Raw genomic sequence first — 144179 nt, 5'->3', positions numbered from 1 at the left:
TAAAAGCACAAATCTCTAATAATTCAATTAATGAATGGTCATGTATATTTTATCTGTCATGCTTCTCTTTTATGTTGTATACGATGTACATGAATGAGACTGTAATAAAATAATAAAAGACTTATGTCCCGTAATTTATTTGATTAAGACGGACGATTAATCAAATTATCTAATATTTGAAACGTAACAAAATGATAAAGATTGAAAAACATCAATGCTTCGAACTTTTCAAAGAGATGCCGATTTGGAATCAGTCTTGAAGCCAATATCGATGCATGATAAAGTTTATTATCTAACTAAAAAGCCTCTGACTGGAATTACAAATCTTTCAAAATAAGATAATGATCATAAGTCAGTAAAAATTTATTTCTTATGAATATCTACTCTTATTTCGGTCATTCACGTAATCGAACAATATTTCCGTAAGATCGTAAAGTTATATTCTCGTTTGCAGAAATAACTTTTATTTATAAAACGACCAATGAATAACCTACATACATGAGAAGCATAATCTATCTCGTGTTATGTATAGGTTAATAAATGGGAGAGTGGTGCCTTTGAGTGATAATGGCCCTGGCAAGGTGATAATAGCCCGAGATTTAAACTTGTGAACGGACATATGTGAATACTGTAACTATAGGTTAAAACTGGAAACAGACATAGTCGCAAAAACTATAAATTTAAACTTGTGAACGGACAATGTGAAATACTGGAACTCTAAATTTAAACTTAAATATTGTAACTATAAATTTAAACTTGTGAACGACGGGCATTAATGAATACTGTAATTATAAAACGGATAAAGAAGAATACTGAAACTAAAAACTGAATGTTGTGAACGGGTATATATTAATACTGTAACTCTAAAATTAAATTTGTGAACGGACATAGTTTAATACTGTAACTATTAATCTAAACTTGTGAACTTGTAAATATATTTATGATAAACCGTATGTATTTAGCAAGATTTGTCAGCTGTTTCTGATTTCTAGTGGATATTGGGTCTTGTGTAGAATTTTTAGGGATAAGTTAAATTCACTTTTCTTTAAGAATGGGCATACAAGTAAATAACGGAATTCGTCTCCTAAGTCATCGAAGATGAAGAAGGTGTAATGAGCGGGATTTTCAAAAGACAAGTTGCATCCTTGATAACATACGTAAATAACAGCAAAAGTTGATCTTCACCCGATGTACAATTATTGAAAATGACAAATGCACACTTTTTACGCAAATGACGTCGAAATTTCACGTTTTAGCCTAGTCGGAAATAGTTGTGAAGTTGCCGTTTTCGTGGCAATTAATTTAGTTTCGGGGCATTCATTTTATTTAAAAAGTTTGTTTTTTTTCCATTTTATATGATATGCCAGTCGTAAACTAATACTATCTTATAAATTCATTTTACTGTAAAATGAGCAAACAAAAATAGGGGGTCACCGACTTCGTTTTCGCAGTATTGTCATAAAGTTTCCCCTACCCCCATTTTCTCGTGCAGTTTTCCGACAGAAAAAAACATAAGAAAATCATGTGATAAATCAATGAAATACACTTCTACCAGATAAATAAGTTGTAGCCATAAATCTTAGCATATGTTGTTCCAAAATCTGACCTCTACGGAAGTAACGTTTCTTGTATAAATTGGAAGCATGCTTTTTTTTCAAATTTACACAATTACTTTAAAGGCATTTCTCAGCAAAATAACGAAAAATGTCCTTGTCTACCGACTTCGTTTTCGATCTACGAAGTCGCAAATATGATAAAGTCTCAAATGGCGCTATGGGCGGCGTTTGACGTTGCGCATTTTCCCGCTTTTTTCTGACGTTACGCAGACGTATTATTACTAAAACGGCGTATGCTGTTTGCAAATAGATATTTAGCCATTCCGTTTTAAAAAATCTAATACTTTCTGAAACATACTTTCATTCTTGTATTTACAAATAATTATATTACATAGTTGTCTTTATCACGTGAATATATGTGGTAATTTCCGAGTAATCTACATAGATTGTACAATTGCGAGACAAAGTACAAATAAGCAAGTGAATATACATGTAGTCGGAAATAATCTGAATTTTCATTGTATCCCGCGGTAAAAAGAAAGCCGTATTTTTTTCTTTTTCTTTTTTTTTTTTGTTTCGCATGAAATGTTAGGACATATTTCAAGAAGACGTGTTATTAAGTATAATTTAAGGTGCAACTGGCGGTAAATGATTTCTTTTTCATTGAGAATGTAACAATATGAAATATTTTTTATGTACCCCCCCCGCCCCCCCCCCCCCCCACCCATCCACCCATCCAAGTTATGTTTGGGTGGGGCCTGCTTCTATTGGGAATCTATGGTTGCCTGTACGGAAATGCATAATTGGATTATAAGGAAATTCGGAAGTAAAGTAAAATATTCCTCACATAATAATTATGCTTTCTTTAAAACAACTATACATTTCTTCCTTTATTTGAAGTTTCAAGATTTGAAGACCAGGAAAATGGCTGTAGCTTCAACGTTTTTTCAGCTTTAAAAATCAATTTAAATCCAACAAGATTTCAACGTTGAAGAGCAATGTTGATTAAACGTTAACCAGGCTGCACAAATTATGAAACACTTTCTTATCCTAGGGGATTTAACAAGTTAAAAGAAAGATTTATCTCAAAAGTACAATACATTCGTTCAACATTCTACGCCAACTTCTGTTCTGCTCATTAAGAAATATTTTACTGTAAGCAGACACGAAAAACTCATGTATCACTTTGGTAACATCCAGCTACCTTTTTGAAAAAGAAAGGATGCAAAGTTTACACTGACTGAAACTATTTTTTACCTGTCTAAATTCCAGTCATTTTATTACTGCACTTTGTCACTGCAAAAACCTAACATAAGAAGGTTCAATAGTTAAATAGTTTTCCTGTATCAATAGTTTCAGTTAATGCACAATTGAAAAAAAGGTCATCCATTGCTATTGATTTCTCCATAGATGTCCATTATAAAACTGGTTCTGTCAAATGTCAAAACAGTAAACGATATCAATTTAGATGTAATTTTTTAATAAGTTACATAAGTAAACAAAACATGTAATTCTTTAATGGCTTAACCCAGCCATTTTTTACAATTCTCTTCAAACACTACTACCCCTTTGCTGAATGACAAATAGACGCCGAGTGTTAACTGACAACTACCGTTTTAATAAGAAAATTGAAAAGTCATACATTAAGACAGACACTTGTAACATGTTCCAGAATGTCACAAAAGACATTGTATTGCTTGGTCTTTACATAAATGTTCTGATTGTAAACATTATATTTCATCCAATTAGCTTAAATGCCTCACTGACTCTTACAGGATTCCCCGCACATTTTTCAAGCAATTAAAAGCCACATTTCAATGAAAACAACTGGCCATATATATCTGTATATAGACAATTTACAAAAAGATAAAAAAACGTAGCTTAACCCATTTCAGAGTACAAATCTTTACCCCTGTTGAAAGAGCTAATTTTATTAGCCATACGTATTTTGTTCGGGAATAACAATGTAAATTGGTAGACTCTTACGTACACTAAAAGTAAGATTAAACTGTTTAATACAGAAAACTAAGAAAAGTTCAATATAAACTTCGATATATCTATTACTTAAACCACTACAATGAGTTTCAACGTTTTGTCAGAATTATAAACATTTCAGTCTGAAAACTCAAACCCTTAGCCGCAAGACATTGTCTCTAACACATATGCCATATAAATGAAAACGAATACTTACAAAGAATGCTTAAAGATCTAAATCCTATCCTCTAAAGTCCTCAGACGCAAATTAAATATCACCAATACTTTAAAAAGAAACAAGTGTAAAGGTCATCCGTTATATGATAAATATCTACATGTCTTCTCATTCTATTGGCGGTGTTCGTGAAGACTTGAGAAAGCCATTGCTACAGTCAACCTCTGTATACAAAAGGGTACGTGCAGCAAGACCATAACTCTTGAATAGCCTTTTGTCTCTTTGAACTTCTATTACATCCAAACTTGCTTAATTCCTGCAAGCATAGCTGCCGCTCAAACAATCGTTGTGAATCTCAATTACCTTTCTTTTATTTAAGACATTATTGACTACTTTGAAGCTGGCACTAACTTCACAGTAATTGATTTTAGTAAAGAGTTAAAAGATGGATCATGCTCTCTTGTCTCTGCACTATTTAAAGAAGGTATTGACAGGAAAACAGTCATGTGAATTACGAACTGTCCTAAATGAAGGCCACTTTCCTGATTGTGAGTCTCTCAAGCAAGACCTCCATAAATAAGAACAGTTTGAAAAGACCTGTGTCATGGATTTAATCCAATGGATGTAAGGTAATTAGAGACGAAGCATTAACTTAGCTGCATGACCTTGAAGTAGAAACAACAATAATAGCTACAGATCTTTAGAAACCAGTTGATGTTTCAAATCAAAGTTATTGTTATGCAAAATCCACTATTTTGTTGTTTCCATAGATCTCTAGTACCTACTAGAATATCTAGGAACATTAACTTTCAAGTGATCTTTTCTCGCACACAATACCACATGCACCGATTTTCCCTAAAATCATTAGACTCTGGAATAACCTTCCCCGTCATGTCAAATCAAGTCCTAGTCTTAAAAGCTTTATGAATAGTCTGGAATGACTAACGTTATAACCTGAAATGAATGTAAATTGTATTATATTATTAACAAGTACTTATTTTAATGTTGTACACTAATGTTCCTAGTAACGCCTTAAAATAAGCTTGCAATGGTCTTATTTGTTTAGTCAAATTCAAATAGTTCAAAAACAAGCACACGGACCTATACATTTTATCATACCATGTAATAGACGATATGGTTATTTACAACTGCGAAAAGTTTCATTAAAATCTACATCGCAGAAAAAATGTCATCGAATATGTGATTCTCCCGTAGACTCCTATTATGAAAACGTGTGTGATGACCAAATTTCTCAAATCAGTCCAGCAAAAAAAATCAAGCACACGACCCTATCTTTATCATTTTCTAGATATATTCTCATGTTTTGAAAAATCAATTTTGATCCTAACGTGCAGAACAACCTTAAACAAAAGCTAGCTTTAAGCAAAATCTCTGCGGTCACCATAATTGACAATTAGTGTTCTATGCCCTGTCCGCCGTTAGACAGTCAGACCAGATGGCTCCTGCACTCTTTCTTTTTGTGCCGTCAGACCTATGAGATAATAGTCTAGTTTCTCTTATATAGTATTTGTGGCCAATCTGCATGCAAAACAGGACCAGAAAGAGAATGAAAGTTCATCGTAATAAAATCATTTTTCAAAGCTTTACGACATTTGCACTGAAGGTTATATCTCATTTTAATAGCTTTACATTTAAACAGACTGACTCTCTTACAGTTGTGTACATACGTGTTTGAATAGTGTAATGACGTAAGTGTAACCACAAAAAAAGTGGAAGTAAAATGGTCCTTGATTTCAACTCGCGATCGTACGCAGCTTTCAGGGAATTTCTATCTAGTGTATTTTTAAAAGTTCAGTGTACACCACCGTAGTAGACAACGAAGGCATAGTTGTTCATTGATAGTGCCATACTTACGACGTGATGCAAACGTGCTCAGGGTTCACTTTGTACAAAGTTTTGCCTTTTTTTTGGAAATTGTACAAAAACGGCAGTCACTCGTGTCAAACCCTACAGAAGTGTTTACATTAATGACAAAGGATTGCACTTAACAATTGTTTGTAGCTGGAAGAGTACAAATGTGGGTTCCTGTCTCACTGGTTGTTTTCAGTCAAACATGAAAAAATATGGGAGAACTTATTAGAAAACTTAACGATGATAAGCAGCCAGCCATATTTATCCACCGCTTCTTCGGCGAATCCTCTACCCCCGCGGCGTTGGAACCACCGCTTCATCGAAAGCTAATGCAAGTGTGTATAAGCATCTGCGGATGTCTTTAAATTGTTTTTTTTTTAGTACTTGTAACATGTGCAGATATTGAGGTTTGCTCAAATCGGTGCTAGAGGGAGAGCACAGCAGCATGATTTTTACTATCGTTCGCGAACATGTTCAGTCCAGTGGAGTCGAAAACAGTTTCAATTTTGTTATGTTCGGTGACCTGTGGACATTACTTTTCCTTCTAGATAATAGCTATGATTTAATAACCGACATACATTTATGCAAAGCTAAATGGCACTTTGTTAAAATAATGGAAAGAAAACAACACATTTTTTTTTTTGCATCAACATGATTGAATTTGTTTCAAAAGCAATTAAATATATTTTTGCAGGTGCCATGGCTATGTGTTTGTGTGTGTGTGTGCGCGCGCGTGTGTGTGTGTGTGTGTGTGTGTGTGTGTGTGTGTGTGTGTGTGTGTTTTCAGGTTTAACGTCTTTTTCAACAATTTTCATCATATAAACGATGGTGTCTACTTGTAGCAGTGAGCACAATGCCCAATTTCATAGTGCTGCCCCACTGGAATATTACGCCGTATACACGTGCCATGGCTATGAGTAAAAATATTCATACATATAGGTCTAAATCAAACACAAGAAATAGCACCACTTCCCATCGCAAATAATATTAAACCGACCGATAAATAAAACCGTTATAAGGATCATTTGCCGTTATGCTCCAGTCCCTGGGGACCTCCCGTGTGCAAAAAAGTCTACGTGCTAAATTTAATATCAATGTTTAGATAAATGTCTGAAGTGTCAGAAAAGTTAGAGTGGAGTTGCCGCATCATGGTACGTTTTTAGAAATCCAAGATGGCGTCCAAGATGGCCGCCAAAATTATGAAAAAGCACTATTAATCATTTTTTAGTCATAATTTTATGGAAATTCGAATAGTTTTTAATCTTGATGTTCACAAAATATAGCAAACACATTTTGCCACCCATTTAAGTCAATTTCTTTCAATTATTTGTACAGTTATTCAAATAATTGAAAAATGTTCTTCAAAATAATGCGAAAAAATGACTAAAAACAGATGAGGCTGTATATTTTCACTTGTCGTATTTATAGTTTCGGTGATATTTACACTTTTTTAGTTTAAGGTGTAAATATAATTAGTTTTATTTACATTGATAACATTTTTATATTATATGGATGCCTGACTCTTGCTCTTTTATCATTTTAGTGGGTGGGGTAAATGGAAGGTAATCCCAGATTTGCTTTAATTACTGATGGTTTTATGATATTTTCCCAATGTTTCTTGAAAATATATGGTACTTATATGACGTTTGCCTTGATCTGATGCAGGTATAATTTTAATATATACATCTTTGCTTTGAAATTCGACCATGTATCATCGTTGCCATGGTAACAGCTTGAAGAAAATAAGAGAAAAGTGTCAATATATGTTGTTTTGGTGTTGTTTTTTTGTGTTGTTTTTTCCACAAAGTAACCAACCAGTAGTCTATATTTTTATCCAGTGCTAGTACCTAACAATTCAAACTAAGAGCAGTAGAAATTTATATTTTAGAAAATGTGTCTTAATTCTCGGATATTCTAGATAATAGGCCGGGGTTATTGTTATTGTTGTTATTCTGATGAGCTTTGTATTATGAAAACAGTTATGTTAAATAAGTTCTATATGTTATCAAATTATATTTCACAACAAAGTCTTAATGAATAAGTCGAAAAAGAAATCATCAAAAGTGTACGAATACTCGGATGATCAAAAAGTCTGGATAACATTTAAACATTACCACATATTTAGTGACTCGAAGTTGATATAAAAACACTTAAATAACAAGTACATTGTTTATATTTGTGGTACCATAGATTAAAGCGTAAGATTTATTGATAGCTCATGCCAAAAGGGGAAAGGAGTATAATTTGATTTTAAAATATTAATTGTATTAAAATTTCCATTTCTTGAAAATTCCCCTTCACAATAACATAGAATCCAGAAATATAGAAAATCCTTTTTGTATAGTGCTCTTTTCCATTTTGTAATTATCGATGTTTCATCTGTTTTATTGCTCGACAACTTTTAATAATGCCATACATGTATATGTAAATAAAATATTTTATGTAAGTGTGTGTAACAGTAATACAGAAAAAGTAGAAAACGACAGGTCGCCCAACACGACATAAACGAAAATGCTGCAGGCTCAGTTTGATTCAAAAACATACATTTTCCTTTTAACATTTATTTAATTTCTCTAGAACGTTCCTCATTGTAGACATTTCAGTGTTATTATATATTGTGGTCCTTATTAGCCGCCCCTTACTGATTGAAAACCAGTTTCGGGGACTACAAGAATGTTCTTTTCCGTCCGGCATTCTGTCATCTGTCCGTCCGTCCGCAATTTCGTGTCCTGTCCATAACTCTGTCATTCATGAAGGGATTTTAATATTACTTGGCACAAATGTTCCCCATTATGTGACGACGTCTCATGTTCAAAACTCGCGGGCCCTTGGCCGAAAGGTCAAGATCACACTTGAAAGTCAAAGACCAAAAGGGCTTTCTTCCTGTCCAGTTTGTAACTCAACAATCCTTAAAGGGATTTTGATATTACTTGGCACAAATATTCACAACCATGAGTGTCATGCGCAAGAACCATGTTCCTAGTCTAAGGCCAATATCACACTTAGAGGCCAATGGTCAAATTCAATTTTATATTTTATACTGGCTAAATGTAAAGGTGTTACATATTAAGTTACAGTAAGATAAAAGCAATAGTAACAAAGATATGACAGAAAAACAAAGGTTGTCGAAATACTTTAACCTTAAAAATAAGTATATCACCTTGGTGACCTTGACCTTAGGTATAATGGGCTTAGCCCCTACACATACTTTATTTGTATACTTGACAATATTTATGTGATGTTACAGTAAGATACTAATAAACTTTGATAATGTGGCAGTTGACCTCTATACAATCGACACTGTTTATTTTCCAATACAGGTAAATCCAATAATTGCTTTACAATAGATCTGTGACGGATTATCTTTGAACACCCCTTTACTTATTGGACTCAACTGCCACATTATCAAAGCTTATTAGTATAAGCAAAAGTAACGAAGATATGACAGAAAAACAAAGGTTGCCGAAAAACTTTAACCAAGAAAGGTCACGCCGCGGCCGACGTCGACGCCGGGGCGAGTAGAATAGCCCCCCAATTCTCAGAATAGTTGAGCTAAAAATCTATATGATATAGGTCCACACTTTATCAGGTAGGGATAGGTACAAACACCTAAAATTGGATCTAACATGCATGCTGTACCACAAAAAAGTGGTCTCGATTTTTCCCTACAGCCAGTATTAAAAAAGTTACAATATAAGCTATTTATAGTAAAACAAAGGGAAGTAATTCTTAAAACAAGGGTGTCTCATGGTAGTGAAGATCTCTCCATGCATAAGAAGAAATGTTCCGGACTAAGTAATTCTTGAATGTGATCATTAAATAATTGGCCTCTAAGTGTGATATTGACCTTAGACTTGGGACCTGGTTCTTGCGCATGACACTCATGGTGGTGAATATTTGTGCCAAGTGGTATCAAAATCCCTTCAATAATTCTTGAATTACAGACTGGACAGGAAAAAAAGACCTTTTGGTCTTTGACTTTCAAGTGTGATCTTGACCTTTCAGCTAAGGACAAGCGGGTTTTGCACATGGCACGTCGTCTTATCATGGGGAACATTTGTGCCAAGTAATATTAAAATCACTTAATGATTGGCAGGGTTATGAACCGGACACGAAATTGCGGACGGACGGACGGAATGACGGACGGAAAAGCACATTCCTGTAGTCCCCCGAAACTAGTTTTCAACCAGTAAGGGACTATTAAGGACCATAATACATAACAACACTGAAATGTCTACAATAAGGAACCTTCTAGAGAAATTAAATAATTGTTAAAAGGAAAAAGTATTTATGGTTTTTGAATCAAACTGCATGAGCCTGCAGCATTTTCGTTTAAGTCGTGTACGTTTGGTGACCTGTCGTTTTCTACTTTTTCTGTATTACTGTTACAAACAATTCTCACATGAAATATTTTATTTTTATTTTGGCAATTATTAAAAATTTTCGAGCAATTACAAACTGCATAAATGTACTATAACTATTAATATTTTACAATCAAATTATCCTCCTTCCCTTTTTTGGCATGAGCTACCAATACATCTTTCGCTTTAATCTATGGTATCACAAATCTAAGTAATATACTTGTTATTTAAGTGTTTTATATCAACTTCGAGTTACTAAATATGAGGTAATGTTTAAATGTTATCTAAAATTTGATCATCCGAGTACTTGTACACTTTTGAAGAGGAGGATTTTTTTTACTAATTCTATAAGATTTTGTTGTAAAATATAATTTGATAAGACAAAGAACTTATTTAATATAACTTTTTTCATAATACAAAGCTCATCAGAATAACAACAATAACAATAACCACGGTCTATTATCTAAAATTTCAAATATCCGAGTACTAATACGCTTTTTTTTAAATATAAATTTCTACTTCTCTTAGCTTGAATTTTAGGTACTGGCATTGGATAAAAATATAGATTACTGGTTGGTTATTTTGTGGAAAAAAAAACACACCAAAACAGCTAATACTGAAACCTTTTCTCTTATTTTCTTCACGATGTTATCATGGCAACGATAATACATGGTCGAATTTTAAATTATAGATATATATGTTAAGATTACACCTGCATCAGATCAAGGCAAACATCATATAAATACCATATATTTTCAAGAAACAGTGGGGAAAGATAATAAAGTACCAGTAATTAAAGCAAATCTGGGATTACCCTCCATTTACCCCACCCACTAAAATGATAATAGACCAAGAGTCAGACATCCATATACCATAAAAGGGATATTATTGTAAATAAAATTATTGATATTCACACCTGAAACTAAAAAATCGTTAATATCACCGGAACGAGCAGTAAAAATATACAGCAGCATCTGTTTTTTTAGTCATTTTTCGCATTATTTTGAAGAACATTTTTCATTTTTTTCAGTAAATATACAAATAATTGAGAGAAAATGACTTACATGGGTGGCAAAATGTGTTTGCTATATTTTGTGAACATCAAGATTAAAAACTATTCGAATTTCGATAAAATTATGACTAAAAAATGATAAATTGTGCCTTTTCATAATTTTGGCGGCCATCTTGGACGCCATCTTGGATTTCTAAAAACGTACCATGATGCGGCAACTTCACCCTAACTTTTCTGACACTTCAGACATTTATCTAAACATTGATATGAAAATTAGCCGGTAGCCTTTTATGCACACGGGATGTCCCCAGGGACTGGAGTATTACAATGCCCGATTATTTTCAGTCATGTCACCTCAATGGGAATACATCAATAATAGATAATCATAATAGGATGCACTTCATTCTATGAAAAACAGACATCAGATATATGATAGGCATTGTGATAAGGCAAACTTTAATTTTTATAGTCTAGATAACCTGTCCCTTAACTGCTACACAAAGGTACTATTAGTACACGGCGGGAACCAGGCTATAATTTTTATTTCATTCTTCAGAAGGTACAACATACCTACAAGGCATGTATGCAAATGGCGAACTTAATTTAAGAAATTCATAAATGCATGGATATTCAGATGACATGTAAAAGCAAAATGGTTGGACCACAAGTTTAAACATCATCAAAGGGTTGGCCTTTCCAAATTGTCATACAAAGATTACATAAAATGGGCATTGCTTTCTTTATATTCTAATAACATTCAGGCATATGATGATATTTGATATGAAAAAAAAATTGAAAGAAATGGAATGAGAGAAAATTACGAGGAAGAGAAATATCTGATTTTTTAAACAAAATGTGAAAGACAAAAGCCCTGGATTTAATATTTTCCTGTCCAATAGCCACATCGCAAACACAGAGTACTTATTAGATTGCAAGTGGTAATGTTCTTTTTCGATTCAAACTTTATTCTGGAGTATGTTTAGTCATTTTAGAACCTTTTGTCGATTTGATAAAGCACTGGAAATATTATAGTAGCCTTGTAATGTCTTTATTCCTGATACGGATAATTTCATAGAGTGAGAACCGGAGACTTATATGTATGCGTATTGCAGATAAGGGTCGCTTCTGTTCTGAATACATAAAAACTTGAAAATATAAGTAACCTACGTGCTTACTGAGTGAACTCGCAGTTATGTTTAGACTGTTACACATTAGTCACACTACACCGTATAGCGTTAATGGACGTCCAACGTATAACAAAATTTTCAATCCGCTCGTGTCCGTTCCCTTGCGCTTCTTTTCCGTTTCTCATGCGGCGCCAGCGTTCCTTGTCCGGCGTTTGTTCCATCCAGTGGAAGGTTTTGAACATGTTCAAAATTTAGAACGTATACCACCGGACAAAGCTGTTTCACGGCCGGACTATTACCGGACATGCAACGGATGTAACGTATGTTCAACGGACGATAACTGACAAGAACGTTTTGTCAGTTTCGCAAGCGTTCCAGTCACGTTTTACGCGGTACAAGTCCGTTCCTAGTACGGTGATATCCTTTAATTGAACGTTGTTCGTCCTGTATATGTGCGTTAATCTTGCGGTCATAGTGCGTTTCATGCGCCCCATACACCGATCGCGAGATCACCAAGCAGCAGCGGGGAATGCCTTTCGTCACCGGATAACTTTCTGCCGCATTTTTTCCTACACATTTGGCGTCCGTTAACGCTATACGGTGTAGTGTGGCTGACACATTAGTTGCGTAAATGATTGTAATGCATGTCTACATTTCAACTGTTACCACAGTTTTTGATTCTTGTATCATGATACATTTGAAGAAATCTGACATTAGGTGAAAATATATTGGAAATTCAGCAGTTTGAACATGCAAAAAAAACCGTTTATATTTGAACGATTAAAACAATAGAGTGTAAAAACAAACACTTTGGATCAGGACCTAATTCCCTTTCCCTAACACCCCCCCCCCCCCCCCCCCCCCCCCCCCCACCGCCACACACAAACACACACTTTTTTTTAACCCTTTCACCTGTTAACCAATATCTTTGAGAATTTTAACACGAACTTAGCATAAGTGACGATCGTGAAACATTTTTTACAGTTGATGTATGTTTTAAATATGCACGTTAAGCCCACATTGCTTATAAAACTACAAGACAGACAAATGTGAATTTTATATCTCGTATCAATGTTCATTTCAACTTTTAAATTATGACCTACTGTTCTTGACATCTGAAATTCATGTTTCGACAAAGAATCAATAACATTCATAAATCAATCAATTCTTTTTTCCTGGAAAACTATCATGCATAAGGATCCATGAATAAGATATATGCCATAAGCAACCTATTCAATACGTTTTAAAACTTTAATGACCAGGACGGTTACTACACAAGAGCTGTTTAATGTGAAATGATATGTACGTGTTTTGGTTATCTGGGAATGTGCTGTTAAGAGCGAGCATTCAGCGCAAAAGAAGAGTTCTCATCGTCACTTTCATTTTTGTCAGTCCAAGACAAAATTCACGTAAGGTAGAAACGAATTTTCAAAACGCTTAATTTTGTAATAAAACGTGTTCGTTGACAATCTTTAAGGTCATTTTATGGTAAATGTTTACAGATATTTACTTACAGCTGAAAGGTTCGAAGGATAAATGTGGGGGTCCTGACCCTAAGTGTGTATAACTGTAGTCCAGATCTAAATTGTTCCACATTTTAATAGCAGATGGTATACATGATTCTAAATAAATTTCAATAATCGAGAAACTGTAACACCGTAACGGCCGCCAAAACTGTATTTGTTAACTAACATGATGATATATATTTAGTACGTAACTGATTTGGTTTCGTTTGTTAAGTAACACGATGGTATATATAAAGTGTGTAAATATCCAATATACTTGTTTATCACTTTATAATGTTTTAGCATATTTCTTTTTTTTTAATTTCAGTCTTTCCCAAGGTTAGGCAGAATGTGGTTTCAAGTCAAATCGAAATACACCAGGACATACTTTCCACTACACCTTATTGTAACAGCTCTCACGTTTTTCCTTCTAGGTACGATGAACTGATCCTGTTATGTCAAGAGAAACATTTATAATTTACTTGTTAAAATACTGAATTATGCTCAGATTTGTTAATCAAACTTTTTCTCCATATAAACTAACGATATCATCTTCTTAACATCTATTTCATACTTAATACTTTGCTTTTGTCTCCCCTTTTAGGGAAAATAAACAAGAATCGCCAGAAAGAACCCTGTTCTATTTCTCAACTATTTTCCATGGCACTGAAAAAAAAAATGTTTTATTGTATCACATTTATAAAGAAAAATATAATCGTTTGCAAACAAGTGTATAAGACAGACGATTGTAATGTGAAAAATAAATAAACTGATGATATTTGAACATATTCTGATCCTTTATTTGCTAGTGAAATACAGTACAACAAAATTGGAATCAAAACTCGACAACAAAGAAGTATGGATTCCATTGTCACAGAGAAACCTCTGTCAAGCACAAATGAACAAGACCATTCACATCACAATACAGAAGAATAGGAAAGAGGGCATACTTAGCTATTGCAGAGCCACTGGAGTCCCAGAACCATCAGGAGACAGTTATTTGGAACTGATACACAATTCTAAATTTAATCTGAATTACCTTGATATTCAGAAGATAGGATCTACTTTTATGAAACAAATGTTTTCTGTTTTAAGATATGGTCCATCATATGCAAAAGAAAACTTTAGCATACCCCGTGATAAGGTTCATAAAAATTTGAAAGGGCTAAGAAAAAAGTTTCTATTCAACCGCAAATTAGACAAGACGGTGACTATTGTCACGGTACGAAACCCGTATTCAAGATTATTTGCTGCATTTGTTGACAAGGTGTATTTGCCAAACAGTAATAACCTGGTTTCAGATATAATTGCTTATAAGCACAGGCGAAATCGATCTGGTCTTAGTAATTTAAGTGGACTTTCGGTCACTTTTTTAGATTTCCTCAATTATGCATTAGACCCTCACGAAAGGAAAAAGACACTATTTGATCATTATGACCCATGTTTCCCGCGAATGAAACTTTTGATTTGTAATTATAAAAACTATTTTGTTGTGAAACAGGAAACGTTTGAATCAGACATAAAATCCGTTCTGCAATTGCTTGATGTGGATAAGAAAGAGAATGAAACATACAGCATTATCATAAAATCACTTCACGAGTCACGAGTTGAAGACACCATTCCAGGAATAGTCAAAGTTACATTTGGCCATGCAACAGAAAATGCTAAGTTATGATCTGTGCCCAATGTAGCTGAAAGGCTATGGAAATCATTTCAGATGCAGGGTTATGTAAGTAATAATGTTCCCTTTCCAAAGAATCATTTCAACTCTGAACTGAAATATTCGAATTCAAGTTACATTTCAAGCGTTTTCATAAATGCAATGAAAGAAGGCAGGTTGTCTCGGAATGAAAGTATGGAACAAAGACAGGAAGCTATGATAAGTGCTTACAATGGACTACCCGAAAATGTTTTAAGAAAAATACAAGATGTATATAAATGTGATTTTAAAGCTTTTGGATATAATATAACAGTAATTTAAAGTAAGGATAAAATGGTGACTTTAAATGGAACCTAATATTGGGGTCATTTCCGCACACAAGATTTATCAAGAGATTATCGTCCTGTTTGAGGGTTAATATACCAATAAACTCTGTCAGCAAAGCTACCATTATGATTTGAGCCGTGCCATGAGAAAATCAACATAGTGGGTTTGCGACCAGCATGGATCCAGACCAGCCTGCGCATCCGCGCAGTCTGGTCAGGATCCATGCTGTTCGCTAACAGTTTCTCTAATTGCAATAAGCTTTGAAAGCGAACAGCATGGATCCTGACCAGACTGCGCGGATGCGCAGGCTGGTCTGGATCCGTGCTGGTCGCAAACCCACTATGTTGGTTTTCTCATGGCACGGCTCATTTTATTTTTTTCCACATTTTTACCCACTTCTGTTCAATAACCCCGATAATATCAAAAGAAGTTATAGCCACGCTAGTGTTGAGAAATGAATAGTAGTTAGCAAAGATAAGTCTTCTTAACGGATTCAGATTTTTCAAATTTTCTAAAATTTCACTGTTAGTACAATCTGACCCCGTCAATTTCATGTGTGTGAATATACTTGATGATAATATCTAGTCATGTATATATATATACACCTACATAATTATTCAAAAGGACACTAAACGCGGAGAGTAGTAGACGCGTGAATTTCATGTTTAGGGTAACAATTGTACATCGGTATAGTAACTTCGTCTCTTTGGATGTTTGCGGTTTGGACTTAACAGTTTAGATAATAATGAGTGTTTATATGTATTACTTTCATATTTTGCTTTGAAAACATAATCGGTTAACGGCACATATTCAAACATATATTCCGGAAAACGAATCATTTGTTGTGTGATTTATATGAATGTATATACTTATAAGATAGAGATGTATACTTTCCAGGAAATACTCATATGTTGATCAATATGTTAATTTTGACAGATGTTACTAGTAAACAGTCTTTTCAACAGTTTTTGATATGGATACCAGATTACCTGAACATCTGTTTAAAGTGAAAACGTTTAGGTGTAAAGTGTCATAGGCCAGGTTTAGTTTTTTACACAAGCAACACGCCACACGTAATATTTGCGTTAGCGCTTGCCCACAGAGGCATTCCCATAAGAAGATTTCTGTAAAGGTTGACTGCAGGTCTGCCAGAAATACATTAAGCGATAGTTTGAAAAAAGTTCACCCTTTTATGTACAAGAACATATATCTGTTAACTCATTATATTACTGTTTCAGGAATATAAATACGCTAGAAGTTCAAAGGGTTAGAACTAAAACATACGGTAAGAAAAGCTTTCGTTTTAAAGCCACCCAGGTCTGGAATAGTCTCTCAAACGAGCTGAAGACAACCAGCAGACTTCGTTGAGTTCAGAGGGCTGATTCAGACTTAGAGTGGCTTCAAATGCAAATGTTCTGTGCCTTTCAATTACTTTTATGTACTCTGTACTTGTTTCAGTTTCTATCTTCCATCAGTTGCATGTTTATATGTATGCTTATCAGTGTTTCAGTTGCTTTCCCTGTTGTTGCTTCTGCATGTTTCTTTTTTTTCTTTGCATATTCTTATTTTCTTGAAAGATGTTAATAGTTATGCAATTTTATCATTTTGTTATTTACTATTTGCATACGTTTGCATCAGATTAGCAGCTCTCTTACATTTAGTTGCTGTAATATAATAGGGTTTTGTTACAAATTGGACACAACTATATCTCTATTAGACAGCACTCACTTGTTTCTTTTATCAGCTTCCTAATGACTTTGTTGTTTTTTGGGGGTTTTTTCAACCCCTGAATGTGATAAGTAATGCAACCTGGTTTTAACTCTCATTTCTAAGCATGTATGTAAACTTGCATCAGCTTTTATCATCTGCTTATAATACATGTATATAAAGTAGTTTAAAGCTTTAGAAATTTTCGCAATATATTTTCTGAAACAGCCTCGTATGTGCTTTAATGTTTACACTTTATCATTAATTATATGCATCTTGGCCTTTAATTTTGTGCTTTTCTTATTCTTTTTAGATTATTTGTTTACATTTTTATAGGATAATCATGTTTTGTCGGAAAATGGCTTGTTTTAGCTAATGTTTGCATGCTTGTTAAAACCGACACTAAATAAAGATTATCTTATCTCATCGTATCTCCATACTAGTATCAGTATGGTGTAAAATCATGTTTTGTTTTGTATAGACGTAACGGTCAGATCTTGGATAACATTCCAACTTTGAATCATTTCGATATGAAAATGGTTCTATATCATATCCTAATTTGAAAACATGCACGTTGTATTATAACACGGCAATATTGACATCACACCGACATCCTATTAGACGTCAAATGAACACCAAGAAAGAGTGCTATCACACTTGATCTACTATCTTATATAAATAACGTTTCACAATTGAAAGGATATAACAGATCGGTGTTACAGTTATTTATTTATTTATTTATTTAATATTTACTTATACACTCTGAATCGAATATAAAGCGCATATAATAACTCACTACGTTATACCGCTAGACGTTTCATTTCCTGTATTTTAACACTACGAAAACACGGTTAAGCGTTGAACTCTTGTTGATCTACTATTGGCAAAATTATTGTCTTATTTTCATATATTAAAACGTGAGGGGAAAATAGCTGACCATGTTTAAATAAATCTAATCACTTGGAACAATTATTTACATGTGCTGCGCCCTTGTGAAATAATTCCATATACGTACGTTTAAATTCCTTGCTTACTTTTATGAGTCTGATAAAATAGTAAGCCAGACATCTGATGACAACAAATGAAACATGGAAGAACGGAATAGATTTTATCATATTGATTATCAACATTCATGTTTTCCTTTGAACGGGCTAAGAAATAGTAAACAAAATGGAAATGTATATTTACGTAGTAATAACATAATTCATTGACTGTCATCTCCTTCAAGCGGAATCAAAAGTATAGGGGAAATAAGGAAATGGAGTTCGTGTTTTGAATAACAGTGAAAGCAATTCAAAAGGTGTTGCTTTACTACTATAATACATGGTGATATCAGTATAACCATAAACATAAATGTCACAACAACAAAATCTCTTTTCTTGTTACATGTTGACATAATTACCCCCACCACATTTTTTCAATGTACAAAACAACATATTCAAATCTACAAATTAAATTCTGTAGTTAAGCTTGCTGCTTTAAAACACAGGAATGCTTCAAAATGGAAAGTAAAGAAGTTGGGGTTACCATCAACGACCATGCATCTAAGAGATATTGGTGTTTTAGCTATTTTTGTTTTAATTCATACTTCATAGAAAATATAAAGTGCTATGTTTAAAACTTTTATTTCGGTTGCAGTTTACCATTACATTGAAACACCGCTCGCTCGAGCATCGATGACTCGAGCACCCGGGCTCGCTCGAGCAATTCATGTGGTCCCGGCCGATTTCCTTCTATTTTCTATGTGAAATTACCATGGCTGGGTCGAGCATCGATAACTCGATCGCTCGAGCATGACACCTGGTCCCTGTGTATTAATTTACTCTTTGTTGCTTATGGCAAACTCGAGCAGAGGTGTCAAAATTGTTCACACCTTCGGCGGCCAGAATGTATCGGTTAATTTAAAATTTTCGCACGCTGTGACAGTTGCATGGTCTATTCCCCGACTATCTTAAATGTATGTTTGTCGGTATATTTGACCTGATAATGAGATCAATTATTGACGAAAGGTGGAAGAAACTTTTTACTGATCAAAATTGTTATTAATTATTACTTTTTTCTGCGGGATCGAGGAGATAATTATGAGGTCTTAATATTTTAATCAACAGTTGTTTGCACGCAAATAAAGGAAAAAAGATAGCCTTTTCATAAATTGAATTAGATAGAAATATATCCTATCAGGAGGTATGTAAAGCAATTTCGATGCTTAACAAATAAAGCAGCTGGTATGGACAACCTGCTAAATGAATACTTTATTGAAGCAAGTGATATTCTTTCAGGTCATATTACTGAATTATTTAATAATATTTTAGAATCCGGTATTTTCCCGGAAATATGGACAAAAGGTTGTATAATACCGTTGCATAAAAAAGGAAATAAAGAAGATGTACAAAATTACAGAGGTATAACCTTACTAAGTCATCTTGGTAAACTGTTCACTAGTGTATTAAATCAACGAATTACAAAATGGTGCAATGAAAATAATGTGATATCCGATGCACAATTCGGATTTAAAAAAGGTTGCTCAACAATAGATGCTGTGTTCATTTTACAATCCCTGATTGAAAAATTTTTGAATGAAAATAAACGATTGCATTGTGCATTTATTGATTTACGCCGTTGTTTTGATTCCATTTACAGGAATGCACTATGGTATAAATTGTATAATACTGGTTTAAATGGTAAATTACTAAGAATTGTAAGAAGTATGTACAACTCAGTAAAATCATGTATAAAGTCATGTGGAAGTTTTTCTGACTTTTTCGATATTTCTATAGGTTTACGTCAAGGGGAGATAATTTCGCCTGTAATGTTTTCTTTGTTTATAGAGGATCTAGAACTATATTTACAAAGTTCGGATAATTCTGGTATATGTTTTCAAGATGTTTGTTTGATTTTACTTTTGTTCGCTGACGATATGGTTCTTATTGGTGAAAATCCTTTTGATCATTAGATAAATTACTCGAATATTGTAATAAATGGGGTTTGGAGGTAAATATGCCCAAAACTAAGATAGTTGTTTTTCGTAAGAGAGGTGGTCTGAAAGCTGATGAAAAATGGACATACGGAGAAGATGTTATAGAGGTAGTCAATGACTTTAATTATTTAGGGGTTACACTTAATTATACTGGAAATTTTAATTTAAATACTCAAACTTTGTATGGTAAAGGTTTAAAAGCTCTTAGTACCCTCATAGCTAATTTAAAGAAATATGATACAAAACCAAAACTGGCGTTACATCTATTTGATTCCTTTGTGGCATCGACAATTATGTATGGTAGCGAAATATGGGGTTTTTCTAAGTCGAAAAAATTAGAAAATATTCATATTAGATTTTGTAAAGTTCTTCTTGGTGTAAGACAGTCTAGTTGTAATGTAGCTGTGTACGGTGAGCTTGGAAGATATCCGCTATATATAAATAGATACATCCGCATCATTAGATATTGGTTTAAAGTAACGAATGCAAATAATATTATTATCCAGTGTATAGCTGGTTCTGGTTTGAAAGATGCCCGTAAGGGATTCAATAACTGGTTCACACAAGTACGAAACTTACTTGAAAGATATGGCTTTTTAGATGTTTGGTTAAATCCTACAAATGTAAACCAGAGTCAGTTTTTGAGTGTTTTTAAACAGAGATTATTAGACGAGTATATACAAAAATGGAGAGCCAGTATAGATTCGAATAATGTTCTTATATTGTATAGATCTGTTAAAATTAATTTTGGATTGGAATCTTATTTAGAAAATATAGTATCGAGAAAACTAAGAATAGCATTAACAAAAATAAGAATCTCAGCACATAGTCTCAGAATACAAACAGGTAGATTTTCACGTGAAAGAGTAGATCGTAACCAAAGGTTTTGTGAAATTTGTAATACAAATGATATTGAAGATGAATTCCATTTTGTTTTTAAGTGTCCACCATATGAAAGGTTAAGACGATTGTATATTAAAAGTTATTACAGAAATAGACCAAGTATGTTTAAATTTATACAATTAATAAATAGTAGCAGAAAAAATGAAATTGAAATGTTATGCAAATTTATTTATGAAGCAGTGGAACTGCGATACCAGATCATGAATAGTTAGTCCAATAAATGTAATACATGTATATGTGGAATTATGTTCATACAAACTGAAGTTAAACTGTTCCGAACTACTTTTTGTGTTCTATAGACTTTAGCCGTTTATTGTTGTTATTAAAGCATAAATGTCATTATATCGTGTTTCAAAACTGCGTAATATTGTAACGCAACATGTTTTTGTAATGTGTCCATTTTACGTATCGCTACATTATAAAAGTCAGTACCTTAGGTAACTATACATGAATCAGACATGAAGATTCCAAAAATGAGATAAATGCTATGTAAGCATAGAGGTCACATCTATCTACAACGTTGCATAACATGGACATTTTACCGACATGTATGGTTTTGTTGAACCTATGCGACAATCGGCTTGTATCTTACTAATTTCATTGTAAACTCTAGTTGTTGTTGTTTTTAGTTAAAAACTGATGTTAAACAGTCCCGAACTACTTTTTTGTGTAGTGTAATTAGTTTACTCATCTGCACTGTAAGCTCTTGTTGTTTTTTAGTTAAGAAACTGATGTTAAACCGAGGAGATTCAGTTCGAAAAGATCGAGCGTATGGGAAAGCACAACCCAGGAAAAACAAGGCCTATTCTTGTCAAGTTCGAGGATTATAATGTCAAAGAGGAAGTCAGGAAGTCTTGTGGAAATTTGAAAGGAAAGGAAATCGGAGTTAGTCAGCAGTTTCCGAAAGACATCAAGGAGAGACGCAAAGTTCTCGTTCCGGAACTTAAAAAGGCAAGAAAAGCGGGCAAAACGGCATATTTGAAATATGACAGACTGGTAATAGTTGATGAGATCAAAGAGGTGCCCGAGGGATTAGTCGGTAGTGCGTAGGAGAGACACGAGAGTGTTTTGAAAGTACTTTCTTGGAATGTAGAAGGTTTGACTGCTAATAAAAAATCGTCAGAGAACTTTTCGAGCTTTATTTCAAATTATGATATAATATGTTTATCTGAAACATGGACAACGGCAAAATCAAGCATTGAACTTGAAGGTTATGTTACATTTCATTCATATAGAAAATTTCAAAATAGACGAGCGAAGCGAGCAAGTGGTGGTCTGATTGTTTTTGTGAAAGAGTCGATACAAAAAGGAGTGACTTTAATAAAAAATGAAATTGACTGTCTTCTATGGATTAAACTTCATAAAGACTTTTTCCATACGGACGAGGATTGGTATGTTGCATCAATTTATATTGCACCTGAAAATTCCCCCGTTCACGATATGTATAATTTCGATATATTCCAGCAGCTGGAGCAAGATATTACGCACTTCTCACAGGTTGGACGCGTACTTATAACTGGTGATACAAATTGCAGAATCGGACAGAAATGTGACTATATTGAACACGAATCTCTCACAGACCTTGATCTAAATCAAAATTTGAATGATGTGCCCTGTCATCGACGTTCAATGGATTATGGGAACAATCGGTTTGGAGATTTAATCCTTGACCTATGTATAGCTACAAATATCTGTCTGGTCAACGGTAGATCAAGGTCAAGTGACGATAACGGTCGGTTCACGTGTATGACTCATAACGGTGAAAGTTTGATTGATCTCGTAATTACCCGTTATTCGAACTTTGAACATATTGTGGATTTTAAAGTGCATAATTATACAGAGTATTCCAATCACGCCCCTGTTACATTTGGATTAAAGGTGTTTAACTGTGACAACGATACGAATCAATGCCCGAAGGTGTATTACAAATGGAACGACACGTTCAAGGAGCAGTTCAGGCATGAATTAATTTCTGACAGAAATGTCTTATATGACTTCATGAATAATGAGAATTATTCAACGGAGGAAAAAACCCAGTTCTATACAGAGTTTGTTGTATCTCGTGCGAATAAGTACTTTGAAAAATCCTCATACCGCAAGAAACCAGTTTTTCTCAACGGAAAGCCACATGTTATGAATAAGTGGTTCGACAATGAGTGTAAGGAGAAACTTCAGAAATATAAGGAATCAATTGAGCATTATACGTGTAGAAGAAATGAAGAAAATTTTATTTATATGAAGCAGTGTAGAAAAGACTACAAATACTGTGTTAAAAAATGTAAGAGGCAATTTAATCTGAAACGTGCACGGGAAATGAATGAAATGAGACGTAAAAAGCCGCGTGAATTCTGGAACATGTTTCGTGCAAAGGGCAAACAATGCAGTGAAAATATATCGATGGAAGAATTTTACACACATTTCAAGAATCTAGCGGCAGGAACGGATGACGTTAACCCGGATGTGGAAGATTTCATGGAGCATTTTGAGCACAGGGATGTGACCCAGGATGAACCATTAGAAACTATTGATTTACCAATTACGCAAGACGAAATTCGTAAAGCTTGTTCAAAGTTAAAACGAAATAAAAGTAGTGGCATTGATTGTATTTTAAATGAATATTTTATTGAAACAATAGACATATTAAGTGATTCTCTAGAAATATTGTTCAATAGTATTCTTGATAGTGGAAAATTTCCAAAGCAATGGACACAAGGTGTAATTGTACCATTATTAAAAAAGCCACCTGCAACTGATACAAATAATTATCGGGGTATTACATTAACGAGTTGCTTTGGTAAACTCTTCACAAGTGTACTAAATGAAAAGCTTAAGAATTGGGCTATAGAGAACGAGCGTTTAACTGATGCACAGTTTGGGTTTAGGTCTGGGCACAGTACGACTGATGCTATGTTCATTTTACAGTCTCTTATTAATCTGTACAATAGTAAAAACAAGCGTTTATATGCAGCTTTTGTTGACTACCAAAAGGCATATGATACTATTTATAGAAATGGTCTATGGTATAAGCTCATTAGAGAAGGTGTTGATGGCAAAATGTTAAAATTATTGAGATCAATGTATGAAGATATACAGTCATGTGTAAAGCATATGAATTCATTGTCTGATTTTTTCTCATGTGATATGGGTCTTTTCCAAGGGGAAATAACTTCGCCGATCTTGTTCTCTCTTTTCATAAATGATCTTGAAATGCATTTGCAAAGTAATATACTTTCTGGACTTAATCTAGACCAAATATGTATATACCTTATTTTATTTGCCGATGATTGTATATTGTTAAGTGATACGCCTGAAGGTTTACAATCTCATCTGGATTTATTGTATGATTATTGTAGACTTTGGAAGCTAACGGTGAATATCAATAAAACCAAAATTGTTGTTTTTAAAAAGAGAGGACGATTAACTGTAAATGAAAAATGGAAGTATGCAGGAGAAGATATTGAAATTGTTGATCAGTTCAATTATCTAGGCTTTGTTGTTTCAAGTAATGGCTCATTCAAGCACGGTATCGAAACTTTGGCTGGCAAGGCTTTGAAAGCTATGAACTCTCTACAGATGTTAACTAGAGGTACGGAAATACCTGTTAATATTAGACTGAATCTATTTGATTCCTATGTTTCATCCATATTGTGTTACTCATGTGAGATATGGGGTTTTACTAATGGAGATAAACTTGAAAGACTACATAGAAAGTTTCTTAAGAGAATGTTAAATGTGAAAATGTCAACATGTAATGCTGCTGTATATGTTGAAACAGGCAGGTTTCCATTATGTGTAAACTGGAAGATTCGTACGGTGAAATATTGGTTGAAGATAGTAATGAGTGAGAATTGTATTATGAAAAATGTGTATAAGTCATTGTTAACTGACTGTGAAAATGGTAAAAAGAACTGGTTGTATAATGTTAAAATGTTGTTACATGAGTTAGGTTTTGCATATGTATGGTTATTTCCTGCATCTGTTAACGTCGGTGTATTTCTGCATGTATTTAAAACAAGATGTGTTGACAATTTCATCACTGAATGTAGAATAAAGATGGACAGCAGTCCTAGTTTGACACTGTTTAGAGAGCTTAAAAATGGATTTGAGCTTGCGCTGTATCTCATAAAAATTAATAATTTTAAACATAGACAAATACTGTCAAAGATAAGAATGTCTTCGCACTGTTTGAACATTGAATATGGAAGGCATAGGAACATTGAGAGGCATAATAGACTGTGTGAACTGTGTGATAAACTAACCATTGAAGACGAGTTTCATTTTGTGTTGGAGTGTGATGCCTTTAAAGACTTGCGTATTAGCTACATACCTCGCTATTATAGACAGAGGCCAAGTATGTTCAAATTCGTGGATTTAATGAAAACGGACAATAAACGTTTACTCCATAACATTGCTCTATACTTATTAAAAGCTTTTCAAAAGAGAAATGACTTACTGAATCGTGAATGAAATAGACACTCTCGTTAAATATTGCTATTATTGTGTTTATTTGTAAAGGTTATTTCATACTTGTACTATTTGTTACCATGCATTGCTAGTATTTACCATTGTTTATGTCTATATGCTGTATTATGCATTCGACTAATAAATTCTCTGTTCTGTTCTGTCTGTTCTGTTAAACAGTTCCGAACTACTTTTTGTGTAGCGTAATTAATTGACCTGCGGCGCATAGGTGCGACATTGAATATTATATAATTAACTGTATAGTACTTGTATGCTATTTAAATGTTAATCCGTCCATCCAAATCCTGAAATATCTTACAAATAATTCATAAATATATGTATATGATTAATGTCAAAATCCGTTATAATTGTTTGAATGTCATCTGTATTTTCATGCCATGCAAATATGCTTGTAAATGTATTTATCACGAGGAACTTTTAGTTCAAGTGAAATAAAATTCTGTTCTGTTCTGTTCATAAAACTGAGACAATAATTATGAGATCTTAATTTGGAGAAGAAAATTGCGAATTCGATTTCAGTATTTAAAATAAATAAAATAAAAACAAAAAAAAACATGAAAATAAAATGTCTTAGCTGTTTCTTCACATGTGCCATTTACGATCTATCATAAATAACGTTTGCAATATGTTTTTGTGAAAACGTCACGAGTGTGTTATGATTACGCATCACCGTTTCCTCTGCAAATGGTCTCGATGACAATTGGTAAAACAAACTTCAATTTTCTTCGTATGTTGGTCAATGTTTGGGTCGCTCGAAACCATGGATAACTCGAGCATTTTACTCATCCCCTTGCGACCTCGAGCGAGCGGTGTATATATATATTAGTCAGAAAAGTATCTGAACAAAATCTGAAAGTATATAATCTAGCAACCAAATAGGTGGCAAACTATTATTGAATATGATTATCTAATAAACAAAATGCTGAGAATTTTTTTTGACCCAGTGTTACTGTCTAAACTGGTCTATGACATTACATCATTATGACACATTTAACCGCCTCGATACCTTAGTGGTAGAGCGTCCGCATCGAGTACGGGAAGTCGTGAATTTGATCCCAGGCCACTTCATACGAAAGAAAAATGGTACCGGTAGCTCCCTTGCTTGGCGCTAAGCGTTAAAAGGGAACCTGGCTTCCTATTTCTTATACCTTGGTGGCGATGGATTCCATCAGGAATGATAGTGCTTTATACAAGTTGTAGAACTCGCTTCACAATCGACCTAAAATAAATAAGTATAAACTAAACATCATTATGACCTTATACCTTATGTCACACTTTTATGACGCACTGTAGAATTATAACTGAGCAAAATTAATCGTATAGATTAAAAAGTTTTTACCACCACGCATATGAGTCAATACGACTTTTGTCATATCTGTGTTTTTGAAATCTTGTTTTCTTCCCTTCAGCACTGAAAATATTCTTATGTAATCGGACAGAAGTAAAATTTCTTATGTTATAATCTTAAGGTGTAAAATATAACAGCCAAATTCTATTTTATTGAAAATTCAAATACAGTCAAACCTGTCTATAAAGACCATCTTTGGGAGAGCCAAAATGTGGTTTTATTGGGAGGTGGTCTTTGTTCAGAGGGGGTCTTTAACACAGGTTCGACTGTATAGGCTGTTTTGATTAATATTATTGAAAAATATAGACTGTTTTGATTGATTTGACCTGGCATTGACCTTTACGTTTTATCTACAGATCTGATTCATGCACTCTCTACACAGTCTCACTGCCATCTACCGATATAACTAGATTGAAGTCAATACTTTGAATGGTTATTAAATCATGATCTGGATACGAAATTTAAAGAACAAATTTCACCTTTGAGCTATAGTTGTGACCTTGATCTTGACCTACCGACCTTGTTCATGTGTTCTGCACATCCACTCATTCCAGCCTACCTATACGCCGAGTTTGGAATCAAAACCATGAAACGCTACGTTATTAAGTTTTGCTCCGGACATGAAATGTGAGGGTCAAATTTGACCTTTTTTGTGACCTTGACATTTGAGCTATCAACCTGTTTTATGTGCATTGCACATTGTTTCATCGCCATCTATGTGACAAGTTTAAAACCAAAACCTTGAATTGTTATTGAGTTGTACTCCGTTTACAAAATATAACGGACAAAATAACGGGTGGACGGCCGCACGCGCCATCACATGGAATATCCGTTTTCCCAAAATGTGCGTATAAAGATGAATATCTTTCAAAATACTTCTTGCATTATTTAAAGTATAAAAGCTATGAAATCCTAAATATGACGCGGAACTACTACTATGTATCAAATGCAAAAAAAAAAAAAAGCCTTTTTACGGTGCCCCTAAAGTGACATGTTACACACTTTTTTTCCAATTAGGTAACGTGAGACTTTTTTTTATTTCGTTTAAACGAAAAAACTTATTTCGTTTAAACGAAATAGTAATAAACGAAATGATTTCGTTTAAACGAAATAGTTATTTCGTTTAAACGAAATCATTTCATTTAAACGAAATAAGTTATTTCGTTTAAACGAAATCATTTCGTTAAAACGAAATCATTTCGTTTAAACGAAATAAAAAAAGTCTCACATTACCTAATTGGAAAAGAGGTGTGTAACATGTCACTTTAGGGGCACCGTATCTTTTCAATTTCTTTCAGTTCATTTTTAATGCTCACACTTTGTATCACGTTAAGAGGGATGCAACATTTCTTTGTAGATGATGAATAATTGTTGTGTAATGCGTATGTTTGTGTGTGTTCGGCTTTAATGCCCTTTTCAACATTTTTTTTCCAGTCATATAAACGACGGTGTCTACTTTTAGCAGTGAGCACAATGCCCAACTTTATAATATGGCTTCCTCACTGGAATATCACGCCGTTGACAGGTGACAGGATATTCCAACTGACACCGGACTGGCCAGTCCTAGCACTGTCCTCTTAATACTGAGCGCCATGCCAGGAAGGTACTAGTACCATTTTTGCGGCTTTGGTATGACTCGGTCAGGGATTGAACCCACCTCCTCCTGCACTCGAAGCGGGCGCTCTACCACAAGGCTACCGAGGCGGTCTGTGTAATGCGTACAAGGGGTAGAAAATTCGTTTCGAATGACTTTGCTCGTCTGCACATTGTCTCTTTATAATGCTTAAATATTTGGTCTCTCAAAATTATTTTTCCACGTTGTTATTAATGTCTGTTTTTTTTTCTTTTGTCAAATACCGAATTGAAGGATAAATCTAGTTCGGAATAAAGACGTAACAATATCACAAAACGACATACCTAACAAAAAAATAAGTTGCGGCTGTATCTTCTAATTAGACTCAAAATAATTTTGCCTACTGCAGTTAGAATATTTGGCATTATGTTAGATGCAACCAAATGATAAATACGCTCTTGTCATCATATTCCACATTACCGTCGTAACAAATCAGCATAAACAAATATCACTTTGTGCAATAAAAATATACATTACATCTTTACATTACGCTCAGATAAAGTTTTAGGTATAAAATAGCGTTGTACAGGGAATTTTATATACAGACATTTGTTTAAACCTGTCTCTCTGTAAGATATACCAAATGTTACGATTACAATATTTTAGCTTAAATACCTAGCCGAACCTTAAACAACTGTAATATACATGTATGCACGCTATCTTTTCGTTGTCACACCAACTATGAAGAATTACAAAAACTGTACTTGGATTTATATTTCTGTGAATTTTGTTGTTTAACCTGTTTCATCCCACAGCCGGGTAAGACTTTGTTTTTTTTCCATTCCTTGTGATAAATTTAGTTCTGCACCTACTCAGAACAGATCTTAATAATACAGTTAAATGTAAAATTTTCACAAGCTCTTAATTCTATTTCATTGTTACTGTAGCAAAACATTTGCGAACTATTTTTGGAAGTAGCTGGACAATGATATCTGTCCATTCTTTAAGCCTAGAAGTCATTTGAACGGTGAGATATAAAATGTAGTGAGATGTAAAATGTTATATATTTTTTCTTATTAAGCGATCGCTTCCCTATCATACCCAAAAGGGAAAACTATTGTAGATTACTGTTTGTTATAGCCATATCGAAACTAATACGTCAGAATTACCTCTGATAAAGTAAGTATTATGACTTTAAAGCGACTAACCCACAAATTGTACATTGTGATTTTTAAAAAAAATTATCACCGAAGTTGGCAAAATAACGACGCTATTTCATATATCTGCATGACACTTAATGGTTGATAAGTTTCTAGTTTCCAGATTTACCGGAACATTCGAGTATTCGAAGTTTTTCTCACGCATTTATATAAACCGTTACAACGCTTTATTTTCTAAACATTGATAAATAGAACCATTCTCGCATACCAGAGGTCTACCGTGGTTCCCCGGATGAGTTCGTCTCGGGATTTTGACGAACCTCTGATGGATGAGAATGAAATAGAACGAGATGCGACAATATTTTATGACACTTTCATCACGTGGGAAGCAAACATATACTGTGCATACTGTGCATGCGTTTATTTTACTTCCGTCACTAATGAAAGAGCGGATAAGTATCTATAGGTATCGCAAAGTATTGTGTCGTTTTTAATTAAAAACAACAACAATTACAACAAAAGAATTAGTAGCACTTTCGTTTAAAGTAAAGATCAATAAATGGCTTGACGGCACAGTAGGTTGAGTGGATGAATACATATTCATTTTATATTGATAGTTTTGACGGTTCGAACATTGCTTTAGACCGACATTTTTTTGCATTACATACTTTGTGTAAAATAGTTTTTCCCTGGTTTCGAATTCATTCTGTTTTCTTTTTTCGTATAAAATCTGTAGTATCTTTAACTAGATGTTAGTCGATGTTTCTATTAAGTATAGGTTAATATATGGGAGAGCGGTGCCTTTGAGTGATAATGGCCCTTGCAAGGTGATAATAGCCCGACCGCTCTCCCATCTATTTACCTGCTTATTACATGAGTATCTATAATATAGTAAATAAAGCAAGAATACAAAGCTTATAATTTTCATTTTTATTTGTAGTCCAAAGTTCAAAATTAATGAAACTAAAGCATAATATTTTGTGCACCAGTAGCATTTCAACAACATTTTAACTAGCAGTTTTTTACATTTTCAATCAATGTCACAGTATCCTACATCAACAATGAACTCGTATTCACATACTTCACATAAGCGTTTTATATATAGACATCACAAATCTGTATTTACTTCAAAACAATGTTTACAGCGCCGTTAAATGTGCACCCATTGGGTTGAACTTTTGATTTGTCATGTGAAGGATACCACTAGAACTCTGCATAAGAGGGAGATTGATTAAAGTTTTTGCTTTAGAAGTTACAACTTCCTCGTAATTGTTAGTTGCTGACAATGCATTTTCAATATCTTGTAATGCGGCAAGTAACTCATCATCTGACATAGTGTTATCTACATCCATCCTAATGTCAGCGGGCTGCTGCTGACCTTCTTGAGGACATGCGCCAGGGATGTAGAAGGTGCATCACTCGTGCCATTCTGGTGGATTATTGCCGATATTTCTTGTTGTTTAACCATTGAAACGATATGATACTGATTAAGTGACAAGAGATTTTTATGTCCCGACAACTGTGCCACCTCAGTAGGATGTCAGGTCATTGACCTAATATCAAAATTAAGCTTCTCCCATATTGATGAACTAGTTTTTACATCAGTTTCCTCCCACATCGAATATTACTACATAATCCAGTTTTGATGTTGCACGATTTCAATCTTGTAAACAGATTTTGTAATCCTAAATATCTTGTCTCTACATTTATCACACAGACAATAGCACAAAATGACGTCACTGTTCAGCGTTCATCATGACATCACAATGTATATATGCCATTTGATCAATTCTTGGAAAGGTTTACAATACACTTGACAATGTACTTATTCTTGATTTATGCCTAATTTAAGGCATCCATTTGTACTAATTAATAGCAAAAATGTCTGGATCAATATACGGTAACAAAAGTTAGTTTTCTTCTGTGTTCATGGATTATTACTCTAAAAATTTATCAGTGTACATTTAGTGTATCTCTGACTGAGTCTGGAATTGAAAGTGAAATTTTCAGCGCTTTGGACATGTAGATGTCTGAGTCAAATGTTCAATAATGTGGAAATACAGCATTCTTTTATTTATTCAAGAGGATGAGCAGACAAGGGTTTATTTAATTGTTTTTATAAGAATATTAGAAAGTCAATAAACATTGTTGAAGTTGAAATTAATATGGATGCCGTATTGTTTCGTTCAAGTGTTTCAGGGTCGGATAATTTTCAAATCCGTAAAATATGAATTTATTAATTTTTGCTTCAGAATTCAACTTTTACTAAATAAGAGATGAGGACATATTTTTTCTTTGTAGGTTGACGCGTTTCGTGAGTTCCCTCATCCCTACCTTGATCTGATATTAAATGACAGTAACCTGTTATTCTCTATATATTATCGTTACATCGTTATTAAGCTTCGGACACCGAGAAATTATTTACGCAACGAAACGAAATATTAATAACTGCAAGTTCAATACTTAAGGACAATAGTGTGCTGACTTCATTTTATATATTGTTTTATTTAGTTACATTTTCAAAACGTCATTACACTACGCGATACCTATATTTGTACGCTCTATTAGTTATCATGTTCTCACTGTCATCTAATGTTTGCAAGGTACTCGCTGAAAGCCAGGGATTCCGTTTGATTATAAACCGGAAAACCCTTATCAGAAATGGCAGACAAATGTTTTTGGTTTTGATTTATTTGGAAAACAACGATTTTGGACAGAATTCGATGACAAAAATACATTATTAAATATGCAACATAAAGGTGAATATAGGTAAACGTTTGATTTTATAAATTCTCACACCACGATGTGTACAACCAAAGGCACACTGTCGCAGAATGTTTGTATTTATTGTAATAAATCATAAAATTTCAATGTTTCAAATAATGCATGTACTTGCAATTTTACTGAGTATACCCGAATCAACATAGTGACAGGTGACATAGTTAATTGTTGTTAAATTATACTACATCAGTTTTCGCCTAAATGTACAATTCTGTTATTTCGCTGAAACCATTTCAATATACAACTATTCTAATAACGAACTTCATTATGCGATATTCTGTGCAAACACCCCTTTAGCTGTCTTCTTTTTGCTTCTAGTATGTGTTTGTTGATTGATACATATTGGATAGAAATTAATAAAAACAGTATTAATGTATTGCATCTTATTTGTATGCCATCTATTTGTATGTTTTGATTTATAAACGACTGACGCATTGCCTTGTAGATATTTTATAGCAAAAGAGTTCTCATCGCAAATTTCAAGTCGCTTGTATTAAATTACGGCCTTCTGTTCTGACTTCTATATTTTCCGACTTGAAAAAAATGTCTGATTTTAATATTTGTCAGATACAATAATACAACGTATATGTTCAGACAATGCTCATGGTAACGATATATCTAAAGTCCATTAAATAATGCCTCTTAAATAAATACTGTTTCGTATGAAGCGTGAAAGTTGCAACGTCTTTATTACGCTTGAATATAGCCAGTCAAAGAATATAGTGAAAAGTGAATATATAATATTATGCTCTAACAATTGTAACATGCTTCCTCCCCCCCCCCCCCCCACACACACACCCAAAAAAAGAAAAAAAATCTATCGTAATTTCGTTTTTGTTACAATATACGGGTTGTTGCATTAAAGGGGTTGCAAAATACACTACCCGTCGAAAGCTGAGCTTTTGAAAGAAATATATGTACATGAAAAAATATGAAATAAAATCTCAGCAAACATTTCACAAGATTAGTTGTTTCGAAATCGTATATAAAGATAATTTTGTGACAGGGCTTCATCAGTGTCAATATAATTATCCGTTAAAATGCAAAACTGATGTGTAATGTTTAATGGGACGAAATAATTAATGGACAGAAAGTAATAATTAAACTATTTTGTGTCAGGTTTAAAGATTATATAAACGTATGATGCATAAAATATCCAGATAATTACACGTTATCATTCTGGGTGATTGCATTACCAAAAATCTTAGTAGTTTTAAACAGATTTAAAAGAAATTAAAACAAATAAATCCATGAATCTAAGCTCTTAACCTGGTAAATTTCTACAATGAACTTGTCAGTATTTCAATTTGGACAGTATCATTAATTGTTAAAAGGGATGCATACCAAAAAGATACCGACTAAATGGCGAATTGTGGAACGCCGCAACTGTCTTATGTCTGGACATTTCATGTTATCATGTCAGAGTGTGGTCTTAAGTTTTCCAAACTATGTCTTATTATGTTAAATAAAATTATGTTACATGTATCATGTCAAAGTATGGTGTTCACTCGTCAAAACAGTGTCTTATTATGTTTACTAGTCATGTTATCTTCTCAAAGTGCGGTTTTAACCTGTCAAAACAATGTTTTATTATGTTAAAAAGCTATTATATCATGTCAAAGTGAAATGTTAACTTTTACGAATAGTGTCTTATTATGTCAAAAAGCTACGTAGATATGTCAAAGTACAGTGTGATCTTCTCTATAGAGCGTGTTATTATATTTAAAAAAGCTAGACAAGAGCAAATGAAATGATACTTTGACAAGATAACATAGTTTGTGTCATAGTAAAACACTGTTTGGACAAGTTAACACCACATTTTGACATAATTACATGACTAGTTGACATAATAAGATACTATTTGGACAAGTACACGTCACTCTTTGACATGATAACATATCATATTGACATAATAAGACACCGTTTTGACAGATTAACACAACGCTTTGACAAGATAACATAGCCTTTTTAACATAATAACACGCTCGGTAGACAAGGTCACATGGTACTTTTACTTAATAACATAGCATTTAACATAATAAGACACTGTTTTGACAAGTTAACCCAACACTTTGACAAGATAACATAGCTTTTTAATATAATACCACGCTCGGTAGAAAAGATCGCGTGGTATTTTGACTTAATAACTTACCATTTAACATAATAAGACACTGTTTTGACAAGTTAACACAATACTTTAACAAGATAACATGCCAAGATAACATATTGAGACATCTGGACATGTTTACATTGCACTTTGACATGATAATATAATGTATTAACAGAATAAAACACTGTTTTGACAAGTTAACACCACACTTCGACAAGATAACATAGCTTTTTAACATAATAGCACGCTCGGTAGACAAGATCATACAGTAATTTGACATGATAACAGTTTTAACATTATAACACGGTCTGTAAACAAGATCCCGTGGTACTTTGACATAATAACATAGACTTAAAATAATAAGACACTTTTTCGAGAAGTAAACACCACATTTTGACAAGATAACAAAGCTTTTTAACATAATAGTACGCTCGGTAGACAAAATCACACGGCACTTTAACAAGATAACAAAGATTTTCTATATAATAACACGCTCTGTAGACAAGAACACACGATACTTTAACAAGATATCATAGTGTTTTAACATAATAACATACTCTGCAAGCAAGATCGTACTTTGACATAATAACATGGCTTGTTAACATAATAAGACACTATTTGGACAAGTTAACATCACAACTTGGCATGATAAATACGGAAGCTTAGAAGGACCTTCAGTTGTGAGAAAAATTTTTCACAAGTGCCGAAAATTAAGGCGAGATCCCTAAAACTTTAAGGTTTTTTCGCGTTGAAATTTCCGCATTGGTTCGAACTTTTCAAACAACTTGATTTGAATCTTCGTACAAAGACAGAAAAATTTTATGTTTCGTATTATTATTGTCGAGAAGTTGTACTTAATTACATCGCGGAAAAATCTTTGCGCGATATTGATAAGATATTTGCCTTTCTCGCCGAAAGTACTCGCATTGAAGTAATTTATTTCTAACATCTCGACTTCAGCTTATTGCAATGAAAAACACTTTTAACATTTCGTACATCTCTTATCGACATGGTTTCCTATTCATCTTTCAAAATAGGTCACACGTTCCATATTGAGTGTCTCCATACCTTAACGTTACATTTGCTTTTTATCCTTCCCACAGGGGTATGGATAAACTGCGTTGTCCGTCCGTCCGTCGTCCGTGTTCCAGTCCGGTTGGAGCCTTATCAGAGACATGTCACTGTTTGGAGTATTTGAAATAAAATATGGTAGAAATGTTAATTGCTAGAAGGAAATGCCACCTTGCAAGTTTCAGTCAGATTGTCTGTGAAAGACAATGTTTATCGCCCTTAGTACATCTATATATAGTACAAACTTAGTGTTTTTATTCCAATTTCCGTCCGTCCAAAGCCATACCTAAAATATGGTTTAGACTATTTTTATGAAACTTGGTAGCAATGTAAACTGAGGTAAGGAAATGCGATCATGCAAGTTTCAGTCAGATGAAACGAGTTAATGCCCCTTGTACTTATATACATATATTACTTATGTAGAGTTTTATTGTCTTTCTATCCACCTGGAACCATATCTAAGACATTGTAAGGGGTATTTCAATAAAACGTGGTAATAATTTTGACTGCCACTGGTAAATGCGGCACTGCACCAAAATAGTGCCCTTAGTACTTGTATAATGTTTACTATATATGACATTTCTTTGCAAATGGGATGTTGCAACCAAGTTTTGTACATATCAAACTTTCTTGACTGAGGTACGCGTTCTGATCACTGGGGTCAATGACAATGTCACCGTTACTAAATATAGAAAACTTTTTTTCTCACAAAAATGAGATAAGCAGACCAAATCTGCTAGCTATGTAGCCTTAAAAAAGAGCAACGTATATTTGAGTGGAATTTGGTACCTTGGGTCAAGGTCACTGTTACTAAATTATAGGCAAAGGATTCAGTCAAAAATCGGAAGCATGGAAATCTACACTGTAAAGCCCGAATTCTCGATTTTCATTAAACCAATCCTGAAAAATCTTTGACCTGATTATTATAATTAACATATTATAAAACAAGAGCCGTCACAGGAGACAGCGCTCTTGCTAATGTCGATGCTGGATAGTGACTTTGAGCACATTTGAGGAAGCTGGAGCTGTCACTGGAGTGTTTAATGACTCTAATCAGGATGAAGCTTAAGCTTGTGTCAAATGTATTTAGTAATAATAGATATAGATATAGAGTATCAAAACATTAGATAAGTATAAAAGGGACATAATTCTTGGAATATTTCTGCAAGAGTAATGCCCCATGTTTCATAACATGTGACTAATAATGTGGAATAACTACTTTAAGTTTGAATCACTGAGATAGAGCAAAAGTGCATCACAACTTTAACCTGAAATTCTAAGTAAAAAGTGGGCATAACTCATAATATACCGGTGTAAATGCTATTGACCTTATGACATATGATGTAGGTGATGATGTGGAACAACCATTTTAAGTTTGAATCAAATCCATTTAGTGACAAAAGAGTTACGATGAAAAAGCTTTAAAATTAAACTAAAGTTCTAAACAAAAAGGGGGCATAATTTACTAAATATTGGTGTAATGGTTATGGCCCTTATGTCATATGATGTTGGTGATGATGTGAATCAACTATTTTAAGTTTGAATCAAATACGTTTGGTTCTAACAGAGATAGAATGACAGTGCATCAAAACTTTAACCTGAAATTTCAAGTATAAAGGTAGATCATTCATAAATCATTGGCGCAAGTGTTATGGCCGTTGTGTTAAATGATGTGGATAATGATGTGGAACAATTGTTGTTAGTGTTTTTAATCAAACTCTTTCTATAATAACAAAGATACGATGGAAATGCATCAAAATCAACCTAAAATCCTTAGTAAAAAGCGGGCATGTTTCACGAAAAATTTGTGCCAGAGTTATTGACCTTGTGTCATATGATGTGGGTGAGTATGAAATGGGTGATGATGTGGAACAATTGTTTTAAGTTTCAATCAGATCGTTTTTATTATAATTTAGATAGAAAGTGCACAAAAAACTTTAAACTGAAATTCTGAGTAAAAAGGGGGTTAATTCATGAACTATTGGTGCGAGAGATATGACCTTTGTGCCATATGATGTGGGTGATGATGAGAAATAACTATTTTATGGTTGAAGTATTCCAACAAGTAATTACAGAGATAAAAAAGAAAGTACATTAAAATTTTAACCAAGGTGTGTTTGCGGAAGGGCCGGATCGAGTAAGATAGATAAAACTTATACAAATAAGGAAGCCGACGTAGATGCAGACAAATGGATGATTGTAAGAACCCTATCTATTCTCTGAAACTAATTGATGTAGTACACTTTGTTCAGAGGCAGCTAAAACATACATTCTGAGAAAACAGTCTTATGCACGTGGTCATGTACCGTATAACGTCTTCGCAGTTACTTTCAAAGAAGTATTTGAGATGCCACTTCCAAAAATAATGTCGACAAAAATACGCGAAATGCAAAAAGTTTTATTTAGGCATCGTGAAATGTTTGAGACGTCATCACCAAAACATATCTAGCCATCTCATAAAAATTATTCCAACATGTTTATTCAGAGCTAATTGTCGATATAAAAATATACGAAATGACAAAAGATTTTTTCTTTGCAACTAAATTTAAATCGTGTTGATGAAAAAATATACTACAGTGCGAGCATTTTAATGCGAGAAAACCATAAAGTTTTAGGCATCTCGTCTTAGTTTTCTGTACTTGTGAAAACATTTTCTCACAACTGAAGGCCCTTCTAAGCTTCCGTAGATAAAATAGCTTTTCAACATAAGACGCTGTTTCGACAAGTTGACACCACGCATTGACAAGATAACATGGCTAGTTAATATCAATGTTTCGACATGATAACATGAAATATCCCGACATAAGACAGGTGCGGCGGTCCATAGCGTACAGTGCAGATTATGATCGGGAGATCGGGACTGCACGGATGTGCATGCTATTCATAATCTACACTTATCGCAAAGAGGGAATCAATCGTGTTAGTATGATAAGGGTTAGATATATACATATCATATGCGACTTTTATGTCAGACTACGGAAGCTTATTAGGGCCTACAGTTGGTGAGATGTTTTGTGCTAAGTCGACTTGCATTTACTCGCCTAGATAAGATGTTTTACACATGTCAATAAAATTTATTGACAAAGATTAAAAGTATAGAGGTAATGCAACTTAACCTTTCTCGATATGTTCTATGTTTTTCTCTTTTCAACTTAACTTTTCTCGATATGCTCGATGTTTTTCGCTTTTCGACTTAACTTTTCTCAATATGCTCGATGTTTTTGTATTTTCGACAAATATTTAATTGAAAAAAATATACATCGTGATTTTCGAGAAAAACATTGTGAGAAAAATTTAAGTTGAAGGTCATCGTGACCATGACATTTGACCTAGTGACCTCATTCTCAGTTAGGGCCAACTAAGGCACTGGGAGATCGTTGTGGCAAAGTTTCATCAAAATTCATTCAGTAGTTTCAGAGGAGATGCGGAAGAACTGACTCACGGACGGATGGACAGACAGACAGATGGAGGGTAAACCTATAGTAATCTCCATATTTCCATGTATTCACATACCAAATTACATTGATCTAGCCACTATAATTTTTTGTTATCAAAGGATCCATATGGGAAAACTATATTTTGACTATTTCTGTTGCCATAGCAACATGAATTTTAACAAAGCGTTGTGCATAATTTCAATATTGCCATCTATCCACATACAAAATTACATTGATCTAGCTAGTATCAAAGCTTTGATAGTGTTTGATATATTTAGTCGAGCTAAAAAGGACAATCATATATAACTGAATGGGAGGGAGGTGGGGAGGGGACGGGGGCGTGTGGAAGTGCTCTTTTGAAATTTCACATGTTCATACTGAAATAGAGCCGGAAAATAAAAAAAAATAACTGGAGGAGGGATGTCACCCTGGTGGAGGGGGGGGCAGGGTGTCGGGATGCGGGGAACATGTTTATATTGAAAATATAGCTGAACAATAGATTTTTTTAAGGGGTGTGGGCGGGGGGGGGGGGGGTCACCTCAGTGTGGGGAGGGGGTTGTGATGTTGGGGTGGGGTGGGAGAGGGGGAAGTGTTGTTGTGTTATTATGAAATTTCACATGTTTATATTGAAATATAGCTGAAAAATAAAATCATAAATGAAACAATAATTCTGTGCAGACAAGACCACAAATTAGACAAGTTTTGCCCTTTTAGGGAATATAACTCTGGAGTCAATCATGGGATATGCCTGGTTCAAGAAAGGAACCAGGATCTTTTGGTGGTAAAAGTTACGTGCAAGTTTAGTTAAAATCAACTCACAAACAAGAAGGGTTTTTATAACATAACACATGTCTCCCCCAGCCTCCATGATTTGTTACAGTGACTATTTGTGCCAAGTAATTTGAAAATCCTTTTTGTGAAGGACAGACGGACGAACTTACAGGATTTGTGGGGTAATCCCTTATATTAGCTATTATCTTCCTTTGATCCTTTTAACCCCACAATACTATTTTTTAACCCCACAATACCAACTTAACCCCAGAATGACCACAATCTGAGAATGTCAAAGTCAACTGAAACGCTAACCCCAAATTTACATGTGGGCACATCGGGACAGACACACGGACAGACAGACAACTCGGGGAAAAACAATATGTCTCCCTAGAATATTTCTTGGGTAGACATAATGAAACCATCACTGTGCAGACAAAACCAATATAGGCAATTTTGAACCTGACGTGTTTAAATATCACGTGACATGCATAATTATATCGCCTTAAGGTAAACGTTCTCGATAAAAAGATGTAATAAGTCGAGTAAATTATGTTGAAATACCAAATACATTTATCTTCTTGTTATGTTTCTTGACGACTTCGCTGAAAGATCTAGTTAGACGTGTAGAAGTTAATCGCATTGACAAATATTTCACGCAATTCGATAAAAAAGTATGCGTAATGATTAAAAACATTTACGTATAACGTATTAATTATCACGCCTCCATCAGATGTTTTTGTTCAAAACGAAAAGACACAAGTTGACTTGACGCGAAACTTTTAGATAAGTGGAGGCCCTAATAAGCTTCCGTATCAGACAACCAACACATAGATTAATTATCAGGAAATTGTCAACGTTAGGATATAAAAATTCCAAAACATTTAAGGGGATATTATGTACATGAAAACAAAAACATTTGACAAATCATATTTTAAATGATAGCTAAGTATAAGATTTATCTGTCTTTTAACAAAATTACATAATTTTTTATGTTAACATGACTGCACCTTCATATTCATTTTGTTACAACAAATAGAAAAGCCTAACTTACAATACATTTTAATATATAGGGTTATTATATTAGAAGCTCGATCTGGGATAATATATTCGGCTCGAGCGGATTTTTGCCAGATCGGATCTCACGAGGTGCGCCGAGTGTGATCTGACCTTGCAAAATCAACGGGAGCCAAAAACAAAATCCCAGATCTAGATACTGTTGTAATGACCCTTAGTTTATACATAATTTCTTTTAAGTCGATTGTAAAGAAAGTTTACAACTTATATTAATCACTCTCGACACCTCATTCCAGATGGAATCCGTCGCCACATGGGTATGAGAGAAGAGTCCTGTTTCCGTAGCCAAGCAAGGGAGTCACTGATACCATTTTTCACGTCTTTGGTATGACGCGGCCGGGGATCGAACCCACGACCTCCCGCACTCGAAGCGGACGCTCTACCACTAGACTATCGAGGTGGTTTTTATTATATACCTCCAGCTTTTTGTTTGATGTTTTGTTATTGAACAAAATCTTCAATTTTTATCGATGTTAAAATGGAACGTAGTGAAGTTTTTATATGCGTTATTTATAGAACAGTGTCAAGGTATTAATGAAAGTAGTCCGGTGACATACAATGCTTAAGGAATAATACGAATTTGTTTTCTGCCTGTTCATATTTACTTGTGGAATAAAAGCTGATTTTTCACAGAATTTATTTTGGTATGTTATAAAAAGCAATACTAACTTTATCGAGAAAATAAAACTATTTTTAAACTTTTTAGCGTAAATTGATGGTATTTCAATAAATAAACGTAGGACATTCCTTATATACCGGTAATAGGTTAAGCACCAAGACTATTTCTTTATATGCATAATAAAGAATTGTGTGTTCAAGAGTTAATATCGGGAAGCTGATTTCATGCAAAAGGCAAGCGTCTCCAATCAACGGGGGGAGACTAAATACGAGTGAAAAAAATATTTTATATAGCGCAAAGAAGGAGTCCTGTACTTCACTTAAATTTATGAAAAAAGTATTACAGGTATATCAGCTTTGCAAACGATGTGATAATATTCAAAATATCGTCTTTCTTATGAATATTTTTTTCTTAAATTAATTTTAAAAAATGGTCTTTTTGCTTTTACTTTATGCCCGTCTATCTTCAATTAGATATGTAATAAAATACCGATAAATTGCTGAAGTTACTTCTGTTTGACAAATAATAAATGGTTTATTATTTGCCCTTCAAGACCATTGCAAAAGGCTTAGTATTCTATATTCATCTAGCTATTGTTTCAAACTAATTCAGTTTTCTATGTGAAGAACAAATAGTTTTTTTAAGCATTTTGCAATTGAGTTTAGCTTTTATTTCATTATCGGCAAGACTCGAACATTCCCGTATATTTCCGTCAATTCTTACGGAATCTTATTAATTTCTGTAACGGTAAAGAGAGAATTCCTCGCACTTGTGGAAACTCCATAATTTTATTTTGTTTACAGTCAGTAGCCAGTTTTACACAGATTGAGGATCGAAATTCAAATTTTCAGAAAGAAGAAGTTCGAGTTCGCTTCAAATTTGGTCCTGGATGGAAGCTCGAAACTAAAATTTTCAGTGTTAAATTTGAGCCAGCTTTAAACTTAGAATCTGTCGAAAACGAAAATCTAAGTAGCTGAATTCGAGCTTGATATATATTTTAGCCTGTAAGAAGAAAGAAATTACAAGTTATAAAACGTCAAATTTTGAAGCGTCATATTTCTTTCAAGTAAGAAGACAGAAATTCAAAGTTTCAAAGTGACATGTTACACACTTTTTTTTCAATTAGGTAATGTGAGACTTTTTTTATTTCGTTTAAACGAAATCATTTCGTTTAAACGAAATCATTTCGTTTAAACGAAATAAGTTATTTCGTTTAAACGAAATCATTTCGTTTAAACGAAATAGTTATTTCGTTTAAACGAAATCATTTCGTTTAAACGAAATCATTTCGTTTAAACGAAATCATTTATTTCGTTTAAACGAAATGATTTACATGTGTAACATGTCACTTTAGGGGCACCGTAGAAACGTAATCCTTTCGAAACTTTGAATTTCTGTCTTCTTACTTGAAAGAAATATGACGCTTCAAAATAAGTTATTTCGTTTAAACGAAATGATTATTTCGTTTAAACGAAATGATTTCGTTTAAACGAAATAAAAAAAAGTCTCACATTACCTAATTGGAAAATATGTGTGTAACATGTCACTTTAGGGGCACCGTACGTTTCACTGACACTCGGGAGATCAAAATCGAAATCCAAAGAAACCACTGAAATCGTAGCTAGAAGTGAAAACAGAGCCAGCTGGAAGATCGAAATTTAAAAATATTTCGAGCTAGTATGAATTTCTTGTCTTTTGGCATTTTTTAAATTTGAAATGCGATCTTTAGGATCTAAATTCAATACGTGCTCGATATTCAAACTGAAAATTTGAATTTTGATGTTCGAGCTGGTTTGAAATGCTGTGCTAGATTTTCGAAATGTCGAGCCGACTCGAAATTAGATTAAATGCAAGATCGAAAATCAGTTGTAACAATTCCAAAAGTTAGTTTCAATCCTAAATTTCAAATTGTTTGCTTTTAAATTCGAGCAGGCTTGAATATAATACCAGGAGTAATATATTTAGCTTCTTATAAACTTGAATTTCGAAATATCCAATCTGGCACAATTTTAAAGCATTGAATTATGATCCTGAGCAGATCCCAGTTTCAGTACTACATTGGAATTTAGTTCTTTTTTTATAATTTGAAACATGCTTTTTGAGTTGGCTCGATATTCAGTTTTCAGTCTCTGAACAGGCTGTAGATTTAACACTAGGTCGAAACTCGGTTTTTTGGGTTATTATGAATTTCAATCATTGAGCAGGCTTAGGTTTAAAATGCATTTTTATAATCAGACATTTCTATTTGAAAATTTGAATTTCGATACTTATGGGTAGTTTATGGTAGAAAATTTGCACGTTATGAAGTTATTAAGTTGGATTTTGATCTCCAAGCTGGCATAAGATTCTAATCTTGTTTGAACTTTAAGACAGTCTTGGTATTAAATGTACAGTCACAGTTATTTACGGTGAGCCGTTTGGACCATCGAGATTTCCTTTCCTGATTGTTTTTTTACCATTGTGTATCCGTGTTTTCATAATCGTTGTTTCATTTTTAACAATCTTGTTTCGACTTTCATCATCGTGCTTTCTACTTTCACCATCGTGTTTTCGACTTTCGATGATTAGAGTCAAAAGTCAAAAGCACGATTATGAAAATCAAAATTACGGTGTTGAAAGTGGGTACTACGATGACGAAGTCGAAAGCACGATGATGAAAACACGAAACAACGATTTCAGAAACGCGATATCATTCATCTTGGTTCCGTGATTTCGACTGCCGCCATCGTAGTTTCGAAATTTCACCATCGTGATTTCGACTGCCGCTATCGTAGTTTCGAGTTTTCACCATCGTGATGTCGACGTTTATCATCGTAGTTTCGTGATTACTTCTTTCGAGATATAAAAGCATTGTTGATTGCACACAAACTATTTAAAACCTTTATTTCATACATAAAGTATTACAATAGCGAGCTTCTATCTGATCGAATAAATTATTTTTGCAAAAGTGATTATCACGTTGTTGAGAATACCGGTATAAAGAAACATGCTTACAAATTGTTCTATATATGATTAAGATCTAAATGTCTTCTCTAGTTATTGTCAGTTTTCCCGAAGGCTGGTGGATGACTACATATAATTGCCCATGTATACAAAAGGATCCATAGAACAAACCCAGCAATCAAAGGCCTATATCTCTTTAACTTTTACTGCATCCAGATTAATGGGGCATATTTCAGTCTCTTTTATTTCGAATCATCTAGATCGTGAACACTTTCTTGATTTATTCCAGTATGGCTCCCACTCAAACTATTTAACTGCTTTTAGTCCAGATACTATTTACAACCTTGCATCTGATAAACAGCTGACCTCATTGTAATGAAATTTAGTGGAGCGTTTGACAAAGTCGGTCATACCCGTTTGGTTTATAAACTGTTTAAATAAAGTATTGGCAGGAAAACAGTCTTTGGATTAATGTTTTCTTTAAAAAAAAAAAAAAAAAAAAAAAAAAAAAAAATGAAAAACACGAACTGTTCTTGTTCAAAGCCACTAATCAGACCTATTACGTCAATGGTACGACAAGGATCTATCATTGGGGTTTCCTTTTCTTGCTGAAATAAACTTTTTTGTGTTCGTCACTGAAATTGTTTATTCTATAGTGTAATTTGTTAGCACTAAGAGGCTTATATGTATGCATGAGTATATACGAGTATATTAGATTGTTACAATTGTTTTGTGATTTTCGTATGATGTATTTGAAGAAATCTGACATCAAAAAGAAAACAGCCGGAAGCTCTAGCGGTTTGCATATGCCTTTAAGTTTGTATTTGAACAATGAAACTGTTTATTATAAGACATAGACACTTGTGATCAAGTAAAATGATGATATATATTAAGTACGAAAATATCCAACTGATTTGGTTGCATTTTTTAAGTAAAATGATGATTTATATAAAGGACTACTATGTAAATATCCAATTTACTTGTTTATCACATGATGATGTATTTAGCATGTTTTTTTTTTCCAGTCTTTCTTTGAAGTTAAGCAGAATGAGGCTTAAGGAAATATCAAACTATACAAGGACACACTTTCATCTGCACTTTGTTGTTACAACTCTCGTGTTTTTTCTTCTAGGTACGATGAACTGATCTCGTTATGCTAACATATACATTTACTCTTTGCTTTCAGTAAAAGCTTTGAATTACTCTCAGATTTGTTAATCAAACTTTGTCTGCATATAAACGCACGGAAGCATCTTCTTAAGGTATTGACATGTATTTCATACTTTGATTAGTACTTTGATTTGTCTCCCTTTTTCGAAAATAAACAAGAATCGCCAGGAAGAACTTTTTTCTATTTCTCAAATATTCTTATCTTTTATTAACTAGGGGGATACAGCACAACAATATTGCAATTAAAACAAAACAAAGAATTGGTTCCCTTGTCATGGAAAAACGGCCAAGCACAAATGAACAACGACAAACAACGCCATACAGCAGACTAGGAGAGAGGGCATACTTAGATACTGTAGAGCGACTGGTGTTTCAGAACCATCAACAAAAAGTTACTTGCAACTGATACACAATTCTAAATTCAATCTGAGTTACCTTGACATTCAGAAAATAGGATCTACTTTTATAAAACAAATGTTTTCTGTTTTAAAATATGGTCCATCATATGCAAAAGAAAACTTTAGCATACCCCGTAATAAAGTTCATACGAATTTGAAAATGCTAAGAAAACAGTTTCGATTCAACCGCACTTTAGACAAAACTGTGACTATTGTCACGGTACGAAATCCGTACTCCAGATTATTTGCTGCATTTGTCGACAAAGTGTATTTGCCAAACGGTAATAAGATTTCAGATATAATTGCTTATAAGCGCAGGCATGTCTCGCAAAATCTCGCAAGTGGGAATCGATCTGCTTTTAGTAATTTAAGTGGACTTTCGGTCACTTTTCTAGACTTCCTAAATTATGCATTAGACCCTCGCAAAAAGAAAAAGATACTATTTAATCATTATGACCCGTGCTTTCCGCGAATGAAACTCTTGATATGTAATTATAAGAACTATTTTGTTGTGAAACAGGAAACGTTTGAAACAGATATAAAATTCGTTTTGCAATCACTTGATGTTGATAAGAAAGGAAGTGGATCATACAACATTATAATGAAATCACTTCACGAGTCTCGAATTGAAGACAGCATTCCAGGAATAGTCAAAGTTACGTTTGGCCATGCAACAGAAAATGTTAAATTATGGACGGGGCCCATTGTAGCTGAAAGGTTATGGAAATCTTTTCAGATTCAGGGATATGTCAGTAAATACGTTCCCTTTCCAAAGAAACATGTCAACTCTGAATTGAAATATTCGAATTTAAGTTTCATTTCAAGCGTTTTCTTAAATGCAATGAAGGAAGGCAGGTTGACTCGGAATGAAAGTATGGAACAAAGAGAGGACGCCATGCTGAGTGCTTACAAAGGACTGCCCAAAAATGTTATAAGAAAAATACAAGATGTGTATAAATGTGACTTTAGAGCTTTTGGATATAGCGCAACAATAACTTAAACAACAATGGTGACTTTAAATAGGACTTGATATTGGAAGTATCTGCGTGAAAACTTTGTTGAAATGGTGTTGTCATATAATTAATGCGTCAGCAAGCAAATTAGTCGAAACTGTTAAAACTCGGTTACACGATGACGACAAAATGGTGTTCGAGTGTGCTATATCCATCAAGGAACTCGAAAATGCTACTTCTATTGTATTACTCAGAATAAAGGACAAATGGATCTCGTGCAATGTACTTCATATTTATTTTTATAATACATACTACTGATTGCAGATCAAACTGCCCTTTCACATTTTTTTTGAAATCGATAGAGTTATGCGTAAGCGTCTTAAAAGCGACGAAGCTGAAGCTATTTTAGAGTAATCCTGACAGGTTAACACCGCCCCATCTAGCTTGTTACCGTATTCACCTCATCGCCTGAAAGAGTTAAATACGGCCTTACTCCATGTAGGACACACACACACACACACACCACACAGCGCGTTCTCTGAAAAAGTAGGCCCAGTATCCCCGTTCTTGTATACGTTGTAACTTTATGGATTGAAAAGAGGTACAATAACGTGATTATATAGTGAAATACTCATATTTCAACTACGTCCAAATAGAAACAGCGTTTTTTTTTTCCTTTGTTTGTTTGTTTTGACAATTATTATCGACGAGGGAAACTCTTTGCGTCTATAGAAATTTCCGGCCATGGCGTAGTTATACAGAACTAGTTTTTGTTGCATAATAATTAGTATAAGTGACCTTATAACGGAGATTTAATGTAAACAATCATTGAGCTACACAACACTTGTAATTGTGATATCCATAAAAAATCTTATAAAACGTCTGCAGAATATATGATGAAATATTGGATATTGCTTTATGTCAATGCTTGGTCCCATTACCGTATCAACCTTTCCGGCACACACTATTAAACCTATTTTAGTCAGTATTGTATCTATTACGTTTCCCAACATTACTTATCGTCGTAATTTTACGAGAACTTAACGTCGAAACTGTGGTAGACGTGTTTAATGTGTACATTCTTTATATTTAATCATTGACAGTCAACCAACACAGTTAGAATATGAATCAAATGATGGCAAGAAAAGCTCCAAAATCAATGCATTTCCCAGGTTCTGAATATTTCTACCTCAACCTTTCTGAAGAATGAAGGAAATATGAATATATGCATGGTACGTTATATTAACTCAGGTTCGAATTTAATAAATCTGTTGATATGAGCCTAAAGGGAAAAGGATTTTCTTAGAAATTACCAGTATCATTATGAAGAAAGAAAGAAATAATTTTAAACTTCAATACAGATTACTTGATCTCAACATACTTTGTAAGTCTAGGTTTGTATATGTATGTTCATATTAATTACTCAAGTTGTCCCATATCCTTACTCCATATGTATAGTCTTCTTTGAAATTCGTTCCTTTTCGTTTGTTTTTTTTTTTTTTTTTTTTTTTTTTTTTTGTTTATTTTGCAAATATAGTAAAACCTGTAAACAAAGACCATTGACCGGAAGAAGCTGAAGCAGCCTTTGTTGACTTGTGGTCTTTATTTCTAGGTGTTTCTAATTTAAATGAATAGTGCAGGTTTATCCCAGTTGAGTATTATTTAAAGGGTGTTCTTTAGGCGGAGGTGGTCTTTCACACAAGTTTGACTGTAGGCGAAATATGATAAAAATCGCACACATAATTATGTAAATGTATTTGATTTGAAATTAGTTACAATCAACCTAGATAAAATGAATACATAACGAAAAAGGTGTCTGACATTTAATTCTAGCGACTTTAATTTGTTAAATGATCACTGGCAAGTAAGTTTGGCGCTGATTGTCTTCATATGTCATATTATCATATTAAGAAGTCGTCATCTACAGAGAATCGACATAAAACTGGTGTCATAATGAATTCAGTCAGTTTCTTTGTCAGTTAGTCTGTCTATTTGATTTCACATCGGTTTATCGACAACTCAGTCCTTATTCCAGGTAGACAGACAATTATCACTGCATTTGTTTATGTTTCCTTACAATATAAGTGTAAATGGAATACAAATTAAAAATGAAAAGCAACTGCGTCCGATTCGGTAATATTGATAAAAAGTTCTAGCGGCTCAGGCTTAAAATTCTCGCCATTTCAAACGGCGCAGACTGGACTGAGAGAAAAATACAGCAGGTGCTCTATGAAAACTTAAAAGTCGTTTCGTATAAAACCTGAGTTGTTGCAACAGTGGAAATGCGTCAAAATTAGATACTGAAGCAATCCCATAACCGTTGCTTAAGAGTCCAGAAAAAAAAAACAACAGCTTCTGAGAAATTCAACAATCCTGTTCAATACAGAGACGACTGGATTCGTTATGTACTGATAATGTGTAAATTCAGAAACTGTGTTTTCGCGTTAGTAAGCTTCTCCAGTTGACACATTTATCAACGCATAAAACAATACGGATTGTATTAAAACATTTCATCTCGATTTATATGTCACATCTTTTGTGTTAACTTAACCACCTCAGAGTTTTCTCAAAAATATATATATATTGCGTATTTCATACAGATACCCCGGTTTTTTATAATCTTTAAACTATTGAATTCTTCTATTTTAATGTCACATATATATAAATAATTAAAAATGTTATATATTTCTTATTACCTACTTTTATTAAATGTCAAATCTGGGAGCTATGTTTGATTAATTCGGGCGTATATCATATTTGCCTTATAACATTTATCACGGCATTTTGATCAAGTAAAAAGCCTTTATCTATTTATTTCTATTCAAGAAAAATCTGTGATATTTTTAAAACGTTTATAATTATTTCAAATACCAGTAATACAGATTTTATGATTAATGTGCATTTAAAATAATGTACCGATAAAATGTAGGAATTTATACTTTTATTATTTTATCTTCCTTTTAAAGCTGATATATTCATTAGTACGAAATTAAAACTAAACAAAAAATAATAAAACAATGTGCTGATTGCTTCTTCGGTTTTAGAAAGTGAATATAGGTCATTTTCTCCTCCAAATAAATCCAAAGCCAAGAACCAAATAGTTATTTTTTCATGTGTGAATAATTACAAAAAAAAAAATAAGATGAACTTTTAATTCAAAATATTGTTTTCAGGGGTCGATGCAAATGTTATTCACATAGCTACTGTGGATACCAAATCAGAGAAGACTTTTGATACTGACATCTAAATGACGCCAAATGGTGTGTTTCTACAAGCAATAACAGACATTACAAATATTGAAATCTATGGTCACCGTTGCACATAACGTATTTTTCGATTCAAAAATCCTTAATATGAATTCTTGTATAAACTTCTAACTGTCGAAGGATTTAGGGACAAACTTACTATATTATAACAAGAACATCCCGACAGAAAAAAAGAAAGGCCTGATACAGAGGGATAAATCTTGAAAAAGATATTAGGGACTCTGTACAATGCGCACAGCGCCTGTGGAAACTGTTGAATATTGTGATGAAATAAATGAAAATGTATTTGAGTAAAGAAATCAAAACAATGTTGTAAATGACAAGAAGGATGCGAACTCTTGCGAACTATTTATTGCTAATAAAATCTGTAAAATACAGAACCAGATGACAAGAACAAAAGTAGAAAATATATCGGGCACTAGAATTTCTACAGAACACTCAAAACCATTTATGGCAGATCGGGATGTGAAGGCCTACATGTTTTATTTTGGAAGTTATTGTCTGCACGAGAAAACAGCAAACGATGTTAAGTATTTTGAAGAGGTTCAGGACAGTCAATAGGATAAAATAATAACGGAGTATCAATCTATGTGAAAAGAAATTGTAATAAAATACATTAAGTTAGACAGTATTATTTTCGTTTCACTAAAGCCACTTGTTTACATGAATATTAAAAGGATATTTATAAATGACTGAACATAAAGAACGCAAATAAGACTCATCTGCCTCAGTTTTGACGTTAAATTGCAGTACAATTACGACGGTAATTTTCATTTGGAAGCGTAATAGCAAAAACTCTTATGCACTCACCCCATTTTTTTCGTTTATCATTTGTTTATGAATGTTGTTTAAAATGTGGAAATATAAAAAAAAAACAATTAAAAACTAGGATTTGCGGTCGGTTGCACCGAATTATCGTTTCAATATATAAAAGTTCATTGAAAAAAAGATACTATGACAAAATAGAATATCTGTAGAATAAAAAGACAGCAGTCAATCTTGATCTATGGCATACCGGCAAAATCAAATGAAAATTGACAAAATCATGAACGTTCCTATTTTTGTCGTTAGGGGACGCTTCGACATCAAAACAATATCAGATAATTATTCACAAATGCACAATTGAAATGGGGATGCATTTCTTTTCATTTATACCGAAAATCATCACAATCTGCGATGGTGCTGAAGTTCGTGAGGAAAGTAGCGAGCCGCGTTAACTATCGCAAATCTAAGTCCACTATATAATTTTTAGTTTAGGTCTAGACTATTGTTTCTTTCTTGTTTTATGTGTGTGGGTGTAAGGGTGTGTGTGGGGGGTGGGGGGGGGGGATATATTAAGTCTGATCCTTTACATGTATGTGAATTTATCTACTATTTATTTCAAGGGTTTAATGCATGTCGTTTAAACACTTTCTCGGGTATTTACAGACAGACTTGATAAGCCTTGTCGCCGTTTTTGGGAAGAACCATTTCTAGACACACATATTTCGTAAGAAATAACAGGTTACAACGACTACGAATCAGTCGCGGTGTACGAAATACATTATTTAAAAGAAAAGTCTGCAGCAAAGACCAATGCCTGTAATGTATTAGAGGGTTCCGTTTTTATTTTCACACCCAACTGACCTAAATGTAGTGTGCATTCATTTTAAAAAAATTAAATGACGATTATTTTATATTTTACATTTAACAACCGTAATTCAACCTTTTATCTTGTAAAATTTTCGGTCATATGGCAAACGTAAACAAGTTCATCCAGTGTTTGCGTAATTAATCTTACCTCGTATCGGAAAAAAGTTAACTGAAAGGGAGGAGTTACCTGTATAGACGAGGTCAAAAATAGCTTCAGCATCTCCGTCTTTGTGACGTAAAGTTAAATGAAAAGCTTTGGGCAGTGTTGTATGCAAACATTAGTATAACGTGGTAATAAAGCATAAAGTAATGCATGTTATTTCACTACATAAATGCATAACGTGTATTACTTTTCTTAAATTATCGAAGAAAAACAGAAAATAAACTAAGATGCTCAAATCTGACATGGTAATCAACTAAAAATAAAACAGAGGTGTTGCTAACGCCAAAGATGATTGTTTTGTTATATGACAGGAAATATCAAACCGACGTGGCAAATTCATGGCAGTAAAGAAAAATGAATAAGAAACCGGCCACCTTAACAACGCAGCTATAGTGTCCTTGATGTTTTAAAGACAGCAGTCAATCTCGATCTATGGCATATCATGTTTTTATTAAGAAATAATTTATAGCAAAACGATGCTTTATCACGATTTATACGCGATGGGCGGTTATACGCCGGACATAATAATTTCACGAGGGCGCAGCCCGAGTGAATTATTTCGTACGACGTATAACCACCCGAGGGTATAAAGAGTGTTCAAGCATCGTTTTTCTATAAATTATTTCGATTCTAATATGAATTTTATTGTAAAATTTAGAGCAAATATGACAGAACTATTTCTTCGCGCATGCATGGCGCCAACTGTTAGGTCGTCACACTCTTTGTGTATGCACTCTAGAACCGGAAGTGGTAAAACGACTTGCGGAAGAGTTCAGTTTGGGCGCAAAAGATGGCGAGTTATTCTGTAAAGCTAATAACCAACTTAATGTATGTGTTAATTAATCAAGACAAGTGTTCAATGTGACATTTCGTTTTAAGCATGCTATTAAGTAAAAGAATTGATCAAATTTGAAAGCGCTATTTCTTGATGTATACATGGCCCTAAACATCACGCTGACGTGACGTCAACATTATATCGTTGTGATGAATAAAGCATTGTTAGTCATATTAGAATAATTGATAAAGATTTAAAACTGGTTCCAACTCCAAGCAAAGTCATTTTTCGTTATAAATTACTTGTATTTTGTCTCAACTGAAATAACGAATATGCGAGAGAGTGGACAGGGATTGTTGAGAACCTTTGTCTTAATCACTTGTTTCATTTTCTTCATGTAATAGCCAGAGACTACCGCCGTCAGAAGGTATTTTGCAACCTTTTTCTAAATAATCCTTAAAAAGGGAGGTAATTAATCTGATGTACAGAAGACGGTCGAAACACATTAAAAGAGAAGTGAAAGTGAAACAAAAGTTTGACTTTAACGTTAAAACTTAAAATATATACATCTTTATATAAATGTTTATTTATTAGAACGACTTATCAAATTAATAAAATGAACAGTATCTTCCTTACAACATAATCATGTATCAATTCAACATGAAGTAGAGAGACTTTCCTAAAAATACATGCTGTACAAACTACACACACTCTTTAATCACGCTGCCTGATAAAGACCACCCACTAGAAATATATCAGTGAAGTTAACACAGTTATTTTTAGCGATAGATTAGTCCATTTTATGAAAACAGGTAATACTATGTTTTACAGCACAATACCGAATAGTTTAGCCGTTTAACTTACTTTTTGACAAAATATTATCTGATGGCACATTGTAATCGTTCAATATGGTGGAAATGAAAATATTTATGCTTATAGTCTAGTTTAAACATTCATCCGTGTTACTACATTCTCTTTCTGAAGGGACAAGTCGTTTATTGTTTGTAAATATTGCATAACATAATCAAATCTGCGACACTAAAACTATATTTTAGTATCTATATTAAATACGTAAATGATCATTTCTTAAAGAAATAGAGACATGTGGAAACTTCACAGATCGCTCAACACGACAAAAACGAAGTTGTTGCAGGCTCGGTTTAATTGAGCCTGTTCATGGACGGTAGTGGAAATACATGCTACCGTCCACGCCCTCTAGATCCGGGTTGAGAAGAACTCAACATTTACACATGCTAAAAGTACAAAAAAGCAATTTAGAGACATCCGCAGATGCATTCAAACGGCGGTGAACATGACCCTTCGAATGAGATTTTATTATTATGTACTAACGAAACAGGTTCGACACCCAGCATACGTAAAATGGCCGCTCCTCCCTTTAGCAAAACAATTCCCAACTCCATTAGGGACGCCGGCCTGAAAACCGGCGCCAATAAATACCTTTAAATAAATACTTTCAGAAGGCCGCAGTATATCAGGAAGTGAAGAAAAGGTAGTTAACGAAAAAACCCTTAAATTTCTAGCTCCTGTGGTCTTTTGTATAATGAATCATGTTATAATATTAAATTTGATATGCATCAATTCGTTTATACCCATCTCCTTTTCATAGATGCATTATATACAGTGTCAAATAAAGCATAATTTTATGCAAGATGAATTTTACTCTGCTTTATATGTAAAACATTAAGCTGACTTCGTTCTTTGTGCAACCATTTTAACAATATGCATGAAGTCTCTATGCGGATATATACTTTCTGTATTATCTTATCCTGTTTCATTTCACAGTCAGGTTAGTCTTTGTATTATATATTGAATTATGTGCTTATTGCTGATCTGATTATTGTTGTCGTCAGTGTGTAGGTACGCATTTTACCTAATTTAAAGAACATATTAAAAAATGAAATAAAAACGTAAATATTGTCATATATGATGCCATTGCATGATACAACAATTTTTATTTTCAATGTTCTGTCATCAGTAATGGAATAATGTTCAAAAGATGATCAACAACAAATAGTCCTACCTGTGTAAAGGGAAGGTAACTGTGTAACTAAATATTGGTTTCTTAAGACAGTACTAGTTATCTCCCTTATCAATTTGCATATAAAGTGTCAGAATTGACCCTAAATTGACCTTTGGTCTGTTTCATGTAGCAATCAAAGAAAACACTGATGTTCTTAAATATTTATTTACTTCTGTTTATATGAAATATAATGATTTATATAATGTTTTAAGAAAATAGTACAAGTACGTTAATGAAAGTGATAAGTATGTGGTATTGCACTTTGTTGACAGTAAAAAATATGAATTATATAAAAATGGACATTTTCATGAGAAAAAGAACATATAGCTACAATTCATTAAAAACATAAGATCATAAAAAATAAGCCAACCAATTTCTAGGAAAAGGCAACTTCATAGTAACAGAGAAAATCAAAACGTACTGGAAAAAGGTCAAATGTTGCCTTGTAGTACTACTTCTTAATGTTTGAATAATGCCAGTTCAAATCAAAATACAACATTTTTGGAAACTTTTATGAAAGTTTTATGAAGGCTGCTAAAGACCAGTAGCCTGTAATGTGATATAAAATCTGAAATGCAAAACGTTTGACTAGTACAGTGGTGACATCAATTTTAAAGTAACCATGCCACTATCCAAGCTGACAGGGAACTTAAGGAAATTAACCTGCAAAGTTTCATGAAGACTAATCAATAATATATTGTCCAGACAAACAAATCAGGACAGGCATAGGCACACCATTTGGACAACTAAGTCTTCATTTCCGTAAACTCGCACAACAAAAAGTAATGACACTATAAAATACTGAAAACATACTCATGACAAGTACAAAAGGGCCAACAATTTTGAGTCATAGAACTTTCTGATCTTATGATGCTTAATGAGGTAACATGTTACACAAAATATTGCTCTGGTAAGAAAAGGGCAATAATTATGAAAAAGTCAAATGCAGTTATGTAACTAGTGCATTTAATGTCAAATTATTACAGTTTGCAATTGTAAGAAGTTTAATACATTTTTCATTAACAAAGTGAAAGGCGTTTTAGGTATTTTTATGACAAAACATGTCTCCCACCTATGTATACCTTTATGCTATGGTGGCTATTTTGTGCAGTAAAATGGAAAGTGTCGGTGATATGCAAAAATATACTTGGTACTGATCACTCCTGTGAAGTTTCATCAAAATCTGTTAAGTAGTTTTGACCTGTGAAAGCCGGCAAGATTTTTCTCCTTTTAGCTCTGGCTGCAATTTAGTGCATCGAAACAAAACGTGCAGTTGATATGCACAACACTATGCTTGGTACTAATCATTCCTGTGAAGTTTTTTTCAAAATCTGGCCAGCAGCTTGTCCTCTTAAAGCCAGACAGGCTTAATGCGGATAGACGAGAAGGCATAAACAATACCTCTCCCCACATTTAGATGAGACATAATTCCGAGATAAAACCTTACATACAACACTTTACAAAATCAGGATGCTAAAACATGGATGTGCAATACCTCTACCTATCCTTCAGTGAAACGAAAAAGGACAAAACACAAGTAATATGAAGGAGTTATGGGCCATGACATGTACGACAAACAAATGTTTTAAGACTGAAGAAAATGCATTGAATAGTTCAAAAATTTACATTAGTGTTTCAGTTCAATATAAACTTTGTCATATTAAAATAATATTGCAATTATAATGACCAATCAGTTTTAAGATTTATGAAGGAGAAAAACAATTTATGCCAACTTTAAAAACGAAAATTATCAAACGTTTTACTGTGGTATTGCATGACACTACAAGACACAGTATTTTGAAAATTATAACAGTGTAATGTTTACATATTCTCAAAGTTTCTGAATCACATTTACATGCACAGTTGGACAGGACTTGTTGCTCTCTACATGTGTGTCCTACAATAACAGCAAATATGTAACAAAATTGATGAGGAAAATGTAAGATATTTGGAAAGTTACATTCATAAGTCTGTAATTATTTGGTACTGTATATTTTTTTTTGTAAGTGTAAAGTTTATATATCATACATTACTTGACCCTTGGTCTCATGTGAAACAAACTTTACACAAGCCTCTTGAAGTGATATATGCCAAATCAATAACTGGACTACATTGTAACTCTTTTAATATTGTAAACGATTACCTGAAGGTATCAATAGCTGTGTTTAATTAAGTCATACAGATCATCATTGGCATTCTCATCATATGAATCCACAGAACATTTTACACTGAAATAAAGAAACAACTTCCTACAAATTTTGTACTTCCATTACTGAAATTTACAAACTTTACATTAAATTAGGACTCTAATCCATTGAAAACATCAAGTGACAGATATCAAGAAAACATTGCATTAAAGGTATTTAAACAAAATGGTTATTGCTATAGTGTGTTTAAAAGCTTTGAAACATGGTTAGTGGCATACAATAGTAGTTCTTTTATCTCTGTATCATATGAAAGGCTAGGAGTTAAGAAGTCTGAATAGATATCTTTACCTAAGTCAACATTTTTTGATTCAAAATGGTTGGCTGTACCATCCTTCATAAAACTTCATAAAATCATTTTAATTACATTTACAATGTGTATCTGTTAAATGTTTATGAGAACGTAATTTTAATGACTGGCATTATATTACCCTTGACATGTTAAACTTGTTAAAGACTATCATTTGTACATCATTGTACCATCAGACCATCTTTCACTTCTGTCAACCTGACTAGACATGTTGGACACCCTGAAATATATAAATGATAAAATCTGTGAAAAGACTCATCATGCAAAAACCATAACACCATCTTTATAAAATCACCTTAACCCCTTGATCTTAAAAATATTATTATTTCAAATTATTATTGTCTATTAACGTATAATGTATCTCATCTATAACCATCACATGACGCCTTATATAATTTGCCAGTTCATAGTTTGGATTGGCTTCCAGTCTAAATCCAGAAGATGGAAGAAAAAAAAATATGAAAGTTTATTTATGGTGTCATTTAGAAGAATGACCTGCCTGTTAATTGTCAACTGTTCGCCCTTTTTAATATTGATAGGCAATTGCATTTTATCAAATGCTGTCTAATATATGTATCAACTGTCAATAGTTCACAAGTGTTAATTAGATGTCACTGACTTGTTTACTCTCAACATCATAAAGAGAGATAAAACTACATGTAAATTGTAAAACATTGTATGAGATACCCTCCCATCCTGTATAAATTGCCTTTAAAAAGAAATTACATAGAAGTATTATCCCACAGTTTTGACTGCCCCTGCTCTATCTAACTTTTCAAGCTTCTGCACCACTTTAATGTGTCATCTGTTCGCTTGTACTTCTGTCTGAAATAAGGTAATTATAATATTTCAATAACTTATAATAAATATATTATGTTATTCTTTTCCTACAATTTGCAACAGTTTATTTTGAAAATTCATTTTGTCTCAATTACTTTCTGTTCAGACTACAGCTAAAATACATAGAACAGACTATAAGCTATTATAAGGTCAAAGGTCACCCTAAAAGGAAAAATCGGTAAACTTAGGCCCAGTTAATCACAGATGCTTTAAATAAGCTGTCATTTCACACAATACTTTGCTATAGGGTTATGTATCTACAAACAAAAAACAAGAAAAAACAAATTAAAAGAAAGAACATATTTGGGCAATTTAAAAAGCGACAATGAAAGTGAAAGTAGAAAGTCAATATTTTCTTATCGACTTTTCTTTCATAATTTCCATTTAAAGCGTAACAGTTTACTTTCATACTGTATCGAATAATGAATAAACATTATACTTACCGTTTAAATGCATGAAAAATCCTCATGGTACCCGTAAACTTATAATTTGTTGATAACCTCTCAGTTTTCGGCCGTTTTCACGTGAAAATACGAAACCGGTGTAGACCTTTGTGAAGAATATTTGTATATAGTGCGTATAGAAGTACACGTAACATCTCATGAACTTTAACCTAAAGTTTGAAGAAAATTGACATGTACATTACTTGGTACAAATAACATGAAAAGACTTCAAAATATACAATCTCAAACTAAAGAAAAAAAAATACCAGGAATGTTAGATCCATCATATTAACTGAATGTATTGGCAATAGGTATCACTCGAATTGAGCTGCTTGTATATGAAAAGTTCAAAACAGGTTCACGGTCTTCATCGTTTTTGTTTTTTTTTTTGTCTATATCATTTTCATTTCATTCATTCTATTTCATTAAAATTCATTAAGACATTCCATTTTGCTTTCCACTGGTCAAAATAAATTTCTAGCTGACCCGATATGATCGTACAACATGACTGTGAAGCTGCGGTCGCCAAAAGTTATAAATGTGTTTCTCTTTATAAGTAAAATCACCACTATAGGCTTATCTATTCCAGCTAAAGTTACTTGACAGGTATACTATCACGTACGCCTTGGTGAAATTGATATATTTCATTACCGCAATGACACGATTTATTGGTAATCAGATACGGGATATAAGCTGTTTCAAAGCCCCCATATCATTCACAAGCTTCTCTCGTTGGAAAGAGTAATTCCTTGTCATTTTTATTCTTAATCCGTTTAACCAACAAACAATTTAATTATTAGCAACTGCCGAGAAATATCTACTGTTTCAATAGTCGAGTTTTTATCTATAAAGATCGAACTGTTTCTGTTTTAACCTAAATTATACTGCCTTAAATTATTTGATGGTCAATATACAAGTTCTGAAAGATAGCTTGTTACTGCCTTCAAATATCTTTCCATTATAGGAAATTCGGTATTTATTTGTTAAATCATGTTCTCAAGAATGCACTTGCGATTGCTTGATTAATATATAATCATTTATTTGATTATTCTAATTAGTCATGTTACAATGAGTAAACATTTCAGAGACCAAATCATTTAAGTACAAACAAACCTTATGCTTTGTGTCCCTCTCTCTCTATCAACCACTGTCTTTCCCCGGCTTTATCTCTGTCTGTGGTGGTGGGAAGGGCAATCTCTGATCACGTGTAGCATGATGCATATATTTGGAGAACTATGACATATGCCTCTAATACCGTTATTATTAATCGTCATATGTATGGTCATATATATAAAACAGTGCAAACGACCATGCCTATGCCGCAACAATTCCACCAACCTAACCATATTAGTTTCGTTGCTGCTTTATATAGTATTACTACACACGAATTAATTTTACAACACCTTCGCACTGGTCCAACAATTGCATATATGTAGACAAATCCCTGTTACATGTATCATATCTCATACATCAACAGTGAAATTTAAGTCTTTTTGACTGAGTGGGCAAGAGAATCTATTTATTCTCTTTTTTTTTAAGTTAACTGGATCTCGGGAATACAATGAATTTATAGGGATATAATCAAATTCAAAACAATGAACTTTACCATACGTGAGATGCATTGTAGATTATTATAGGTATGGAGAACTTATAATGTATAACCAATCACCGTCACAATATACCAGACCAATTAGGGCAACGAGCATGCCTTTGTCGCAACAAGTTCACTTACCAAAAAAATTAGTTTCGACGCTGCTTTATATAACCACTCGCATTGTTCTACACATTAGCACTGGTTCAACATTTGCAAATAATTATACCCAAATCATGTTTCACACGTTTGACACTATCCCATTTTATCTTCTTTAGTCCGATAGTATGGAACTGTAAAAATTTCTCAAATTACTTCTCCTTATATATCGGGAAAATGCCGTAATATCATCCCTTACTTTACTACCTCGTTCTGGTGACTCAAAGGTTTACACTCTATTTCACAGTTCTCATATATTATATTAAGTATTAGTCTTTTAGTCAAACCGTTTAATATATATTATATACTGTTATCTACATTTTGTTGTAAAAGAGTAATCTCGATTGTTTTCTGTCTCCAGTGGGTTTTACTTTCCATCTTTGAAGCATACAATAATCGCATACAAACTGAAATGTACTAGCATCGAGTTTTCATTCATAGGTACTTTAAACTAATCAACATGGTATCGGAAAATGACTATACAGATCATTAGCTGTAAAACAGCATTCAGCACCAGATTGCATTAATTATATCGAAGCATAACAATGTAACTTACATGGATTATACGCAAACAATTGACATATTCTACATTTTTTCTGTATCAGTTCGATTCAATTACTTTGATAAATATCTATTACTATTGGGAGTGTTTTGAAATAGCAAACATTAAAAGCAGAAAAATATCAATCCACACCTCTTTCGCAAAATGTATGAATACAAATATATTAAGTAACTGTATGTTGGATAAATGTGCTTTACTCCAAACCTGCGTAATCAAGACATTGCTAGAGGAATTCTTAATGTTTCTCTGTACTAGAGAACTAGCTAGTAACCAGATCCAATAATCTATGCTCATGAAGGGAGTAACTGATGAGAAGAAAAAAATAATAAAGAAATAATGCATGCTTCCCTCTTGATTTTTCTTTTATACATGTATTGCCTTTTAAGATTTCTATGCTTTATATTGCTGAAATGACTCGTAATTTACCTTAAAGTTAGGAAGCATATGCTTTTTTTAATGAAATATACTACTAATAATTTCCCGGCTTCAAAACCAACAAGCGTTTCCCTGTAAAACTTGTGCGCACAGGGCTTTGAAAGACAAGCAAGAACGGTTATATATAATCATACCATGTAAATTTATTTACAGTAATTTTATGACAACATTATTACTGAACTAAAAATAAACAAACAGATAAATTAATAAACTATTATAATCATGACAGAAATAACCATCAGAGCGAATAACTCAGGGAATAGCCTGTGCTGTTGTTTTGATAGATTATCAGGACTGTATTACGTTACGCAACACTAGATTTCAGATTGCTACATTACTTTAAAGCATACCACTGACGTTATCGGAAGTTAAACTATTACATTTTTGCAGAATTTTACTGACAAACTATATAATTTAATCGTTTTGTTTTAGAAGCAAAATGTAGCCAGAACACAAGCGTTGAATATAGGTTTGGATCTCAATGTGGTTTTATATGCCACTGTGTAATTAATGAGCAATGTGATGTTGATACTGGAGAATGTCCATCAGGATGTGATTTTGAGTGGGTTGGACCTGGATGTCAGTACAGTAAGCCATTACCTTTTATATAAAAGTATGTTTCATTTATTTTCGAATTTCAGTGAAATTTGATTTATAGCCGTAAAACACAGTTCTTCAATTGTCCACTTTCACTAACGCTTTATTAACAAGGTATTCATACTGATTTGTTGCTGATTATACTTTTGAAAATGACAATAAACCTCACATACCATATACTAGTATATCCGAGCCATTCAATAGTGTCACACTAGTGCTAGTTACCTCCTATGTTTCAGCAAATGTACGGCTGCTCATTGGGGCTGCTAAAAGTATACAAAAAATAACATGAAATGATTTCCTTTCATGAATCGCTTAAAAGATGTTGATAAAACAATTTAGATGCATTCTTGTATTAACCCGTTCTTCTCGACTTTGATTAAATGGTTACACTGAGCTTAGCAATAATTAAATTCATATAATTATGTGGATGAGATCGGCATTCCGTAGAAATGTATCGATTGTAAACATATTAAAGAAGGTCAGCTATTATGGTTTTTATGCTAATCCGATTCGTATTATGGCTTTATGGCCTACTTTCGACAAAGCTCAGTATTTTTTTCAGAGCTATTTCAAAGCTCACATTCAAATTTTTAATAAGAAAAAAATCAACATTCTATTGGTTGACAGTTTTATTGTGTTGTAGAAAATATTGCTGTTAACAGCACTGGTACGTATGAAAGACAACTAGATAACGTTCACCCTGGCTTATGGCCCCAATTAGCAAACGACCGTAATTTATCAACATGTAGTCACACAGGAGATGAAAACAGACTCAGGGTTGTAAACCCCTGGTGGCTAGTTTGGTTGCCTTACAATTTTACCTTACGACAGATGGAGATACTGACTATTGACAATAAAAGAAGTAAGTCCTTCTTGTGATATTTCCACATGTAGTAAATATAAACTATTGTCCAATGTATTCGATTATTCTAACATATACTTTGAAGCATTATGAATTCATAAGCATTATTATTGAAAGTGTTATAATATTAAGAATACTTGTGTGACATTTTAACGGACCTGCAGAGATAGCAAATGAAGTTTTGCAAGATACTGATTGTTTGTCTCAGAAAATCATATTTAAAATCATTAAATTTCATTTACCTCTTTTGTAATAATTATTGATCACTTATTTGTTTCAACTATTGTAATGCTAACGATTAAGGGCTTCGTTCGTTTTCATCGTCATCTTTATTTGAGCTCTGAATCCAGAATTACAATGTAGATATGATTTCATTTACACAAATGTACAATTTTTGGAAATAAAAGCGTTCATTAGTACAGGTAAAGAGGTTGTGACTCAAATATAGGCAAGTGGGTAGGCGTGTAATATAGGTAGTCCTTTAATATCTTAGCCATTGTGATCTTAATCTTCTTCGTACTTCTGTCGCAGAATACTTTGACGGATTCAAAGTTATCGTCAAATACGCACTGATGACCAGTCAGATGCTTGTTATACTCACGGTAATATAGCGCTGGAGTCTGTATCCAAGACAGTGACTTGCGAAAAGATTCACTCCGGAAATCAAATCATAATACAACTTGGTAGGAAGAATACACAGCTCGTTCTTTGTGATGTAAGAATATATGGAGGTAAATGTTTTATAAAATAGATATCATTTAATTGAAACAAATGGCTCATTTTGAATTTTAGGATATATTATCAATTTACTTATATCATGTCAAAGATCAGTTAATTAAGGTTGATTCTGTTATCGAGGGCTGCAGACAACTGTTATTGTAAAAAAATAAAATATTTCATCAAACTCATTTTATTGTATGTATTTCCTTCGTACCTTTTATCATTTATTTACAGTCATCAAATGAAAAATGATTTCAACAACAGTTAATATATTGTAGATTACCTTGAGGAAGGAAACTGTAATTTCTTATATTTTGCCTGCATATATGAAATTGCCACGAAATAATCAGTTTAATACTAAAATGTTGGAATTGATCAAATAATTCAAAATTAGTGATTTATTATTTTTAGACTGTGCTGAAAATGTCTGTGGAGATAAATGTGATAAGCTTTGTTATTGTACGGACAATACAGCTTACAATAAAGTGTCAGGAATATGCTCAAATGGATGTAAAGGAAGATGGTCGGGCAAAGATGGAGCTTGTGATATAGGTAAATAAACGTTAATAACTCATTGTAATCAATATGTAGTATTAATCTTATTTCATAATCGCTTTTGTTATTTAAGACATACATCATGCTGAATTTACACTTACTGTAACTTGGGAGATTTTCTCTAACTTCACTTTATTTTGTGCAATGTAATAGACATGCGGGTAATAAAATGTATGAGAATTACGTTTTTGTCACTATAAAGAATGTGCCAATGACAAGTGGGGAGAGTCATGTGATACTAAATGCGGCCAATGTCGAAATGATACACCATGTGATGTGGTTACTGGAAAATGTCCCTCTGGATGTAAAGATGGCTACAAAGATACAGAAATGTGTGACATTGGTAACGCCGATGTTTATAACTCGAACTTGTTATTATTCCTTTAAAGTTATCTGTCAATACATTACATAACACGCGTTATCTATAGCATGGCCAATACGTAAACTGTAAGCACAGTTGCATATGTTGTCAATGTTGTTCATGTATATTATATCCTAAAATGACACTAAACATTAACCAAATGATATCACTCTGGCCATAGCTTTATCAGATCAAGTGGTCCTAACGTTGTTTGTGCGGTGAATTTTACGCGGAACTGATGGAGAAATATGGCCGATTGTATACATTTCCGGTCTTGTAGGTATGATTTAAAGGAATTTCTTCCCGTTATATAACGAATTGAATGAAAACGATGGTTGCACCTGGAACGCAAATGTCTTCGTTTCTTAGCATATGTGTCCATTTCGCTGAGATTTGTGCCGTTTATTCAAACACTCCTCTACAGTCCGGCGGGTGAAGGAAGTTTTTGTCAGTTGTTGACAATATCGCATCATATATAGTGCTTATCGGGAACAAGGAATTATTAAAACACTTCTTATCTAAAGGGCTACCTCTTAAAACGAAACGTGTATTTTCATAGAATTAGTTGGGTTTGCTTCAGAAAAATCGGCCGAAAACCTAACGCAACGCAGTTTTGAGTGGGTCGCTACGCAACGCAATCAAGTGGACACCGTTCTGTGTCTTACTTGTAAAGTCTTATCCATCATACAAAGACATTCTAGCATAAAACTGCTGTTCTTGTCACTTTTAGGGGGTGTTTTAACAGGAGAGAACACGTATGTTAAAAGAGAGATTCTCGCGCTCATGTGTTGTTATAACACCTTTTTATATATGCGCGTACCGTGGCAAAGCGTAAACGTATTACGGCCCCAAAACGGATAATTCAAAAGGAAATGACGTCAACGTGAATAAAACAACGTAGACTTTACCGCGCATTTCATGGAAATTTAATGTGTTGGGGGACAATATATTCATTTACCTGGTTTTTACGCATTTTATGCTAGAATAGCGTTAACGCATGTTCTTTTCTTGTTATAACATCTGCAGAATCCCTCGGGAATCGTTGATTCTGCAGATGTTATAACACGAAAAAACATGCGTTACACCCACGTTAGAACCTCACACAGAATAGCTTTCGAACGTTTTATATCATTATACAGATCCCGCCATTTCTAATATATAGCATTTTTGCATTTTTATGTTCGCTTAACATTAGACATATGTTTTTGCGGACATTGTCAAAACAATCCCAACTTAAAGCAAAAATCGAAACAATATCATCAACTGAATATTAGTTAGTAAAAACAAGAACCAGTTAACTCCAGCACGTATGGTACTGAACAGCGTACCTAAACAATCACAAGCGGGTTAACTCTTTAAATCAGTATAGTTACATTTCATTCGTTTTTACTCCCTTAAAACAATGCATTGCTATTTCATCACTGATATATTGTGCATTCAAGCTGGTTGTACAAAATAAATCAAATCTGATCCATGGTAAAAAAAGTATTGATCAGTGGTCTGTATTTGCTTGATGTAGCGTTCGTCTATTTTAAGAGAGATAAATCACAGAGAAACAAGAACGTCGAAAATGACGAGAAAAAAACACGATTTTACTTGTCGTTCATGAAACAAAAACGTCGAAATAAGCTTGTATGTTCGCCATTCAAAAATGAAAACAAACGGACTAGCACGTATTGGGTGTACAATATACTGTCTAAAAGTAAGGGTTTGGTTTAGCATAGGTTTACTTGTGAACATTCAATGTGTGCGTACACTGAATGCGGGAGATTTAATGCCGACCGTTATTTAGTCGGTAAAGACTTGCTCTATTCTATTAATCAAACGTGCCATTTTATTATTGTTTCCAGTAAAGCATTTACCGTACATATAATCCAACAATCATTGCATTTGTCTTAAAATTATATGCCATTGATTTAATTAATTAATATTTCCCTCATATAGAAAACAAAAAGGTGCAAATATAAAAGTTACATGGGTAAAAGTGCAAATTACCTTGTACATCTTTTGTGCAGAAGCCCATATGGTATACGTGTGACTTTTCGTTGATAGCTCAGCTCAGAAAGGAATAATAATAACAATCTTTGGCGTGTCCGGTGGCAAAACTAATCACTTTCGGGAAAGACAGTGGACTAACATCAGAAATATGGGACAGTCAGGTGCAAATAAGACATCAGAGTGAAAGATGAAGCTGAGATAGAATCATATACATTGTAATAGCTTCATTTCTGTTTTATTAGCATGCATGTTATATCTGTGTTTTGAAATATCGGAGGGGAGGGGGAGCAACCTCTACACTTCGCCTACGCCTGAGCAACAATAAACTAAATTTTCTTCTCACCAGCTATCGATTTCAATATAAGACACTTGCAGTTTGTGTGCAAAAGTTACTACGTCATTACACTGTGTTTACAATAATGTGCATTCATTTTACATGTATCGCATAATAGTGTAATTATACTATTGTATAATATATGTGATGCCGCAAGAAAACTGCCTTCTGGAGTAAGACTGTGATAAATTGTGGCTGTGATATAAACAGTTATTTTCCACGCACAAATTCGAACTCACATGCTTTCAATGCATAGCGAAAACGCACTTTGTTTAATTAACAAAAACAATAGGCAAACAAACACAGAAGAACCATGATTATGCGTGAGTCTTCTTTAAAAATCCAACATATTCATATCCCTATTACGGCAGCAAGAAAAAAAAATATTTAGTTATCAAGATTATGCAAACCAAATAGCACCAGATCTGGTTAATTTTAGCTCTCGTAACGGTCTTTAATAAACAAACAGGAAAACCAGTGTTCCTCCGGAATATGTGGTGTGTTGCGCATTGGTAACAGTATTCCAAAATCGTGCACCATTATCATCTTTTTTTAGTTTTGATGATTTACTAGGAGGTAAAAATTAACTTTTTAACTGGTTTATCTGATATACGTAATAGATAATTGACCGAGTATGTTTTAACTGAATGGCTTAAGAATAAAATCTTTACAGAATGTTCCAATGTTTTCATCGATGTTGGAAAACCTCGTTTACATCCGACGTGTAATATGACTCATGAATGAAAATGTGCTACTTTGGTAAAGTACTACCTTAAAGAAACATACTCGTTGTTTTTCCTATAGGTTATCTGAAGAATACGGCATACAGAAAAGGAATGAATCACTGGTTGTAGGTATTGATTGCAATATTCGGCACTCAGGCAATTGTTTTACGTTAACTCTACGGAGCATCGTTACCATCTAAACAGTTACCCCTAGCCGGATATTTCCATCTGTACCTACGATGAGTGAAATAGTCTTATAGAGAAGAATCATACCAAGGAAAATGAAAACCCGTTCGGTCATTTATAGCACAGGTTTTTCTTTACTACCCAAATTAACAAACTTGTGGGCACATGAAAATGTTCCAGATAATGCCATACTCGATGCTAGTTGAACGGATAACTTTATTTTAGAAGGAAAAACAACTATAAGTATACTCCTTTCTCATGGTACCGGGGCTTCCATGATACCGGTGTAAACAGTTTTCTCACGAGACTTTTACTTTAGCCCCGCCTACCGGATGTTGACATGATTACTGGAGCAGACCGGAAGCCGCTCTTCCGTATCGCACAATTTTTTGCGAAAATGTCAAGATTACTGGTGAGTTATTTATCTTTTTATACAAAACTAATCAAACATGATATCCTACCTTTGGTCCCCACCCCCTGTGTCAAAAACCCTCTAATTTTCCTGCAAACACTGTTTATTATCTTGAATTTTTGGCGAGAGTATCGTCTAACAGCCTCGCTAATGACGTCATCAAACCGGAACCATGTTGTTTCTATATTTAGAACATTTCGGACAAATAAAAGTATGAAAAGCCTTTAAGGCAAAAAAGTGAATTTACAGCAATAAGCAAAATACATGTAATTGATATACTAATTGGTTATTTTTGGATGTAGTGCTCAACATATGAAATAAATAAAACAGACTTTTTCATTAGTAGCTTGGTCACATTAATTCATGTATTAAACAAATTGTATAGTTACAAAAAGGCGAATAAATGTAAATGAACAAATTTGATATATAGATTGTTAATTCATGTATGTAGTACCCAGCAAATTATATAAGTAAAACATACTAATTCATTAATAAGTTGGTCAAATACGACTTCATGTATTAAACCAATTGTATAGTGGCAAAAAGGTAAATAAATTTAGAAAAATAAAGTTGATTTACAGATTGATAATTAATGTATCACGTACCCAACGTGTTATATCAATAAAAAAGTTTTTATTAACAACTTGGTCAAATGAGTTCATACATTAAGCAGATTGTATAGTGGCAAGGAGATAAATAAATTTAAATATATATATTGAGTTTACAAAATAATAATTTATATATGTAGTACCACATTGATATTTCATGTTTGTAGTACCTAACATAGTTTATCAAGAAAACATACCTTTTATTAACAACATTGTCAAATGAGATCATGTATAGTGGCAAGAAGGTAAGGTAGTTTAAATAGATAAATTTGATATGCAAATTGATAATTCATAGTACCTACATTATATATAGAAAATATACGTCAGTTGAGTTCATGTACCAAGCAAATTGTATAATAGTAACAACATAGTCAGATAAGTTCATTTACCAAGCACATTGTATAATAATAACAACATAGTCAGATGAGTAAAAGTACCAAGTAAATTGTATAACAGTAACAACATAGTCAGATAAATTCATGTATCAAGCATGATCCGATTCATTTTTCTATTAAACAAAGAAGGCTGAAAACAGTGCATTATTATTACGTCACAATTATTACGTCATAGCGTCAAAAGGTTATAGCGGCGTTCTGGAAAAGAACCCCATTGAAAACCACTGGCGCCAGACCAGAAGAAAAATGCCTCTGTACATGTTATACCCTGCCCCTAGGTATTCTATAAGAACCATGGTCATGAACGGGAAAATATACTAACCCGTTTCAATCGTAAATTTCTCAACTTAAACGCGCAGTTCGGTGAATGGGTACCTAGTATATTAAACAAGCGATAATTTATCTTCCATCGTGTACCAGTCACGTTGGCTCAATATTCCATATTGCTGAGATTATCAACATATTTTATGCTTTCGTCAACGTTACAGAAAAAAACTTGCTTGACCTTCCCTAATGAACTTCCGGTCTAGAGGTCACGGCAGTGTGCACATATTTGGCGAAATGTAAACAAACAAAAACAGAATTTAAAAAAATCACATTTTTACAATAAAACCCGAAATGATGAATGAAATTCATCTTGTAAAATGATCTTCAATTTGAAATCGTACATTGGCCTGCATCTGTTCTGTTTATTTTATTCATTTTGCACATTTATGCTGCATTTTCACATTTTAGCGAACACGTGTAGTAAAATGACGATTGACATACATTTTCACATTAGCCAATCAGAATGGTTTTGTAATCTAGACCGGAACTTCACCAGGGAAGTTCAAGCAAGTTTTTTGTGTAACGTTGAAATAACTATAAACTACGCGTTGTTTTTCTAAGATAAAATGTATTGAAGAAATGTGACCGGTACACAAAAGAAAGATAAATTACCACTTGTTTGATATCAATAGTACACATTTACCGAACTGCGTGTTTTAGGTATGAAATGTGCGATTGAAACGGGTTAGTATATTTTCCCCTTCATGACCATGGTTCTTATAGAATACCTAGGGGGTTGGTATTGCATGTACAGAGGCATTTTCTTTCTGTTCTGGTGCCAGTGTTGAAAACGGGCAAATATTTAGTGAATGTCGTCAAGGATGTACTTTAAAGTCCTTGGTAACGTGTTAGAATCGAAATAATATATATCATTTAGTGATTTGCTCTTCAATAAAATCATTGTTTGTCGTTCAGATGCGTATTATTATGTCACTCGGGCTGAGCCCTCGTGATATAATTCCCACTCATCTTAACTCCAAACAATGATTTACTTAGAGACAAATCACTAAATGAGATATATTATTTCTTAAGTAACATGATAGTCAGATGAGTTCATGTATCAAGCAAATTGTATAATAGTAGCAACAAAGTCAGATGAATTCCTGAGTTTCCTCAGTTTCCCCAGTCTGTTTATAATAAGCTGCTTGATTTGGGTAGGTCTTCAATGACAATTAAACTAAAGTCTTCTGTTTTTCCTTTCTTAAGTTCAGATTTGTTTTGTAGACAACACTTTTGTTTCTGTAGCTCACAACTTTACAGATTATTTGGTAATTGCCATTCTTATTAACTTTTCCAGTTGTATGACTTCTGTCTATATCTAATATTTTAACACTGATGGGACCAATTTTCTGGCAGGTTTCAAGTACTGCATCATCAGTTGATTTTTTTCTGGTCTCAGAAGATTCACCAGGCTTTACGACTGTTTCATTTAGATAAACGTTGTGGAATCTGAGAATATTTCTCCTGCTGTATTGTTCCTGGTCTGAGAATTTGTTTGACAATATTATTAATACCTTGCTGTTGGTTTTGTATTAGGATTTCTTTTAATTTTCTTAATCAAGGCTTTTTATTTTTATTAGATTGAGAGTTCAGATGGGTTTGATTGTTTCTGCTTTTTTTCTTGTATGTCAGACAAACATTTATTCCGATTTTCAGCTACAGGTTTAACTACGGTTTCTGCTATAGTTGATATAACTAGGATCATGGCAAATTTTATTTGTTCTGTTATCTGAGGGCTTGATACCACCGATGTAATTATATCGACGGTGTTCAGCAGAGTGACACCTGGGGTGGTTGTTGATTTTGATCAAGGGGCACAGGTACTTGTTGTGGCGCATGGAGGTGCACGTCAGGGGACAACATTTTAGAGCGGGTCGGGTCTGGGGCTCCAGCGTGATGCTGGCCCTGTTCAGATGGACTTACGATCTCTATATGTCCCCGCTTTAGATTTGAAGTACCAAGGGTTTCGGACATTATTCGTAGTAGATATTAAAGGTAAATGTTTGTGTTATTGTTTTCGGATCAACTGACCCGCGAAGATTTTCAAACAAAGAGAATAGGTTGATCGTCCAATACTTCACTCTTATGTATATTTAATTTGTTTTTAACTCGCTTGTTACAATGATATCCTTTTTATACGTATCTGTAGCAAATTTCTTGCTTTTTGAGATGTATTTACGAAGTTTGTTGGGTTTTTTTTTTCAAATGGCTTGATGTTTTTGTTTTCTTACGTGGCAGCCATGTTACCTGATGTCCAAAGAGAAAATAAAGATCGACTGCCATTCGTTCATTCCAATGATTCCTAGACATAAAGTCCATTGGTTACGTTTTAACTTGTTACCGGTGCACGTATGCATCCAATTTTATTTACAAAAATCAAAGTGCGCGAAGAACTCTTATACGGTCTCTACATATGTTTGGTATTCAATAGTAAAATCAATATACTGTGATTGATGAAAGAAATTGCACGAAATCTACATTAAATACAGCGAACCTTCAACAGACGTAGATGAAATATAAATTTGGTAACACTAAGTCAAATCATCTATTCATTAAACTACTCACTTCAAAGATAGAATCCCCCTATATAAATCATACAGCTTATAAATATTGGGGGCGCAGCGTTAACCTCTCAATCTAGAAAATATATCTGACTCTCTGTCTGCTCTTCTAATTTGGCAATTGCTTTTGTTAAGCGAAGTGTTGTATAAGATCCTTTTTCCCTTTCACCCATCACGGTTGAAATTAATTGTACATGATTGCCGTCTTCGTCGTCCGCACATACCATTGATCCGCTGTCACCTTTGACACAGAATGGGTCAGTACCCTCTCTGTCTTCAACAACGATGTATGTTTTGTTGTGATCTTCGTGTACATTGTTTATATTCGATTCCTCGTTATCTTCACGTTCTGTGTTAAGATTCATGTCCTCGTTAACTTCGCGTTCTTTGTTCGGATTTGATCCTTCGTTTTCTGTGCGTTTATTGTATTGTGTCATCGATATTATGCCTTGACCTCTGGATGTTGATGCACCATAGGTATGCACGTATTGGCAATCGAGCTGATCATCATCATAGCTACATATCTTTCCTTTCATAAATATTCCACTTTCGTTTCTGAATCTTCCATCACAGTATTTTTTGTCATTTGTCCTGATTTTTGCTGCAGCAATATCATAAACCATTTGTTGATCACCTGGGGCTGTTTCCGGAATGACATCAGCCGTGATTCTTAGTTCGTCATTCGTAAGTTCTACAGATCTTTGTCCATCAAGGAGATGCTTGGATGCAATTGCGCACAAATCCTCGCTCTGCTCTACTTTGTGCATTGAAACAAATCCAGCAATACTGCCATAAAGTTTGCCCCTCTCTACTCTCGCTCCGGTGTGTATTTTCTTGTAATGAGTCACATCATCAATTGGTGGAACTATATCATAATCACCTTGTGCTAAACCATGTTTTTCAAGTGTTTGGACAATTTTTGGTTTTAATCTATCAATGTCATCTTTTGATACAAAGATCTGGAGTCTGGTGCGGAAACGGTATGAGTATCCTTGTATCGAACCACTTATGGTGTACAAGTCTGTCAATACCTATAAACACATTAATAGTATACATGTTTACGGAACATATAGGAGAGTTTAATGATTTTTGCGAGTATTTTTTTTTTTTTTTTTTTTTGGAATATATATGTTTCCCGGCACCTTGCTAAACCTGAATAACTGAGAAGAAAAAAAATCAAAGTGACAATGTTATACATTTTTGTATACCTATTTTTATCATACTTTGCCTTTTAACTCGTTCAACCTGTTCTTAGTGGAATACGGACTTAAAGGTAAATAGATACATGTATGTAACATAAACAAACTTGTACTGTGAAACAGGTTTTCATTTTTTATATCGGACATTGTTCAACATTTTATACAAAGACATGTATTGTCAATTTGGTTTAGGAATTCAATCGATGGCTAACTATAACCGACTTGGAAAATATAAACTACAGCCACAAATGCATTTAGTTTACATCTTAGTTATACATTCATTGCGTTGAAATTAATTTGCTAGCATAACATTTTTCTGAGGTTACAGTGACTATTTCAATATCTGTCCTTTTCATAATTACCAAAATACTTCTGTTGTAAGCTCGTTTTATACCGCTTCAACCTGCATGTTTCTTTTCTATTGTAAAATCAGTGCCTGCTAATCAAAAGTGTATATTTCGGAAAGCAGACTTACTTGTTGGACTTCTTAAACGATAGCTTCACATTTATTGACCGTACACCGGGGTGTTAAGCATTTTACTTTTCTTTGAAATATTAACGATCTGGGACATTTTGTATCTAAACAGAATTTCTCTCTATCTGTTTTGGGGACTTTATCTCACTCTGTTATCTCTGGTCAGATCGCTCCGTGTCTGTACTAGTAGAGGATGAATTTCACGCCTGCGTTTGCTATAAGTAAAGCGCCTTTAAACGTGTTTATCATGAAAGGAGCGCTATATAAATCTGGTATAATAATAATAATAATAATAATAATAGTTTTCTCTCTTTTCCAAAACGTAAACTATACGCTGAAAATCTATGGATACAACTAATGAGCAATGGCATTTTTAAGGAAGATAAAATCATATCACCCATACCTTTCTACTTACTGTTTCCGTTGGAATATCGTCCAGAGAGGGCTTTAAATCGTCAGGTATCTTACTTCGTTTATACATACCAATTATCTCCCCCAAAAGACGCTGAAACTTGGGTTTGTTTTCTACAAACTTATTTTTCCCGTTGTCAGTGATGTGTTTAATACTACTGGATACAAACCCTAAGTTTCCTGAAGTAAAATATATAATCTTATAATAATTCGTTAACAACGACGCAAATTATTAGTTGCGAACAAAAATGTAGATTAAGTGAAAATTCAATTCAATTCACTAAAGGCATAATATTACGTTTTATTATATACCGATATAAATTCTATACAAACGACTTGTTTTTCACATATAATATGAACAGGCAGAAAAAAAATCAGTATTGTACCTTTTAAATTCCGTTTTGTACCTTCCGTATTGTATGCTGCCTGACTACTTTGATTAATATTCATGACCTGACACAGTTTTATAAAAAGGGCACATAAAAACTTCCCTTTAGTTCCATTTTAATATCGATAAACATTGAAGATTTCGTTTAATAACAAAACAAAAATCAAAAAGGTAGAGGTTATTATGACAGTAGCTAGATCTGGTATTTTGTATTCGGCTCTTGTGGATATTGCAAGATTGGATCACACTCGGTGCTTGCGCACCTCGTGAGATCCGATCTGGAAAAATCCACTCGAGCCGAATATAGCATCCCAGATCGAGCTACTGTTATAATAACCCTATTTGATGTTATGATAACAAAGCTTTAATAAGCAACGATTTAATAAATTAAATTTACCGTCTTGTGGAGTCCCCGTCTCTGCTTTGCGCAGCATATTCTTACTTCTTGTTTCGCGGACATTATTTTCAAGAGAGCTACCTGCAAAACAGTAATTTTACATGTTTCTTATTAATTAATGGGATGGTATATAGCGAGGCAAATTTGTAAACAACATTACCATTAGAGTAGATTGGTGATGCTTGCATTTGACTTAAACGTTTTTTTCTAATATGATTATTGCTTGAGACATTAAAGCAATATAGGTTGATAACAGTTATATATCATGACAAAGACGTCGAATTTCCTTTAAAAAAAAAAGAATATAGCTTTGGTAAGTGACAAATGCACATGGGTCATTAATTTAAAACTAGATTAGGCAAAATAAGTTTATACTGGTTTGTGATCACATGACCAGATCGTATAACGAAAAGAAATATTTTGACCATTTTTTTTTTCATACACGTTTTTTTTTTCAAAAATGCCTCTAACATCAAACAATGAATGTAATTTCTCACCAGTTAATGTCTCAGTCCAATTGTCTGTGTAGTCACAATGTTTCCTTTTAGTTCCCTTTTTGGTCCGAGTAAATTGCAAGCCGCTTACATGTCCAGTTGCTGGAGGATCTAAATTAAATGATATTCAGCAAACAGTAAGGGATTTATTTGTTTAGCATATATTATCAATCTTTATAAGCAATTTCATCTTTTCAAATAAAAAATGAAATTGAATGTTTCCCTTAATGTCTACTATCTCTATCAGTTCATTCTATCCATGTTATACATTTAACTGTAAGAGAATTATGTAGCTAAAATTTGTAACTGACCATAATATGACTTTATATGAACTCATTACATAAATACTTTACAATTAAATCAAAAAAATTATATCTAATTTTTTGATAACGCGCCAAATGATGGCAAAACAAGGTTTGTCACCTACTGACAACCACCAATCAACCTGTCAGGAACAAATGTCTACCCGTTATCGATCATAACCGTTTCGATTTCGATTTTACGCTGCAGCTTCGAATAGGGAACTGTTTTACATCTCGGGGTCAGTGAGATATTGATATTTGACCTTCTGACCTATATAGTTTATTTACAGGTAGCAAGCAATCATCAGATGGTAGAGCCTCAAGATCACTGTAACACTGACTTTTGAAATGATGATTCCAAAGACAGTACAGGTCATGTACTGTCTAACAGGTAAGAATCCTATGAAAACAAATATCGACAAACCTTTACGTTTTCCACTTATTGCTCTCAAAATGAACAATTAACTACGCCATAAGTATGGATACATTTTTAATTTTGCATTCAATATAAATTGCAGTGACTTTGAAATCCGATTTAAGTGTTAATTGTTAGGTAGACTGATTTTGACTCTCACAAAGAGGTGAATATGTCCTGTTATTTGCATCAGATATAGGGAACCTCAAAGTTTATTTTGAGCATAAAGTAGGTTCAGGTATTTAAATCATCCAGTGGAAGAATAATTTACTCATGTACTCATGTTTATTAAAAAAATGCCAAAACGAAGAAGCAAATCCAAACTGAGTTTTCAAATCCTCTTTGAACTTGCCGATAAAAAGATAGCATGACCTAATGTTTTAAGACAGCATGTTTGAAATATTCGGTCTTTTTACACATGCTTCAGTAAATCTTAAAATTGTAGCGTGCAGGATGATCCCTATTAGTGTTTTTTTTTTGTTGTTTCGTTTTAGTTTTTTTTTTTGTTTTTTTTTTTTTCGTTTTTTTTCTTCGATTTTGTGCTTTTGAATAACATACCTTATCTTTTCAGTATTATGCATCTCAGTAAACAGGTAGAAGGAAAATAAAATGCATGGCATACTTCAAGATCATGCGTTGTTCTATATTCGTTTCGGAGCTGCTTTGATGTTTATCAATAAATCGAAATACAATCTTAAAAAGAACAAACAAAAATACCAGATAAGGAGCCATTGGCCTTTTCTTTAGGTGGGGCGAACACCTGTGTTTCATCCGTAACACTTTTGATGATATCGAACTTATGCCTGAATGGTTTAAATGCTGTAATTTCAAGCAATAAACCGATGTCAGCTGCAATTGTGTCGTCTGTAGAAACCTTCAGATTTGGATGTTGTGCATGTGTTTTCTCAAGTGTGCACCATTTTTGTTTGCTCGATAAAATGACAACATTTTGTTTAGATGAGACATTCTTTATTTCATTCCTAAGACATGTGTGGTCTCGGAAGATAAGAACCGATGTAGACTTCAATAAATGTTGTTTTTCATTTAAGAAGGTAACCACATTATCGCATTTGTAGGATTCCTGGAGGCTTATACCTTCATTATGCAATAACATGTTAGTGCCATTAGTATAGGATATTTTCCTTTCTCCGTTTCTATCAAATAGAAATAAATCTACATGATAACTTTTTGTGTCGCTTTCAATCTCCTCGTCAAGTGCCTGTGTTGGAAACGATTCTCCGAAAGTAGAGTTCCAAAGGGAATGCGTTCGTCTTGAAATGTCAGATAATCGCCCAGTTGCAGATTTGTAACGAGGATAACACTTCGCGTCAGTCTTGTATCTTGTTACTTCCATTGCTGTTTAGATACAATGATGCATGTTCACTACAATGTAGAAATTGTGTGCCGCCATCAGGATATACTAAGAATTTCGGTCATTATAAATGATAGGGTCGTGCGTTTGATTGTTTACATGATGTATTTGAAAAATACGGACCTATATCAAGTTTTTATAGCGGAAATCTATGGAGAAAATTAAACATCTTATACAGAAACATTTCTACAAAATAGTGTTTATGAAACTTCCCACACACAAAATTATTAGTTAATATCGAGATTAGATAAATACTTTCATTTTATAAGACTAATTATAATAATGTCGTTTGTTGGGTATCATTTTATCTTGGATTTTTATCATTAAACACATATATCTTCATGTAATTGTCAACAGGAAAAGTAATTAATAAGTTAATATTCATAATTACCCGCTTAATCCATTAAAAATTTAATTACTCTATCCACAATTGGTATGTTTGAAATTTTGAACAAAAATGTTAGTTTGATTTGGTACCCACAGTGCGGCGCATTTAAGCATAGCGTTTAGAACCAGTTCATATATTGTAATATTTCATTGAACAAAGACTAAACAAAGAATAAACAGACGGATCGTCTTTCTTTTAATAAAAGTCGTATAAACGCTTTGTATAATGTTAGTCAAACGGTCCAAAAGGTTAGATCATTTCTATTGTAAAAATATTTAGAGTATATCATATTTCAAACATTGTCAAGTGTATTGTTCCTAACTGTACAAATGACAGCGTCATAATGGTTAATGAATATCAGTTGATTAAATGATCAAGCCATGTTGATTTTGGTTTGTACTTATTTTTGGCCACATCAATCATTATTTACAATTTATGTTTTTTCTGCATTTATACATAACATAAGCATGAACAAGGCGTAGGCGGCCTCCATGGCCGAGAGGGTGACTTCGAATCACTTGCCCCTCGTGGATTGGGTTCGAGACTCACTGCGGTCGTTGAATTATTCATATGAGGAAGCCATCCAGCTTTTTACGGAAGGCCGCTGGTTATACCCGGGCGTCTGTCCGTGATGAAATATTACACAGGGTGGATCCTTGGGTCTTTCTCCACCTTTCACTATATGACCTATAATTGTGTCGGTGCGACGTTTAACCCAATTTAACCAATGAACACGGCGCGAAAGGGTAACTTATATGGCCAGAGATTTTGGATAGGTTATACGAGTCGGGGATCTTAACAACTACGTTACCCTTTCATTAAGTGACTTTAAAATAGTGAATATTTAGTTAGTATTTAACAGTTGTTGCATAAAATATTGACAACGTCGAAACATAGTGGCAACGATTAATAAGTGTGCAATCGGCCGCTTAACCCGGGGGTCGTGGGTTCGAGCCCCACTGGGGTCACGACCATGACTTCTCATATGATACCAGTACCGGTTATTCCAGGAAGCGGACTCGAGAGTGATTCAAGTAAGCTTTCAGCTTTCATCACAATCGAGCTAAAATAAATTAGTATAAACAAATAAAACTAAATATATGACAAAATTTAATATTTATTAGTTATTTTATTTTTCATCAAGAAGGCCATTGACTCATGTAGTTTAGATACAATATCGAATTATTATGGCAGCAATATACTGAAAGTAAATGTTCTAATGAATTTAATTAACTATATATTTCAAATGTCTTAGTTTAGTACTTCTTTACTTCATAGACTGATTTGACAGTGCAGTTTAAATCAAAATTTAATATATAATGGTCTTTAAGGATTTTCAGTTACCATTCAGAACAGATGGATAAAATCCCATTTATATTTCTACAAAAACTGTTTACGCGCTGAGTTAAAAAAAAACACACAAAATCGATAAATTTAGATATGACTAGCCGTCTATTCCCAGGATCATAAATAGTCAAACAATTAACAAATAACTGCTATTGATATACAGTAATATTACACTATTATTGATTTACAGATAAAAAAAAAGTTAAATTTATGAAGTAAGATATTTATAAACAATAGTTTTAATTAGAATTTAAGAAAAAAATGATAATGCTATAAGCGGAACATTGTGTTGTTTTATGTTTTTTTTTTAAATTTTAGGTTGCCATCACGCAATTTAGAAAGGCTTGGAATATTTAAACGAAACATGACCAAATCTCTCAGATTATCATTATTACAAAGTATATAAGTTACTTAAACATAAGTATTCAGTTTTGTTCTGTTGCATTTCTACACAGTCCGCTGCATAGATGCTACTGCATTCTGAAACCCAGTGTACAACCCCTAAAAAGTTTTAATCACAATATGATCTTTTGAAAACATGGATCGCATCCAAGAAAAAAACAACTAAAATGTGACTTGGCTTGATAAAGCGTTGTTTAACTAATTTTAACTCTTTGTCAATTCTCATTTGTAATTGTTGGGTTTACGTATCCGACCAGGTCATAAAAGTTACTAAAGCATAAGATGTCTTTATTGTGACTTACTGGCTTGTCCTTTAGGCATCAATGCCATAATTAGTACGCACTCGGGCGGTGGATCAGAAATCAACATATCACATGATACCTAAAATTGTAAACAAGAGGCCCAAATGGGCATAAGGCGCTCACCTGAAGAGGACCTAATTAAAATCTGGAAATTAGATCCCTCGGAAGCATCGAGAACAAGGCAAACAGTGAAAATTGCAGACTCGGTTTGATTGAGTCTGTTCATGGGCAGTAATGAAAAAAGCAACACTGCCCACGCCCCCTAGCACCGGCTTAAGCAGTATTCAATCTTCATATCTAAATGAATTGAAATCAATGATCCCGAAGGACCAGAAAATATAAACCATATGACCTTCTGACTAAGTTTAGTAAATAAATAAAAGTTATTTAAAGTTTGTTTTTTTCTAAATTTTGTTATGACAGCCCAAAACTGCATAAACGTAAGAACAAATTTGATGATAAGAAGTTGTTTAAAGAATTTTCTGTGTCTTGCTCTGGTGTACCCAAAAAGGAACAAAGTGTCCCCATTTGAATACATCTCGCATAAGTCCTTATATTGATGCCACCGACAAAGTTTTAATGAAGATCCATCAAGAATATCATGAGAAGAAGTAGTTCAACGGTATTTCTAGCAGACCCTAAAAGGGACCAAGTGCCTCAATTTGAAAAAAGACCAAGTTTGATTAAGATCAATCAAACAGTTCATGAGAAGAAATTCTTTAAAGTTTCTTTCATATTTAGCCCTTGCAGACCCTAAAAGGGGCCAAGTGCCCTCAGTTGTAAAATATTGGATGATGACCATATAATGATGCTACAGACCAGTAAAATCTGTAAAAATATCCCTTGGAAACATAGAATGCAAACAAGCAATATAATAACAGACTTGGTTTGATTGAGTCTGTTCATGAGAGGTAATAAAAAGTGCAACACTCCTCACGACCCCTAGCATCGGCTTATTAATAGGCGGAACTATATTTATCATGTATTGAACGGACTCCATGATCTCAAAGGGCTAGAAAAGCTTAATGAAACTCCATCAAGCCGTTCATTAGAAGAGTAGTTTAAAAGGTTTTCTATTTTTAGCTCTAGAGGCCCCTAAAAGGGGCAAAGTGCCTAAATTTGAAAAATATTTGGAGAGAACTTTATAATGATGCTACAGACTAAGCTTGATGAACATCAAGCAAGCGATTCGTGAGAAGAAGTCGTTTAAATGTTTTCTTTCTATTCTTAGCTCTAGTGGCCCCCTGAAATTGACAAATTGCTCCCATATGAACAACATTCATAGCACCTTATAATGAGACTACAGGCACAGTTTAATAAAGATCCATCCATTGGTTCATGAGAGGAAGTTATTTAAAGAGTTTTCTATTTTAAATAAGCTCTAGCGGCCCCTACTAGGGGACAAGTGCCCTAATTTGAATACATTTTGGAGAGGAACTTAAAAAGATGCTACAGACCAAGTTTGATGAAGATCCATCAAGTAGTTCGTGAGAAAACTTTGTTTTAAGGTATTTTCGTGTTTAGTCCTTGCAGACCCTGAAAGGAGCCAAGTGCCCCGATTTAAACAAACTTTGGAGAGAACGTTATAATAATGCTACAGACCAAGTTTGACAAAAATTCACCTAGTCGTTCATGAGAAGACGTCGTTTAAATTTATTTCTATTCTTAGCTTAAAAGACCTCTAAAAGGGGCAAAGTGTCTCCATTTGAAATAGTTTTAGAAAAGACCTTATAATGATGCAACAGACCAAGTTTGATGAAGATCTAGCAAGTGTTTCCTGAGAAGTCGTTTAATGGAATTTTCAATTTTATCCCTAGCGGCCCCTAAGAGAGGCCAAGTGCCTTCATTTGAACAAAATAAAGAGAGGACCTTATGATGGTGATACAGACCAAGTTTGATGAAAACCGATTAAACGGTTCTTGAGAAGAAGTTGTCAAAAGATGCTTCCTTTTTAAGCTCTAGACACAACTAAAATGGACTCCATGTGAACAAATTATTCAGAGAATCTTATAATGAGGATGCACAAAACGTTTAATGAAGATCCAGCAAGCGGTTCATCTGGAGAAGACGTTTAAATGTTTTGGGGGTTTTTTTCTTCTATTTTTAGCTCTAGTGGTCTCTGAAAGGGGCGAAATGACCCCATTTGAACAAAATTAGGAGGGAACCATAAAATGATGCTACCTACTAAGTTTGATTAAAATTTATCTATTGGTTCATGAGAAGAAGTCGTTCAAAGATATTTCTATTTTAAGCTGTACTGGCCCCTACAAGGGGCCAAGCGCCTCCATTTGAACAAACTTTGTAGAAGATCTTATAATGATGCGACAAACCAAGTTTGATGAAGATCGATCCGGCAGTTCATGAGAAGAAGTTATTTAAAGTTATTTTCATGTTTAGCCCGTACAGCCCCTAATTTAAACGGCACTAAATGCCCCCGTTTGGATAACATTGGAAGAAAACCTTATAACAAAGTTTGTTGAAGATCCATCAAGCGGTTCATGAGAAGAGGTCGTTTCAAGCTTTTTCTGTAAGGAACCATGGTGATTCCTTCGAACAAATTTGAGAAAGGATTATGCCAGGATTCTCCTGAACAAATTTGGTGTACTTCTGACCAGTAGTTTAAGAGATGAAGATTTTTAAGTAAAAATGTTGACGCAGGACAACGGATGTTTGACAATAGACGCCGGACCATTCACCAACACTAATAGCTCACCTCGAACAAAGTTCAGGTGAGCTAATAAATCTATAAGAAGATCGTGTAGAACTTTGATAGAAATTTCCATTTAAAAAGATGTTCATACTGAAATAAAGTCTAGATTCGTAAGATCTACTTCGTATCAACGACTTAAAGTTACATCTTTTGTTATTTTGCTTTTCGCTATAGAAAAATATTTTGTATTTCCATCTCATGTTTATTATTCTTATTTTGATCGAAAATAAACCGAGCGCAAAAATCAACAACCTTCTATTGATACAAACAGAATCAAAGTACTGAAAGTACAGAAAGGCTGGCTACCACAAAACACTGAATCAAAGTACTGAAAGTACAGAAAGGCTGGCTACCACAAAACACTGAATGAAAACTGTGCGGGAAAGATGTTTGCAAAATCTTAGATATTATGTGTTTTCCATATCAAACTAAGGCGAGCATAGGGTATTGTTGTGATAGACCATCTTGATTAACTTGTGCATCCAAGTTAAAGTTCAATCGAGAAACCTAGTTTATCGGACGTAAACATGGGTTCAAGAGAGTTAACTATAGTCACAATTTCGCTATTACACCGGCATCATTTAAGGGCCGAGTTGCGGCCGTAAAATGGGATCCCGTACAATGATTAAGTGTTGTGCGTGAAGTGTTGCAGATTAGTTTCTCCTCGTGACCAGACTCTGATATTGCTATAATTTCCAGAGCACTTTCATTGGTTACAATGTATTCAATGTATATGAAATGTAGTTCATTCGACATACTAACATATTCCGAAGCCAGTTCTATACAAGCATACAGCAAACGGCCTATAAGTGTAACTTACAATATGATTTTCTATCAAATATGCTTGGTTCCTACTTCATTATATGCCATTCAAATACTTTCACTTTTCAGTATGGTAGTAGCACAAAATATACAAAACTTTTTTGAGACAAAAAGTGCTGCATACGAAGCAATTTTCAAAGTGGGAAATTGTGTTCTCGGTCTACTGACAGGTTTCAATTTCAACATTAATGTCATGAGTGAATATGATTATGTCTGGCCAAGAATTTCACATTTTCACCCATGCATTTAATGCAGACACCACAAGTATAATAACCAAAAAATATATATATCATTTCATACCTATATAAACCTAACTAGTTCATAGCTTTTTTCTGTCACGTGACGATACAATAAAAAACACTATTAATGTGTGTATTTTTTTTTAAAATGAATCCGCGGTTTATTTTGTATATGTATATTTAGCAACATCCGAAAATTAGGGCCCAAAATTTCTATATTACTCGTACTGGACAGGACTCTTCCCATTCCTTATAAGGCGTCATTGGGATAAGCTCCCTTGTATATAGCGTTTTGCCTGAACAGCAGTAACATTCGACAAAAGTTTAAACATTCATTTTCTTAATTAAGCATTTCCTAATCGGTGATCATGGTTCCGTTTCAAAATTTGATGACAAGTTGTTTTCGATATCTTTGACACTGGAAGAAATATTTTGAAATGACTGAAATAGATTTATAACAATTACGTAACATAGTGGCCCAGTTGTTCAAAACATTCGTTAAATAGTTAACGATGATATGTTCGTTAAATACCTGGACAGTCGTTAATTATTTCGTTAATTCTTTCCGTTAAATCTAAGTTGTTCAGAAATTTTAACGACAAAATTTTTCGTTAAATTAACAAAACATCGTTAATATTTTCGTTATATTTGTCCGTTAAAATTAACGGTTGTTCGCCCATTGTTAGTACAAATTTTACGTTAAACAATGCAGTTTAACAAAGAAATTGACGATAATTTTAATTCACTTAGTTAGTTGATTTAAAAATTTCGTTAAGTCTTAACAACAGAATCCAATATGGCTGCTATCACTGGTGCTCTTTTATGCATCACACGAAAACCTAGAATTTACCGTGAAAGTAATACCTACTTGAATTGAACACATCAAGAGTTCCGAGAAAGGTATCGGTTTTCTCATAATGGCATAAACTTTATATGCAATGAAATAAAAGTTGTTGTAAAAAATGACACTGGAAGGTCACATGCACTTTCTGTTAAAGAAAATGTTTTAATTACACTGAGGTACTTTGCCTCCGGTTGGATTATGCAAGCTGTTGGTGAAACCGTGGGTCGGGATAAGGCGAAAGTCTCAAGAACTATGGAAGAGGTGACCAATGCCCTATGTTCAGTTAGTGGCAACTATATTCACTGGCCGGACAATGTAACAGAAAACAAAAAAGCCTTTTATCAGGCTGCTGGCTTTCCAAATGTTGCCGGATGTGTAGACGGGACTCATGTCCGAATAACAAAACCGGGAGGTGAAAGACAAAGGCCATATATGAACAGAAAACTATTTCCATCCATAAATGTCATGGGTGTTGTAGACCACAAAGGTATGTTACTAGATATGCATTATAAACCTTTTATTTTTCTGTTTCATGTTTGTACTTTTAATGTTACTAAATCTCGCATTTAGATCATACACATTCATTTAGTGTACTGTTACTAAACTTGAAATAACTCTCAGTTATGTGGCATACAGTACAGTGTTTGTGAACTTTGTGCACAAGCAAAGCAAATGTAAAAACTTTCTGTTTTCAAACCTGTGGTCCCATTTCCAAGTTACAACTGAATATATATTGCTTTCAAGTAGCTTTTACTGGCGACAGCACATTTGGTTGATTGTTGTTTTAGTATAAAATACAAGGCAACAAGTCAAAACTACGTAAAGTGCCAGTATACAGTCCTCGATATATTTTTGTGTTACACGTTTTCGTGACCTCAACTATTCCATCGATAGCATACATTATACACTGCAGAACCCAATATTTCTATCTCATTTGCAATTAATCTATGTTTATATATATTAATGCATGTTAATGCGTCAAAGAAATTATGTTCTCCTTCCTCTTTTGACATTTTAGATTTGAATCACAAGATGTATAGTTTCTACTCGATCAACTCACTTCCGTATTGAGGCCCTGCTTGGGGAGATATGTCTAAGTACTGTAGCATACTTTAAAGAGTATTCAGTTCCTACCTTAAAGTTTCATAAACCTACTTTACTTAAATTTTTTGGCGACGGGGTGGGGTGGGATGAGGTGTTCAAGCCCCACTGGGACAAAAAAATCCCTTGTGTTTCTTTTTGTATTAAGTTTTAAGAATTATTAGTGATTTATTGTACAAATGTATTCCAAATTGAATGATAGAACAGCCCGTTTTAGAAATTTAGCAGTACAAGGTTTAATACATGTTAGGTGTAAACTGGCAGTATTTTGAAAATCCAGATGCCCAACCAGTACAGAGTCTTTTTTTAAAAAAATCATATGTGTTAATTCAATAACATGAATAAACATACTTAATGCATGAATACATTTGAATTTCGAACCTTCGTGTGCACTATCTCTAGGGTTACAATTGTTAAGATATTCTGGTCGAGTCCAGCGGAAGGTCAGGGGGTCCGGACCACACACCCTAGAATTTTCAAACTCATGGTTGAACAAACAGCACAAAAAACAAATTATAACGTACTGCGGCTGCGGGCACCCTGAATCCAAACAATACTTGCCGTATATAGTACTATAGTAAAATCAGTTAAAGAAAAATGAATTCGCCATTTAGAATTCGGCGAGTTAATGGCAGGGGCTTAAACTTAGTCAAGGACAATAATGAATTTTTCATCCTTGCTCATCCGTACCCTCGGTATATCTATGCTCGTTTTCATATCATAGGAAAATTTGAAAAAAAAAAATATTGGACTTCTAATTTTCAAAGTGATGAAATTACATTTGTGATGGGATTCACATTCTTGCTTTTTTTAATACTATAAAACGCTCGAAATTCTTTCTTCCTTGACCCCGAGAAACAAAAATTTTCCGGGCGACGCCCCCGTACCCACACCAACACGCACCTACCCCAATTTAGACCCCCCCCCCCCTCACCCACCCCCCGGGAAAAATCCTGGATCCGCCCCTGAATAGTATATTAAATGCACATGTAAAATTAGAATTTACTTTGAAATCAAAAGCAGTAGGCTATTCCACATTTTTAAGACTTTGATATTAAAGGAGAGTAATTACAAAATGTCTTTACAAGAATAATAGAAAGTACAGAGATCTAACTGTATGTGAACGGTCCTTTCATTCCATAAATTAATTTATGACAGAATACACAAAATGTGATAAAATATCTTAATATGTCATGCATATAAAGTTGTTAAAATAAATATGATTGACCACCCTTGATGAAAGTATTTACAAAGTTATTCTAGATTAACATTTGCATTTTATGTATATCAGTATTTCATCAGTCTGAACCAAGTGGCAACTTTAAAACTGTTTAAAGTTTCTGAATGAAATAATTCACAGCCCGTCATGATTTATTAAAGCTAAAAGGGTAGTGCTCACTTTGCTCAGATACATTTGTCAGATTTGATAAGGGAGACAATTCTGTCAACCTTGTCAAAATTAGTTTCCCCCCTTAGACCAGTAAAAACTGACCACTGCAGATACCTTTCCTTTGGCAGCTTAATACTTATTTCTTGCTGCCTATGTCCATGGTGGCTGATTTATTTTATCAGTAGTAATCATTTGATTTAAATATCTGTTAAAATCAGATTTAGATTTAAAGCATTTAGCTTATTGTATATGAAATTTAATAGTATTATGTAAAAGGAAACAACTTTTTTGTACACTTTTCAAAAATTGAGATAAAAATTGCTTGAACTTTAAGAATTATGTTGCAGTCAAGATCTTCAAAAGGATGTTATAATAATTTTTGAAACTGTATTTTTACTACTTTATAACCAAACAACTTTATTAAGTTGACAGTCAAGGGATTATCACATTTATGGTGTTAAAGCAAGTGGCTTCTAGGCACAAACATATGTTTTCATAATAAATTGTCTCTACAGGAAGTAACATTGCTGACTGCTTAAATTACAGGTGACTGCTTATTGCAACTGGCAGCTATCACTGACTGAAGCTTAATTCTTCTCTACAGGAAATTAAGTATTGCAATAAATTGATTGTTATTTTCCTACTACTTTCTGCACAGCAATCTGACAATCATCTGGAATTCAAAAGGTGATTGGCAGTCGGAATTTCTTTATTTTTCAGGATGTTTTACTTTTATGAATGCAAAGTGGCCTGGTTCTGCACACGATAGTTTTGTATTTCGTTCATCTTCTTTATGCCATCATCCACAGAACAATGTAATGCGGCCTGAAGATGGACTACTTATTGGAGATAGTGGGTGAGGGAAAAAAGGTTTAATAGGGCTAGAATGAGAATGTGAATAATCATGAAAATAAACATTTTGAGTATCTCTCATATTAAGTTATGGTCTGTTTAAATTATTTTTCCCGCATGAAATGTAATTAATGTATGCAATTCTTCAAAACTATTGAAATATCAAAAAAGTGAATGGTCGTTTTGAATAATACCAATAATAAACGCATTTGATTAATGATTATCGTAGAAAAATTCAAGTTTGAGATATGTTCAGATGTTTGAGTTTATATTGATTTTCAGGATTCCTTATAAAGATACAGCCAAACTTGCACATAAAGACCATTCTTATGAACCTGTAATGTAGTATTATGTGAAACAGTTGTTAAATTAAAGGTTAAAATAAACTGTAGATGATAAGTTTCCATATAAAGATATATATAACATATGGTTGCTTACTTCACATGCAGTCTTTGTCTTGGGGTGTGGCGGTACCAGTTTTGTATAATCTCACATGCCAAAATGCTCAATGTGTAAGGGTTTTGTTGGGCAAATTATAGCTGGGAATGTTTCTCTTTTTTTTCTGTTTTTTTTTCGGGTAATGTTGGTGCAACAACAGTAGCAATATTTCATTCACATTTTATTTTTCATCAATAGATCTATATATCACATATATTGCATCATTAAAAAAAAGAATTTTAGAAAGTCCATACAGCTGTATTTACTTCGTAGCCTGTAGCACGAAGTCCTGAAATACAAAAAAAAGTGCATAACTAATTGTAGGTATGCATGTTCAAAGTATCTGATGACACCAAACACACGGTGCACAATCACGTGACTTGTGACGTTTCAACTTCGGTATCACACCAAGTTGAATTCGTAAACGAAACAGTGTTTTGAAGGTAAAGGTTTTAAAGATATATTTTTGTAAAAAGACACATAGCTGATGCAAGTCCTTATATCAATGCGTACCTCCGGTGATATAACATATGTCTGTGTCTGCTTTAGTTTTGCTGGTAACCTGGACAAACAGCAGTGCTTCCACAACAAGCGTATTTTCAAATGGCTTGAAAACCAAAGCCAAGCGACTGTTACTTGATAAACGACCAACTAGTTGTCACTGCTGCGTTCTCTTTGATATCTAAGATCATTTTGGCAGGATTGTCGCTCAAAAACTGGCGTATTTCTGGAAAGATCGCGGAACGCGAAAAATGTCCGTTTTAAAGTCCAAAAGTTCTCACAGAAAGCATAATTTTTAAATCGCGATTTTATCGTTCCTCTCGTTGAATGCAATGCCGCAGTTAACGCAGGTTACGTTTTTCTCGACCAACGCAATACTTTGTAAAGTGTACTGCACCTGGATAGTGATATTTTCAAGAAAATGTGGGTAACTCAAAAACATGCTCTTACAGCCTTTCCCAATTGGATTTCACATGAATTTAGTTGTATCGAGACAACACGCGATTGTGCACCGTGATACAGGAATCCTGATATCCCTACAAAAGAAAGATATAATAAAGCACACTGCAAGACTAGAGTAGTTGTGGAAATGATTGACTTTGGAAGGTGGAAAAGGAGATTTGGCATCCTACATGGAGAGGTATCGTTATTTCAATAAAATACTTGATTTACAAACTAAAAAGGAATACAACACAAACAAATTTTTATTCAATATTTCAAACACATTCAATGGTCAGTCATTGCATGAATATATTGGAATAATGTAATATAAATGTTGTTTTGAGTTTAAACTTTCCCTTGTTGTTTACATTTTGTCCTAAACAGAAGAATTGAAAGGATGAAGAAGTACAGTCAAACCTTTGTCAGTGATAGCCACTTGACATATGTATCCACAAATGCCATTTCTACTTTTGGTAATGTTATAACTGATTATCATGTATTAAGCAACAATCAGTCTTAAAAGGCCACTTTTGCTCATGCAATACACTGGCTGCTTAATACAGGTTTGACTGTATTGAATTAAATGATATGCAATTTTCAGGAAAAGTGAGTAAGAATTAGACTTCCTGTACATCCTATTACTTTCTGTATGCATTTAGAGCAGGTCGTCTTTAATTGGAGAACTTTTTGCACCAAATAGGTGTCTACTCAGTGTTACATCTTATGCATAAGTCATATAAGGATATCTCTTTTAGTGTTAAAGCCTATTGAAATTAAAACAAGGCAGTCTGAAAGACAGCTAAATCCCCCGCCACTGCTATGGATAGTGAAAGGGTAAACCTTTGACCTTTAGCTGTGACCTTGGCCTTGAAATGATATGGCTGACTCATGAATTCTGCACAACGTCTTGATGAGGTAATCATTTGACCAAAGTTTTATAAAATTCCTTGAAGGGGTTTAAGAGATATAGAGCGGACAGGAAATGGAAGGCTAAAACCTTTGACCTTCAGTTGTGACCTTGCCCTTGAGCCGGTATGACTGGCTCATCAGTTCTGCACATCGCCTTGATGAGGTGATCATTTGACCCAAGTTTGATGAAAATCCTTCAAGGGGTTTAGGAGATATAGAGCGGACACAAAATGGAAGGCTCAAACCTTTGACCTTGAGTTGTGACCTTGACCTTGAGCTAGCATGGCTGACTCATAGGTTCTGCACATTGCCATGATGAGGTGATCATTTGACCCAAGTTTTATAAAATTCCTTCAAGGGGTTTAGGAGATATAGAGCGGACACAAAATGGAAGGCTGAAACATTTGACCTTGAGTTGTGACCTTGACCTTGAGCTAGCATGGCTGACTCATGGGTTCTGCACACCGTCTTGATGAGGTGATCATTTGACCCTAGTTTCATGAAAATCCTGCAATGGATTTAGGAGAATGGTATGGAGCGGACACGAAAGTGTTACGGACAGACGGAATGAGAGAAGGACGGACGGAAGGACGAAAGGACGGACGGAGACCATTCCTATAACCCCCCCCCCCCCCCCCCCCCCCCCACACACACACACCACCACCACCACCACCACCTGTGGCGGGGGATTAAAAAAAATAAAATCTGCCCCACATTAGTTGCAAATTTACAGGTTTTAGTTTTATCCATGGAGAGAATGTGTACATAAACATAATTGCTCAACGGCATGATGTTGCTTTTTTTTCTTTTGGAAAAGATATGTAATATAAAATCTCTGTACTTGTATTTATTAGGTATTGTATATGGTATTTATCATATCATATCACTGAATTGCACTAAAGTACTGGAAATGAGGTCTCAAGATTTTACTGTTTATAATTGAGGACCACAACTATTTTAATGTATCTTTGAAAAGCATATTTATAAAAAAGTGATTGTGTGTATGCTGTTGTATTTCTGACAGTTTTATTTATTTAAGCATTACAATTAAATCTGATTAAAAAATATTTTCATCAAGGTAAGACCCACTCCAGAGAAAGCCAGTAGAGTGGTAATTGCATGTGCTGTACTGCACAATATAGCAATTTTACTTGGAGAGCCGGACTTCCCAGATGATGGTCAGCAGATAGACCCACCACAACCAGCAGCACAGTATACAGGACCAGACGATGGACGATTGATAAGGGACTACATAACAAGACACTATTTCTAATTAGGATATCTATTAGTAGGCCTGGATTTTAAGAACAACCATTCGAACAACCATTCGAGGAATATCCTGTCTCCAAAACTAATGCAGATATTGAATTTAAACTTACATGTGTCTTCGGGGTTATAAATTAAGGTGATGGCATCAAGTCCCATAACTCTGACTTGCATTTTAGCTAAATTATGGAAAATCCTGATTAAAGTTGTGCGTGCAAGTTTCTATCTCCAAAACTAATTGAAACTCCATATGAGCCGCGCCATGAGAAAACCAACATAGTGCGTTTGCGACCAGCATGGCTCCAGACCAGCCTGCGCATCCGCGCAGTCTGGTCAGGATCCATGTTGTTCGCTTTAAAAGCCTATTGCAATGAGAGAAACCATTAGCGAACAGCATGGATCCTGACCAGACTGCGTGGATGCGCAGACTGGTCTGGATCCATGCTGGTCGCAACGCACTATGTTGGTTTTCTCATGGCGCGGCTCATATATATTTTAATTTTAGGGTAATATTACTGCTTCTGGGACAACAATTCGAATAGTTGAGATTGGCTGTCTTCCGGACAGCTCTTGTCTCATTTCCCAAGATTTATCACATAGAAATTGTATAATGCCACAAGTGAATGGTCATAACTACAAGGTAAATCAAGGCTGTGTGAACAATAATAATCTAATGCTATAGCATATATGCTTGGCAGTGATCAGTCATGTGAAGTTTGGTGGAATTCAAACCATTCGTACAACAGAAGTAGCAAAAATACTGACGAATTTTACAAATTAAGGGTCACAATCTGTTGAGAATAATTAAAGCATAATATACCAGTGATATTCATAACTAAGCTTCACATAATAACACACAAAGTTTGATGGAAATCGGACAAATCATAGGCTATCACTTTGCTGAAATAAAACCCAAACCATAACATGCTGATGATATGCATAAATAGGCTTTGTTTTGATAAATTATGTAAGGTTTGGTGGAAATCTGTCAAATAGAGTAACAAGTTGACAAAATTTTTAATAATTGGCTTACAAGTTACTTAGTACAATTATCCAATGTAAATCATTGACATGGAACCTGCCAATGATATGCAAATTTCAACTTAGAATTGATCACTTCTGTCATGGTGGTGGAATTCCACCAAAATATATTAGAGAAGTGGCCAAAGCATCATAAAACTTGGCAACTGAAGGACCATAACTAAAATGAAAACCAACACACCTTAAATGGCCATTGATATACACAATCTTGCTTGACAATTACAAGTTTATTAAGTTTGGAGTAAATCTACACAGTGGTGTTGGAGGAGTTGCATGGACAGAGACATACTGAATCGATATTATACCTTATTAGTGGGCTATATGATGGACATTGCAAATATCTTTTGAAATTTGTTTCAAGTTAATAAATGCTGTTTCATGCAGTCTAAATGTGAATGAATGATAAATCATGCGGTGTGAATTTGAATAAATGGTAAGACATGGATATGAAAGTGAAACTACTTAAATGTGGTCTGGAAAATATAAATTTTATATTCTGAAGTACATTATCATATAATTATCATATAATTTTATTGTTACTATTTAATCCGACTGTTATGCAACAAATGAAATTAAATAATTGCTAAGTCATGTGGTCTGAATGTTAGTGAATGGTGCTGATGAATAAATAGTAAAATTTTTCAAATTAATTTTTTTTATATTTTAACATACACTAACATGTTTTTATTAATCCCCTTAGGTCAAGGTCACAGAAGTTAAAGGTCAGATACAAGGATGACTTTGTCTGGAGCATTTATTCTTCATGCATGGATGGATTTTGTGTAACTTGGCACAAATGTTCACCACCATGTGGCACCGTTGTTTTTAGAATTACTTCCCTTTGTTGTTAACTTGTAAGTTAAAATAGCTTATTTTGTACTTTTTTATGCCCAGCATCTACTGATGCGGGAGGCATATAGTGATTGTCCTGTCTGTCCGTCCGTCCGTCCGTCCATACGAGGTTAACCAAATGGGACCGTTTCGTCTAGCATCAATACCCCTTACATGAATGACTTGATACTTATGCAGATGTAACCTGTGACCATTCCTCATCTTCAGACATCACCCGACCTCAGTTTGACTTTGACCTCATTTTGGACTTAGGTTGCTTCATATGGGCCATCTCTTGGTTAACCAAATGGATCGTTTCGTCTAGCATCAATACCCCTTACTAGAATGACTTGATACTAATGCAGATGTAACCTGTGACCATTCCTCATCATCTGACCTCAGTTTGATCTTGACCTCATTTTGGACTTAGGTGCAAAATCTATCGACAAGGATGCCACTGGGGGCATCAAGCGTTTATTGAACGCAGCTTCTTGTTTATTACTGGCTGTAGGGAAAAATTGAGACCATTTTTCTGTGGTACAACATGCATGTAACATCCAATTTTTAGGTGTCCTTTGACTTATCTCTACCTGGTAAAAAGTTATGTGTGGACTTATATTATATAGATTATTTTAGAATTAATTTCCCTTTGTTATTAAAAAATTAGGTGCCTTCCAGTAGGGGACTTTGTTTTGCATGGCAAAACTTCTTTCACTTGTTCTGTCTCCTGTGTTACTGTTCAATCCCACTAACTTTTATTTCTCTTTAAATACTGCAGTAATGTATTCAAAGGAAACAAAAATATGAATCCAACTCAAATGCAAGAGAATACATTATTATGATACTGAAATTGTGTCTGCAAAATTGACATTTTTATCTGATGTATTAATACATCCTTGTATTATTTGTATAACAAACTCGGTTGCTAGGTTTGGATCGGGCATCATGTGAAACGCAATGATTAACCATCCAAGCAAATGACTGCACTAACCTGCACACTCAACAAAAGAAACAGGGGGTTGAGGGCATGTCTGTTTCAACAGACCCAGATGTTAGAGGTATGTAGCAAAGTGATCCAATGCCTTTTAACAACTTTCGAGGGATCTAAGATCAATTGGCCGAAGAGTTGTAAATCCCTGTTCTAAATAAGATACAGTCACTTCGAGGAACACTGTGTGAACGGCCGACCCTTTATGCCAAGGCCCCCTCTAACGGTTAAGAACGCACGCCCTCAACACCAATGATAAGAGAAGGCCAGTCGAACGCCAACACAATGCTAATCTAGTGGCCAACCTAGGCAGTGAGTTTGGATTTTTGCAATACAGCCGCTGTATTCAAAGCCATTTAAAGGCAAGCCAATTTTGTGGATCATAATTTTCATTTGTAAGCTCACATGTAACGGGCAGACATCAGTTACTGTTTAAATTAGAATAAAACTGCCAAATAGATACTGCTACTCCTGCACTTGTTTGCCGGACCATATTTTTGCCATGTTTATGCAGCAATACATCGGCCACGATTGGAACAAAAGTCACGACTAACAATTAAAACTCTAGTCTTTAAAATGATAATTTTGGCTCTTAAGAAGATGATATTTTGCAGCAAAATAAACAAGTCCACTGCTGCCCGCGTGTTTACTTGATACCACATAATTATGATATTCTACAAAATAAAATATGTTCTTTACTGAATAAAAACAAACAGTTTCTTTTGTTACACAACCTTAACATTTTCACTGAATCTATTTCATTCTGATGACAGGACTATTTAAAAGGGAAGTCGGGAAACTGCGAGCCGGCTGCCTTACCCCTAACTCCTATTTATATATTTTTTTAAGCCTCATCATTTAGTTATTTATTTTTATTTGGAGAGGGGGAGGTAGTGATATCCAAATGCTGCAAATGTTGTCTACACCCCCCGACTTCCTTGATCTATTACATTCGTTTTTCTTGTATTAAATGAAAAATGAACATGATACAGGTCGTAACATTTAGACAAATTAAATATTCAGATAAATACTCAAATAAACTTTAAAAAAACGCTGAATTACGTAAATGAAACACTTTCATACGCATAAGCAATATCTAAAACAATCCGTAATGAAGCTTTCATACACTTGGGGGCGAACTTTTGACTTCTTGGAAGGAATAATTTTCTTTATCCATAAAAGGCACTGTATACCGGCGTGGCAGTATGTGGCATGACCTGGTATACTGGCGCTGAAAATACATAACACAGCAGCAGAATATTTTTCAAAAAAATGTTGGGGTGACGAGAGTGGGTATTTTTGTACACGAAGTGCCGACTTGCCTGCTTAGTTATTTGTGAAGGAATGAACCAGTTTGAAATATAAAATGATCAAAATGACCACACCCGTGAACTGCTCGTGCAAGGAAACGAATTCATATAGGTTCGAAGACTTGTTTTCGAATCCTATGTATAATTTTCTTATATGTATCTAACTGTATGTATGCATGTATATACTCATTGTAACCGAAATAAATACTGTTTAAACCAACTGCTCGTGCGTAAAATTGATTAATTGATGCACGTTATATTATATGGACTGGATTAGAGTAACAGAAGCAGAAGTTCTAGCTCTTGCGTTCCTGCTGAAAAATAACATAAATTTATTTCTCAAGAGAACATAAATTCCTACGTTTCAGTGTAGAATTGAAATATTTTTCACGAGTAAACACCAGATGCAATATTTTCACGAGTAGCGCAGCCACGAGTGAAAATTAAAATATGGTGTTCATGCGTGATAGATATTTTGACTGGCACAATCGGACGACGATGTGTTTATCTCCATCGATATAATCCATTTCTAAATTGTAAAACGGACGACTATTTTGAAATTTTACGTATCTTGTCAACAATGACACAGGCAAATACTTCATTGTGTGCAGATGAACAAAAGAACTTTTGTTATTTCAGTTTATGCAATTCATTTAAATTGAAATTTAAACTTTTGAAAATTTGAAATCAACTGGCCAGACGTAACGATTATGCTTATTTGTGCGTATTTGTCTTTTTTACTTTTCAAGCAAAAGATACACAAATGTTTAAGAAAACATAAGTGTTTTAAAATGGCACGTAACTTTTGGAAGTATTGTCATATAATTAACATATTATTATGCCGTATTCAGATAGCACGTAGAGTTTTTTTCTTCATTTTTTTTATAAATTTTACAAACTGCGTAAAACGTTCAAATTTATTTTCTTAAGAATAAAATAAAAGATTTGTAAAAAACCAAGCCCGTGCCAATATGCATGCATGTTAGCGTTTGACTGTTACATCTATGTTTTATCATGATAACATGTACACGTACATGTTCCATTTGGAGTGCTCTATATGGACGATTGCGTTCTTTTAATGTTTAGTTTCCGTTTCGACTTTTGTTCCTGTATTTATAAAATAAAAATGTTTTGATATCCTCACTATATATAAGTATTCCAAGATGTACTAGAAATATGAAATACTGAACAATCTAGACTGAGGACAATCGGGAAGATATAGTAACGTATTTAGCACGGACAACAACTCTATGGCTTTCCCTACCTATAATGAAAGTGTAGTTTTAGAATATAACGAAATGATCAGCTTTAAGCGGTCAGATTTTGGTTTAAAGGAAGCCACTTGTTCATTTTCCGATTTAAGCATTTGCATTGTTCTTCTAACTGTTAAAAAAGAACATCCTCAGTTGCTTTACTCTCTCGTATTATATACTGTATTATCCCTGTATACCATTGCCTTCTTGCAGCAACACAATGTGACTACCGCCGAAATCGTCACTGGTTTGGAGACCTGGGGCCGTATTCATAAAGCATCTTAAGTATAAGTTTGACTTAAGTTTAAGATTTTAGTTAAGTTTGTGGTGATTTCAGCTTAAGTCTAAGTAAAAACTTAAGTCCTATTAATAAAACAGCTTAAACTTAAGATACGTAAGAAATGACTTAAGTCAGAAAACAAAATGGCGTCGTGAGTACGATTCAAGTGTTGTTTTACAGATAATACCACTTTAAAAATAATGGTGCATGTTGTATCTGTCTGAAATTAATGTTGCTTTTTTTAATGTTTTCGTCCACATTAAAAGCCAAGAATTACTTATTAAGTTGTTTTATGAATAACAAATATACTTAAGTAAAATAGATTTCTTACATAAGTAATACTTAAGTAAATAATCAATTTCTTATACTTATACTTAAGATGCTTTATGAATACGGCCCCTGATTGTACTTACAAATGTCATTGTTTGGACAATAAACCATGCAATTTTGAAACAGGGTCTTGTCCATTTGGATGCGACTTTGATTGGGTTGGAGACGCTTGCCAGTATAGTAAGTTGATTTTTTTCCAGTTGAAAATTTATGAGATACTGACCGCGCAATAAAATTCATTTGTAGGTGAAATGTTTGTAAAAAAAATAAAAGTATGTTTAATACCTTGATATCTTCCATTCAATTTCCTACGATATCTAAATCATCGATTAATAAATATATCCTTTGGAATATTAGAAGACAACCAAGAAATGTAATAGCAGACTCGGTAAGACTGAGTCTGTTTATGAGAGCCAATAAAATGTGCAATTTTTTCTGTAACAGTGATTCAAACTATGGGTCGAATTATGTTTATATAACAATAGATTTGATTGTCATTAATGCGTGCCATAGATAAAACGCAAGAGTCGTCCAACATTTTAAAAGGTGGGATTTTAACCTTTAGCCTGCTGGCGGTAAGTGATTCTGCCTTTGCGACCAGTGCAGACCAAGATCAGCCTGCACATCCGTGCAGTCTGATCATGGTCTTCACTGTTCGCTATTCAGTCAGTAAATTTTCAGTAAACACCCCTTCGAATAATAAATGGTATTGCCCAAACTGAATGATGGACCAGTCCATTGTAGAAAATTAGGGTTAAGACAATCAATGCTATCACTTGTTATTGTATTGTTACTGGCACTGTGTCAAATCAGTGCAAAATATTTAAACATCTGTACTGAAATGTTATACTTCGTATAAAAATATCAAAATATCAAACCTGAGGTTTGAAATAATCATACCCACCAAGACTGAATGTTACGAGTTGTTTAATAAAATGCAACAATTGCGTCTTAATTCTCTTAATTCAGCAGTCATGTAATTGAAGTAAAATTATATTGTACATAATCCTGCTATAACCGTAGGTACATTTTCCAGAAAATCACCCTTAATAGTATGTTTTAAAAGACATCTAAATAAGTCAAACCAACGATATCTATTGCCATGTGTCCCTATATAATCAAAACTCGCCAAGAATATGTTGTGTTCTTCCATAGCATTAACAGCAGTTATGTTAATTTCAGAAAATATTGCGGTTGAACAAAAATCTCAACAGTATGACAATTTGCCTACAAGATCACACTTCTCATATAAAGGAAATGATCGTAGTTCGTCAGAGTGTAGTTACACGGGAGTTACGACTCAGCATCGTAATGTGACCCCTTGATGGAGAATATGGTTACCATATAATTATACTATTTGGCGGTTAGACATACAGACGAAAGAGAACTACACAGGTCAGTTGAAATGATATGTCAAAATGAGGTTCTGATGACTCAATTTCCAGAACTGCTCAATCATTGTTTACAATAGCGATCAAAAAAGCATGGATCTGACAACCATTAATTTAAGATATGATTTGCTTCATGTAATTTTTACTGTAATACAAAATTTATGATACAGATATTATGCATGGCCATGTCATTCTGAGCCTGTACGCTAGGTTTATATCAATGTAACCAAAATGTGACGACAAACGCACTTATATTATGTAAATAATTGACATATGTGACTACTGTTTTCGTAAAACTTACTGGTTGGGAAAGTTGTACTAACGGGGTAGTTTTAAAATGTTACATAAATGTAACAATAAATGCAGTACTGTCACAGAATGAATGAAGACAGAGTCTTTTAAAACATTTTGAAATACCTTGATGTAGATAAACATATCTGAGCCGTGCCATGAGAAAACCAACATAGTGGGTATGCGACCAGCATGGATCCAGACCAGCCTGCGCATCCGCGCAGTCTGGTCAGGATCCATGCTGTTCGCTAACAGTTTCTCCAATTCCAATAGGCTTTAAAAGCGAACAGCATGGAGCCTGACCAGACTGCGCGGATGCGCAGGCTGGTCTGGATCCATGCTGGTCGCATACCCACTATGTTGGTTTTCCCATGGCACGGCTCATCTAGATAATTTCGTTTACAGATTATTTCAAAGGATTTCAAGTCTTAGTGGAGTATGTGCCTATGAACAACAGAACGGAGAAAATCTATCATCCAAAGTAGACTAGGAAATGTTATACACACAGCAATATAGCACCACAATCTCTGCTCATGACGATTACATGTGATAAACCATTAATTGGCAATCAAGTTAGAATACAACTTGCAAAAATTGAGGCGCAACTTGTTCTCTGTGACGTGAGAATATATGGAGGTAAATGTTACGTGTAATTGATTTTCTCCCCGCACTTCATCTCTATATCCTTTCCGCAGCCTTAACGTACTAAAACGTATTAGCGTCTGATGGCCCTTTCACGCTTCCGTAGAAACAACATTTATTACACGAAACTTATTTTGAAAATATTTCTGAAATGTCTAGGTCTGCAGCTCTCAAATACGGTTATATCTTACATCTGAGGCATACACTGACACTCTCAGACAACATCAAAATGACATTTTGAGCGATTTGATGAAGTTCCAAAATTATCAATGTACCCTTGGTCCGTTACGGACCCCTGTGGGATTTCTGTTTATCCAGAGCTCAAATATTTTTTCATAGATTAAAAGCTGACATGCTGTACTAAAGCCCAGGTAATTTCAATTCGTAATAAAGTGCTGAAAATTGGCTCCCCAATAGAAAGAAAAAAAAAAAAAAAAAAAAAGAAGTCCACGCGCATACATTTAGACGGGGTGACCCCTGCGCGTGACCCCTGACTATCTACGAATCAAAATGCGGCTTTCGTTTTCAAGTTTAGCATTTCTACTTTCATTTTATTTACTTCCGGAAATAGCTGAAGGTCGAGTGACGTCATTTTCTGTGTTGTCAAAAACATATATATGCCTGGCGAGATTGCATAAATATGTGCTGGCCGTCCTAAGGTTATGTCTGGAATCGTGGAGTTTATTCAGTGTGTAGGTGTGTGATGGGTTTACAAATTTCATTGCCTGTGATGAATATACACTCAAGGAATTTGAAACGCCTCATCCAGATATGACAATTATTTCATTACTGCAACATGTACTGAAGTAGTTTTATATTCACTAAATTTAATCTCGTATGGTGGTTTCTTTCGTAATACTTGAAAGCGTGACCGTTGTCGCCTGTGCGCGTGTAGTTCACGTTATACGAAATTTCACAGCGCATATTTATAAAAAGTAAACGTTATTACATGTTGAAGTCAATTAAAAACTCATGAACCACATTTTAATCAAAATTCCCAGACTTTTATTAAATTAAAGATATTTTTATTAAAACCAGTATTTTCTTTTATTCTTCTAAAAAGTTGCCGTTTCTCAAAACCTTTTATTTATTTGATATAAAGAATATCAAGCATCAATCACTTATATTCTTATCGGGTGACGAATACCGAATCTATATATCCCGAATATGAGCTTTATGAGCGGTAGTCACGCTTCGTTTAGCACAGGTAAATTACCACTTTATCGCAAAGGTGTGACGTTTTAAAGACCTTAAGTGTACTAACAAAATGAGACTATAATCATCTGGTTTTTGTTGCATTTGATACTTCCGAAGGTTCGTCTTTCAAATTGATTGCATAGTTATGTTTAGCAATTCTGAAGTTGACCAAACTTCCTAATGTGGTTGTGTTGTGACATTTGTAAATAGAACTGTTTTTGTTATTAATATTGAATGTTTTGTCATATATTAGATGTGCGTTAATATATTATTATTTATCCCCCCACCAAAGGTGAAGGGGATATTAGAAATGCTCTCCGTCCGTCCGTCCGTCCGTGCGTCCGCAACGATCTTTGTCCGGAGCATAACTCCAAAAGTACTTGAGGGATTTTCTTCAAACTTCATACACTGATAGAACACATTGGGAGGAAGTGCAGTGTGCAAGAACAATAACTCTGCCTTGCCTATTTTTTGAGTTATTCCCCTTTATCTTATTTTCTTAAAAAAAAATTTCCGGAGCCTAACTCCAAAAGTACTGGAGGGATTTTCTTCAAACTTCATACACTGATAGAACACATTGGGAGGAAGTGCAGTGTGCAAGAACAATAACTCTACCTTGCCTATTTTTTGAGTTATTCCCCTTTATCATATTTTCTTAAAACATTTTGTCCGGAGCATAACCCCAAAAGTACTGGAGGGATTTTTTAAACTTCATACACTGATAGAACACATTGGGAGGAAGTGCAGTGCGCAAGAACAATAACTCTACCTTGCCTATTTTTTGAGTTATTCCCCTTTATCATATTTTCTTAAAACATTTTGTCCGGAGCATAACCCCAAAAGTACTGGAGGGATTTTTTAAACTTCATACACTGATAGAACACATTGGGAGGAAGTGCAGTGCGCAAGAACAATAACTCTACCTTGCCTATTTTTTGAGTTATTCCCCTTTATCATATTTTCTTAAAAAAATTTGTCCGGAGCATATCTTCTTCATGCATGGAGGGATTTTGATATATCTTGGCACAAATGTTTACCACTACGAGGCGGAGTGTCCTACGCAAGAACAGGTCCCTAGGTCTAAGGTCAAGGTCACACTTAGAGGTCAAAGGATACAAGAATAAAAACCTTGTCCGGAGCATTTCTTCTTCATGCATTGAGGGATTTTGATATAACTTGGCACAAATGTTCACCACCACGAGACGGAGTGGCGTGCGCAAGATCCAGGTCACTAGGCCTAAGGTCAAGGTCACATTTAGAGGCCAAAGGTCAGATACAAGAATGACTTTGTCCGAAGCATTTCTTCTTCATGCATGGAGGGATTTTGATGTAACTTGGCACAATTATACACCATCATGAGACGAAGTGTCATGCGCAGTTCCCTTCTTTAGAATTACTTCCCTTTCTTGTTACTTTAAATAGCTTTTATTGTAACTTTTTCATTACTAGTCGTAGGGAAAAATCGAGACCACTTTTCTGTAGTACAACAAACATGCTAAATCCAATTTTGAGGTGTATTTTGACCAGTCTCTTCCTGATAAAGATTTTTGTGTGGACTTGCAATTTTTTTTTTTTTTTTTTTTTTTTTTTTTTTTAAAGATTAACTTCCCTTAGTTGTTACTATAAATAACTTATATTGTAACATTTTTATAATTGACCCTAGGGAAAAAACAAGACCACTTTTCTGTGGTACAGCATAGATGTTACTCTCCAGTTTTAGGTGTATTTTATTAATTTTATTATATATAAGGTATCTCTACTTAGTAAGGAGTTTTTTTGTGGACTTTAAAAAACAAAAGACTTACAATGATTACTAAACAACCACAAAATTAACATTCCATTTGCAAATACAGCTGCTGGAGTAAAGAAATTTGCTTTGACGGGCATATATTGTGACATTCTGGCACTCTTGTTCCCTGTTAGCTTTCCATTCCTTCTTTTTACAGTAGCCATATAGAAAAACATCATAGCTATACTCTTCATGAAAATTAATAAAATTTAGCAGTAAACCACCTCACTACTGACTTATTATTTCTTCCACATCTTAAAACCCCTGATGCGGACCACATCCTTCAATTATGATATGCCCGGTGGGGGGATTAGCCATGTCTGACATGGCTCTTGTTATAAAGGAAGTCTCAATTCTAGTGAACTAAATTACTTTCTTATATTTTTTCTAAAATATTTTATACAAAATAGAGAATTAAACTCTTAACTACATAACTACACGTACTATAAGAAATTGTATTATAGTTTCCAACCTCGTAATCCCTTTTTTTTCACAATGTGACCACGGAAGATAACGTAAAAACTTCACTTTGTTCTGCAATGGACACTACAAGAAATACCCAACATGTAGCAACAATAAAGGACATCTAATTGATAGTTTTGATCAAGACTACTGTCCAGATATATGTGATACAAGTGTTTTATTTCCGACTGTACAAAGCATTTAATATACATTTCTATTTGAACTATGGTAACTATGGTAACCATTAAGTATTCAAAAGTCGTATTCTTTTTACTGTTTTGTAAATGTTCCGGACAAAACAACAAACCTAAATATTTGTTTATTTAAATAACGGACACATTTATATAATAAAAACAACAAAATATCATTATAACCTTCTCGTTGCAATGTGTTATGAAACGTCTAATCTAAGAAAAAGGAGGTCCCGCTTTTTTATTCTGGTTTGTCATAATGATGATTGCAGTCAACGCCAACGATATTCTAAAATATATTTTCTTCTAAGAGATTAAATTATACCAGCATGAGAATATAATGTATGTTTCTATGTTAAATATACTCATTATAAATAAATATTGTGCAAATTACGATCGTTTACATTTTTAAGAGTGTGATGCTGGATTATTGGGTTTTAATTGTACAAACACATGTGGGAAGTGTTTAAAAGGGACATGCAGATCTGCTGATGACATATGTATCGATGGCTGTGCAGCCGGATGTAGCAACTGTTCTTTCTGCCAACAAGGTAAGAGTGTAGCATGTTTTTAATCTTAATTAGTGACTTTCATATGGAAGGCCGGTGCGCCATGTAATCTGTAATCTGTAATCTTCTGATCAATACCTCCCTTCTGGAAGAACCGTCGTAGTGACGTAATGAATCGTGCGAATAAATCCACCACCACACAATGAATACTTGTATATAATCCAGTACCGCACAGTGAATATTTATGTACAACACAATCGTATTATTAATATTACTATGTACGCTTTGTTTTTATTTTTTTTTTCTGTAAACGTTGAGCAGTTTGTATTTATGATCTACTTATTACCGGAAGTGGTGACCCTTGACCCTTCTGCCTTTACTTTGGGTAATAGCAAACAATGAGTTGTATCTTACACAATGAATATTGTGGATATATCTTCTACACAAATACTCTAATTCTTGGAACTGTTCAATACATGTAGTATCATGACAATATCGGTCTTTATTCTCCAATAGGAATGTCAGTCAATTAGCACTTGCAACTTACTGTCTGTTGATAATTTATCAAACTTGATATTATAAGTTTTTTCTAAAACTTGACTTATTTCAGGAAAGCATACATCTCTCTGTGATTTTGATACGGAGCATTGTAGTACAAAATGTTCAGTTGTTTCACTGTTTTCGAAGCACAGTTTACATGTCGAATCAACTTCATTTTGGTTGAATGCTACACGTGTAGATTGCATGATATAAGTTGATGTCGCCAGTTTCATTTTGATGGGAATTCTGTTCAAACATACGGAATACGCAACAATGGATGGAGTTTTCCTGGACGGTAGCAGTGGGTCAGATATTTTAATGTTTTACATACACCGGCTGCATCCATAATTGAAGATTCCCAGTAAAGATTCACATTAATGTTTACTAACTGTTTCCACCTTGATTTTGTATACACCCCATTAAGTATTTTATCTGCTTCTGGAAGTGAGTATTTAATCAGTATCTTCTTTGCTTGAATAATCCAACTGCTACTTTCAATAGATTTCACCGAAAGTTGTCTCCTGGCGAGTCGCTTTTCTACCGATTGTTCAGATTGTAGACAAATATTATTAAAAGTTGTCAGAATTCTTTTGTGAATGTTTGCTTCAATTGAAAGTACACCAGACAGCATATACACTGCTGCATCACTAGTATTTGTTGTCAAAGACAATATTTGTTTTAACATCTTTTTTGAAAGCGTTCTAAGCGAGACAACTGTGTTTTATTCGGAATTACAATCTCAAGACCATAAATTAAGGTAGGAAACACATAACTGTTGTACAAGCTAAGAGACGTTTCTGGGTCTAAACCTATTTGTTCCTTGTAATCCAGAGGCCATCAGATTGTATATAGTTCTACGTGCCTTTTCAATGTTATGGTCAATTTGAATTTCAGAAGTTTGAGTTAACGTATTGGTTCTTTTCACTCCAAGATGAGTTGCTGTTTGTGCATTGGTTATAGGACTATTGTATAGTTCAAACTGATGTTGATTATCAGAATTCTTCAAATTTCTTCTACCGAAAATTATAGTACTTCCGTCCTTTTTGGTTGTAAAGTGTACCTTTCTGAATTTGCGAAGACTTCAGCAATATTAATCAAAATTTGTGTCTCTGAGTGATCGTAAGAGTTAAGTGTCACGTCATCTGCACACTTACTAGAACAACAGTTGATGTCACCAATGGATACGCCTATGTTTGCTTCTTCCAAACGTTTTAACAGTGGGTTTACGTAAACCTTGTAAACATCTGCACTAGCTACGCCTCCTTGTTTCACTCCTTGATATACTGAGAATGGTTCTGACCTTTTATGTTGCCATTTAACAACACTAGTTGATTCTGTGTGAAGACTCTTGATCAATGACCAATGTCTGTCGTTAATACCAATGTGAAAAAGACGACGTAATAAAAGTTCATGGTTCACGACATCAAATGCCGCTTTGGCATCAAGAAATACAAGGTCACAGTGAATGTTTTTATCTTTACACTCTCTGGTTCCTTCTTCGACTATCAAAGATGCATGTACTGGAGAAGTATTTTTAGTAAATCCTTGCTAAATGCCAAGTGCTAAATGGCAAATAGTGTGTGCAAAATGATATTTGCTACGTGCTTATTGTCAAATATTGACTGTCAATGAATGGCAATTGTCAAACGCTAAATGCATATTGTTAATTGCGAAATGCAAACCAATAAATGTCAAATGCTTATTACTAAGTGCTATTTTCAAATAAAGGGCTGATGAAATCATCCTTTAAATAATCATTAACTTTGTCCTTATCAAAAAACATTTTCCTAAACATTTTAGAGCAAACAGTTTCAGTCCTATGACTGGTAAGACATGTTATTGCTTCGAACCAACCTGATAAAACATTACATGTTTTCACATAATTAAAGTAACATTCGTTAATTTAAAGATCATTTAGTTAAATAATTGTGACGATTAGTATTTATCATTTAGCAATTTTACATTAAGCATTTTGGCATTTAGCATTAAGCATTTAATATGTAGCTTATAGCATTTGGTATGTAGCATTTAGAATTGAATATTTTTCATTTAGCATTTGACAATTAGTATGGCGTACCGGATTTCAATACTTTCACAATTACTTAGACTTAATCAACTTGATCAGCAACATCATTGCATTTATTATTTGACCATAAATCATTAAATATATGACATTTAGCTTTTAGCAATTAGCACTGTCTTTTCCTAAGTTTGTTTAAATGGTGCCACTAGATAAAGTTTAAAAGGTGAAAGGGTCCTTTAAATCTTTATTCTCTCCTGACCTGAAACTGCCTTTTTCAACAAAAATGTAAAGTATAAATGAAATTCTCCAGTAAAATGCTTTTATGTGTCCATTTCTTCAGAATTTACATACATTGAGTTGGAACGAATGTAATAAACTCTTCCTGCTGCTGGTATTAGGCAAAGAGGATCAGATTGCATCTGAAAACGTGTGACTATACAAGCCACGCTATACAAGCATTGATATATACATAGAGCCACTACATCATTAGTTAAAAAAAATGAAACAAACCCTCGCAGTTTTACTTCTGTCGGGGATTTTCTGGTGTGTTTATTATCATGTCTGTAAAGATATCTATCCTTAAATGAACCACTATCCAGAACTTTATTTTAAAGGCTTTTGCTGAATTGTCTTAATATTACATTGTATTTGTGCATCTCTCATATGTCTCATTTTCAGAATCAAATTGTATAACAGTACTAGCGATTGCTGGGATAGATGTAGCTGCCGCTGTTTTTGGCATTTGTGTGGGTGTGTTTGCTGTCATATGCATCACTAGGAGAAAGTCAAATGGGGAAAATTGTCCAGTTCTTCAATGGTATTAACAACTGTACATAATTACACATACTGTAACAACTGAAAGCAGGGGAATCATTTTATATTATCAATCTAATTTGATGATTTATAGTAATGTCTTTTTTAATAATTTGGCTTTCGACTGCTGTTTCATCTGTTTTTAACATTTAATCAAAAACCTTTGTGGAGCTTTAAAGTGTAGTAAGATATTTTGCAAGAATTTAGTCAAAATGTACATCCTACTATCAAATAACCAAGACAGTGTTCCTTACGAAACGAGTATTATTCAAAGATAAAAAAAATCATATGAAAAACAATTCAGTTGTTAGATCATGATTAATCAGATAAATGAGTTTGGTTAACTTCAAGATAAAATCCATTGGTATATATTACGATGTTTTCTTTCATGTTTTTTGTTTCTTACTTTTGACAAATGTTTCACTTTGCCGTTATACACTGCTTGTATGTCATTGGTTTTGTACCTGGTCCAACATTTGCTACTTTGTATAGAAAGAAAAAGCCTTTATATTTCTATGAAGAACATTGCTGTAAAAGTATCAATGGCGACCCTTCCGCGAGATTATATGAGTGATTAAAAGCCATTCACACAAAAAAAGAACATAAACAAAATGGCGTCTTTTGATTGTTTTCTTTTTTTCAGAATCCTCATCGAGACTTCCAAAAATGAACATTCGGTTACTAATTAATCTCATTTTACTGACAGTAAAATCAAAACTAAATCGAAAAGATTATGCCATTTTTATCGTTTTAAATCATATTTTCAATTGAACTGAGCAACTTTATTTCTATCTGAAGGTGTCTTAAATTTTTACGTGGGTAAGTGTACATGTATTTCGGCTGTTCTGTCTAGATACTGAAAAGGTCAATACTCTGCATTGAATTTAAGTTTCTCCTTGATGAAACTATTTAATTTTGTGAATATTTAAATATTAGGATCGGGGTTCATTGTTCTTGAGTTTAGATGGGTATAAGCCACACATGAACTTCTTTCAAATCATCCAATAATCGCTGTCATAATTTATCGGTTTTCCTTTAATACCAATAAAGTTTTTACCTGGCGTATTAACGAACAAAAATTAATGTTTAATCCCGAAATGTCCATTTAAGCCTATTTTGGGACTAGTAAAATATCTTTATTTTTGTCTCTATAGTACAGCCAGTCAGGCCGCCGGGAGAAAATACTCGTATTATAATACAAGACTACCAGACATCGATGCCAACGTTACAGGTAAACCGATAGTAATCTTTCATATTGCGCTTCCTCATTTATGTACTTACTGTAATACTCATAATTTGGAAGACGACTACAATTTTTATACGCCCGTTTGAAAAACGGGACGTATTATGGGAACGCCCACAGACTTTGTCCGGAGCATATCTTGTACATGCATGGAGGGATTTTGATGAAACTCGGCACAGTTATTCACCATCATAAGACAAAGTGTCTTGCGCAAGAACTAGGTCCCTAGGTCTACGGTCAAGGTCACACTTAGTGGTTAAAGGTCAAATTCAAGAATGACTTTGTCCGGAGCATATCTTCTACATGCAAGGAGGGATTTTGATAAAACTTGGCACAGTTGTTCACCATCATGAGACGGAGTGTCATGCGCAAGTACCAGGTCCCTAGGTCTAAGGTCAAGGTCACACTTAGAGGTCAAAGGATACAAGAATGAAAACTTTGTCCGGAGCATTTCTTCTTCATACATAGAGGGATTTTGATATAACTTGTCACAAATGTTCACCACCATGACGCAGAGTGTCATGCACAAGAATTAGGTCCTTAGGTCTAAGGTCAAGGCCACACTTAGAGGTCAAAGGATACAAGAATGAAAACCTTGTCCGGAGCATTCTTTCTTCATGCATAGAGGGATTTTGATATAACTTGACACAAATGTTCACCACCATGAGGCGGAGTGTTATGCGCAAGAACCAGGTCCCTAGGTCTAAGGTCAAGGTCACACTTAGAGGTCAAAGGATACAAGAATGAAAACCTTGTCCGGAGCATTTCTTCTTCATGCAAAGAGGGATTTTGATATAACTTGGCACAAACGTTCACCACCATGTGACGAAGTGTCATGCGCAAGAACCAGGTCCCTAGGTCTAAGGTCAAGGTCACAATTAGAGGCCAAAGGTCAGATACAAGAATGACTTTGTCCGAAGCATTTCTTCTTCATGCATAGAGGGATTTTGATGTAACTTGGCACAATTATACACCATCATGAGAGGAAGTGTCATGCACAGTTCCTTTCTTTAGAATTACTTCCCTTTGTTGTTACTATAAATAGCTTATATCGTAACTTCTTCATAACTAGTCGTAGGGAAAAATCGAGACCACTTTTCTGTAGTACAACATGCATGATACATCAAATTTTGAGGTGTATTTTGACCAATCTCTACCTGGTAAAGATTTTTGTGTGGACTTACAATTTTTTTTTTTGGATTTGTTTTGGATTTTTTTTAAGATTACCTTCCCTTAGTTGTTACTATAAATAACTCTTATATTGTAACTTTTTTATAATTGACCATAGGGAAAAAACAAAACCACTTTTCTGTGGTACAACATAGATGTTACTTTCAAATTTTAGGTGTATTTTAAGGTCTCTCTACCTGGTAAAGAATTTTTTTGTGGACTTAGGAAAACAGAAGACTTACAATGATTACTAAACAACCACAAAATTAAAATTCATTTGCAATACAGCAGTTAGAGTAAAGAAATTTGCTGTGACGGGCGAATATTGTGAAATTCTGGCACTCTTGTTATATTTATATTTTCTTGATAAAGTGATATTGGAACAAAGACATTAAATGACTCTACTATGTTAGATTAATCGTGGATAAATTATAAGTTTATAGATCTGTTAAACACTATAAACATGAATATGTTATAACACTTAGCATAATATATCAGATTTGCACAATCTCATACAGCTGAAATTATTATGATTAATTACAGTTCACCCTCTCAGTCTTTTTTTTTTGTTTTGGGTTTTAACGCCGTTTTTTTTTCAATAGTATCTCAGTTATGTAACGGTGGGTAGTTAACCTCACCGGTGTTCCTGGATTCTGTACCAGTACAAACCTGTTCTCCGCAAGTAACTGCCAACTTCCCCAAATGAATGGGGTGGGGGACAAATGATTTCAGATACAATGTCTTTTTCAAATCGTTACGAATAATAAACACCCCGCCCGTGGAACGAACTCATGACCCCTCGACCCGTAGATCTGTTCTCTCCATATTGAGCTTAGCGGGCGGGCTTATCCTGTCAGTAGTATGAAGTAGTAAAACTATCTAATATTGCCATTGTGACTTTGTTTGTATTTACATTACTTATGGTTGTACTTATTGTACAAATTGTACTTAAACTTAGGTTCTGTTCTATTCTATGTCAGCTGTAATTTCAACGGACTCTGTATAGCAACGGACAGTGATGCTTAAATATCTTAAATATCATTGTACAACTATTTAGCTGATATGATTATTTAAATAAACATTTCTCATCTAGTTTTAAAATATTTAACACGACGTTGATAAGAATGAGCAGGGTTGAGTTATGTTTGAACACTTTTAGCATTTATATATATAGGCACAGAGCGTACCCAGCCTGGTAATGCGTACGAATCTGTCGAAGGAAGAAACGGTGAGTAAACTAATTTATAGATAAAACCACAAACTTTCAAAGATGGAAAAACATCTCAAAAAGCTTTCGTATTAACTTCTAGTCCTTAATGCTTTCATAACTCTTTTATCTTATCACAGTTGTTTATAATAGAAGTATTTTGAGATTATTGTTTTGCTTATGATCGCATTTCTTTGCACAATATTACTTTAAACAAGGTATTACATGCATGAACATGTGTTTAATTAATTCATAGGATAGTCTGATTATCCTTGAAAACCACCAATCGATTCATTGCTATTGGAAATAGATTGTTATAACCTAAACGTTTTATTCTAGGTTAAAATTTTTGTAAATATCTACATATAATTCTTTCTTTAATGGGTTCATAATAAAAAATTTTATATGTTTTTCAGTTGACGAACATAAATACGAATGTAGAAGATGGTAACTGGTTTCCTCAAAAGAAATAAGATGGAACTTCTGTATCATTGATGTTGTTTCATTGCTTCCAGTACCACAAACGAGACACAATAACAATACTTAAATTGTTTTATTAAAGTCATTTTACATCATATACATCAACAGAAGGCCTCAGCACCATGCTAATTGCTGTATAATTAGTTTTATAGTCAATATATGTAATAACAATGGAAGCCGGTGCGTCATGCTAAATGTCAAATGCCAAATATTAAATGCTAAATGCCAATTAGTTACTGCTAAAGGCCAATTATTTAAATTATGCTAAATGACAATTACTTAATGTTTAATGCTACGTACCAAATGCTTTATTACGCCATATACTTTAGGCTAAATGACAAATGCTAAATATCAAATAGCTAATGCTAAATGATAAATGCTGATCGTTAAATTCGATTTCATTTGATGAGTAAATGATTTCTATCTCTTAACCTAATGAATGTAACTTTTAATTATTTAAGACATATAATATTCTACTAGTCTGACTTGAAACAATAACATGTTCTACTGCCCGTAAGAACACTGGACAGAAACACTTAGCCATAGGCATTTGGCATTTATTGTTTCGCATTTCTCAATTATTAATTAGCATTTCGTTTGACAATTACCGTTTGGCTATCAATATTTGACATTCAGCATTTGACAAATAGCTTTTCACATTAACTATTTGATATTTAGCATTTGGCAATTAGCATGGCGCAGCGGTCTTCCATAAAAGACTTAAACCAAATGTTTTTTCCTAGGCCGGTGCGCCATGCTTATTGTCAAATGCTTAATGACAAAAGGTTTGTGCAAAACGCTTTTTGCCTAATGCTTTAAGTCAAATATTGACTATCTAACGGCAATTGTCAAATAATAGATGCTTATTGTTAAATAATTGATAAATATTTATTGCTAAGTGCTTATTCAAACAAAGAACTAAATATATCAGTAGCTAAAAGCATCCCTTATAAATCATGGCCTTCGTTTCATAACTTTGTTTTTGTTAATAACTTTTTTTTTGAACATTTTAAAGTAGAGTTTCGGTCCTATGCTCCCATCACCGATGTTTCAATTCAAACTCGTCTGCTAGGACACCATATGTTTTGAAACAAATAAAATGTTTTTCCAATAGTTTAAGAGATACAGGTCATTAACTCATAAAATTAAAGTTTTATGACTAGCAGTCGTTATTTGGCAATAACCATTAGCTATTTGACATTACGCGTTTGGCATTTAGCATATAATATATGGTAAAAAGCATTTTACGTAGCGTTAAGCATTTAATAATTAACATTACATGTTTGGTATTTAGCATTTTGGAATAATCATGGCGCACCGACCTTCCATATTATTTCTTAAACTTAATGCTCAATGCCAAAAGTTAAACGTCAACTATTTAATGCTTATTGCCAAATGATAAATGATAATTGTCACATGTCTTGACTTTATGAGTTAAGGATCTGTACTTATTTAAATGTTGCATTCATCCAATGATATATGCAGCTTATTTGTTGAACAAATACTTAGCAATAAACATTTGAAATTTATTTGTGCACATTTTGTAATTCACATTTAGCATTTACCATTTGACAGTCAAAATTTGACATTATCCAGGCACTGGTAATTTCTGAGATGCTCTTGAGTGTCTCCCACCTAACTAAGAGGCCTGTACTGGTTCTTACCCGGAAAAACGGCCTCGCGTGTATCGGTGCTATACATTGGGCACGTTAAAGAACCAGACTGTCTATTCGCAAAGAGCTAGGCTAAGTTAGCCGGAAAGGCTTGTATCTAAAAAGGGATTTCTCTCTCTCTCTCTATTCTGGGGCTTTACCTCACTCTGTCCCTCTGGTCAGATCGCTGTTTGTAGTACAGGATGAATTTCGCACCCTGTGTGGTGGCTGCGTTTGTACTAAGTAAAGCGCCTTTGAACGTGTTTAACATGAACATATAAATCTGTATAATAACAATAATAATTAAGCATCTCGCAATTAGCATTTGTCATTAAGTAGTTCACATTAGACATTGTGTTATTCATAAACGTTTTAAAATGTTACTATTTCATATTAATTTGTCACACTAACGTGAATTAAAAAAGCAACATTCGTATACATGGCAATAATTACAATATTTACTGAAATGTTTTGATGTACGTTGAGCTCGTGTTGTAATGCACCTCATACAAAATTCACATACAATGAAAATCCTAGTACATGTCGCCATCTTTTGACGACTTCCAAGGATATTCAATATTTGTTATCGATGTCCAGATATGTGTATATCCGTAACGAACTATTTCAAATACGAGCTAAAAGAGGGTTAGTTATATTTCGTGTAACACACAATAATCTCAACCATATTACCTTTAATCAGTCAGCATATATGACAGAACTAACGTACACAGTAATAAAAATTGTCTTTCAATGATCTCGAATCTACAGATGAAGTGTTTTTTATCCACGCAAGTTTATATACATGTACTTTTGAAAGAGATGAAGTATATGCAGGGCTTTATTTGAGCCGCGCCATGAGAAAACCAACATAGTGGGTTTGCGACCAGCATGGATCCAGACCAGCCTGCGCATCCGCGCAGTCTGGTCAGGCTCCATGCTGTTCGCTAACAGTTTCTCCAATTCCAATAGGCTTTAAAAGCGAACAGCATGGAGCCTGACCAGACTGCGCGGATGCGCAGGCTGGTCTGGATCCATGCTGGTCGCAAACCCACTATGTTGGTTTTCTCATGGCGCGGCTCATTTAGTGTTAAATGTACGACAGTAGTTGGAAGTAACTGATGTGATACTGATAATCCTGAAAGAACGTACAAAGCAAATGATGACCTCAAAACTCAGTATACATAATATAAATGTAGATATTTCTTGTGACTGATACGCATAGAATATAAAATAATTCAGTTAAAATGTTTTCAACGTAACACTAAGTAATATTTGCATAATACATAACACATTTGTGTTTACATATTTTAAGTCTTCTGGTCTTCCATGTCAACATTATTCAACATTAATTAGTTGTTATGTACATTTTTTCTAGAATATGATGGAAAGCGTGATTCCCATTTCAAGTGTAAATAATATATTCAAATTATATTTGAAACGACTGAGAAACTTGTAACGAAACAAAAGACAAACCTTTTAGAGAACTATGCCACGGATATCATTGGGATGTGCGCATGTGCAGAGGAATAATACAGGTGATACGACGTATTGATTATATTTTTTTTTGTTATTGACGGAATATGTAAGAAGATATGAAGTCTCACTATAATATATCTTACGTCGTATTTCGAGTTACGTTACGTTCACGTTTAGCCTTACATTTTGAGTGACACCAAATCATAAAAAGTAAGAGTTGTTTCACATGAAAATTGAACAGCATATAAAACAGATATATTACTCATATTATGCATAAAGCGGCCACATTTTAGGAAAGTTAAACGCCTATAAAAACCAGTTTTAAAGAACTGCACAAGAACTGTTACATATCTTTGCTTTGATGTATTTGCAATAATGTCCCAAAGTTGAATTTCACATATTAAGTAGGTTGAACGCAGTTTTCAGCAATTGTTTATTTTTATTTCATTACAAATGGCATTCATTTTAAAGAGGGACAACATTTTCAGAATATGCATTGTACAGGTCAGTACGGTAGAACATATTTTTGGTCAGGTAGATTGTTATTTAAGACGTTGTTCGTTTATCAAATATTTCTGTTTTAATAATTTACTCCTAAACTTTAATTAAGTCGTAACAGACGTTATGGTATGTTTTCTGAAAATGTTTTACAATATTTTGCTACGTGAAGCACGGTATGTTGGTGTATTGGTAAACTCTACAGGTCATGTCTATTTCGCTATTTTTCAGCTTTGAAATCAATTACCTATAAGTTACAAGGTGTGTACAAGAAAAGTAGTATATTTTAGTATAATAGTAATTAATACAGTACTCATTATACGCTCATTTTGGAAAAACGGACATATGTGTTGCGTGTCTGTCCGCCCAGAGCATGACTTAGTAACTATTCAATGTATTTATTTTAAATTTGACACATAGGTAGGTAGCAATGAGACAATGTGTAGAGGTCAGAGGTTAAGGTCACAGCAAGGTGAAATCTGTCTATCATAGCATAACTAAATAGCCATTCAAGGTAAGGACTTTAAAATTGGCAAGTAGGAACCTGGCGATTAGACGCTGTGCATAGCGCATAAACCTGGTCTGTAGGTCAAAGGTCAAGGTCATAAATTGAATTCAGATATGTCCTTTGTATTTTGTATCCAGGGCACAACTTCAAAACTATTCAATGTATTGATTTTATACTTGAAATACGGGTGGGTGATGATGCGTTGACTTGAGGAGTGCAACAATCCACAATACTCCCCCAACCCAATCACAGCCCCCAGAAAAAAGAAAACAATACACTTTTATACATATGTGGCTTAAAAATCCAGCGCACGAACCAGATTGATAGGTCGAAGGTCATATGTCGTGTTACGTTACGTTAATTAGCATAGCAAGTTCAAATCTCTCCGTCATATTTTTGTGTTAAGGGATTAACAAAATAACCATTCAATTTATTGACCTCGACCTTGGCAATTAGGTAGGTGGCAATACGACGATGTGCAGCGCATATGAAATTTGTCAGTTGTCCAAAGGTCAAGGTCACAGCTTGAGTTCTCTGTCTTTGGTATTTTGTGTCTAGACTTCACAACTTTAAAACTATTCAATGTATTTACTTCAAAATGTAAATAAAGGTGTTTGGTGATAAAGTTATTTGAGAAGAGCAGTACACACGTACAAAAATACTAATCCTCCTCCCTCCCCGCATCCCACTAAAATCACTTTCAGTTTCTTGTACCTTGGAAATCCATTACCACTGCTGTACAAAACCGCTAACCACCCCATCCACTGCCACATTACACCCCGCCCCCACCACACACGCACATAAACGCCAAAAACATATTTCTTTAAATTTTACTTCCCCCTTCTTTGATCTACAACTTCGGCCGTATATTGCCTCGCTATGCAGAGCTTTTGTTTTTTAATGTAGTGCCAGTTTTCAAATGGTGATGCATTTTAACGGTGTAAGGGTATTAAGTGTATTAGGAATGTTTCTTTTTAGTAGCTCATCTGCGCACGAAGCGCAAAAATAAAAATTACAAAAAAGTTAAATTGGTTTCACATATCATGCATATGTAGTCTGTTGTTATATACATCATTTTAGTTAATCATTTTAGTGTTTCTTATGCTGTTCTCATTTTGAAGCATTTCTATGACTGTAGAAAGGGTCACTGCCATCAAATGTAATTTTAACATTTTACGGTAGTTGATTCGTAATGACTCTCTGCATTTTCTATGTGATTATGTACCATTTGCAAGCAATTCGGTATTTTCTGGACGTAATTATAGCTTAAAGCGATAATTTTTTCCTTAAAAAAAACGAAAAATGTCGAAAAAGCATATGAAGAATACTAATTAGCCATCTTCTTTACGGGTCCACTACCTTATACAAATTGTAAGATGTTTTATTACTGTTGCAAAAAATGTAGGCGGGCAAATTAAGATATTCACATCAATTTACAACTACAACTGTTCACACAACTTGATTTTGTGTGTTTTGTGGATGTGTGTGGGGGAAGGAGGCTCTCATTTACAGTTATATCAATAATTATCACCTGCACTGAGTGCATTCATGAGTGGAAAGTATTGATGATAAAATGTTGTACAGGTTTGTTTACATAATAAAGTCTTTATTATGGCTTCTTTTCCATATATATAGGTCAATTTTGGTATGGTTTTGGTAAGCTTATAATAAAGAGCACGTGCTTCCATTTCACTAACCTAAGATAATTTTCATGGGTTTTAGACTCTTGGCTTGTCTTGGATTTTGAATTTACTAGAAGACAAAAGAACGTTCAGCAAAGGCGAAAGTAGATTAAACAAACTCTATACTCTATCTGATTCATTTACCTGTGGAAACTTTTGATAGAGACTATAGCTGGGGAAATTCCAATTTCAATGAAAAACTGTCAATACAGGAGTTGTCCATTTTGCTTCAAGGTTATTGTTTGAATATGAAATATTTCTGTTTTTTACATGGAGAGGAAGAAAAACATAAATATATTTAGTAAATTGGTTCTATTAGCTGTCATTTCACTCAGAACAAAACCCGTAAATTTTGAATTTTTAAGCTACCATCTTATATATTAAATCTTTATAAGTTTTAGGATCAATGACAAAATGTTTTTATGTAAATAAAAACGTAAGAGAAAAGACAATTCAGCCTTTAAGTTTTTCTTAATATTGGCAAGCCCTTGTGACTGCATCGGAAAATACTTTTTAGTCAGTATACGGATATATTGTCGGAGCGCCGAAAAAGATACCTAAACCAATCACACAAGTTAGCAATTTATGAATAAAATTGTTCATAAAATATTCTCATACATGTGGATTGTCGATGATTGACATTATCTGATAAATTTGGCACATATTGTAGTATAACAAAATTTCTCATACGCAAAAAAAGAAACAAATGTGGACGACTGCGGTTTTGTCATAATTCCACAATATACCATGTAAAGCAGTTGTCTTTGTTTAGCAATTAATGCGGATTAATTGCATTCTTCATGTTCTACAAATAAGATGACGGGTCTACGTGGTCAGAATGGCAAGAATTTGAAATAAATGGCGTCGTTTGTGTCGATTTGGGAATGATTTCAAGGAAAATCTCTTAAAGTACCTACGTGCTGTACCTAACTCCTAACCAATTGTTTGCACGTATTAGAAACATTTCATTCGCCAACCAGTAGGGATATAGTTCCGCCAAACACCAGCTGAGCTTGTCAATATTTGGACCGTTGCCAAGAAAAAAGAACATGTGATAAATATATTAGTGTTCCTCTCTCTCTTGAGAAGGAACACTTAGATTCGGTAAGTCACACTTGACTGAGCAACTGACGTCGAAAGCTGTTGTCATTACAAGCTGGCCAGTCAAACTCCGTGACCTTAGAAATAACCTCTGACGTTAAAATTATTCTTTCCGAACTGAGGCGACTTTCTGACTGAACGCGTTCTGCGGATCACACATTACTAAACCCGAGGATGGAAAAGTGTAGTTGTTGAAACATGCCAAGCATGTCATTTGTCAAAAAGGTTAACATGCGTCGTTACCTTAGAATGCATGTTTAATATGTAAAAACAAACCCCATTGCGACCCTCTCATTGTGCGCAAAAAATGCACACATCGATCCCGGATGTCACACTTTCGAGATTTAGGACAGATACTACTAAATTATAGCCATGAATTACATGATCAATGACCACCAAATTTGCTGTGTTCGAGGACGTAGACTGTTAGCGCATCAAATCACTACATTATTATGTTAAACAGAAAAAAACGGATATATGTCAAGGAGGAAGAATGTTTTTTTCTTTGCGCCCAATCCTCGGGTACCACACACTGATGAACAATATTTAAAACAGATATTGCAACCAAAATTTTACAAGATGGTCATTATATATTTATATAGATCTGCCCTAGAAGGAACTTTTGCTATGCTTTAACTTGTCAGAATACTTCGTTTATAAGCTTTCTATGAAAACGTAATTTCATAGTAAGCAAGAAACAGTCTATTACGGAGATTTTGCTAGGAAAATGATTGAAGGAACATCATATAATTATAAATCACAATGGATATAGACTAGGTTCATTCATTACATTTACAAATTAAAAGAAATTATTTATGAAAATATATCGTTGTCCGGTACTAATTCAAATGTAAACAGGGAAATAAAACTCTATTTTCTTATACATAATGGGTTCTCTTAATTCTAAGTTATAATCTTAATTTTTAATATTCTGACTAGGAAATTTGACTGCTTTTCTCAATAATGTATGAAATTCCCGACTTAGTTCAAAAGATAAAGAGCGAGGGCTATCAAAGGATAACACAGCTTGACGATCCAAAAGCCTTTTAGGTACGAAAAAGTTAATAATAAAAACTAATTTAGAAACCAAGTACCAATTTGAAAGTGGCAACAATTTTGATGAGTCATAGAACGCTCCCCTCTTGTGATGCTTAATGAGACAAGGAAATACACAAAATATTTGAAAGTTGAAAAAAAGAGACATAAATTTGTGACAAAGCAGAACAGAAGTATGGGACCTGTACATTGCATGCTATATCGCCACAGTGAACAAGTATGACTGTGAAGTTTCAATCCATTCCAGCCAGATAATGCTGAGATACCAGCAAACATACAACAACTTAGTCGAAAAAGGAACATAACTTTGTAAAACTGCAAATTATGGAACATACACACTGCATGTCACATCCACAAAGAAAGCAAGTGTGAAGTTTCAGTACATTGTCTTTAGGACATACGGCGATACCAGCTTAATATGTACAAACCTTGCAGACGCCGATACCGACGAATGGATAAGCGCAATAGCTAGATGCATATTCATTAAAACTTTAGAAAGTTAATGCGACAAAAGAAACAGTTTATGTCACTCTGACCTTGACCTTTGACTTACTAACCCCATCGGAAATATTATCTACAAAGTACAGACAATCACTTCACTAAGTTGACCGCTGTATGTCAAATTAGTCTCTAGTTATATATCAACAACTAAATGGTTTAACTACCGAGAGAAACACCTAGAACAAACAAATAGAATATTATAGTATTACTCACTATTCTTCGAATGGGTGCATTATAAAAATTAAAAGAAAAGTAGAGGTCACTGTAACATGTGATGCAAAGAAGATGTTTTCAGTCATATACATTGTTAATCAGCCCAAACAAGAGCTGTAAAAGTATGGTGATTATGTATGACCTGATTGGATATAAGGGAAAATGATGTACAGAGAAACCCTTCTCTTGTAACCTTTGTTTTAATAGCATTTGAAACACTCTTCATACCGGAACAGACAATAGTATGTGATAAGTTTAAATATGTGACTATTATTCATAGTACCTGCAAGCAATGATTTTTAAATGGCCGCTTTGGCGCTTTTCTATTAAAATCTGACAAACGTAGGCAAAATCCCCATGGCCTGTGTCATGACTTTCTTCAGGCCCCCAGTATATTATCCCATTTATTTTTCTCGTCATTGGCGTGATAGGAGTCGAAGAGAAGTATCCCAGCCTTACAATTATAGAATATAATAGCATATTATAGTTATGATATCAGCACTAAAGTTTTGAAATGAATCATTCAAACCGAGTCTTTTATTTTGCTTGGTTGCGTTTTACACTTTCAAAGGATATTCTTGTAGATTTTATAAACTATTACAACACCAGTCTTTAAGTGATGTATGGCGACATCGTTCTGAAAAGCAAAATGATTATCTGGTAAAACGACTTCCATGTTACTAGAGAATATATTGCAGTAATCAAAATGTAATAAAAATAATAACTTAAGTAGTCAATACAAAACAAATTGCTGTAATATATCATTGACTTGCCTTACATGGATATAAAATGGAACACAACTGTACCTGTATTCATTCCCTGTAATTATTAAGTTGCGTCCCTTTTATAAGCAAATCATACATATTATATATTTACATTATGTTATACATCCTTTATATCAGAATTGTCTGCGACAGTCTGCGTTGTCCTTGTATTTACTAGATTTGAGCTTTTATAACGCAATTACAGTAGCAGTAGAAGAAGCAGTAGCAGCAAGAGTAGCAGCAGCAGCAGCAGCAGTAGTAGTAGTAATAGTAGTAGCAGTAGCAGTAGCAGTAGCAGCAGTAGTAGAAGCAGTTGCAACAGCAGCGCCATTAGTAGTAGTAGTAGTAGTAGCAGTAACAGCAGCAGCAGCAGTAGTAGAAGCAGTTGCAACACTAGCAGCAGCAGCAACAGTAGTAGTAGTAGTAGTAGTAGTAGTAGAAGCAGTAGCAGTAGTAGTAGCAGGAGCAGCAGAATTAGCAGCAGCAGTAGTAGTAGCAGTAATAGACGCAACAACAGCTACAGTAGTAGTAGTAGTAGTAGCAGTAGATGTAGAAGTAGTAGTAGTAGTAGTAGCAATAGTAGTATCAGTAGCAGTAGCAGTGGCAGTTGCAGGAGCAGCAGCAGCAGCTTTAGCAGTGGCAGTGGTGGCAGCAGCAGTAGCAGTGGCAGTGGTGGCAGCAGCAGCAGCATCAGTAGCAGTAGCAGCAGTAGTAGTTTTTATATATTAGTAGAGTACTAGTAGTGGTAATAGTATTTAACTTTTTTATGATATCATTAAGTTTTTGTTCTATATACTAGTTTTTCCTGAGCAAATTTAGTATAGTGTCAATTTTTATCTGAAATTCGTAGAGGACAGTTTGCTTAATAATATGCTGAAAACATTATTTAAGGCCCCGTTCGTTAATTCGGGGAAATGCAAATTGATTTAATTGACGAGTGCCTTACCTGTCAGAATATTTTTAATTTTATAATACTTGATCAAATTTGTAGTAATTGTCAAAATAGATTTTGTCCAGTATTTTCCATTCTAAATGACAATTTTGTTGGACACCAACATTTTGTTCTTAGTAACCGTTTTGACTTTTATGTTTAAAATAGTGTTATACAAATGTCTGGATACATGTGAACGTGTATCAAGTTATCGTTAAAAACTAAATTAACGCTAGAAATAGTGAGAAACGTTGTCCCGTCCCAGAAAGTTCTGTGGGATAGACATCTTCGAGCACAGTGCTCTATGACCGAGTTCTTGGAGGTATAGGTTAATGAACTGACACATACACAAATATTCCCAGGATAAGTTAAACGCTGGTAATGCAATTGTACTTTTATTCATTTTTTTACCAAACCAGATGTCCAGATGTAAACGTTTCTGTAAGTTTTTAGCACATTAAAATTTCCAGACAGTATAATTTTTATGAGTCAATGACTTTTATTCATTTTTTATCAGATGTAAAAGGAATGAAACAGATACTATGAGATTACTGTCTTTCTGAATCAAGTCGAAGAACGGTTTATCCACCTCAAGGCTAAATGTGCAAAGGGGTGGAAGAACTTTTCAAAGACGAGCTGTATAAACTTAAGTTCAGAAGGATAGTAATCTAATATTCTATTTATCTTGCAACAAATTTAACCTGCTGCTTAAAGCAAAATATTTCGTAAATTTTGCTTTATGATACAAAAATAATCCATTTGCATTTTCTGTCTATCTATCTGCCTATCTAAATTGCGCTACAGTTAAACACGATTGCTTTACATATTTACGATAAAACATTAATCCTTACCTTACAACAAAAAATGGCGTTTCAACAGCTGGAAATTACTCTGGAATTGAAATCAATTGCCCGCAGATTCCAACAACAACATTTATTTAGCATAAAAGCAATGTTACATCGCCTCTAGCCAACAATTTTTTCTTATGTACAAATATGTAGTGATAATAGTACATGAGATAAAAACTATACAGGTTCTAAGAGAAAACGATCAATCTTTAGAGTGAAACCATTTAATTGTTTTATTACTCTAATAACAAATTTCATGTATAAAATTAATCAAATCCAATTCCTTACGTAGTTGATTCGCAAGGTATATATATGTTGACAGGTTTAATGTTGTTGTTGTTTTTTTTGTTGTTGTTTTTTTTTTTTTTTTTCATATTTTTTGACATCATCAAATTATCAAATTTATTCAAAGCTGGTTCGTAGGATATATATATTCTCTAGATATTTTTTCGAAATTATTAGTATAAGGGACATATGAGAGAAAAGTGATACTCCGGTGATTTTCTATCACTCTTAGATTACAAAGTTTACATATTCTTTCAGTGTTTTTGTTTGTTTGTTTTTTGTTGTTGTTTTTTTGGTTTTTTTGTTGTTTTTTTTTTTCTGTTGGGTTTTTTTTTGTGCATTATTATATCTTCGCTGTTCAATTTCGAGTTTGTGTGAAGAAAGACGAAATAAACTTAAAGCAATATTGAATTTTTGATCTTTCAAGTGGTTGTCAAGATACGGCTCATGTTTAAATGAATGTTTGAATCTACTATACGTAATAGTGTTTGCGACTTATCTATGTCAGAAAACAAAGTTTGAGTGTATTGGTAAAAAAATTCTTTGTTTAAATACATCGAATACGAAATCTTTATTTCCTTGTTTTCGCCAAATATCAGACAACCTTAACTGTCCCAAATGGATTTAATTTGATAATAAAATCTGTAAACACCCCTCACGCCCCCTAGCACCAGCTTAAGCCCAATTTGATAAGCCCAGTTTGAACCGTTATTTGTTACATCTTTATTTAAATCGTTTATCAACATTTTATATATTTGTTTAACTATTGAATTTTCATCAAGTTTTCTAATTTTAATCAAGTCTTGTATCATGTTACTTTTCTCATCATTTTCATCGGAAATTTCCAAGTTTGCAATATAATCCAGCTAAATTTGTGGAATTATTTACTACAAGCTTTTTTTCTACAAAATTTCACGTGAAACAGTTCTATATCTTTGCCTTCAGTTCCGCCCCAAATTTCTAAGCAGTAATTTAGTACAGATGGTACTAAAATATCAAGAAATTTACATTTCTCAAATACTTTGAATTCAAACCGATTGAAAATAGAAATCAAACGATACAAACATTTTGAAGTGTGCTCTGCAATACATGTTTGCGTTCTTAGCCAGTTACTGTGTTTGAAAAAATACACGCCTAGATACTTAAAGGATGAAACAACCTTAAGTTTTTCATCATGCAGATAAAAATAATGATTTGTACAGTAGGTGTTCCGTTTTCAAAAATCATAACTTTAGTTTCACTAGTGTTTATTTTTAATCCAAATTTGTAGCAGTAATTTGCTACATCATTCAGCATATGCTGCAATGACTCAGGTGTGGTAAATAATACTTGGTAATCGGCGTATAATATCAAGAAAAAGTTATTGCATTGAATGAAATTATTCAATCGAGATTTGTGTTGATATTTTCCATAATGTCATTCACGAACATCATGAAGAAAAGAGAGGAAAACGGGTCCCCTTGTTTTACGCCTTGGTGTGAACTGATAAATTGAAATGAACTTAATTTCAGAATGCACACATATATTTCATAGCATTGATGAATTTAGTGCTGAGTTTTTTCTACCAAAGAAATCAATAGTTTATTTTGTCAAAACATTTCTCATAGTCAATAAAGAGACTCTTTAGATATGATTGAATGTAAAATAAAAATGCAATCTACTGTACTTTTCCTTCTTTTGAATCGCAAATTGACAATTTGACAACTTTTCATGCTTTTCACTCCACGCAGTTAATCGTTTTAACAGAATCTGAGAAGAAATCTTGATAAAATGTTATCTAGTGTTATACCACGGAAATAGTTACTTCCGTCGGATCCCTTCCTTTGAATACAAGTGCAATATAGCCTATCCCCAGTTTTCAGGATTTTTGCGTTGTCAAATATTTTACTAAAAAGAAAAACAATATATGTTGAATTGATATCGTATGAGGCTTTAATAATTTCTGTCGGGATTTTCTCTGGTCCTGATATTTTCTATGTTCATGTCATCATCAATGACATTAACATTATTATTTTCTCAAAAAATGCTGTTGCAGCGATTATGCAGATCTTCAATTTTGATTTCATCGCCTCCAGTAGCTTACTTTTTGTTGCAGTATATATAGATTTTCAAGATTATCGCGGTTCTTTCATTAACTTTTTGTCTGTCCTCAGTCCGTCAAACATTTTTATCAAGGGGATTTTACCCTCCGTAAATTGATTTTTGAAGAGCTCTAACGGTGATTATTAACTCTCTTTTTTTACATAGTCAAAAAAAGAAATTATGCATAGAATTTAGACAATTATGTACTAGGAAAATCCATTGTCAACATTTGGTATCAAATTAATGGTTAATTAATAGTCAATATGAAGTCATTAATGTGTTTATGTGTTTTTGCAGACAAATGAAAATTTTATCAGTGATTTATAAGTTAGGGATCAGTTTCAAAACTCGAAGATTTGAAAGAAAGAATCATAAATTTAATGCAGCGCTTTCTCGTAAGATAATATTTAGTGCATCCACCTCTACGACGGGTAACTGCCAATAAACGAGATCGCATTGACCTGACGTAACGTCTGATGAGGTCATTTTTGAATCCTGTTCCATTTAAACAGTAGAGCATTTACAGGATCTTGCAGGTTGGTTGAAACGTGATTTTTTATGACTTGTCCTAAATATGCTCAATGGGATTACACGCTGGCACATCTGCGGGCCATGACAAAACATGAACGGTTTGTTCTGGAAGAAATCCCCTTGCGTGGGCAGCTACATGGGACCAGGTGTTATAGTGCAATAGAATTTCATGGTGCTGTTGAAGAAATGGAACTGACACAGGACTCAATATCTCATTCACATAACGTCGAGCATTCAAAATCCTCAAAGGATGTTTTTTCTTCTTCTCATAATTCCCCCATAGACAATGATACTCCAAACACCGAGGCGGTCATGTTCAAGAAGGCAGTTATAAGCAGATATCTACCCCGTCTACGACAGAGACGAAACCTATTGTATTCTGCACCGTTTTGAAACGTTAGCGTTAATCCGTTATGAATGTGTAAGGTCTTGCCTATCCGTTATTTCGCTCGGTCTGCCTAACTTGGGCCTGTCAGAAATATCTGCAGTTTGTCGATTTTGTACAGTGAGACGTGAAATTATATTTTTTGACAGTTAATTACCATTCAACGTCATGAATGCAAGTACCAGACTACAACAATATACTAACGTCTTGTTTGCTTATCCGCGGCGTCGCTATTCGTGATAAACTTTGAAATATTATACTCATACAACATCGAAATAAAGCATGTTGTTCACGTGCAAAATATTGCATAAGAGCTTACGTCAATTTATAGAATAATTGATTTGTCAAAATGAACCCAATTGAGAACAATTGAATATTCTGAAAATTATTCGATACGGAAAAAAGACAGGGCGGACACGTATGGATTGTGATATCCGCCACAATACAAATCACTATAATTGCATATTTTAAATTTTAATCACCAAACTGGCAACTCCTACCTCCTCAATGTGCGTAAATTTGACGTGGCAAATCGTATTCTATCAAGTACGTAATATTTATAAATTCATCTCTAGTGTCAATTTTTAAGCTCGTGTTTGTACATTTAATCATTGCAAACGCGTAATTACTAAATTAAATTACAAATTGCATTCACTAAAATCAACTTTTCCTTGAACTTGATCGAATTATTCCGATACGTATGATTAGGTTTTGGCGTTGTTTGAGAAGTCATATGCACATAACCTGATGCCAACTGTAAATTTATGATACTTTGCTGGAAACCCACATACACGTCTAAGGTCCAGTCCTGTTCGTCAGAGTTTGAGGTCATAGGTCAATCTACTTCCCAAAATACGAATTTGTCTCAGCAACCCTAGCGGACTTACTTGTCCAGTCCTTTCCAAACCAGGCAGTCGGGGTTAAAGGTCATAGGTCAAAGTCTGAAAATGTTCCACCAAAATGTGATTTTGTCTCGGCAACCCTAGCGTACTTTCTTAGCTAAATCAAACGGCACAATCGGAACAATCTTAGCTTCTCCTTTGGTTGAACCTGACAGCTTAGATGGGATCAGCACCATACCGCATTAGGCAGATTTGGTCACCTTGTGAGGACCCCGTCTGAGCTATGACGACATCATATTGACCACTAGCGCTACCAGTACTTCTATTACTCGAACATAGTCTCTTACGGTGGCCAGACACATACTTGCAGGACCTTGTGTATAAGGATACTGGTATATGGCGTAATCATAGAAGCTAGAACTGAGTTGAAAACCTTTATACGAGTGAGAAGGTGAGCGTTCTCTTTGTGTGGCGTTATACATATATGTGTCAAATTAATGATTTTATTTATGTGTTTGTGATTCTGATTAATTGTTTATTCAACCAACAGATAAGAAATCAAGTTTCAAATGAATGAAAAGATAAAGAGCAGACATGATTTTGTGACGGACATGAATTAGAAGACCCCTTCCACCTCCCCCAACCGCGCAAATCTTGCCTCCAAAACAGACATGGGATCGATAACTTAAAAAAGGAATTTAAAAAAGTCCCAGTTATAGCGATATAAAAACATTTCTTCAGAAAACAAGACGGGGCCTCCATGATCGAGTGGTCAACGCCGCTGACTTCGAATCACTTGCCCAATGTGGTTTCAGACCTGGCTTAAGGCAGGCTTACGGAAGGCCGGTGGTTCCATCAGGTGCCGCCCGTGATGAAGTAATGCCCAAAGGAGCAGCTGTGGTCTTCCTCCACCATCAAAAGCTAGAAAGTTGCCATATGACTTATAAATGCGTCTATGTGACATTAAACCCAATACAAAAAAGAAGACAATATTTTTGTATTACAAAGTTAGATTCAGTTAATCACGACCTGTCAATTTAATGTTTTTGCTGTTAATATATCGGTGTGCCGCATAAAACAAAATGCCTAAACATTCAGGAGAAACCTGTCAACGGTGATATAAGATACATCTTAGTAATGAAATAACCCGAAAGGAAATAAAAAAAGATGGACTTCTTCCAGACGACATACAAAAAAACGTAATTTCACAATTGTTTCTTTTGCTGAACAGCTAATTGCAACACTAATATCTTCCTACATCAAATTAATATCTCCAGCAAATGTAGACAAATTGTCATTCGATTTTTTTTTTATGTTTCTTACATTTTTGTGAAATAAATTACAAAAAAGGGATGTTTACTTTGCTGATATCTAATTAGTTTTTTGCAACATTTATAACTTAAGGCAACATATAATTTAGTAAACATTATGTTCGTATGAGATAGCTCCTGGTTATTCAAATTCCATACAGTTATGTTCGGATGATTTAAGTTCCTTATGAATTAAATGACATTCCCCTGACCATAATTATGAAATTTTTATATGATTCTATTGTAACGAAAATTATACGAAATTTCGACTAGGGTAACACAAAATTTCGAGACAAATAACTTTAAACTTTGATTTCTTAACGCAAAATCTCGAGAAACTTTCTCGAAATATTTAAAAAATGTTACTCCAAAATTCCGATGTAATAACTCGAATCTCGACTTTATATCTTGCTTCCGAGTCCGCAAAATTTAAATATCTGTCCGTCTGCGAACGATTAAAAAATGTAAATAGGTACTTATCCTAAACAGTGACCTTGGAATTCATTTTATTGACTCTTATCGATGGTATGCATATACCAACATATTTATATATGATAGCCGGCATGTAGGGACATGAACATGTAAAGTATTACCACTAGCCATTAGAACTTTTCAAACTCTATCCAGGAAACATTTACCCACATTAACATGCATTGTCTGTTCCGTTCGAAACAGGTCGGAATCCTTCCAAATATGGTCAAACTGGAGAGAGTTTGGACACCACCCAGTCAATTTCTATGACATCTCCCTAAAATCTAAAGCTATCAAGGTATACGACATATGGTAGTCAAGTCTCCATATTATGTATGTCTACATTCCGGTTTCATATTGATTCATACTGTGTCGAAACCTTCAAGACTCGCACATGGTTGAAATATTGATATTAAAGTGAATACTGCCCGGGTGTCTTACACGACTGTCCAGGGTGCTACATAAATTACGTAATCACGGCACAGACATCGATTTAATTATTATGTAAAACTGTCGTAACACACTCAAATGTTCGAGTTATACACCTGACACTAATGCTCTAATATTGTCACACAAGTTTTACATTATGTTGATTTATGTTAATTTTCCCTGTTGTCATGGTTACCTACAGGAAATATTTATTTATCGTTGTGATACTGACTGCATAATCTGCTTTTTTTTTTTTTTTTTTTTTTTTTTTTTTTTCTTCATATTTTCTCCATTTCTACAAATGTAGTCAAGTTCTTTGAAATTTTCAATTTGCCTTAATATCGACACCCCCTCTCCTATTATCGACACCTTTAAGATAGTTAAAATTAAGTTTTTACTAGAAAGTTTATTGATTAGTTGCATCATTAGCTTTTAAATATGTTATCAAATGTGTCTTGCAGGTATTACTAAAGTTTATATGTTCCGGTTGTACACAGAAAAATAATAGATATAAACCAGACCATAGGCAAATTTTTTCGTATATGTCCATTAATAAAACACACACTTAGTTTTCTGTTTCTACACAAATTAGGCATAGTTTGTACACTTTATTGTCAAAACTTTCATATTATATTGATTTCGTTACAATTAAGTCACGCAGACCTCTATAAAAACCAGCTACATTTGTAACCACCCCAGCTTATTTCATTACCATAATCTATGCTAGAAAGAATCAGATTTTCGTCTTACACTTTTACTGAACTGAATGTCATTAAAGGTACATATGAGCCGTGCCATGAGAAAAACAACATAGTGGGTTTGCGACCAGCATGGATCTAGACCAGCCTGCGCATCCGCGCAGTCTGTTCAGGCTCCATGCTGTTTGCTTTTAAAGCCTACTGGAAATGGAGAAACCGTTAGCGAACAGCATGGATCCTGATCAGACTGCGCGGATGCGCAGGCTGGTCTGGATCCAAGCTGGCCGCAAAGCCACTATGTTGATTTTCTAATGGCACGGCTCAATTAATGTGTTTGTTTCGTAATTAAAAACTAAGCTTTCATAATTGTACTCTGTCTTAGGGTAGAATTTTATAATATTTTACCGGGCCATTGAAGTGTCGGTATTAGGAATAATAAAGAAGTTGATTTTTTTTTTTTCAAGAAAACTGAAATTGCCTTATAGATTTAAGAAAATGGCATTTATTTGACAGACAGTTACAATACAAAAGAATCGAATGAAAAGGTAACCCATAATTTAAGAGAATTGGTTCAAAAATTAATAAAGGAAAAACGCAAAGGTGTCGGTTTTTGGAAGGTGTCGGATTTAGCCAATCTTACTCTGTCTCACTTAACTCTGATTTTTTTTATGTTTTAAGGTGAAAGAAGACATAATCATTCAAAGCATTTTACATCAGTAGTTACCTATTAGCTAAATATTTGTCTGAAAGACGAGTCGTCTCTACACAGAAGCAAGCTGTATGATAGCGCAATAGTCTGCCGAAACTCGCAAGATTGCTGGATAATTCCCTACTGTACAGGGCATTACCCCAAATATATCATTCACTTTTTTTTGGAGAAAAATTTCAGCTTTCGTGTTTTGATGGCTATTAATACATATATGAGCCGTGCCATGGGAAAACCAACATAGTGGCTTTGCGACCAGCATGGATCCTGACCAGACTGCGCGCGGATGCGCAGTCTGGTCAGGATCCATGCTGGTCGCAAAGCCACTATGTTGGTTTTCTCATGGCGCGGCTCATGTATTTTAGATTATTACGACATAAATTTGCTAATGCCAAATTAGAACAAAATGACTGGAACAGGGAGCAGGTGGATTTCCACAACATTACGTTTTGGTTTAAAAGAACAAACATTTCATAACAATTTCACAGTCATGTGAAACAAAATCATGTCTTAACTTTATATAGTGTCTTATATCATTTTAGTTTCACGTACACAGGATCAAATTATACATTAGCCTGGCACAACGAAAACAAAAAATAGATACCAGTTCTTGAGGGTCATGCGTAGGAAGTAGTTCTAACTTAGATTCTATTAACTATTTAATGATCTAACAGCTACAAGAGCACCGTCTTGCGGGTGCAGACGCTCATCTGACTTTTTTTTGTCTCTGTATAATAGAACTATTGTCCTACCCATGCTTTTCTAAGTCCAAAAGTGGCCATAATTCTTGCAAAAAGCATTGCAGAGTTACGGTACTTGCTGTGCAGAGTCAACTTTTAATGGCAAATAACTGCTCCAAGTTTTAAAGCAATAGCTTTGACCGTTAAGGAGAAAAGTTGACCTAAACGCAAAACTTAACCAAGAAATCTGATATTTTCTAAGTCCAAAAGGGGCCATAATTCTTGCAAAAAGCAGGATGGAGTTATGTTTCTTACTGCACAGAGTCAGCTATTGATGGTGAACAAGTGTTGCAAGTTTTAAAGCAATAGCTTTGATAGTTTAGGAGAAAAGCTGACCTAAACATAAAACTTAACCAGGCAACGCCGACGCCAACGCCGATCAAGTGACATTAATTCATCATTTATTTATTTTTTTTTTTCAAAAAATTAGATGAGCAAAAATTGGTAATTGACAAATTAATTATTGTAAATTTCATCACGATACCAAATATTTACTTTATACAAAATATTTTATTTCTGACATACCGATCTAAGATCTATGCATTTTTTAAAATAAAAAGCCAAATGTGTGTACTCTACTAATACATAAAATTTGCCGAAATATGTAAATGATGGAAAAACCTGAACTTATAATATGTACTTTGATATTAATGATTGGAAGAATCCTTTAACGTGTCATGTACATGCATTCAATGTCAAAACGTCAAGATTTCAAAATTTTATCTTTTTGAGCATTTGATATATAAAACATTAAATGCACATAAAAAGTAATACTCACTGTCCAGAAACTATTTAACTACTAGAGTGTTATATTTGAACGGTTTACTAAATTACTAATAACACGTTAGACAGAATGTAATTTTGACTAAATTTACTTATTAATAAACATAAGTAACTTAATTCAGCATTACAAATTACTGGAAACTATTTTAACTTCATCCTGACTTGGAGATTTAGCTGTCATCATTTCGTCGCCGTCCAAATCACAAAATTTCTGTATATAAAACTGGCTTCTTAAAACCTAAAAGCCCAAATGCTTTCGAATTTCACTGATGTCCTTTCAGTCATGAGATTGTATCACAGGACAAGTGACATAATTCAAGTTTTTAATTGTCACAATTTTGCCCGTTTTGGTGTTAGAAATTTTGTGTTGAAGTGTTCCATGTTAGCAGGCTTTTCAAAAACCTAAAGATCATGTACTTTCAATCTTCACACATGTCTTTGGTATTATAAAATGACCTAACAACGAATTGCATAACTCATACCTTTATCTTGTCCATTTCATGCCTCGTTTTTACACAGAAAATTTGGCTAAAGTTTTGCATGTTATGCAGATTCCTCAAAAACGGTTTGGCCAAATGTATTCAAACTTCACACATATCTGCGACATCATGCCTTAAAGGACAAGCTTTACAACTCTAGCTTATATTTTAACTGCGTCCTCTATAAACAAAGACAGCTTTTGAAAGTAAATAAAGTGCATGTAAGCCTGTTTTCTCTGAAACTAGTTAACTGCATGCTTCCAATGCAAACTCGTCACAGGTCATTATTCCTCATAGCATGTTTATATTTTATCAAAGTGATGCCCCTTTTTTAACACAGAAACTGTATGAAAGTTTTGCATGTATAATCCCATTTCTAAGAAACAACTTGAACATTTGTATTCCTATGGGAACAAATTGTGCACCCCTTGCTATATTGTTCTTTATGTTGAGCATTTCTTCAGATACGCAGGCATACATTATAACTCAATTTAATAATACATCACGCTATCTGGATGATATTCTTAATATGGATAATCCGTTTTTTGGTCAATTTGTGGTTACTATTTGTCCTAGAGAGCTTCAGTAAATTAAAACTAACAACTCGGATACTGGTGCTTCATTTTTAGATTAACATCTCCATTCATGACAATATTATAAATACCAAAATTTATGACAAGAGGGATGATTTTAATTTTAGTATTGTAAATTCCCCCCATTTGGATGGGGATGTACCTCAGGCTTCATCTTATGGTGTATATATTTCTCAATTAATTCGGTTTGCCGGAGCGTGTAGTCATGTCAAGGATTTCAACGAACGTAATCAATATATTACAAGGAAACTTTTTCAGCAAGGCTACCGATATTACATATTGCGTAAATATTTTCCTAAATTTTACTATCGTTATTCTGATTTAGTTTTTAATTCAATACTAGTTTAAAGACACTTCTGCGAGAAAATATTTCTAAACCCGTTTTTATGGGGATGTGGTTTACAAACTTCGTACGATCTTGGGTCATGGTAATTTTCCAACTGTATTTGGTAAAATGATAAAACGTTTTATTAAAAGAGGTTACAACCAAACAGTTTTGAGACATACCGCATGTCTAGTGTTCAACCCGTTTACATTTGGACACTACGCTTCCCTTTATGATTGTGTCTGGCGGAAGAGGGGGAGGATGGGGAGTCTATGATAAGCAGTTTTTAAATCCCACCAGGACTGAACTGTTTTGATATCTGTCTTCGGGCCTGTTTCGTCGGGCCCTTAAGAGTGTTTCTCTTGAATCTCTGTCTTCTGCATAGGCATTGAGTACTTACGTTTTTGGTTCTTAAGGTTTGCTTTATATAATATTATACAGGAGCATTTTTGTGTTTTACATGCCATGCCTTTTTGTTTCCATTACGTGTGTTAGAGATTCACATGGCGGGGATTACTTTTATTTACACTGTCACGTGTCTTTCGAACATTGTGGGGGTAAGTGTGATGTTGAGTGCGCACCATAAACCGTTTAAAACCACTGTCCGTTCCAAGGCGGTGCCCCACTGTGTTCCTTTATTTGTTTGTTTTGTCCTAGTGTGTCTGCTTTGTGTGAGAGTGTGTGTTGGTGTGTTTGTTTTGTGTTTTGTGTGATGGTGTGTGTGTCTGCGTGCTGGGTTAGCGTTTGGGGAGGCTGTGTTTTTGGAACGTGGCATTCCTTTTTTTTACATAATTGTCTTTGTTTTTTTAACTTTCCGCACATCTTTGGCATCATGAAATGACCACAAAGTGCGCGTTTCATAACCTCGACTCCTATTTTGGTAAAACAATACCCTTTTACTCTTGTAATCTGGAATCTCCTGAATTATTGAATTCTTCTAAACAATTCATAAATATTCAGCATCAAAAAGTGGATATTCTGAATCGGGTTCAATTCTCCCAAAACGTACATATGTAAGCTAGTATTATGTGGAAGGGAATGAGACAGTCGAGCGAGCTGTCATTAGAAAGCTCTTGTTTAACTGAACAATTCAATAAGCCTTTTATCACTTAGGGAAAAAAGTCTAAAAATGTGATTAACAAAGTAAAGTGATTACTTACGGATTGAAATAATTTCTAAGTAAGGCAAATAAGGCTTTAGTTCTACCCATTTTTTTCTCGTTTAGGGCAAACCCATTATTTTAACCGGGGACCATACGCCGCTTTTCATGGAATTGCACGCTAGTAGGTTCCATGTGCACCGCCGTATGAATACATCTGCGGATGTCTCTGAATTGTTTTGTACTTGTAGCATGTGTAAATGTTGAGCTCTGGTCAACCCGGGGCTATAGGGCGTGGGCGGTAGCATGCATTTCCACTACCGTCCATGAACAGGCTCAATCAAACCTAGCCTGCAGCCTTTTCGTTTTTGTTATGTTGAGCGACCTGTGGAGTTTCCACATTTTTATTTTACTATTTTCGTTTATGTCGTGTTGGGCTACCTGTGGTTTTCCACTTTTTTATTTTACTAATTTAAAAATTGCTTCGTTTTACTGTTCATAAGCTGAATGATATTTTTTATCATTATTCCTATAATAACAAAATCTGCTACTTAAAAAAAGACTGAATAAGTCATGAAACTCATTGCCAATCTAATTGCTGTCCAATAATGCACGATGTACAATAAATTCTTGCATCTATGTTTTAAAAAAAAAATCAGTTGGTAGCACCTCTTCTACTTCTACTTCGATTTTATCAGCATTGGCTTTCAAGTTATAGTTTTCTTCCATTGCATGAAGTGCTAATTGGTTTTGTTCTGAACTTTCTACCAAAACAACTGATACAGCATAATGACTACTTTCACAATTTTCAACATCAGTAGACAAACTCTGTATTGTTGACAGGAACTGCGTGAAATCATTAGGGACTGTGTGAAATCATTAGGGAATAGTTAAAATGAAACTATACCTTCAGTTCAAAAAGTGTTTGTAGCTTTAAAATAATATTTTATGCAACCAAGACAATAGGGAGATAATAAAAATAATTCGAACTTGCATTTCTAACAAATACCAGCTGAAAACACGGTCGAAAATGCGAACATTCGACTAATGTAATAAAATGTATTCTTGCATATCTGCAGTTCTTTATGCAAAATATGTTTTATCAAATGTGTGCTTGCGTTGAAAAAGTTTTATGTCGGTTCGTCAGACAGGTTAGGAAAAAATATGAAGAATACCTAAGTAAAAAGGGAACATTAATTAAGTGATTGGGACAAATCCAAAACATGATCAAAGTAATTTTTACCTTTAATGACATAATTATTTGTATTCAATTTGCATTTCTTCCAGCTACAGTCTTTCGACGAAGGTGTGTTATATCTCGAACACTTATATGATTTCCGGAAAAATCAATTCTATACATATGAAGACGTTAAAAATTTGTATAGCCTTCCTGAACATGACTATCTCAAATACATGTCTTTAATAAATAGTATACCTACAGAACTAAAACAATAATCAAGATAGAAAATGTACCTTTAACTTCAGAAAGAAAAGCTATTTTGAAAAGGTTTACGGACATAAAAAAGGCAAATAAATTCCTATATGAACATCAGATAAAAAAAAAGAAACACTAACAAATAAAGCTGAAGCAAAATGGGAGAATATTACTTCAAAAGAAAATTTAGTATGGAAATCAAAATATAAGAATATCTTTACAGCAACGATAGATAGTACACTTAGAAACCTCCGGTACAAATTTATACACAGAATAATAGCGACAAATAAACTTCTACTAAAACAAGGTCTTATCGAATCAAACCTTTTTGATTTCTGTCAGATGCATGTTGAATCCATTGAACATCTTTTTTTGGAATGTCCACATATACAAACATTTTGGAGAGATTTGAGAAAATTTCTTCAACAAAACGTACAATTAGAACTCACATATGAGATAGTGCCTTTTTTAATGACGGAACCAGTTATACAAAGTCAAGCTAAAATGGTATCATTTTAACAGCAAAATATATAAAAGTATCCAAAATTTAGAACATTTCTTAAATTACTTGAAGACAAGATTGGAAACGGAAAAGTTGATAGCGTTACAACATGACAAATTAAATGAATATTACAATAAATGGAATGGATTCCCTCTACAGATAACTACATAATATAAAAACTCCCCCTAAAGTACTTGTAGATTAGAATATGGCAGTTGGATACAAAATGTAGATATATAACACTGTATCTGCCGATATCACATGGATATGTGTGAGTGTGTGTATGATTGCGTGGGAGGTTGTTTGTATAAGTATGTGTATTTTAGAGGTGGGTGTGAGATTGATGTGAGACTTCAAAAGAGATTTTCTGATGTACATTAAACAAATGATAGTATATGAGCATCATATTATAAAAATGAAAAAATAGAAATAGACACATATTTAACAAATAAAACTAGTTGGTAATATTGTACATGTATATGTATTATGTAAACGTTATTATTATTGTCTGTAAGTTGTACATGAAGGGAAAAAATAAATAAATACATAACCTCCCAGGTGCTTACCTGCAGTAGTTCTCTTTTTTACACATATAATTATGTAATGGCGCCCTATGTTTCATGGAAATACCTGTAGATTTTACAGTACCACTGTATCTTCTCGAACAGGGACCTTTGTGGCCGAGGACATCAAATCACTATCTCTTCACCGATATGTCACTAAAGCCGTTGAATTCTTCATGTGTGGAAGCCATTCAGCTGGCTTACGGAAGGTCGGTGGCTCCAAGTTACCCGCTCGTGATGAAATAATGCACAGAGGGACACTTGGGGTCTTCCTCCACCATCAAAGCTGGAAAGTCGCCATGGACTGCAATTGTGTCGGTGTGACGTTTAACCCTACAAAAAAATAGATCACGAAAAAAAAGCAAGTTCTTAGATTTCGAACAAGAAAAAAATAGAAAAGAAATTATAATGGAATTCATTTGTTTAATCAGGCAAACACTGATATTAGTACACAGCAGTCAGAAGCGTTATTTTAGAGTGAAAATAGACAGAAATTCAAGAAATGATTCAATGTGCGCAGATGTGTTTTTTTCTATATTTAACAGAGTTGAATTCTATTGAACATTAAAACTTTGAAATAATCTACCAAGAGGTGTGTGTGTTTGTTTTTTTTTTTTTTTTTTGTTTTTTTTTGCTGAATAACCAACTTAATATTAGGTCAGGCATCCTGTCTGAAATATATCAAATAAAAAACAGGATATAAACGTAACATCTTGTAACACAAAAACAAATAAATTTATTATACCCCCACCAAACATGTTTGTGTGTGTGTGTGTGTGTGTGTGGGCGGGGGGGGGGGGGGGGGGGCTATATAGGAGTCAGTTTTGTCGCGTTGCGTCCCGTCGCGAAATCTATTATCTCAGTTATTACTAAATGGATTTGATTCAAACTTAAAATAGATGTTCCACCTTATCACCCACATCATGTGACACAAGGTGCATAACTCTGATACCAAGTTTTCATGAATTATGTCCCCTTTTACTTAGAATTTAAGGTTAATTTTGTTGTATTTTCACTATATCTCAGTTATTACTAAATGGATTTGATTCAAACTTAAAATAGTTGTTCCACCTCATCACCCACATCATGTGACATAAGGTGCTTAACTCTGACATCATTTTTTTATGAATTATGTCCCCTTTTACTTTAAATTTAAGGTTTATTTTGATGTATTTTCACTATATCTCAGTTATTACAAAATGGATTTGATTCAAACTTAAAATAGATGTTGCATCTCATCACCCACATCATGTGATACAAGGTGCATAACTCTGACACCAATATTTCATGAACTATGCCCCTTTTTACTTAGAATTTAAGGTTAATTTTTATGTATTTTCACTATATCTCAGTTACTACTGAATGCATTTGATTCAAACTTAAAATAGATGTTCCAACTCATCACCCACATCATGTGACACAAGGTGCATAACTCTGACACCAATTTTTCTTGAATTATGTCCCCTTTTACTTAGAATTTAAGGTTAATTTTGATGTATTTTCACTATATCTCATTCTGATTGGCTTAGAGCCAAAGGGAAGTAACCTCTTTTAAACTTTTGTACTGAGTTTTTTCCCCTTAAATTCCAGGAATTAGTCTATTTTTAGAAATCCTATTTTTAGATTTTCAATATTTTAGGTATTTTTTTTAACTTTTTTAACATAAGACCTATGTAAAAAGTAAATACATTTTTCTGTGGTAACATGGCTTGGTAAGACACTTTTTCTATTCACTTTTAGTGTATCTCTAATATTAGAGAATTTTTATATTTACTAGTATTACTATACTAGTATTATACTAGTATTACTTATATGTGGAAGCCCAGGATGAAGTACTCCAAAGACGAGTAAAATTCTTTTTAAGTATTAAGCTTTTTTGACATGTTTATATTATTCTAAGTATTTTTAAGATTTCTTATGGTTGCCATTCTTCTGTGACAAGACCGTATGGTGGGGGTATGAGTCACTCCTGTGACAGTTCTAGTTGTACTTGAAAGGAACTTTTCATTTGTGACTGTTCTATCTTACGTGATTATTTGTTATATGTATAGTGCAAAAAATCCGTGCATAAAAAGGGACGAATTGTGCACCTTCTGTGAAAAACATGAAACTTGGCATGGCAGTAGATAGATATAATATGCTTCATTAAGCCTGGGAAGCGGTTCGTGGAAATCCAAGATGGCCGCCAAAATTCAAGACGGCCACCATAACAAAACGTTTTATAAGAAAATAGCAAAAAAGAAGTCATGCAATACAAGCTTTAACATTGGAATAATAGTGGAATATAATTGTACGCCTTAAATAAGTCCACAATTTTTATGATAACATCAATATGGCCGCCAAAATTCAAGATGGTCGCCAGAAATGATCTATTATTTGAAAATGGCGAAAGGAGTGTTTACATTTTTTAAAAGGGATGTAAATAAGAACAATAATCTCTTACATAATCCATATTTAGAAAAAATCCATTACGGCTACCATATTTCAAGATGATCAGCACTATAAAATCAATTTATGGAATCACTACTGACACTTGATTGTTTTTTCTAAAGTATACAAGTAATAGTGTCTATATTTTCTGGACTAAAATGCCAAAAGTAAAAACAGGACAAAAAGCTCAGAAATAGATTTCCAGACCTTTCAAATTTGCAAAGTATTATTTTACCACCTTATTTTACGTGAAAGTTTTGTTAATACAAATTAATGTATTAAAATGATTTTTAGAGATGATTGTTATACCTGTGATTGCAAAGAAAATTATAAAATACTTATGACGGGGTCTTTGAAATGAAGAAATCACAAAATCTTTAATAGAATCAGGGCTGTTATATTTCGATCTTCTCAGATCGATCAGCACGACTTTTATGTCGTGTTACTGGTGCTGTTTAATTTCTCAGCATGAACATTTCGGCCTGGGTGGTTCCAATACTCCCGCTTTCATAGCTTTGGGTATTGTTTAATCACCCCTTGGATATGGTGCCTGCTTTTTAATTTTGTCTTTTGGCAGTTCCTGTGATAAGCAGGCTCCATAACCTCAGATCCCCTTTCTAAATTCCAGTTTGTTTAGTTCTGCTCATTGTTTTCTCGTTTAGGGCAAACCCATTATTTTAACTGGGAACCATACGCCGCTTTTCATGGAATTACACGCTAGTGTAGCATTGAAGGTTCCATGTGCACCGCCGTATGAACACATCTGCGGATGTCTCTGAATTGTTTTTTGTACTTTTAGCATGTGTAAATGTTGAGTTCTGTTCAACTCGGGGCTAGAGGGCGTAGACGGTAGCATGCATTTTAACTACCGTCCATGAACAGGCTCAGTCAAACCGGACCGAGCCTGCAACATTTTCGTTTTTGTTGTGTTGAGCGACCTGTTTTTTTCTATTTTAAGTAAAAAAAAATAGTTATACCCACAGATTTATGGTGGTTGGTCATACTGGATCTATTTACCCAATATAAGTGTTAATTATGTTTAAGAAGCCTATTTTACAAATTTATACTGCCTTTCAACACTTCATAATTTCACACAGTATGCCCAGTTGATGCCACGATTTTCATTGAAAAATACTTTTATGATGGACATCGTGAATTTTGTTTACCATATTGAATTTATTTAAATGTGTCAGTGTTACAATTGTTTTACAGATATATGTATTATAATGCTATGTTTAATAATTTTCACACACTATGCCGTTGAAGTTAGAATTTCATGGAAAATGATTTTATGGCGCTCGTCATGAAATCTGTTAGCTCTATTGGATTTAGTCGGCCATATTGGACTTTTTTCTGTTTGCATATAGAATTTATTTTTAGCTTAATAATATGAAATAAGGCACTGTCTCAATCGGGAATCGATCCGACTTCAATTCATCCCATAACATTCTAAAAGGACTGTCTAATAACAGCACGGAAGGACATATTTTTTAATTCGATAGTAAATATCTCATTCGGTATTATCGCATGATACCATACAGGCATCGATCCCAATTTTCGACCGATTCCCTATCAATATAATGGTGGATTTTGGAACAAAAACAACACTGCCCATATTTCATTGTATTACAGGTCATTTTCGCCTCTTGGATAGGCGCACCCTCCGAGGGACATGTTTAATTCTGATATGAACTGTGCTCACTATATGCTTTTATTTACAGTGCACACTACGTGTATATATACCATATATCCATATTTGTACTGTTGTGCAAGACGTTGCGGTTCGGACATGTTATGTGGACGCTTATTACGCACAAGGAAAAAGCGTATTCTTCCAATAAATCCGAAGTCAGATGCTCTGTGTACGTGCCGGAAGTACACATTTTTAATTCGATAGTATATATCTCATTCGCGACGAAATCGGTACGATCGATTCCTTATTACTTTACATTATAGTGCTTACTATCATTATTTTCTCGCCATATATACAAAGATAGAGCTTCTTCTTATAAACATCTTGATTATGTCAGCCATCTTGAAATTTGGCGGCCATTTTGAACATTCATAACCTGCTTCCTGGGCTCAAATGAAGCTTAATACATCCAACTAAAATCATGTCAAGTTTCATACTTTTCACAGAAAGTGCACAATAGTTTCACAAAATTCTTGCACTATTCAATCAATGATTTATAGATATTACACATCAATTTCTATGGTTCCAATAAATTTCTATTACAGTAATACGGAATCGATCCTACCGATTTTACGAAAATCGGGATCGATCCCTCTACGGTAACATGCGATATATACCGAATGAGATATACTATCGAATTTAAAAATGTGTCCTTCCGGCACGTGTACAGAGCTTCTGACTTCGGATTTTTTGGAAGAATAAGCTTTTTCCTTGTGCGTAATAAGCGTCCACATAACTTGTCCGAGCCGCAACGTCTTGCACATCAGTACAAATATGGGCAGTATTGTTTTTTAATTCCAAAATCTACCTTTAAATTGATACAAACGCATATTTCTGGGCAAGCTGACTGTAAAAATACCCGATTAAGGCAGTGCCTTATTTCATACTACACATGTTCTATAGATTTAGATTTCATTGTACTATCAATATAAATGTATGTAGACTAATGCTATATGTTCAACACTAGACGACAAAGACGTCTAAAACTACGGTGGTATGTTTAGGACATGCATTTATTTCTTTAGGATTAAATTTTCTCCGGCGCACGAAATTAGATGTCGTGCGCAAGAAATAAGAGGTCATGGTTACTTAGTCTAGATAAGATGTCGTGCGAACGAGATTAGATTTCGAGCGCTTGAAATAAGATATCTTGCGCACGAGATAAGATGTCGAGCGCATGAGTTAAGATGTCGTGCGCACGATTTAAAATGTCGCGCACTCGAGATAAGATGCCATGGGTACGAGATAATTAAAAATCTTAAAAAAATAAATGCATGTCCTAAACAAACCACCTTACAAAACTTATATCACTTAGAGAAATAATATATCTGCTGCAAATGTACCAAATCTAGAAGTGTTATTTTTCATTGTAGGGATAATACACGTTTTTTGGTGTATTAACGTCTGCAAAAGCCCGCGGGATTGTTTGTGACCGAGACCGAAGGTCGAGATCACAAACATCTCCCAAGGGCTTCTGCTGACGTTAATACACAAAACAGACGTGTATTGTCGCTATTCTTGCATAAGAAACATGACACGATGACTAAATTTATTGTTTTCATACATGATGATCCAACGATTCCGGTACATTTTTTCTACCATTCTGTTGTTCTTGGAAACGGTAAACGTGTTTTAAATATTCTTAACCGGGGCCCACTAACAAATCAAACACTACCAAAAGCATGATTTGAAGGTTTTTGAGCATTTTATTTTTATTTATCGTTATTAAAAACATGACATTACCCATAATTTTGCATATGACCTAAAAAATTTATAAACAGGAACACAATTTTAAGAATAATAACTTTACATTCGAATTATTTTGGAGTACGGATGAGTACGAAGGTAGTGACTAGCTTTCAGGGTTTATTATATGAATTCTGCGAAATATCAAATAAAAACATACCGACTGATACTTACCAAAATCATTCATATTATTCCTAAAAACGAACAATCGCACAAGTAACACGCGATACATATTCGTTAACGGTTAATTACAACAACTGAACAGACGCTTTGTAAAGGGAATAAACTCTTAATGCTACAAGAAGAGGTTATGACGTAGATACCAAATATCAGTCTGCGCAGAAATACATACATAAGTCCCTGGCAAAGCATTTCAAAAATAAAAATCATGTATTAACAGCACGTGAACTGCCTTGTTTGCACACGATTTTTCTCCCGTTAGTACATGGGCGGATCCAGTGAAAAAAGAAGTGTTTGTGCAAGAAAAATTTTTTTCAAACATTTTTAAAAAGGGTCACGCACTGTCAGTGAAGTATTCATAGGTCAGCTTTGCTTATATTATTTGTAGGTTATCAGATTTGTTAAGAGAAATATGCATGAGTTCTACAGTCGAAATATATTGCGACTTTAGGATCATTTGCTATTCCGCAAGACATATTACCATTTCCAGTCCTGGCGTGTATGAATAAAGGAGCGTGAAGACTTACCATTTTGCGCCATACATGCGCCAATAAACAGTTTCATCATATTGTAACTAAATTTTACAATGAAAGCTATATTATGAATCGAAATAATTTATAGCAAGTCCGTGTTTGAACACTGTTTGTACACCCGGGACGAAACCATTTCACTCGGGCTGGGTATTATTACGCCCGACGAATAACCGCCCATCGTGTATAAATATCGTGTTAAAACACGCCCAGTGGGCACAACAACGTTGAAACAACGTTGAAACAACGTCAGACTTCAACGTTGAAACAACGTTTAAATATAGTTGGATTTGAAAGGTGAAATGACGTTGAAATTTCAACGTTGAAACAACGTCAGGATTTCAACCATATTTCAACGTTGAAATATGGTTGAAATCCTGACGGTTGGTGGTTGAAATATGGTTGAAATCCCGACGGTTTTTCAAATTTGAAATATGACGTATCTTAAAAGACATTTTTGTGATGCATTATAATGATGTCTTTATGACAAGAAAAAATAAGGCATTAATGTCTGTTTTAAGTGCGAATTCCAACCATAATCCAACGAATATAAAAGAACTGGTATTTTAGGCATTGTTTTTTATTTATCTAGCACTTGTAATCAGCATGTAT

The 144179-nt window shown here is 34.0% G+C and overlaps 3 protein-coding genes and 3 long non-coding RNA genes across 8 annotated transcripts; 4 read left to right on the top strand and 2 right to left on the bottom strand.

The window, feature by feature from the left end:
• Positions 1 to 54554: 54554 nt before the first annotated feature.
• Positions 54555 to 64776, top strand: LOC123558586 (uncharacterized). The gene is made up of 6 exons (XR_008371097.1): positions 54555 to 54692; positions 61903 to 62058; positions 62714 to 62932; positions 63464 to 63663; positions 64064 to 64204; positions 64410 to 64776. It is a non-coding gene; the product is annotated as an uncharacterized LOC123558586 (long non-coding RNA).
• On the bottom strand, positions 56993 to 58818 carry LOC123559185 (uncharacterized). Its single transcript, XR_006687893.2, has 4 exons — positions 58724 to 58818; positions 58167 to 58265; positions 57562 to 57660; positions 56993 to 57154 (listed from the first exon to the last, which is right to left on the bottom strand). It is a non-coding gene; the product is annotated as an uncharacterized LOC123559185 (long non-coding RNA).
• A 4162-nt stretch (positions 64777 to 68938) lies between the features above and the next one.
• LOC123544597 (uncharacterized) lies at positions 68939 to 78108 on the bottom strand. 3 transcript variants are annotated; one of them, XM_045330671.2, is made up of 6 exons: positions 77959 to 78108; positions 76913 to 77578; positions 75482 to 75589; positions 74985 to 75065; positions 74192 to 74379; positions 68939 to 73145 (listed from the first exon to the last, which is right to left on the bottom strand). In XM_045330671.2, the coding sequence occupies exons 2-6, from the start codon at positions 77547 to 77549 to the stop codon at positions 72186 to 72188; spliced, it is 1974 nt and encodes a 657-aa protein (XP_045186606.1). In that variant the 5' UTR covers positions 77550 to 77578; positions 77959 to 78108; the 3' UTR covers positions 68939 to 72185. The 3 variants fall into 3 exon arrangements, with proteins under 3 accessions (XP_045186606.1, XP_045186608.1, XP_045186607.1); XM_045330673.2 differs by having other exon boundaries at positions 74204 to 74379; XM_045330672.2 differs by having other exon boundaries at positions 76913 to 77551; positions 77959 to 78086.
• Positions 78109 to 84819: 6711 nt separating this feature from the next.
• On the top strand, positions 84820 to 91526 carry LOC123544596 (putative nuclease HARBI1). The gene is made up of 4 exons (XM_053544729.1): positions 84820 to 85108; positions 87833 to 87968; positions 88247 to 88301; positions 91332 to 91526. Exons 1-4 carry the CDS (start codon positions 84820 to 84822, stop codon positions 91524 to 91526), a joined length of 675 nt encoding a protein of 224 aa, XP_053400704.1.
• A 7280-nt stretch (positions 91527 to 98806) lies between these two features.
• LOC123544598 (uncharacterized) lies at positions 98807 to 107760 on the top strand. The gene is made up of 4 exons (XM_045330674.2): positions 98807 to 98947; positions 99640 to 99870; positions 103929 to 104066; positions 107266 to 107760. Exons 2-4 carry the CDS (start codon positions 99768 to 99770, stop codon positions 107409 to 107411), a joined length of 387 nt encoding a protein of 128 aa, XP_045186609.2. The 5' UTR covers positions 98807 to 98947; positions 99640 to 99767; the 3' UTR covers positions 107412 to 107760.
• Positions 107761 to 107786: 26 nt separating this feature from the next.
• Positions 107787 to 113936, top strand: LOC123557796 (uncharacterized). The gene is made up of 3 exons (XR_008371098.1): positions 107787 to 108631; positions 110988 to 111041; positions 111437 to 113936. It is a non-coding gene; the product is annotated as an uncharacterized LOC123557796 (long non-coding RNA).
• Positions 113937 to 144179: the final 30243 nt, after the last annotated feature.

Source organism: Mercenaria mercenaria, chromosome 5 (genome assembly GCF_021730395.1).
Source record: "Mercenaria mercenaria strain notata chromosome 5, MADL_Memer_1, whole genome shotgun sequence".
NCBI classification, from domain to species: domain Eukaryota; kingdom Metazoa; phylum Mollusca; class Bivalvia; order Venerida; family Veneridae; genus Mercenaria; species Mercenaria mercenaria.
This window is presented reverse-complemented; position numbering and strand designations above follow the sequence as displayed.

What these genes read in the sequence shown, in the direction of transcription:
- LOC123544597 (XM_045330671.2), bottom strand. Translation starts at nt 77,549, where the DNA reads ATGGAAGTAACAAGATACAAGACTGACGCGAAGTGTTATCCTCGTTAC. An exon ending in GACGGGGACTCCACAAGACG is followed by an intron (nt 74,380 to 74,984) that starts GTAAATTTAATT and finishes ATTTTACTTCAG; the next exon opens with GAAACTTAGGGTTTGTATCC. An exon ending in CGGAAACAGTAAGTAGAAAG is followed by an intron (nt 73,146 to 74,191) that starts GTATGGGTGATA and finishes ATGTGTTTATAG; the next exon opens with GTATTGACAGACTTGTACAC.
- LOC123544596 (XM_053544729.1), top strand. Translation starts at nt 84,820, where the DNA reads ATGCAAGCTGTTGGTGAAACCGTGGGTCGGGATAAGGCGAAAGTCTCA. An exon ending in GGGTGTTGTAGACCACAAAG is followed by an intron (nt 85,109 to 87,832) that starts GTATGTTACTAG and finishes TTTATTTTTCAG; the next exon opens with GATGTTTTACTTTTATGAAT. An exon ending in AAGACCATTCTTATGAACCT is followed by an intron (nt 88,302 to 91,331) that starts GTAATGTAGTAT and finishes ATTTTCATCAAG; the next exon opens with GTAAGACCCACTCCAGAGAA.
- LOC123544598 (XM_045330674.2), top strand. Translation starts at nt 99,768, where the DNA reads ATGACGATTACATGTGATAAACCATTAATTGGCAATCAAGTTAGAATA. An exon ending in TGACGTGAGAATATATGGAG is followed by an intron (nt 99,871 to 103,928) that starts GTAAATGTTACG and finishes TACATTTTTAAG; the next exon opens with AGTGTGATGCTGGATTATTG. An exon ending in CTGTTCTTTCTGCCAACAAG is followed by an intron (nt 104,067 to 107,265) that starts GTAAGAGTGTAG and finishes TCTCATTTTCAG; the next exon opens with AATCAAATTGTATAACAGTA.